Genomic DNA, 116,166 nt, shown 5'->3' on the forward strand with positions numbered 1-116,166 from the left:
CACACAGATAAACAATTTCCCAGGATAGCCTTCTTTAAAAGATGGGTCCAGAGCAGGGCAGAGGATGACACCCAGTTTCAGTTTCCTCCTTCGGCAAAGAACTCTGCACAGTAAGTCTGTGAAGAAATTTTTGGTGAAGCTGCAAGTAAGAAAGAGATTCTAGACACCCATAAACTATGTGGTTTTTTAGAATGGTTACATTGCCACCTTGTGGCTGATTCTGAAGAGTGAACAGTCTCAAAGCAATATCCCAGTAGAAAAGTAAGAGTCCCTTAGTGCATTTTAGAAGCAGAATGGAAAATAGACCATGCGCAGTGGCGTGTGAAGAAATATTTCGGAGGGGAACTGTTAGGTACAGAGGCACCAGCTTGCGAGGGCCTTTGGTGGGGGGCAACGCTGCTCACGTGAGCGGCATTCCCTCCCTTATGGAACGTTACCCTGGGGAAAACGCAAATAGAAATTGGATAGGAGTTATGCTACCTAAGCAGACTAACCCAAATCCACACACATACCAAGGATGGGCTGATCACTGTGTCAAGCAAAAATAGGAAGAAGGTGAGGTGTGGGAGATGGAGGTGCCTGCAGGCAGGTGTTGGGTCTTTGGTACTTCACTGTGTAGCCTTCTCCAAACTGGAACAAAGAGAGAAGTGCTGATTGTATAGATTAGGATACAGCACTATCCATTTCCAGAATCCACTGCTAAAATCCAGGTTTACCTCAATGTTTTCCTCTTCACATCAATGGAAGAAGCCAGTAGGCCCAGAGTAAGTAGCGAAGTCCAGATTGCTTGCCCCATAATTCCAGGTTGATCTTCACACCTCACACCTTCAAGCCCCACCCTGAATCTTTGTTCTTGGCTTCCAAAAGCAAACACCATCCACACAAATGTGTCTATTCTGATATGTGGTCACTAAGCAGTTGCTAAGGATATTTGGCCTTGATATCAAGGGAGCTACTAATTTTCAGTCTATCTGAGTTACATACACTTAACTTTAAGATGAAAAGATAGGGTAGAATTAAGAGGTTTATAATAATAATAATAATAATAATAATAATAATAATAATAATAATAATAATTTATTATTTATACCCCGCCCATCTGGCTGGGCCTCCCCAGCCACTCTGGGCGGCTTCCATAAAAACCAAAAATACAATAAAATATCACATGTTAAAAACTTCCCTGAACAGGGCTGCCTTAAGATGTCTCTTGAATGTCAGGTAGTTATTTATCACTTTGACATCTGCTGGAAGGGCGTTCCACAGGGTGGGCGCCACTACCGAGAAGGCCCTCTGCCTGGTTCCCTGTAGCTTTGCTTCTCGCAATGAGGGAACCGCCAGAAGGCCCTCGGCGCTGGACCTCAGCGTCCGGGCAGAATGATGGGGGTGGAGACGCTCCTTCAGGTATACTGGACCGAGGCCGTTTAGGGCTTTAAAGGTCAGCACCAACACTTTGAATTGTGCTCGGAAACGTACTGGGAGCCAATGCAAGTCTTTCAAGACCGGTGTTATATGGTCTCGGCGGCCGCTCCCAGTCACCAGTCTAGCTGCCGCATTCTGGATTAGTTGTAGTTTCCGAGTCACCTTCAAAGGTAGCCCCACGTAGAGTGCATTGCAGTAGTCCAAGCGGGAGATAACCAGAGCATGTTTATATCATTGTAATAAAGAATGGCTATATCACAAGCACAGATGCCTCTAACAAGCATTGCCTTACTAGGTAGCCCAATACACAAGTTGTCCCTGGTGCTGCTGCTTTATTAGGGTGGCCGTCTTACTAAAACCATGTTTAAAGAATACAAAACGCATTTTAATCACAACACAAGGTCCGAACAAGATGTAACTCTAGCTTTTTTCCTTGATTGAAAGTAGACACAGTGGGAAGCCACTTACTATTGGGCATCAAGTGAAGGAGAAGAACCTTTTCTTTCCCTGCACATTCCTAAAAAATAATCTTTCTTGCTGCCATTAATCTCAGGAACAAAAGTTCTCATTTGCTCTGCGGGAGTCTAGCCTAGCTTTCCCCTTGATATGCTAGTCTGTAACTTGAGAAGTTGTTTGTTCACTGGGCATTTGGACAACACTTAAGATATATCATAACCAAATGGTGCATAATCGTTCCTGAAATCAGGAACTGATTTTTGCTTATGCTTCATTTCAATTATATGCCATTTTGAATCAAGATGGTGGACTCAACCTATGAAAGCTTAACTGATTTTTGGGTTGCTTACAATTCCTGAATAATGCAGAGTATGAGGTCGCTGTATTCTATACGTGAGAGTATATTCTGAATATAGAAACATTTGATCACGTACAATTTGAAGTAGTACAGTGCAAGCACGACTTCTGCTGTTTGTGAGAACTAGGCCTTAGTCATAAATAGCCTCCCGCTGAGTAGGATGTTGGATTTCACAAATAACCACGCCTTAATCTGCATTTTAAAATATTTCAGAAGTGAACTTGGAGATGTTCTAACCCTCACTGTGGTAAGTTGCATTGTTCCATTAGTATTGATGTTATAATCATTTGGGAGTTCTCCTCTCACGAACAAGAGTCTCCACCTCCTTCATGAACCGAAGACACAGCTCCTCTTGCCAACACACAGCCACACACTGGACAGCCACAGGGAGCCCAACAGCATCGCTGACAGCCTGAAAATGGAGGGGCAAAAAGACAGGACAACACAACAGCATTAGAAAGCTTCAAGGTATAGTTAGGTAGCATGAGGACTGGGAAAAGGCAGGTGGATTTTTTCTGGTAAATGTGTGCCGACCTCTTTCATGCGCTTGTCCCAAGGGTCACCATAATGCCCTGTGTAGTGTTTGAGCTCTTCTTCATCAGCTTGGGAAACAGTGGTGACTGGCACAACTCCAGCAGGAAAGTTCAGGAGGTTGTATAAATTGGTGTAGGATGTAGCAGCTGAAAGTACAGAAAAGCTATAAATAACGTGACCTGGGTTTTTGCTTTTGTTTTTAATTTCAGCAAGATGTTTGCTGTTGTTTAGAACTACTCTGGAGGGAAACCATAGCTAACTGAGATTTTCCCCCATTTAAGTTAAGCCGAAACCAGAGGCAAAACAAGGCAGCATGGTGCCCTCCTGATGCTGTTGGACTACAACTCCCATCAGCCCCAATCAGCCTGAGCCAAACTGCTCACAGGTCCATGAGTGAACTGCTCAACTTCACGATATGCTTCCAGTTAATTCTCTTATTTGACATGTGTATCTATTTATTATTTACACTTGTAGCCTTCACCAAACGGCCCCACATTCATACATTTCGACCCCTTGGTCATCTTGAGCTAAGTATGTTTTTGGCATGTAGGAAGATACAAAGGGAGTTGAGAAACAGACAAGAATTTATGTTACTGCTATGGAAAGGCGGGGAGGCCACATGTCACACACAGTAGACATTACTGGGACACAGATAATACCAAATAGTTTCCCAGGATAGCCGTGATTAAATGCTGGACCCAAAGCAGGGCAGAGGATGACATCCAGTTTCAGTTTCCTCCATTCGGCAAGGAATTCTTCACGATACATCTGTAAAGAGAATGTTGTTAAAGTTGGAAGCAAGAGAAATTGTGAGCACACAGAAACTTTGTGATTGCAATGACTATACTGCCACCTTTGTTCTATTTATTATTTATAAAAATATTAATACCCACAAAAAATACCAAAGTGGTTTACAGCAATTAAAATACCACAAGAACAATCCAAAAAGAGATGCCTTTAACAGAATTATCTTATTATCTGTAAGCTTCTGCTTAAGTCTGGCAGCAAAGAAACAACTTTAGCAAACCCTTGAAAGTCAATACAGAAGCCACCTCTCTACTGGAGGAGCATTCCACAAGAGTAGGCAAAAAACTCTGAAGGCTCAGTTTCTTGTCAAATAAGTCTCACCAATTTGGGGGGCAAGAGATGATGCTTCTACAGATGACCTCAGTGATCCAGCTGGGGTATAAGCATTGTAGCTGATAATGGAACAAGGTCTCTTCTAAAAAGGCAGAGTCTGCCACAGCCCACAAACAATGCCCCAGTAGAAAATACACACACTACCCATCAAGTATGAAGGGTCTCTTAATGCATTTTAGAAGTGAAATAGAAAACAGACCCCCTGCCCTTCATATCTGAGTTTAAAATGTGGTGCTTCTGTTAACAGCCAAATACAAAAGATCTCAGGTGAAGCAACTCATAGAGCTGTTTTGTATAGTATCAGTCTTACATGGAAATCCATTCTGTGTCAAAAAAATAGCATCTGTTGAACATCCATGTATGCATAGCTCACTGGACAAGATTAGATGGCAAACTAGTTATTGTATGAAGCCTTAGTCGTAAACATAAACTCACCGCTGCTGCCACATGGTGGTTCCATAGGTTTTTTGCTGACCTGCAACATTGGAAATAATGAAAAGATGACTGCCTAGCAGAAAGAGGAGTACTCAAGAGTGCTGCTTAAAGTATGTCGGCATGAGTGTGGGGGGGGAATGGGGTGGTTCCACTGTGGCTCTGCAACAGTGTACAAAAATGGGATGCCGCCCACCCTGTGCTGGTTAATGTTTGTTGGCTATGTGGTAATTCACAATCAAGCTCTTCATAAGAGATTAAAAGAGGACTCAGTCAATCACTCTGTGGGACTGGAAGGGATGAGGAACCAGACTCTCCTGCTTTGTGCCTCATGGCCTCTGCAACGCTTTGCAGCCTCCCAAAGATGCCTGCTGTCATATGAAAGGCATAGCAGAATAGCACCGAAGCTATATGCATATTGCATTAACCTTAAAGTTGCCTGCCAAACTATAGAGATAAATGGGACCTGAAAGCATCCAGATTTCCTTACAGACAGCATTCCTATGTGACTAGAGCAAAGTTGCCAACATACAGTCCTTTTGCTGGGTACTACACTCTCCCTTCCATCTGTGCTTCCTGAAAGGCAGCGATAGGGAACCTGCAGCCCACCAGATGTCATTAGATCCCAACTCCCATCAGACCCAACCAGCATGTCCAATGGTCAGGAATAACAAGAGTTGCAGTCCAGCTACATCTGGAGGGGCGAAGCATCCCCATTGCTGCTGGAAGGTGATGAAGGTTTTACAGGAGAAGTGGACAACCTGTGGCCCAAGGGCTGCACATGATCCTTGGAATAACTTTATTTGAACCTCAGCCTAATTTCAAATACTGTCTGCAAGTGATCAGTTCCGTCCTCTGAGAAGAGCAAATCTGTCTCTTCCCTGGCAGTCTGCTGGGCAAAGAGGAAGCAGGATAGAAGAGGGTGTTGGAAGAGGAAGAGGAAGGAAATGGCAAGAAAAATACCCGCAGTTGCATGTGCCCCCCCCCCAACGGATTACCCCCAAGGCTAATGTCACCAATGATAATCTTTAAACCAGGTGTTTCTTACCCAACTCCACATAGTGCATTGAGATCTCTGGCAATCCGAGGGTACTGGAGAGAAACACAAGCTTAGTTTCATTGTGAATCCCCAACAATCACATCATTGGTGTTGAATACAGTGGTACCTCGAGTTACAAACGCTTCAGGTTACAAACTCCGCTAACCTGGAAGAGTTACCTCGAGTTGAGAACTTTGCCCCAGGATGAGAACGGAAATCTTGTGCCGGCGGCACAGTGGCAGCAAGAGGCCCCACTAGCGAAAACATGCCTCTGGTTAAGAACAGTTTCAGGTTAAGAACAGACCTCCAGAACGAATTAAGTTTGTATCTAGAGGTATCACTGTACAGAGCAGTCACTTCACCATCTCTTTGACGTGTATTCACCTTACTCTATCCAGCCATCCTACCCTATGCTTGTCAGCATCTTAAAGCATGTGCAGTTGCAGTGAAACAAAGGAGCCAAATACTTACTATAGGTTTCAAGAGGAATGCAAAAATTCTCTTCACTAGAATGGGAAGACGATAACAATTAATCTGGGATTTCAAATTTGAGTCCACAATGTCTCCTTTGCTGGAAGATGAAAGAAGAAGAAAATCAAGTTTTTCAGTTTTTATATCTGAAGTTGCATTGCTTAACCTGCGAAATAATTTAGGTTCCTGAGAATTTCAAGTGAGAATAAACTTGGAATGATGCCTTCCTGATTTCCTAGCTTACAGATGGTTTAATAGCTCACCTTCTTTGCACACAACAAAACAAAAGTTCAGCCCTGATATCTACATTGAAAAAGTGCTCAGGTAGCAAGTCTGTGAAAAGACTCTGTTACCTTGGGTAGTCTTTGCCAGTAGCACTGACTTAGAGGAATTAATAGCCTCATTCAGTGTTATAGCTCATAGCTGCCTAACTTCTTATATTGCAAAGTTTGTGAAGCCAAAGTTAGTTTATCCTCTTGGCTGCATTTGGCTATGTGTTTTGCATGGTACTCTGCATTATCTAAGACTTTTAACAAAATGAACTTTTCCTATCCCTGAGTTTTCCCTAGCATTAAACATACTCTGATGAAAATCTGTTATTTATTAATGTGTCAATTATCATCACAAAAGCTATCCTGGGCACCACGCTTTTCCAATGCATGGCCATAATAGCAATGTTATCAAGCAACAGCCATGTTCACATACCAGAACGTCTACTTACAACCTGTCCAGCAAATTTGCACATCCATCGGAAAATAGGCCTTTGGTGTAGAGCTCATCAACCACATAATTAAGCCGAGGAGGAACAAAGGGGATGAGCTGCGAGGAAAAGATAACAGCTTTTATTTGACAGCAGGCAAAATTATATGAGCTGCACATAAGGATTATGTAATCCACCCCACTCTTTAATAGATTCAGAGAGCTCTCTGAAAGTGTTGAGGAAAATGAAGCAAAGTTCTAGTAAAGGGTTGGGTGGTAGAAGTGCAACAGGAATGGAAATTTTCTATGCTCTCTCCTCATTTTGCAGCTAATTTGCCCCAGAAATGATAAGCCCTGGGCCTATTATGTTCTTCATGTATACCCCAGATAAATTTTAACCACCACAAACAAGTGTTTAAACAAAATGTCACGCAGATACATTCTGAGGACCAGGATTAGCAGCCGTTTCTTATGGGAATGTACTCTCTAGCACTTGCATAGGTTTGTTGAGTTGTGTGGATTAGTTTCCAAAACTACAGGTATGTTGATATTAAGGCCACTGTATGTGCAATAAATTTCCCACATAGGAGGTTTCCATACTCTCTGTGTATAAAACTGTGTATCCATGTGAGCAACTAAATATGTGTTAGAACCAAGTGTGCACATGTGGTGAAAGATATTCATGTTCATCGAGCATGACAGTATACAAGCATTTTTCCTGCACAGAATTCCTAACTGTAGAGAAATGGCATACAGTGGTACCTCGGGTTACATACACTTCAGGTTACATACGCTTCAGGTTACAGACTCCGCTAACCCAGAAATAATACCTCAGGTTAAGAACGTTGTTTCAGGATGAGAATAGAAATTGTGCTCCGGCAGCGCGGTGGCAGCAGGAGGCCCCATTAGCTAAAGTGGTGCTTCAGGTTAAGAACAGTTTCAGGTTAAGAATGGACCTCCAGAATGAATTAAGTACTTAACTCGAGGAACCACTGTATTTTAATGGCATATTTTTACAGCTCTTCTGTTATATAAATGCATACATAAGAATTCTAATATATTTACAGTTGCCCAGTTCACATACTGTGCTTGTTTTCATGAATATATAGCAGGGAAAGGCAAGGAGAATGTCTGGATGGACAAGGCATGGTGTGAACTGGGCCTCATTCCCCCACCCAATAACAAAAACTGAAAGCAATGTAGATCTGACAGTGTTCATCACATGACCATAGAAGCTGGGCCAAAGTGTCAGAGATACAAACAAAATCCTAGAATGGAATTTGGGTGAAGAAATTAAGAAACAGACATACTGTATGTCCTCTGAGTTGAAGAAGATTTTTGGTTTCCCGAACAGCCCTCCTCATGCTGGGAGATGGCTGGAAATAGCCATCATCTTCATAGTATCCAATCCGTAGGGGCTTTGAACTGCTGTATATCTGGAAGAAGATGAAGAAAATAGGAACTTCTATTTACAGGTGGCCATTGAAGCATAGAAATAGCTTCCAACCACTTTTATAAACCACATCATGGATCCCTGCAGTGGGACTGCTTCTTCAACACTGATCAAAAGTTTTGGAAGGTGACAGAATATAGAATGCCTTGAAGGTTTTATAGATTTCCAGGTGAAGATTGCTACAAGTAAGGCTGCTTGTGTCCTTGAGCTCCATGGCCTGTTTAAATTCATTTTTATTTTGAATAGCTTTAAAGCCAGTTGGCTCAGCTGTTGATGTTAATTGCCACATACAAGCAAATAGCATTTCTGTTTTATCTGTTTTACTCTTATGTGGACTTAAAAGCCATATATTTTAATTGGAGGACAAGCGCTGGGAGAACAGCTGTTTTGATTCAGCGTTTAGCATTCAGCTGATAAAGAATGTCCGGAAGCTAATCTCCACCAAAGGAGACCCTGCACTTTTAACAGTTTTAATATGGTTACCACACAAGCACAGACCAGCAGTGCTTCAGATAAATCATTTGGAACTCTATTGCCAAATTTAGCCTAGAAATCTATGCTGGAGTATTGTGAATCAGCAACTGGAGCAGCTGGAGGAAGGGAGGCAAAAGTAACTGCAAGGCTATTGTGGCAGGATGAAATTAATTTGTCTTATATGGATATCTCTGGTTCTTCACATAGCGAGAGTGCAATAAATGAGGCTGGAGATTATTTATCCCAAGTAAGAAGTTTTGCTACATATTCCTCCAAGGAAAGCTTAGCTAACAAATCAATTGGTTCAGAAACTTTTCTTCCAAATCTTTCATGTGCCACAAGAATAATATTGCAAAGTATTTGAAGTTGATCAAAATAATAAGAAGCTATGGGACACTGGGTCTGTGGAGCAGTTAACGGGCTGAGTTTGAACTGATATGATGAAATTGATGCACCAGGATTCAATTAAATGGCCAAAATATTGGCAGACACAGAACTGCATCAGATCATACATTCTCAGTGTTATGATCGTTGTATAAATTATTTGAAAGGGTCTCATTGTAGACCAAGGGTTGTGCTGTCCATGGTGCTGAATATTTCAGCTTCTCCCTCCTCACTGACACCACTTACCTCCTCTCTGAATGGCATAGGTGGTATTGAAGGATCAAGGGAGAATAACTCATCACACAGGAGCGCCTTCATGCACAGAACCAGGCTGTCCACATCCCTTGCCATTGGGCCAATTGTTGCTGTAACTGCAAAAAAAAATGGAGACATAGGAGGTGGAGGAGAGAAAGCATGTGGACTTTTATGCCCTAGTCTACATTCCAGTAGCCAAGAAAGGGGGAGGAACCACACAGGTCAGTGGTAGAACACATGCATTACACACAGAAGGTCCCAGGTTCAAACACAGGCACCTCCAGTTAAAATAGTCACATAGTAGGGGATTTAGACAATACTGGGCTAAATGGACAAGTAGTGTAACCCAGAAAAACTGTTCTTAAAATTCCCAAGTTCACTTTCACTAAGTCAAGTACACAACTCCGCTGACACACAATGGATTTCAGTCTGAATAGGATGCACTGTGATCCCTGCTCTTATTACCAAAAGTTCAAACTTTACGCAATTATTTAAGTTCAGAGCTACTATACTAATGATTTGGTTGGTAGGGATAATCAACATGGTGAGCAGATGATGCTGGATCCCAGCTCCCATCAGCCCCATTCAACATTGTCAACGTGCAGATGGTCAATGTGAGATAATGGAAGTTGAAGTTCAGAAATATCTAGAAGGACCACTGTGGCGTTTGCCTCCTAAGATGGGTCAAGGAAAGGGTTAAAAGGGGTGTGATGTGATTGGCCAGTGAGAATGCAAGGGGGGATGAAAAGATAGAGTTGAGGTTTGGGAGTTGACTGTTGAGGTTTGGGAGTTGAGGTTTGTCAGTTGGGAGTTGAGGCTTTGGTGTTGGAGGAGGAAGAGGGTGGAATAGGCAGTGGGTTGGTCGAGTTGATTTGTGAGAGAGTGAGAGGAATTGTTAGGGAGTTAGATAGATAGTTGTGAATAATTCAGTTTGAAGTTGTTAGGAACTAAGATTTAAGAAACTGACAAGAGAAAAATAAACTGAAACCATACGCTTATTCCTGCACTTAAAAATAAACTTGATTATTTATTTATGTTAACAACTGTCTGGACTCCGTGTATCCCCATGAGAAGCAGGGTGGTGGCAGCAAAGAAAGCAACCGTAGTGGTGGCACAGGGTCAATAGACCGTGAAACGTCCGGGGGCCCTATGTGATCGCCACAACCACAATTGCTATCCCTGGTTTACAGCAAGGGGACTACATTATTTAAATACACTCTAATGTCACTGAAAGGATGTGCAAGTTCCTAGCATAGTTGAAAGTTCTTTTACTAATCTGAATGGGTAAAAATTACTTACCCGACTTCATGCCAGCAATAGGGCTAGCAAGACCAAGTGTGCTGGGAATGATGCAAACGAGAGAGAAAGAGTTGTAACTATCAACACAGTAGAAGATGATCCATGTTTCAGTTGCAAATCACATGCAGGCATTCAGAAATGATACTAGAGTTCAGCTACACTGGAGTTAACAATTCATTCAGTTACGATTTGCTGGCATGGTAAATATTATCATGAGAGAATCGAGTTTGACTTTAGATGTAGCATGATATTAACAACAGAACAATCACATGTTTCAAACAGCCAGGTGCAACTTCTATAACGTGAATGAATGTATAGCAAAGAAATTATGTAATAAACTAAAATTTAAAGTACTGACTTAAAAAGAATATATAATATTGTAGGGTATAATGTATCAATTATAATTAGAATAATAGAAACATATAAATTTATATCCCACTCTTCCTCCTAAAGTGGCCCAGGGCATTTAAATGTAGCAGTAACAGTTATGACAATAAACTTAGTTTTGCTCCAGTTATCTCTGAATGCATAAAATTGGAATATTTATCACAGTCAAGGAAGGGTGTTAAATCCTTTCCAGCCCCAGGGACCACATTCCCTTGTGAGCAACATTCCTGGGGCCACAGGCCCATGGTTGGCAGGGTTAGAAGGAAAAGTGGCTGGACTGATGGATGTGACTCTTCTTTTGGTATTATAGGCTACAGTCTAGCCACACAAAAGGCAGAAGTTTCTATACCTGACCCCCCCCCCCATAAATCTCTTCATCTCAACAAACACAAGGCATTATGCTGCATGTACGGGGAGGGGGGAGGAGACTTTGCTTCTGTAAAACAGCCACTGCATTTTGTGGAATAAAAATGCATTTTAAAAAAATGCATTCCAGCCAGCCAAAAGCAATTAAGGGGGACACAGTGCAGGGCTGGTAATGGGAGCAGGCCCACATTTCATCCCCAGGCTCAAAGTTCCCCACGCCTGAACTACAGGAATACCTACATTCAATATGCAGATTCAAAAAGCACTGGTTGTTTCTGCTCAAATGAAGCATCTCCCACTAATTCTCGGTAAACACATTCCATTAGCATTCACCCGTTTGACTATCTGCCAGCCCAGGACCAGTTAACTGAGTGAACTTTCCAGGACCCACCTCAGTCGATTACCAGTTGGTTTGAGTCCACAAAGCCCACAGAAACTTGATGGGAGCCGAATGCTTCCAGCGACGTCTGTCCCAAAGCCCAAGAGGGACCCTCCTCCTGCAATGAGTGCCCCTTCCCCTCCAGAGGAACCACCAGGACTTTTCTTGTGGTTCCGGGGGTTGGTTGTCTGACCAAAGATTAAGTTGCTGCAGTCATAGCTGAGTGAAATAGAAAGCGGGTTGACCATTAATGATGTATAGGAGCTTTATGCCTTATACTCAAACAAAGCATGAGACAATGGGTTGCAGCCAACACAGAGCTAAACAATATGTTCCAACAGCACAAGGAGTTCTGCTTGTGCAATGAAAAGTTCCCCCTGAATCCCTCCCCTAAATCTGTTCTGGGTTCTGGAGCAGATTTGTGGACTGAGCAAAGCATGTGCCGGGTTGGGGGGGGGGATTCCATTATGCTAACACTATTCCTTCCAATAGCACAACTATTAAGTTGAATATTGCCCAGTAGGTAAATAATAGAATGGAAATAGCATCAGAAAATTGAGAAATACAGGGAATGCGTTTGAATGACATCATGAAGACTAATGCAAGGTAATGAAATAAGAACCATCTTGCAGAATCACTCATGGTTATTCAGATGCTGCAGAGAAATGCACAAGAAGGATGTAGTGGAAATAGCTTGTCCCCTATTCTGAGATATATATTCTCTGAATGTAGATGTTTCATTTAGCATTCATTTAGTTTCATTTAATAATAATAACCAGTGCTAATGTACACATCCTGAAGAAAAAGTTGGTAGAATCCTAATGTTAAGAGTTGACTGTGGGTGGGGAATGCCACTATTAAGAACTTAAGAATAGCTTGCTGGATCCGACTAATGACCCATCTACGCCAGCATCCTATTGTCACAGTGGCCAATCAGATGCCTGTGGGAAACCCGCACACCTGAAAAAAGGTTCATTAAAAAGTTACCTGAAAATAAATAACTATTCAACCAGGGGGAAAGTTCTAACTTGCATACTCCCTGTTATGCAACATTTGATGTGTGGGAAGCATTCAAAAATACCACCAACCACCTGCATTCTGGTAAAATCCAGTTAACGACCTCATTTGCGTCCTTTTAGGGAAGGAGTAGAGAACTTATGGCTCTTCCTATCATGTTGGAATCCATTTCCCAGCACCCAAGCTAGTATGGTCAATAGTCAGGGATGATGGGAGTTGTAGCCCAGCAAAACCCACAGGTTCTTCATCCCAGCTCTATGCCCACTGGAGATGCACATGTGAGTGCAATGAGGTACATAACAAAAGCCCTGCCCCCTTCACCAGGAAGAGAATGCTCTTTATGGGGTGAGTGAAAAATGCAAAATTTCATTCTGAATAAAGAACAGATTTCATTAATAATATAAAAGATCCTACTTTCTATCTCCGGCATCTTCAAGTAGGGGTGTAAAACACTCCTGTCTGAATCCTTGAAGACCCACCACTTACAGTCCGGGTAGTCAAACTGAGCTAAATGGCTCAGTGATCTAACTTGGCAAAAGTTTATCTACTCGTTAAGCGAGTGGACGCTGCTGGGGCAGGGTTCGTCTGCCATGACATATTATAGAAGTAAATTCCCTATCTTAATTGTGAAGAGATGCTTCCTATTTATGACTCAGATCTCTTCAGAATAATTCCTCCCAAATCACTCTCCCCCACATTGATCATAATCTATCAAACTCTGCAGTGCTATTTTTCTAGAAAATATGCCATAAACAGCTTCCTCATTCTCTTAGAATGGCAATGGCACCCACCTGAAAGGTGCCAGAACTGAGTTCTGGTGAGTGCCATCTGAAAAAGCCCCAAATCTCTGTAATGTCCCCCATAGTGTTTTTTGCTACATTAGAAAGCCAAGCTGCTCACAATTTTTATTTCTTCTTTCTTAGTCCTATGGTATATTTGTAAAAAGAGAAAGCAACAGGGAATTACAAAAGAAGAGAGTGTGCTTAAGTATACTTAATCATGCTTTGGGGAGTGTTGGTCTTCACAAATGGTATTGCCCCCTGTTTCTTCAAAACTTTTACTATCACACTGTCGTCCTTTTCCACTTTGCCGAGAAAGTGCACCAACCCACACGTGGAGATGTGGCCCTTTGGGAGAAAACCAAACACAGCTAATTTAACATGATGGGGCAAATAAGTCTAGAGCTATGTAGCTTGGCCTAAGAATGAAACTATTAAGCCTTGTTGGTAAAATAGACGCCATAAAACAAAGAAAGTTTTCCCAGATCCCATGGGGATTGGCCCTGATAGAAAACCTTGATTGACTTTAGATAGATAGATAGATAGATAGATAGATAGATAGATAGATAGATGATAGATAGATAGATAGATAGATAGATAGATGATAGATAGATAGATAGATAGATAGATAGAATAGATGATAGATAGATGATAGATAGATAGATAGATAGATAGATAGATAGATGATAGATAGATAGATAGATGGATAGATAGATGATAGATAGATAGATGATAGATGATAGATGATAGATAGATAGATAGATGATAGATAGATAGATAGATGATAGATAGATAGACGGATGGATTGAATTTCTACACCATCCTTCATGTGAGGATCACATGACAACATAGTAACAAACATACACAACATAGTAACAAACAAACAAAACACTCTACCCACAGTTTAAAGGGCCATATAATATTTAATTAGCCAATGGCCATATATTATTTAATTAGCCAAGACCCACCCTGACGGCCTGCCATGGACTAGGAGCAAGTTTTTAATAATAATCATAATCATAATAATATACAGAATTAGAATGGATTCTTGAATATATTATACCCTAGCACCCAATTACAATTCTCAAACATTCATTCATTCGATTTGTTATATATCCCACCTTTCCTCCAAAGGACTCAAAATGGAACAAAATGGCTCTCCTCCCCATATTTATTTATTTATTTATCCATCCAACAATACCTGTGGGGTAGTTTAGGCTAGGAGACAGGGGCTGGCCCAAAGTGAGCCTCACAGGTGAGCAAAGATTTGAATTCGAGTTGCCTCAGCCATACTCTGACATGCTAATTACTACACCATTCTGGAGTCATTTTAAAAAGACCTATTTCAACCTTAACATTTGTGCATTCATAGTGAGCGGAACCAGGCAGTCCATGTAACATGCACTCATATCTGTAGATGTGCACATGCACACACAATTATGTGTGCCAAATTTGGAAATGTATATATATTTCATTGGAATGTGATCATGATGTGCTCCATTTCAGTTATCTCCATTCTCTAGAGTTTCACAATGGCCAAAATTAAATGGGCCATGCCCTGTATATTAGCTGAAGCTGCTGTGAGATGGGAGAAGTAATGATTATGTTGAACCAATCAACATCACAACTGATGCACAGACAGATCATCATAAGGAAAGGGGTGACAACATTTAAGGGTAAAAGGGGGATTAACCTTGCATCCAATGTGGTCCTTAATGCTGACAGGAATCCCATACAGCAGGCCTTTCTCCTTTTGCTTCTTCACTTCCTGGAGCTGTTCCTCACAGCCGTGAATAAAATCAGTCACACAGTTCACCTCCTGGGTCACTTCAAGAGCCTTGCCAAGGAGGAGGAGGAGGGAAAATAGGGAGAAAGAGAGCATTCACATTATAAAAAAGGTATTTCTGCAGCAAGTTCAAAATGTCATCATTGTCTAAAACTTTGGAAGGTAGAAGACTGTTAATTTGCTACTTGCAACTCCTAAGTTTAACAAACTGAAAAGTCATGTCAGTCATTTTGGCCCAGTAAAAGCATAATTGAGATTTAGATGACCCAGAATTTGGTACAAATTCATTAAGAGTTGAGCCAGTGCAGGCTGGGGGACTTCTGTAGCTCGAGGGCCATATTCCCTCATGGGTAACCTTCCAGGAGCCACATAGGTTGGGTCAGAGTCAAAAATGGGTGGAGCAAAGTATGTGACCTTTGTCCACTGCATCACATTTTGGGTATACAAGAAGACACACATCTCTCTCCAGCCAGGCAAGTAAAAGGCATGATCACATTTCAATAACACATTCCAGCCAGATAAAATCATTTGAGCATGGAACAGGGCCATTGTGATGTGAATTGCCTGGGGAGAAGAAGAAGAGTTTGGATTTGATATCCCGCTTTATCACTACCCGAAGGAGTCTCAAAGCGTCGAACATTCTCCTTTCCCTTCCTCCCCCACAACAAACACTCTGTGAGTGGGGCTGAGAGACTTCAAAGAAGTGTGACTAGCCCAAGGTCCCCCAGCAGCTGCATGTGGAGGAGCGGAGACACGAACCTGGTTCACCAGATTACGAGTCTACCGCTCTTAACAACTACACCACACTGGCACTGGGAGAGTGCTAAGGGGCATGTCAGTGGTCTGGAATGGCAGCAATTGATCCAGGAACCAGAGCTTACTCACTCCTGCCTAATGGCACAGTCATAGCCATGCTCTGCAGCATCAGGTGACAGGGATTGTTCTCCTATGAGCTCCAATACATTTCAAACCTTCAGCACTATCTGTTACTTGATCCCCCCCCCCATGCCCTTTGTAAAATGAGGACATTGGGAAATATTTAAAGGGTGAGGGGGGGAATAGATATCCCTATAACAGACACACTACATTGACAGAGCACCTGGGACTAAATGAGCAACAGCTACCAATTAGTACATAAAAATGGTGCATTATCTGGAAAGTTACGTGGTTGAACAGAAGCAGTTGCACTCACCTTCTTTACATAGGTATACAGGACACTTTCTGGAGAAAGTGTCTCCTCTCTAAGTTTCTCTGCCAGTTCCACAAGCGACAGGGAGAGAATAAATTCTGACTGGATTCCCAGGTTCTGCAAGAGGAGGCAGCTGTGTCAGAAGGAAATGCTTATCCTCACACATTGGCAATAGCTCCAAGTTATAAAAGTCACTTTGGTCACAAGCTCAAAATTGTGAAACCAGAATGCAGTCCCATCAGTTGTTGTTGCTTTTAAATGGGTAATTTTTTTTCATGATAGATCCAGGAAACAATAACCAAAACAAAATAGCAACAAAAACTAAAGTAGAATTTAAAGACATTGTACACGCATCAGTCATAAGTTCCTCAAACAGTAAACCAAGGCGGCTGAGCGCCTATCCATTTGGAAGCAATCCCTAAAATAAGGTAAAGATTTCTATTTCCTCGGGAATTTCTTAGTCAAGCAGAGGTACATAGATATATTAAGGAACAGAGAAATACATTTCTAAAAAGGCACCCAAAACAGCTCAAGGTCTTCTGCCATTTCACACCTTTTTGTCTGTTGGGGTCTGTATTACCTTTGCCAGAACTTACTAAGGCTGTGGACATATTAGCTGTGGACATAGTCACAGCAAGAGAGGGTGGACCACTCTCTGTGTGTGTGCTTGTGTGTACACACACAGACACACACACACACACACACACACACACACATTTATATCTATTTATTCACATGGACAAACCTGTCTCTGGTTTCTCAGTTGCAGCGTTCTGAATAAAAGGACTCCAAAGAACGCTACTTGCAACTCCTAAGAACGCACTGCAACAGTTGGTAGCAAAGTCCCACTTTAACAGTACAGAATTTGCAAGGTCTTCATATAATCCTATTACAATGTTGATTTCCCAGTGAGTGCTATGATGATGCAGGTGGTGATGCAATCAAAATGGGACCTGTGTTGCAGATAGGGACATTGATGCTGCCTGTATTGAGGCCCCAACTCCCCATTTCAATTGTTTCTCCTATCTTGATCTTGCTCAAATTAGTGTGTACACTTGAAGTCAGGAGCTTGAAGCAATGTTGGAATATTTGCCAAATCTGTTAAACACTAATCTACTGTCCTCTTGAGAGTCACAGTCAAACCCTGGATCACCAGCTTGTTATTCCTGTTTATTTATGGGATTATGAACTCTTGAGTAAGTGCAGCAGAACTATCACAATCGGCAGTGGCTGGGGAAGCAGCCTCCCAACTTTTAATGCATGTTCCTCCACCCACAAATGCAGGACTGAAGCTTGCCTGTGACCAGCAGTTTCAGAAGAGGAGATTTGCTGTTAAGAGACAGACTTTGGATACTGCTGCAAACATCATCATGCCCAGTCCATGCTAATCCTAACAATTTGGGCACCAAGATCCTGGGTTCAAAAGCCCAAACCAGCCTGCATGGCCTGACAGACCCACTCTCAAGCTAGTATTGGAAGAACGTGGGAGATACTCTGGTGACTTTTAAAAGTAGGGTTTCATTTTGAAATGGTTACAGGACAGGATTATGCAGTAAAAATCCACTTATCCTAATACTCTTTAAAAAAACAACTATTGAACAGACCAGTAACTTGTAACTGCTGCCTCCTGCCTTGTTTTTGCTGAATTAGCAGCACCAAAGTGACCTATCTGGGGTCAAGCCTAGACAGTGTCACGGAGGCCCTGGGCTGCCCAGAAGACAAGACCCCCCTCTCAGCCTCACTGATGTGGTCCAAAGGAAAGGAAAGCAATACACTGGGCACCAGCTTAGCTGCAGGAATTGCCAGAATGAGGCGCACAAGATGCTGTCCATCTTAGGGACTCAGCATTAGCTCAGTGCAGCAGTACCTGCTGTGCCCCCAGAAGGTCCCAGGTTTTATTTGAACCACACAAAGTGGACACGATCACAAGCAAACCTGACTGGAGTGCTCTCAGGTAGACATGATCACAGCCATTAAAAGTGTTGTTTGAGAAAGATCTCATTTTCAGAAGAGGCCTCCATCTCTTTCCCCTGCACCCCACCCCAATTAAAAGTTACCTTCTGTTTAAATTTCCAAATCATTTTTTCCATTTGTTCCAAGCTGTCGTCTCGCCATTGCCTGGCCTCTTCCATCTTCTGCAGGATCCTCTTGCGGGCCACCCATTTCCAAACCACAACCGCTGCTGCCGAGCCACAGGCAACAGCAAGAGCAGCCTGAGGATAAATTCCATCCCTGGGCAGGATCTCTATCAACTTCTCCTGGATCATGGCAAAGCCCTTCTCTCTGTCTTCCCAGCTTGCCCCTCTCTGATACTGGAGGAGGCTGGTGCTATTTAAGTATCAGTTCCTGAGCTATTTCACACTCCAAGAGACCATCAACATAGGGGCTCCCAAGATAAGACTCCGCCCAAGGCATCCCAGAAAATTGACCTTTGATCTGTTAAAACAGTAACTCAAGGTTGTTTTCCTGCTGGAGTCGACAAAAGCGTCCTTACAATTCTGAGCAGTCTCTTTCACATTAGATGTAACAAGCAACGACACCATTGCTCACTTCTTTTTTTAGGAGCAAAATAGTCATTATGATGACAACTTATTCCTTGTAAATAGAGCCTGTACATTACAAGGATCAGGTACATAATTTTCCTCCCCTCAGTGGAAACCAAGCCATCTCGTATATGCATGAAAGCACACACAAATAATTGGCCTGACCTTTAGAAGCCTGAAGAAAATGGCTGGGAGATGGACAGACTTTGGTCTGTCTTAGCAAAGAGTAACAGTTACTCATTTCCAAACTTAAACTCATTTGCAGTTTATAAAATACTAACCTATGCTGCTGAGGAACTTACTATTGCATTTTCAACGAGCTCTTCTCCAATACCCACCACACAGCACAGAGGGTGAACCAAGTTCTCACACACTTTGCTCATAGTTAGCAAGCTATAAGCTCCCTGCCTCCCCACTGGGTTGTGTGTGGCTATCTCCAAAGTATTGGCTAGTAGATTGCAAGAAACCTTCAAATGGAAGAATTCACAGAAACACAATGTAGTCTCTACCATGGTGCAACAATGGGGCCCTCCGAACTGTGTCACAGTTTACAGATGTTAGGTTGGCAGTGGGAGTCTAGAAGAGGGCATTTCCCATTGTGCCTCTCCCCACTTTTCTTGCTCTGCTTTTGTCAGCAGTTAACTCTGGCTTTCTGGCTGCTCTGGTTTCACTGACAATTGTGGTTTTCTAGTTTGAACCATTTTGTTAATTTGGTAAAAAACGAAAAACTGCATTGTTGCAGCAAGCCCACAAATGACCACCAGACACAAAAGCACCTCAGTTATTTAATAAAAATAGGCACAGACAAGTCCATGGTTATTATGGGCCTTCCCAGGCGCAGGCCGCAGCTTCCCATCATATCAGTTTCTGCAATATGTCATTCAATTCTTGTTTGATTTCTCCTGGGTCAGTTTCTCCACTTCCTTCATGAACCGGAGGCACAGCTCATCTTGCCATGGTAAAGCTATACACTGGACAGCCACAGGGAGTCCCACAGCCCCTTGGATTGCCTGCAGGGACAGAACAAGGCGATAAGGTTTTTTTCCTACCAAATAATGGCTTCTGATGCCCACTACAAAGCAGTTGCTTCCAAACACAACATGGTGACAAACCTTCGCAAAGACCTTGTCCCACATATCATTAAAGTGCCCTCTGAAACTCTTCAGCTCCTCCTCATCCTCCTCTGTCACCGACGTGACAGGCACAACCCCAGCGGGGAAGTCCAAGTAGTTATACAAGATGGTGTAACTGGCTCCCACTGCAGAGACAAAAGGACAGGTTAAAACTTTTAAGTATAGATAAGGGCACCTGGTCAAATCTCTTTGGCACTTCATCTAATCCCCCTACAGCAGAAAGTGCTTTACGATTCACCACTACGAGTCCTACGTGACAGATTCTCCTCCTCCTCCTTTTACTGGTGAGAAGACCAACTGGAGAAATCAAGACTTCTCTCAAGCAATAAAACATGGGCCACTTCATACAGGGACTTCTCCATGCCAGTGACCCTCAATAAGAGACGGCAACGTCTTTCTGGAGACTTCCCATGGGATCAGATTGGCCCATACATAGTAAGGCCCTGACAAATGTTACAGGGGAAGCACCCACTGAACACATGAGGGGTTATAATCAATGCAGCACTAAGCAACCGTTCCATCAGCACAAGGGTTCCTCCTTGTGCAACATAATATTCTCATTCTTTCTCTTCCTCCTTCCCCCAGATCTGTCCTACGTGTTTCCCCAACCCTCCAGAGCATATTTCAGGAAGGTGCATGGAGCAAGAAGGGTGAGAAGTCCCATTGCACCAGTGGTCATCCTCGTGCTAATGCAACAAGTTTGTTGAACACCACCAAAGCTGAATTACACTAGCACTGCCACCATGCAACTGAGACAGGTGTTTGACAAGAACATGGGCCACTACTGCAAACTCTCATCAACACAATTACTCCAGCACACAAGTACACTTGCTCTCACAAAAGGGGCATAGATTCGCAATTATTCTAAAGCCAGAGCTAGCATGGGAAAAACCCTCCCACCCATCCAAGCCCAGCTGCAGCCCTTGTGACAAGTTGCTGTGAACCCATGGGCTTTCAGATGCTGCTGGATTCCAACTCCCATCAGCCCCAATCAGCATGGTCAGGGATAATGGGAGTTGTAGTCCTACATCTGGAGGGGCACAGCTACCCCACCCTGCCTTAAAGCATGCTGCTACACAATGTCTTATTAGCACAGCTGACTTGGCCTGGATCATCTTATTGCATTTTTACATTTATATCTGGAGATGGAGCAACATCAGATGCACTCATAGCAAAGGGCTTGGTAAGGCCACTTCCGCCATAAGAGGAGGTGGTGTTACGGGTTCTCATAACCCCTCCCCGTGTGCAGAGGGTGGGTGGCCAGTGATTGGGGTTTCCCGGCTGTGTCAATGGCCGGGCCAGCCAATCCAGTCAGTCAAGGGGTGTTGCCTGCCCGTTAAAGGCAGGGCGCAGCCGGGAGATCTCTCTCTTTTGGCTTCCAGTGCTGCATCCTGGCAACTATCCAATTGTTTTGACTGCTCCTCAGTCACTGATGTAAGGCCCAGCTGAGCCTTGGGCTACTTTAAAAGAAAGGCAAAGGACAACTGTTCTTGGGTCTGGTGACTATCAAGTTTCAGTCAAGGAGTGGTTAAAGAAAACTGCTTACAACCAAAACTGGAGCAAAGAACCATTTCCCAAGGCTGCATGACAAAAGCCCCTCTTCAGGCATCCTACCTTAGGGTTCAGTCAACAGGTGAGGGAGGACAGCAGCAATGACCAGGTTAGCTATGCTCACCTCTGCCTGGTTGCTGTTCCAGTCACCTGCCATGCATTGGAAGCCAAACTTCAGAAGCAGTGAGCCTCCTGTACTCAGATAGGCTCTCTGCGGTTTTTTAGAAGCTTTGACAAGGCGGCTCTCCACTTTGGAAGTTCACTCTCCAAGCTTCTGGAGGGGGGCAGAGCTAATGGCCTCCCTTGAGTGTTTGCTTAACCACTAATGTAGAATGCTTGAAGACAACCAGAGAGATATTTGCTCTCCATTATGTTTTGTTTGCAATTCCCTACTCAGCAGTGACTTAGAGAAGAAGTACTAATACACTGAATGTATTTCCTATCAGGGTTTTTTATTATTATTGCATTGCTCTCTTGTACATTCAGTTAGAAGTACAGAAGTACCATCAACCTCCTCCTCAGGTTGAGAAGATCTTCTGCCAAGAACATGAATGCCACTACACATCACCCAAGCATATGTGCCTTTTAAGTAGGAATCTATTGCTGCTAAGCCACACTGACTCATAAAAGGTGGTTAGGTTGTGCAACAAGATATACTGTACATCCAGCCCCCAGAGTATTGTCTGGACAATAAAGAGGCTTCTGTAAACACAAAGGTTGACCATTCTTGGCTTAGAGCATCAGAATCCAGTGCAAGTTGCAGTATACATGAAAGTACTCCAACAGTGCCCTCTGGAGACTTCATTTCCCATGCAATGTGGAATTACCTGACAGTCTCCCAGGTAACCCAATCTTAAAAGCAGGACCCAGGACAGGACAAAGCACCACATCTAGATCTAGCCTCCTCCATTCACCAATGAATTCCTGGCAGTATTCCTAAGAGGGGAGAATAGTTTAAACAAAAAACAGCAACAGCAGCAACAGCAACAGGCATACTTCAGCATGAGTGGCTGCCCATGACTGGCAGCAAACAAGAATCTAACCGGAAGAACTAAGCATGGCCCCACCCCCAAAATTCCTGTTAAGTGAATGGCAGGATCCAAGCATCAAATCAAGCATGAGCATAATGACATTCTCTCCAAGGCAGCAGAAATGGGGATGTTGGGGAGAGGAGAGTACCCTGGAGTCGCACAGAGTTTGAAGCAGGAATCAACTGCTTTGGGCTCGCTTGTGATAAAAAGCAGCAATCAAAAGCCTTACTTAAATAAAGTCCCTTTAAAGTTGCATGTTTCTAAAATCCTCTGCAACTGTCACTTCTGCTGCAGCCACATGGAGAGATGACATTTTAAGGGGGGCTTGGAAAGCAGCGGCAATTTCTGATAAGGAATCATCAGCAAGCCATTTTGTTAGTGCCCTTGCAGCTTGAGTCCTCTTCAAGGACACAGTTCAGAACTCTGGAGAGCAGCCAAGACCTGCCATATTGGGGTCAGCCTCCATAGGTCCTCTCCACCCAATTTCTTCTCTACCAGATGTGGCCACAGGAGCAAAATATGCAGTCCCTCTTCTCTGCACATGTTCACATTTGGATGTAAGAACATAGGACGGTGCCTTAGATTAAGTCAAGCATCTGGTCTCACCCAGCAGTGACTCCCTGGGGCGTCAGACGGGTGTTTTCTCTCAGCCCTACCTGCAGAAGTCAGGGATTGAGTGTGTATTCTGTTAGAGCTTTAGAACTTTTAAAGCTCTGGGGTGGACCAAGATGATATAGAGCAATTCAGATGCCAAAGTGACCAAATGAAGTTCATGACTAATAATACACTGCAGTTGTAATTTTCAGTTATCTCCAAGGATGTTCTTTGCATGACAGACACTCCAGTATTGTCTTTTAACACTGATTTCAATGTACAGCATTATTTAAAATGGAAGGAAGATTTTGTATAAAGCTATGTCAGAACTAGACCTCACTTGGGTACATTACTGGGGGAAACAGCTGCAGAAGGCTATGTGAGTAAGCCTAGAAACTTGGCTGGATTTTCATATTACAATCTGAAATAAAACAGATATTGTAATATTTCTTATAGGATGGAAGATTTTGGTCCAAGGCTGACAAAGGTTATAATAGCCTTTCCCATAAACTTCTTGGGACATTTATGGAGCTTGAAATACTCTTAACAACAACAAAAACCCTAAAAGGAAATTACCTCAATTTCCGTGTGAAGTTCCCAAAGCTCTTTCACAGACCTGAAAATTCAAAAAGAAGCTGCAGGTGAATGAGAAATTGGTGAATTCAGCCTTTATGTTCATCGTTTGTACCAAGATGGTGCCTTCCAGGTGTGGCAGACTACAGCTCCCATCAGCATGGCCAAAGGTGATGATGGGGTTGTAATCCACCACATGAGCTAGTCACGGCCTATGCTACAGGCAAAACTACACAATACCCCAACAATATTTGGTTTGCTAAGGTAGCATATATGGGACTGAGGGGGCATTCGTAAGGAAGAAGGGGTGAATGGTGCAAAACCCCATCCATGCTCATGAATCCACCTGCGCCTCCATCAAACTAAGTCACACATCCACAGTCCAGTGACCAGGGTTGCTTCCCATTTTAAAGATTTGCTGAGGAGGAATTAAAAAGTAACCAGGGAGGGTTAAGCACCTTCCTAGGTCCCGCCTCAGTTCCCCCCTAAATGCACCACAAGGGCAGCAGGGAGTAGCGATTCGAAACTGCATTTCACCCCCTTAATATACTACTGTGCATTTTTAAATTTTAAAAATTAAATTTATTATGCTTTTTTTCAAAAGGCAGCCATTGTACATTTTAAATTTTGACTGCATTTTTCCAGAAAAGCTAAAGGAACTACTTTTCAGTAGGCATGTACAGAATTGCACTGCTAAGACTCCTGCACCAGAACTCAGTGAGGCCATATGGAAAGCCAACCCCAATCTGCTTTGATCTATGCTGAAATTTGCAAGCACTGGAAACTAGCCATCACCTGGACCTTCACAGAAGTTACTTAGATCAGGTAGTGTGTGGGGAGGGGGGAGAAATCAGTGAATGCTCCTCCCAGCCATTCCACCCTCAATGACATCTCCTGACTCTTTGCTCCCAGGTTGTGTGGCAGACCAGGTGACCTGCCTGCCACAGCAGGCAGGGAAAGTTGAGAACCAAGTTCAAGGAGGAAACAAGCGGGAATCGTTGCCGTTCTCGTCTTTCCACTGCAGTTGGGGGTTCAAATGGGACACGAACAACATAGCTGCTAGCAATGCTAGCATATGAAAGCTGTGGGCCCACCACACCCCCATCCTGAAGCCTTACCTCTCATTTATGCTTGTCAGCATTTTGGAAATACGAAGACTCTAAGGAAACAAAGAAAGGACTGATAGGCTTTGAGCTGAAAATGCCCATTACATAAACACATTATGCTCAAACAGAAGTGTACCTTCCATTTAGGAGGTATAACATTCTTTTTTATTATTAAGTAAATAAATCATCCTTCACTAGTGGGTCCCAGGGTGGGTTACATGAATTAAAAATGTTAAAAACTGTTTTTTTTATTAAAAAAACCCCCACAGTCACAGGAATAGAGTGGATCCTGAAAGCACACAAAGTCAAAGGTAAAGAAGTGTGTCTTCAGCATTCCATTGCACTGAAATGCAGTGCTAATCAGAACTGTTGCCCATTCACCAGGACTAAAAAAATCCCTTCTCAAAAAGTACCAACAGCCATAGGCTGCCTTCTTCAGCAAATCAAGACAGGAGCTAGAGAAGGGGATCTTACTATTGGCTTGACAATGCAGGCTAGGAGGCTTCGAAACCAATTTGGCAACTTTGCTAGAAGCACCAATTCCTTTGCTTTGGGATCCGCAGACTCCCCTTTGCTGAAAGGCAACCAAGACAATTAGGTTACACAACCCTGAGTGAATTTTATGTTATCCAAACCTTCAGCCATTTCAGCTCCATAGAACCATCAGCCATGGCTACTGATGTTCAGAACGGAACACTGATCGCTTAACAAAAAGATCCCTTCTTGTCTGCCACGCAGAGGCATTCACTGTAGGTTATATGTTGCATATAGAGTATGTGACCATTCCAAAATGTTTTCAGTGGTCCTTAGTGTTTTTGTTTTACAGTGGTACCTCTGTTTTTGAATGTAATCTGTTCCAGAAGATCGTTCGGCTTCCAAAACATTCAAAAACTGAGGCACAAAGGGCCGTCTGCAATTTCCATTGAGAAAATTGAAAAACACGTAGCAGAAGCTGTTTGACTTCCAAGGTGCATTCGAAAACGGAAGCCATGACTTCTGGGTTTCCGGCATTCGAAAACCGAAATGTTCGGCTTCCGAGGCGCTTGAAAACTGAGGTACCACTGTATTTCTGATCACACTGTTCTGCTGCCCTCCTGTTTGCCATCCTGACTCTTGGGAGAGAAAGGACAGAATAGAAATTAAAATGCTGCACAATAACATAAAAAAAAATACTTTTATTTGCATCAGGTAAAAATCCTGATGGTTTCCTTTTTTTTTCTTTTTTTACTATGTTTTGCTATGTTTTATATATACTGTAAGCTGACCAGAGTGGCTGGGAAAACATATCCAGATGGGCTGGGTATAAATATTATTATTATTATTATTTATTATTATTATTATTATTATTCCCCTTGTCCACCATGCAGCAGAAACAACTCTGAAACACAGCAAGATAAAGAGAACAGAAAGGAAAGAAGAAGCAGTGACCTCACCAAGAAAGGTATGAGCGAGATGCTTAGCTAAGTAACCAATGTGAAAAATGGAGGCAGGATCTTGCTGATGAGTACACGATGGTGAAAGCCTTTGCACCCAAAGTAAGGTAAGTAACCAATCTTCTTCTTCTTCTTCTTGGGGTTTAATGGTGTGGGTGCATATACACATGCCAGCATTTATACATACAGGAATACTTACAAGCCTTCTAAAAAAGTGGCACCGCCATCAGCAAACAAGCCCTTGGCAGAAATGCTACACATGAAATCATCTGTGCGGCAGGGCTTAAAGGGGACCAGCTAGAAAAGGAAAGCGAGAGTGCAGGATGAGAATCTTTCTCTCTGTAATGCCATACAAAGGTAAACTTCTGACTTGCAAAAAAATAAATAAATCACTCATTCATTCTTCATGGAAAGCATTTTGCAAGAACAGCAGCCAACCTTCCTGGCAGTGACAACTACAGCAAGATCCAGAGAAGGAGGCAGATGTTGTTTCTTTCAAACAACCCTCAACTGAAGCTATTTCTTGCTACCCAGATTCTGGCATTCTAGAGAAATTGGAGAAGTTTCAAAATTTTCTCCCCAAATCATGTGGTGAAAAGAAAAGAAGTAAAATATCCATCCCCACTTAAATGAAAGATTTCTATATGCGGCTATGCTTGAGGTTAGAGCAGTGAGGAATACCGAGTCTAAAGCCAGACACAAATAATCATCATGTATCATCCATGTTCAGGTCTAGGATCAGCAGATAAGCTTAAGAAAATGGGAGGCATTAAAGTTAGCAGCAAGTCACAACCTCACCTTATCATGGCATACTGGTCATTCTGAGTTCTCATTCTTTAAGATATAAAGCACCACAAAAAAAGGAAAAAGGAAAGACATTTAAGGACATTTTTCTTCTTCATTAAAATATGACTGACTTTCTACTCCTTTCCTTTCTACTTCTTAGCCACCCCATCTTCTCTTGCCCAGGACATCAATGGAATTATAGGTGGTGTTGGTGGGGAGGTGGGTGTTTGTGGGTGTGGAGACAGGTACATACCGTGTGGCCAGCCTTTTCCAGAAGTTGCTTGGTTTCTAGTACAGCCCGTCTCATGGAAGGGCTTGGCATAGTGAAGGAATCTGTGACATAGTAACCTATCCGGAGGGGCTGAGAACTGGAGTACACCTAGATAAAATGAGCACAAGGTTAAGAAAACAGTTTGGAAATCAAAACATAACATCATCATTTTGGAGTCTTTAAAGACAGATGCACTAGATCAGGCTTTTAAGTGTCGACATCTTATCCTCCAAAGAATCCTTGGGGCTGTAGTTCGCCAGCCACTAAACTACAATTCCCAGCACCCTTAAACTACAGTTCCCAGGATTCTTGGGGATGGGGTTGTGCTTCAAATCTATGGTCTGAATGCAGCCCCATTCTCTACTAGTCAATGATATTTCTCAGAATAATCCCATATCCATGCCAAGAGAAAGCATCTTGAAAATCTGAATTCCCAGTGTACCTTAAGCAATGATTGCACTACATCTGCACAAGTCTACTTTTCACAATAGGTGATGTGCCATTTTCTACCCGTTTCTGTAGGGAGGAATGTATCTAAAGAACACCGTTATGCAGTTTATCATGTAAGTAGGACCCTTCAATTTCCCTCACAAGCTTGTGGGAATAGGATGAGGACTAGGGAGGCTTCCGGTCTGATCCAGAAGGATTTACATGTTGTTCTTAACCTCTTTCACCCCACAATACCCTTGCCCTCAGCACAGACAGTCAGGAATACAGGTCCAATGTTCACAGACACCCCACCTCCAGACTAGAATAGACTAATAAACTGCACAATCTGGGATGGCAGCAGAACTTAAAATATGAGCCAGAGCTGCCTGCTAGATCATACTTTAAAGTGCAAATGCTGTGTGAGGTACTAATATGGAACGCATGCTCCGAGTGTATGAAGAGAGCCTGTTGCATCTCATCACAGCACACTCCAGCACACCTGGGATTAGGGTGAAGGTTTCTAGGGCAGAGGATACAACATTCCCCATAGAAATGAGCACCAGAACCTCCATTTTGTGAAGCTCAAGGTTTGCACTGCAAGGAAAGCACTCTTATTCCTCTCGGACCTTAGTCACCACAGTTCTTTCAAGGTACAAAAGGGGTCCATGCCAACTAGCCTTGTCTCCTCCCCATGTTCAGCCTAGACATCTGCAGAGAGGCAGCCCTCATGCATATATAAGCTGTGCCCATGAAGGATCACTCCCTGCAAATGTTTGTGCTGTACACACAGATCCCAGGTTTGGGGCTAGTCATAGAATCATAGCCAGATTGTGTGTCTGTCAGCAGTGACTACTGTATGTTAAACTCTTGAGCATCAGTACATAAGGTGTTGTTTTTTTAATCCCACATATTGGAAGTGGCCCAAAAGGAAGGGCAGAGCAATGTTACTGCTTTCACCATGCATCTGATTATCATAAAAAGGAGGGTGCCTTTTCCTTCAGCCCTCTCACCTGCTCATTGAAGGGGAGGGGAGGCACTGTAGGATCCAGCCGGAACATTTCATTGCACAAGAGAGCTCTTAAGCAGAGAGCTAAGCTGTCAACATCTTTCGCCATTGGCCCTATGCCCGCAGTCACTGGAATAAAAAATAAAAGAGAACAACAAGTCTTGACAACAGGATCGTCTTTCAAAACAGGGAAAACACTTCTGGGAGCAAAGCATCATGGGGATCAGAGCAGCTCTTTTCACCACAGAAAGCAAGTAAGAAGAAATCAAATTGCCCTGCTGTCTAACACCCCTTTAGAATCTCTTCACCATTCAATAAACAATGAAAACTGAAGCCTTTAAAAATAACCTGTGATATCTGAAAAGCAAATTAAATACTACTGTAAAGGGACTTATGGAAGAAGCTGGTCAGTTATTTATTACAGGAAGGGTGTGGGCTACATGCAGACCTCAACACAGAGACCTTTCTTGCTAAAATTTCCACATCTGCTGCCACTCAGAAACCTCTTCAATTTTTAAAAAGCTTCTGGTCCTCATGACTGAAGATTTCTACTTCAACGTGACAGCAAAATATCAACACACATCCCTAACAGCATGTTTTTAGAACTCATTTTGCAATTTTTAAAAGGATGACAAGGTAGAGTGTTGTTGTTTTTTAGAAAAAGTGTATAAAGTTGGGTTAACCCATTACCATGTAAGAATTCAAAGCTACCACATTTTTGCCACTTGACATCTCACTCTTTCCAAGCAAAAGATAATCACCAACCTGATTTCTGCCCACGAATACTTGGTATAACTCCTTTTTTGCTGTGAAAAGATCACCAGAGAAGATGTTTCAGCACAGCTTTCAGGGTTGCTGGTTTCCAACACCTAAGTTTCCACAGTGTTCTAACAGGGAACCTATTCCCAGACCCCAGCAGAGATGCTGCTTCTCACCCCTTTGAGGGTTCTCTCCACTGAAGAAGGGATAAATCTTAGCCAGCAATCTAGCGCATCCCATTAAAGGAAAATCTCAAAAGGCCTTTTGTCCAAGCAGGGGAAAGTTGAGAGACTGGCAGAGTAAATCCCATTAAGTTCAATGCAACTTGCTCACAGATAAGAGAGCATAGGATTGCTGCCCATTTCGAACGTGCACATCAGTAAAAAAAAAAAGAAGAAGAAGAAAGAAAGAATTAACTCCCCAACAAGTTTAGTGCCTGTGCAAGAACTTAAATTTGTAGCTTTCTGCTCCAAGGGTTAACAGCTTGCCTGATTCTTGGGAGTCTTTTGCCTTTATGTGTACAATGAACCTAGACCCTGTGAAGAACAGCCCCTACCAGCCCCCAAGAAAGGCTTTAGTCTATATATATATATATATATAAAGCTTAAATGCTGTCTTTTAAGGCTGCAAACTTGCACTGTACCTAATTCGGCCACCTGTGGTTTTGAATCCACAAATTCCACAGAAAGCAGCCGGGATACGAATGCTGCCTCCTATGTCTGTACCAAAGCCCAGGATGGATCCTCCACTTTTAATAAGAGCACCTTCGCCTCCTGAAGAACCACCTGGACTTTTGGAATGATCCAGAGGATGGAGCGTCTGGCCAAAGATCAGGTTGCTGCAGTCATAGCTAAAAACACAAGAGAAGGCAGTCAGGTGGTTAAGCCACAGCTAAGTCAAATATTCCTTGCCGCCCCCTACCCCAGACAGGATCCGTGCCATGGCTGCAGCTCCCTTGCCCAACCCCCTATATAAATATATTTATTTACTTATTTCATAACACTTATGCACCACTTGATTGGATTAAACCCTCCAAGCGGTTTACAAAAAAAAAAGGATAAACTCATCCATAAGATGAATCAATAACAATCTAAGACTTTCAAAAAGTAAAATAGCAATAGACTAAAAACAGATTAAAACTTGCATCAACTTTCTAAACATCCAGGTAGGCTTGCCTAAACAAAAATGCTTTTCGCAGGCACCAAAAAGTGTACAGTGAAGGTGCCTGATTCATATCAATAGGCAGGGAGTTCCAAAGTGTACAGTAGGTGCCGCCACACTAAAAAGTGAGGAAGACCAGGCCAGAAGGTACACATACCATCAGCTCCTGATAGAACCAGCAATGGCCTGAGAGGCTTGTCAGGGCACCTGATTCCCACCTTCCCTGGGGCTGCTGAAGACCTGTGTGCACTGAGGGAAGGCAGAACTGAGGAAGACCAGGCCACGGAGCACACATACCACTGACTCGGGTGGCTCAAGAGGACTCCGCCACTGTACTTTTTATATAATGTAGTAGTTTTAGTGTTTTAAAATTGTAACCCACCTCAGGTGCCTTGGCAGAAAGGCAGAATTAAAATCCAGTGCATAAAATAAACAAAGCCTGTCATTATGTTCCAGTCTCAGATATTACCCTGCCCTTTAATCACAAGAATTCATGAGGCACCTAACAAAATATGAGTCAGAACAAACCCTTTTAAACACCAACAAAATGAAACAATCAGGAATTGTCTAATGAAGCATGATGCAAGTTACCAATCCTCTCATTACCACAGAGCTGACCATCACAACAATGATGGGTTGAGAGAGAAGGTGGGGTCATTTACCACTTGACAAGCAGGAAGCAACTATTCCAGAGCTATTCAGAGGCTGATTTCAAGAGAAAACAAAGCTATAGAGAGCTCTGGAAAAGTCTTGTTGCCTAGCTAACAAAACCACTTGCCACACTCCACTGCAATCACAACAATGCCCAACAGTTTAAATGCTTAACAAACAAAAAAAACCCCACATTTGTGATTGTTTCTAGAAGGCCCATTTTAAACCCTATGGGTGCAGTTTTGCAGCATTCAGTTCATAACTTCTGTCTGACAGCATTTGTTTCATCTTCTATTTATCTGCAGAAAAGTGCTTTCACACATCACATAGTCATCCCAGGCTTCTGATGCCTGAAAACACCTATTGAGTTTAAAGAATCAGAGTAATCTAGCCCAACCTCTTGCCAATGCACAATATCTATAGACTGGAGTTATTGATATTAGAATTCCTGACACTCACAGTATTGTGAGCATGCAAAGTAAGAAGTTCCCTCTGATATATGCACCACTCAGAGAGGCCAGCAGGCAAATGAGGAGAGTTTAAATTCCCTCTTTCGCTTACTCTTCTTCCTAGAATAACAGGCCCGAGCAAATAAACTGAACGAAAGCTACTCTCTGGCAAAAGGAACAGAAACAAGTGTAGTTTATTGTTCCTTAATGGAGGCTCAATTAACTTAAATAAAAATAAAACTTCATTAAAGCATAGAATCAGAGTTGGGAAGTATCTCAAAGGTCATCTAGCTGCCCCCACCTGCCCCTTGCTGATCAAGGAAAACCATTGCTACCTGGTTTTTTAAGCAGTCTAGGTGACCACCTAAGGAAGGCAAGCCCACCCCCTTTCTGAGGCCATCTGTTCCACGGATGAATAGCTCATACCATCAGGAAGTCCTTTCCAATGTTCAGCCAAAATCCTCTTTCATTTAATTTGAACCTGTTAGCTATGGATCAACAGATAAGAAAAACTTTGCTCTACCATCTAAAGTATGTGACTTCAAACATTTGGCTGTCATGATGCCCCTGAATTATCTCTTCTACAGGTGAACCATATTCAACTCCTTTCCTCATAGTATTTGTTATTTGTGTAAATGCCCACACAGAAATATAGCAAAGGGGGCGTTATAGGATTTACCTCAATAAAGACTGGGGAACATTGGTTTTTACAAATGGAATTGCTCCTTGATGTTTCAGCACCTGAATGACAACTGCATCTGTTGCTGCAGGCAGGTTGAGATGCTTCACCAGGCCCAATGTGGAGTCATGGCCCTGGGGTTGGGGTGGGGAAGAGAACAGAGTTAAGATATCTGGTTCCTACCCCAGATCCTTCAGATATCAAACAGTAATGCTGCCTGCAATATAAGTCACAATGCTCTTTCACATATGAATTGGCTAGTAATATTCCTGATGATGGAGAGTTTTATCCATGGAGAAATTTGAAGCGAGTATCAGTTGTATCCAACATGGCTACGTTCATGTCAACATGTACACTAGAAGGCTAACAGGTCAGTCCCACTGCCACTGTTCAGTAGGGTTTCCCCCCACCCCCCCACAGGATTCTAGCACAGCAATTGGTTTTGTAAAGGAATTGACCCAGCAAAAGATAATGCCCCACTATGTGCAGGAGGGCATTCGCAACCAAACACATATCTCCTACTACAATGCAACTTGAAAGAGGATCTTCTGCATGTGATGAGGCTGGATACGAAAGCACATACAAAAGCAATTAGAAGACTGATCATCACATCAAATTATGGAAGCTCCACTATGCAACTGCCATGTCACACTGAAAAACTGCCCCCAAATTAGGAACAGCACATCATTCTGAATGAATCAGACCCCAAGGAATGGGATCCAAGTAGGGTTGTCATACATCCGGAATTTCCTGGACATACCCAAAATACTGCAGTCAGAAGCAGCGTCCAGGCAGAAATCGGCAGAAATGTCCAGGAAAATCCAGACGTATGGCGACCCATTATTTGTGCCGCTTTTCCTTAAAAATAGCTTTTAAAGGTCAACAACTTTGGCCAAAAAGAACAACTTTTGTGCCCTGATTTTCACTTTCTGAAATATGGCAACCTTGGATCCAAGTCTCATTTCTGCAAAAAGTATAGATGTCATGCTACAATGCCAATCCCACCCTGCCCCTCAGATTCTGCTAAATAAGAAGTTTGCCTCAGCAATTTTTCTAAGACATGGTTTCTTTACAAATTTACTGGTTTGACACATTGTTGCCCATGGCCAAGATTGGTGGTACCTTGCAGTCAATGGAGTCCTTGATGCTGATGGGAATGCCATAGAGCAAACCCTTCTTCCCCTGACTTTTCACGTGCAGAAGCTGAGACTCACAATCTTCCAGATAATCGGTCACACAGTTGACATCTCTAGTCACTTTCAAGGCCTGTGAAAAGCAGGAAAAGGCAATCAGTTCAACCCACCTTCTAAGGCTGTCTGTTCTACAGCTTAGTACCTCATATAATCAGGACATACTTCCCAATAGTTAAGTCAAAATCCCCTTTTATGTACTTGGGAGTTTGGGTTCTACCCACTGGAATAATAGAAATAAAGTTTCTCCAGCCCAGAGTGGCTGGGGAAATCCAGCCAGATGGGTGGGGTAGAAATTTTTTATTATTATTATTATTATTATTATTATTATTTCTCCACCATCTATGCAACTTATCAAGTTTAATAAAATGAAATAATGTGTTTGTGTGAGGGAGAGGGGCTATTGTTTTGTTTTATTATGTATTTTATGCTTTCATTTTGTATTTTGATGTTGTGAACTGCCCTGCTATCTTTGGATGAAGGGCAGTACCCAAATTTAATTAATAAATAAAAATATTTTAAGACCGCTGTCATATTGCCTCTTAACCATCTATTCTCCTGGCTAAACATAGCAAACTCTTTCAACTTTTCCTCATAGGATTGGATCAACAGGCAGTGGCGTAGCGTGGGGGGTGCAGGGGGGGCCAGCCGCAACGGGTGCAACATCTGGGGGTTAGGGTTAGGGGGCGCAAATCCACGGGTTAGGGGGTGCAAATTACTTGCCTTGCCCCGGGTGCTGACAACCCACGCTACGCCACTGTCAACAGGCCCCTCACTATCCTTGTCCTCCTCCTCTGGACTCTTTCCAATGAAAGTTACATTTCAAACCAATTGGTTCAGGGTTGGAATGCAAGGGAAATCCATGTTGGCACCCTGAGCTGCAGACTGAAGTTCAGGCAAAGGATTTACAGTCTGCTATGTAGCATTTATTTGCTTGAGTGACAAAACCACTTCCGTTCCCGCTGTAGTACTAAGTCCCCAGTGGCACACAGGGAACAAATTATGTGCAAAACATTTTGAACAATATTGGTGCTATATGAACAACAACAACATAGATGCCCAACACAAAAACCTTCAAGTATTCAACATTTGCAAAGCACCTAAAATTTTCTAAGCACTGTACAGGTATTATAATATACATTATACAGTGAGTTTGCAGGCAGGGTCTCATAGCCAAGATACAAGAAGTGGGCAGGGAAAGAAACTGGGGCAAATAAACAAATCCAGAAAATTGGAGCAGAGTGATTTTTCAGGCAGGGAGCAGGAACACAAGCTCCTAGCAGCTGTCAATAGACGGGGTCAGTTCCCTTTCACCCTGGATTACCTTGAACAAAGGGCAGTTTACCAGCCAAAACTTCACTCTGTCCATCACATTCCCTTCCCCACTCATTTCCCATTGCTTTTGGTGGAATGTCAGCCACACCTCACCTGATCCATGTAGGCATAGAGGACATTCTCAGGTGAGAGTGATCCATCCCTCAGTTTCCCACAGAGTTCAGGAAGAGCCAAAGACAAGATGGTTTCTGGTTTGTGACCTGGATTCTGAAGGAGAAATAGTAATAATAATAAAAAGTAAAAAAAAATATCAAGTCCAGTGTTGTTTTTTTCATGGGGTACGCATACCCCTAAACATTTTGTGAATCTAAGTTTGGCCTTATTGAGGGGCAGTACTTCAATATGAGTAGGAAAATGAGAGTACCCCTAAACACTGATCGAGTCCAATATATATATATATATATATATATATATATATATATATATATATGGCAATCAAACTACATTGCTGACTCACACCAACTGCTTCTATACTCCCACAACATAAAAGCAAGTACTTGTGTTACAACAGAGCAAGAGGAGGGAGGCTGCTAAAACTATTTTTGTTGCACAACCTAACGCAATCCTCTGGAAAGAGTACTTGACTGGATCTGAAGATACTGATCAAAAAACCTGCTTTCAGCAATTCTCAGACACAATTACTCATTGGCTGGTAACATGGGAGCAGCCTCCTTTGCAAGACTGATTCAGGCTTGACTGCATCCATTGCTTGGATAATAGAAGTGGTACAACTGACAGTGTTAAAGGCCTTCCAACCAGTGGTGGAGCTACCTGCTCCGGCACTGGGAATGGCATACATCCGGGGGCGTGGCTGGTGTGCGTCCCAGGGGCCGTGGTGCGTGTCCCAGGGGGTGTGGTGCACATCCCGGGGGCGTGGCTCACCACCCGTGGGGGTGTGGCATGCATCGGGGGGGGGTGCACATTGAGCGGCATGCGTCCCAGGGCATGCGCGGCGACCATGGGCGTCCCAGGGCGTATGTGGCGAGCACCAAGCATCCCGGGGGGCAGGGGCAGTTGCGATGGCACCCAGGGCGGCCTGCTCCCCCCACCCCCACCTTCGCCCACCAGTGCTTCCAACACTCCATCACATTAAGATTAACAGCCAGTGGAGCACTTGATGACATGGCCTGATGAATTCCTCTCTTTCTCAGATCTTGATTGCATGGAGACTGGACTTGTTGTGGCCACATTGTTTCTTCACTGTTTCTTCCATTGCGCTCTGGGACAGGCAGGTGGCTTGCATTTCAGGGTCTTGTACTGTCCTAACCACGCTTAGTGAGGGAGTCACACTCACTCCAAGGCCACTTGTTGAGTGGAACAGTGGTTGGGGTGGCCCACACTTCCTCCCCACTCTCCCCGCCCCACAACTGAGCACTTATGGTTGAATTTGCAACCATATGTTTAACACGCGTAAGATGTGATTGTGCTGTACCTCTGAAAGTACACTGGGAACTTTCCAGTTCTTCAACCTAAGCTTTCTTGAGCTTGAAATCTACAACATACTTAAAAAATCATCATCATCAGCGTTGTGTAATGGTTGGAGTAGGACCATGGAGACTAAATTTCAAATCTCAATTCACTCAGGAAGCTCACTGAGCAAGTCACTTTCTCTCAATCTATTTTGAACTGTTAATTAAATAAATCCAAGCCTTTGATTGGATTGTGACACCTCAGTCACCAGCCCAGCCCTACTCACATAAGTTTAGCAAGCAAAACTTTCTTCACCATCATTCTACCACATTTCAGTGCTTGGCTGTTCTTAATACCACAAACCATGGTAAAGGACCCCTGGACCGTAAAATCCAGTCAAAGGTTACTATGGGGTGCGGCGCTCATCTTGCTTCAGCTGAGGGAGCCAGCGTTTGTCCACATACAGCTTTCCAGGTCATGTGGCCAGCATGACTAAACCGCTTCTGGTGCAATGGGACACCGTGAGGAGTGCCAGAGTGCACGGAAACGCTGTTTACCTTCTTGCCACAGCGGGACCTATTTATCTACTTGCACTGGCGTGCTTTCGAACTGCTAGGTTGGCAGGAGCTGGGACAGAGCAACAGGAACTCACCCCATTGTGCGGATTTCAACCGCCAACCTTCCGATCGGCAAGCCAAAGAGGCTCAGTGGTTTAGACCACAGCCCCACCCGCTCCCACCACAAAAAACCATGGCAGCAGAGGCAAATACAGTGGTACCTCGGGTTATGTACTTAATTCGTTCCAGAGGTCTGTTCTTAACCTGAAACTGTTCTTAACCTGAAGCACCACTTTAGCTAATGGCGCCTCCTGCTGCTGCCGCGCCGCCAGAGCACGATTTCTGTTCTCATCCTGAAGCAAAGTTCTTAACCTGAAACACCTGAAACACTATTTCTGGGTTAGCGAAGCCTATAACCTGAAGCGTATGTAACCTGAAGCGTATGTAACCCGAGGTACCACTGTAGATTTCTGCAGGCACAAGCTTTTGTAGACTAAAGTTCACACTTAACATGCTTGTGTCTGGAAGTTGCCACAAAGTACATGGTAATGAGTCAAGATCAATCTAGTGGGACGTACTTCTGCCCACAAATGCTGTTGCACAGAACAGAGTCCATACAGCTTCTCTCTCTGCCACAGCACTGTGAAAAGGCACAGCTCCCTTTTAGGAACCCTTAAAGCACGGGCAAGCAGAATCAATCTGGGGGCCGCCATCCCCTTCTGGGGGCCACGTACCAGTGGTGCACAGATTCAGAAGTTAAAGTGAGCAGAGCAATGCATGTAAAAATTGCTTTCATACAGCAGGCTAGTTTCAGCGCGCAACACACAGACACACCCCTTCTCCATCTTCCATCCAGGAAAAGTAATTGAATATCAGAGTCCAAGGACACCTTGCAACGGAGGAAGGAGAAAATCGCGCACACAAACACTCAATGAGATGCTGAAATAGGGCCAGAAGAGGGAGCGGCTGGGAAGAAGGAGGCTTGGTGTGTGCATTCACACACACACTGAGGACAGAGGCTTCTCACCACAGCCTTAAAGTTACAGGAGGAACCTTCGACGTTAGGGCTGCAGCTGGCTTTGCCCCGTGACCCTCCAGGGAGACAAAGCCAGCCGGTCTTTGCGCTTCGGGGGTTTTCCGACGACCCTTGCTCGGTGCCTCCAGCTGTCCCGTCCCCCCCCCCCCCGGCAGGAATCAGGTGCGCTCCGCGAGTAGCCGCTTCCAGCCCGACGCCACCTACCTGCTCTTTGAACTTTCGGGCAGCTTTTAGCATTCGCTCTAGCGCGCGCTCTCGCCTTTCTTTCGCCTCTTCCACCTTCCTCTGGACTTTCCTCCTCCGCCGCCATCTCAGCAGGAGCACCGTCGCCGCCGAGCAGCACAAGAGAGCAGAGACGAGACTGACGCTCATCCTCTTCAGCGTCCCGCGCGGCTACTGCTTCGTCCGCTACCTCCGCAGCCAGCTGACAGCTCCGGAAGGCGCGGCCTCCGCAAAGGGCGGAAACTGGATTCAGGGGCTTGGACTCCCACACGGATTTCTCCAAACGCGGCGCCCCGGAAACGCATTCTATTTTCATGCCTTCCTCCTACCCGCACCGTCAAAATCCGGGTTTCCCGGATATACAGTGCTGCTGCCCGAGAACCCCCACTTGCGATTTAGAAAGGGACAAGTTTCTGGTCCGTAACGCGGCGGAGGATGGGAAGCTCTGGTGGCTGAGCGAGGGTTGCCACACGCCAAAGAGGACGGGGCTCCTGCGCCTTTAATAGTTGGGAAGAAGGAGGGATGTCAGCCGGTGTAACTCGCGTGACAAGCCCCAGAAGCTGATTTTCTTCCTTCTACATTAAAGGTGCAGCAACCCCGGCCCCTTCTCCTCCCCTGGTCATGAGAATGAGCGTAGTCTTTTGCTCATCTAACTTTCCCCAGCTATGTAGACGTCCTATGCATCCTAGAGGTAAGGTCTACGACAGGGGTCAGCAAACTTTCAGCAGGGGGCCGGTCCACTATCCCTCAAACCTTGTGGGGGGGGGGGGGCAGGACTATATTTTTTTTGGGGGGGGGGGATGAACGAATTCCTATGCCCGACAAATAATCCAGAGATGCATTTTAAATAAAAGCACACATTCTACTCATGTAAAAACAGCAGGCCCTGCAAATAACCCAGAGATGCATTTTAAATAAAAGGACACATTGTACTCATGTAAAAACACGCTGATTTCAGGACCGTCTGTGGGCCGGATTGAGAAGGCCATTGGGCTGGATCCAGCCCCCAGGCCTTAGTTTGCCTACCCATGATCTACGATGTACAGTGGAGAAGTGAACTTCACAGGTGTGTATAGCAGTGGTTCCTGATCAGCCAAGTACTGTGGACCCCATTTTTCAAAAGCCAAGCCATGGACTTTGAAAAAATATATATTTCTTTTTTAAAAAATATTTTTTATTATTTTTAGCATACAAAATTTATTAAGACATACCACACAAATTATTATACATATGTCCTTGTTTGGACTTCCTTCAGCATCTCTGATAGCCTTCCGTCTTGATTATTTCTCCTGCAATTCTTAACTTAATATTGCCTTTACCTTTTCTAACAAATCATTTCCCCCTTTCCATTTTTACAATATTTCTTAAGTTACTCCTCACAGAACTTCTTGTAGTCCTACAAACGTAATCTGATCATCACAAATACTTTTCAAATACTCAGTAAATTTAGTCCAGTCTTCGGTAAACCTCTGGTCCCGCCGGTCTCGGATCCTTCCTGTTAGTTTGTCTAATTCAGTGTTTCCCAACCTTTTTTGGGCAAAGGCACACTTGTTTCATGAAAAAAATCTCGAGGCACACCACCATTACAGCCCCGTGACGTCAGCGCGCAGCGTCACGCCGGGAGGGACGCACGAAAGTGTAAGTTTCAATTTCCCCCCCTCCCCCTTGCCTTCCTTCTGTGCCAACCGCCAAAAAGCCAAGAAAAAAGCCAAGACTTTAGGGCAGCAGGTCGACACGGAAGAAGCTCCTACCTAAGGACAGGTGCGACGGCCGTGTCCTCTTCTGCCACACTTGGCAGCCCTGCCTCACGGTTGTGACTCCCACCCTGATTTCTCCCCGCAGGTCGAGCGGCACAGGCAGCCCAATGTGTCCAGCCCAGACACAAGCCCCGCTTCCCCACTCTAGATCCTGAATGCGACCAAGTGCTCTGGACTCCCGAGCAGGGTGGGAAAGAGGACTCGCATCTGGTAGCCTCCGGGCTCCTCGCCTGCTCGAGGGATGGCATTGCAGGCAAGCTGCCGGCCGTTGCCATCGCCGCCCCCTCATGCGAGTGGACCTGCCCGGAGTGGTGGGCCGGGGGAGGCTCGCTCTCTGTGGGGATGTGGCCCGCACGCGCGGCCCCGCTTCCTCCTGCCCAGGGCTGAGCTCCTTACCCGCGATCTCGGTCTCGCGCACGCGGATCCCAATTATTCTGAAGCTCGCGCCACTAGCCGGGGCTCTCACACCGTGCCAGGGCGAGGCGGCGTGGCCCACTGACGTCATCACGGCTCGCCGCCGCCCTCGACTTCCCTGTTCCCTCCCCTCCCTCGGGTCGCCGTGGTTACCGAGGACTGCAAGCTGCTCAGGCGAGCGTGGGGCATTAAGTGGGAGAAGGAAAATTAAAATTAAAACTCGCCTGAAGGCCGCCTCTCCGGATATCTTTCGAATTTTTTAATTTTTCCCGCGGCACACCAGGCAACTTCTCGCGGCACACTAGTGTGCCGCGGAACACCGGTTGGGATACACTGGTCTAATTCTGCGTAGTCCCATCAATTTCAACCTCCATTCTTCTAATATTGGTAGTTCTTCTTGCTTCCATTTTTGGGCCAATAATATTCTTGCTGCTGTTAACAGCAGAAAAATATATATATTTCTATGGTACCTTTTGTTATGTGAATGGTGCAACGGACCCCTAGGATCTGTAGACCACCAATTGGAAACCACTGGGTTGTGTGTATGATCCACATAATGCAGCCCCTCTACACTTCCAAACGTAGCATGCTGAATTCTGCCAAAAAGATACGCACCAAGAATACATGAAAGCTGAAAGCATGCTAATTAACCACTTTACATTTTTTTTCCCTGGCATCTGATTGCCACTTTCTGGTTTTCAACATGTCTTGGATTCCATCATAAACACTTTCAAAGTAATATGTTTGTAAAAGCACAATGTGTACTAGAACTAACATTTTAATATACCATTGTTTTATCTTTGTAACCAAGCCTTTTTAAGAAATGTCCACCAAAAGGTTATACAGTGGTACCTTGGGTTACAGACGCTTCAGGTTACAAACTCCGCTAACCCAGAAATAGTACCTTGGGTTAAGAACTTTGCTTCAGGATAAGAACAGAAATTGTGCTCCAGCAGCGCAAGGCCCCATTAGCTAAAGTGGTACCTCCTCAGGTTAAGAACAGTTTCAAGTTAAGAACGAACCTCCAAAACAAATTAAGTTCTTAACCCGAGGTACCACTGTATTCCTGGTTTGAGCCACACTTCCACTGTCTAGCAACCAACATCCACCCTCACCTTGATCAGAAGTCAAAATAATAATAGTTAAGAATGGAAAAATTATTTCAAGGAAAAATTCTTACGTCTCACTGACCCCTAAATAACAAAACAGGCTGATGGCTGGACAGATTAAAAAACAGGAATCTTATCCTGTCTAGCTGCTAAATTTTGAAACAAAACTTGGCTAAGAACCCCCCCACCAACACACACACGATGCTTCAATTATGTCCAAACCAGTCCAGTCCAATGCTGAGAAATACATGGGCAGGCCTGCCAGCAATGCACTGCTTCTTCCAGCCTCTCTAGTATGAACAGCACCAGCCTGAACTCCCGGGGAGGCTGGAGGACTTTCCTCTGAAAATACATGCAATAAATTTGATGGTGCAGCCATGTCTAAGATTCCAATCACATCATGTATATCTTCTTTCCTGCAGTAGCCATTGGTTGCAAAGGTCTTAAGTGGCGGTTGAGCAGCCTATTAAGTCATTATGGACAGGAAGAAAGTATTTGTATCTTCACCCAAACACAGGGTCTAGATCAGGTAGTCAGTTCTCAGAAAAGCTTAGTGAACATTTAGAAAATGGACACTCCAACAACATATGTCTAATATGCAAGAGGAACTCTGCAAGGTGCACACTAGTCTTCCTCCTCCTGCGAAGTTTGTGTAAAGTATGCAAACAGATTTTTTTTTAGAATTTTTGCAAATTTTTATTCTGTGCTTTTGGGATCATACTCTTCTATCTCTTGAGTGGTTTACATTCCACTTGCAGCATATGGGCTTATGTAAAAAAAAATATTCCTATGCAGCCAATATACATGGCAGAAATCATGGGTTGTATTCAATGATAGCTGCACACATCAAAGGCTTGTACACATGACTTCCACCCATCTGTGGAGGGAAGAGTTTGTTTGGTAGCAACCACATACAGTGAGTAATGTGAGGTTTTTTTTAATAGCACACAGGTGTGGGGTCAATTAAGCAAAATGCTTGTTTTTATTGCAAGCTGCATCATAGTCTTTATTCAAAAAGACAGGTGTCAAAGGGAAGTTGAAAATATCCCAGGACACTTTTCGTGCCATGCCATGCCCTTTCTAATTCAATCTGTGCAATTTGCAAAAATACATGGGTCCAAAGTTAGCTGTGAGATGGGGAAGGATGAGTTCTCCAAGTCTGCAGTCAGGATAGAATGAAAATGTGTTCTGGAACCGCTTTCGAAAACAGCTCAAGTCTTCAACCTGGATGCTAATGTCATGTTGGATTGCTAATAGCTCCACAGCTCTTTCAACCACATACTCATTCTGGAGCTGAGACAAGGAGCACGTTGAGTACACGACGTCTCCCCCTGGCTTGGCAGCAAGTATCCCAGCCCTGGGAAAGGAACAGAAAGAACTTTTTATTTATTTACAGATTTACATTTCAAGGCACATCAACGTCACAAGACAACGTACAGAATAATTACACAACAATGCTTAAAAGAGCTCCAGCTGAAAACAACCATCATACTTTGGGATAGACTTAGGAGAATCTAACTTAGCAGCAGGAGATTACTGGATAATTACATTAAAGTAAGGGTTCCACTTTGGCTAGAACTCCAGGTTTTTTAAAGAAATATTTTCCTAGTCACCAAATCAAATCAAAATCACCTCCAGAAGAGTAGGCAAGGAAGCATTACTGAAGTTGGATCCTCTGAATTGTATTTAATTAACCTACTCGGAGCAGACCCACTGAAATTAATGGGCCTAAGACAATAATAGCAATGAATTTCAATGAGTCTACTCCAAGTAAAACTTAGTTAAAAGCAACCCTTTGTCTTTTAATCCACAAGAGCCTTACACATTTGTATGTGGGCAGGATGGCAGGCAGATGAGCACTTTTGTAGAGTTTTGCGGACTCATTTGCAATGCTGTGAATGATTTAATAAAGCCCACAATGTGAAACCCTGGTGCAGCTCAAAAGTTAACATGTATCACATAAGGTCAGGATCACTTACACAAGCAGCTCCACCTGGAGCATTGGCAACATCTGACGCTCCCCCTTTCTCATTTGATTGAACATATTGTTGTCCTCTTCTACGACTGAGTGACGGTCATTTGTGCATGGTACATCCACAAGGACCTGCATGGGATAGAGGGCAAATATTCCAATTAAACTCGGTGGACTTTTACCTGTTTGTGCCCTCCCACACAGCTTGTCCCATATCACACAGCTTCTCATCAGGCTCATTAAGGCACTACTGGATGATATCTTGGAGGCCATCTTCTGCCATTCACAACTGCAACTGTTCTTAAGCCTCTTGCATGTAATACTCATACAGCCATTGTGGTGTAGAGGTTAGAGTGCTGGACTAAAACCAAAGGAAACCCAGGTTCAAATCCACACTCAATCATGAAGCTGCCTGGGCAAGTTTAGGCTCTAGTCACCATCTTGCTGTCTACCCTCACAGGGTTGTGAGGAGAAACCATATACACCACCTTGAACTCCTTAGAGCAGGCATGGCCCAACTTGGCCCTCCAACTGTTTTGGGACTACAACTCCCATCATCCCTAGCTAACAGGACCAGTGGTCAGGGATGATGGGAATTGTAGTCCCAAAACAGCTGGAGGGCCAAGCTTGGCCATGCCTGCCTTAAGAGGAAAGATAGGAAGTAAAAATAGGTAGATGACGTTCAAAGTACCTACACATTCTGATAACTAAAATTATTATTTTCCTACATCAAGGAAAAGGCTTGGGAATTATTATTTTTTAATAGTTGAGTGTTTACAATAGAAATGGACTTCAGCTGGACTCTCTGAACCAAAGTTACATACATTACCAGTAAAGGAGTTATCAGATGTGGCAGAAAGCACAGGTCTTGGCTATAGACAAACCAGATAATATTCAACAAAGTATTAACTCCGAGTCCATTGATTTCAGGGGGTCCACTCTCAATATGACTAAGTTCAGTATCATCCACTGTCACGATCCGCCCCCCGCAAGATGCAAATATATTCTAAAGGAGCAATCTGCGCTCTGTACAAGTGAGGGGGGAATGGCAGAGATCATATGTTCAGTAGCTGCAGGCACCTGCTGGCGCTCTTCTAATGGGCTACTCCCAGTAACGTTATCTACAGCAATGCTTACCCTATCGTAAGTATTCATCTCCAGGTCACCCCACTTCCTTCCATCCCATGATGTAATCCTCACTATCTTGCTGAGCTCTTCTGGAAGGTAGCTATGGAGAATTTGACGCAGCCGACGAGTGCGGGAAACAGAGAGGTCATTGGCAGCCAGCTGTCCTAATGAAAGAACAGCAACAGCATACACCAAGGGCAGACAGACTCTTGGAAGCTCCAAGTCAACAAACCAAAATTTGCACATGACTGAGAAATGATGAATATGTTGCCAACTTTCTTAAAAGAAGACCCCATCAGTTTTGGCAGTGTATGAATGTGCGTATGTGTACACACACACACACACCAAAAAAGTATATATATATCTTTGTCAGAATTAAAAACTTGCCATACTCTGCCACCAGATAGACATTTAGGATGCTGGGGGAATGAGAGAGTCATCCCATGTTGACATATAATAGGAAATTATCTTTTATGTTTAATGCAGACACAGTGCTGGGTGGGCATGTGATCATGTGTGCCTTGAATATGTGTGTGCTCTCAGTGTGCGTGCACAAGAGTGTGGGTCACACCCTCTCTTGTCATGTGAGGCCTGGAGAGTTGGCCAAGGGTGAATGTGGCGCTCTGGCCACCCCTGCTCTACAAAGAGAGAAGGAGTTGTTGGAGCTGGAAGAGGCCGGAGAAAATGTCCTGCTCCCTTCCCTAAGATGGCCTTCTGGAGAGTAACCTGTGTAATCAAAATTGCACTGCACCACAAGCAGAAGCAAACATGATGCATCATACCAGACTATCTGATCCTTTCAACTCTTTCCGGACAGATATAGGAAAAACAGTTTTCACTAACTTGTCCTGCCTACACCATTTGAGCACCACCTGCTGCAGAAGAATTCTACTTACGACAACATCCAGTCTGTAGAAGGGCCAGCATCTTTCCACCTGGTGCTGCGCAAAGGTCAAGGACCAGGTTGCCAGGCTGCACATTGAGAGCCAAGACGGGCAAGATGGATGAAGCATCCAGAAGATAATAGCCCAGAACTCCTATCATGTCTGGTCTATGAAAAAAGGGAACAGATGAAGTTTAGCATGGCAGGCACAGGAAATTTGAGCCTCAATTAATTCCTACTTAACATGCACTGGCAGTATGGAAGGTCTGCAGCTCAACTGTGGAGCATACGTTCTGCATGCAAATAGTTCCAGCTTGAATCTCTAGGTAGAGCTGGGAAAGACAAATGATGGAGAGCTGCTGCCAATCAGTGTAGGCAATACTGAGATATATGGACCAACGTCTGACTCAGTATAAGGCATATAACATTCACGCTCATGTACCCCTGCATGGTGGGGTTCTGCCAGTAAGAGCACAATATAATACCAGGGGCTTTGACACCACCTAGCTTCCCTTCCATCTATTCCATATTTTCATGGGAGAGAAGACTGTCCCTACACTCAGCTTTACTAAGTGAAGCAAGAACTAAGTACCTTAACAACTGAAAGAGAGGCAAAAGATCCATTTGTTGTCATTGGCAGCAATCAGGTATTTTAGAAGTTTGCAAGTAATGGGCAGTGTTCAACTACTGCTGCCCATCAGAATAAGGAGTTCCACTTGTGTAACAGAACTCCCCATCCCCACCCTTCTGTGTGTGTCCTGTCCTGACGCTTCCCCAAATCTACTCCGGAGGATTGTGAGAACCCCAGAACAGATTTAGGGGGGTGGGGAGGAGAATATTTCAATGTACAAGAAGAAATCCATGGGCTAAGTTGGATTCTGCCCAATGCAATTATTTTCATCTTACAAATGCTGAAGAGCACCCCAAAACCCACCTCCTCACCCAAAATCAGCTACAAACCTGGCTGGATGAAAAAGGCTGATATCTCCTTTGGGGAACGTGTAACATTTTATGTTGGGACTGATGGATATGAAAGGAGAATGAGGAGGTTGCGCTTGGAGCTCAGAGGGTTCAGTCTGAGTTTCTGAGGATGATTCAGGCTCACTGGCACCTTGCTCAGCTGCAGGATCCAGGTCCTGCTCTACTTTTCCAGATTCCCAGATGAAATCTGCTGCCTGCATTTCTTCCAGTTCCTGGGTGACCTTCTGTGCATCACAGTAATTGTTGATAAGAGCTCCATATTTTTGCTCTGAGAGAAGACCGATGCGGATCGAGGGCCAGAGGCTGCCAAACTGCACACCATAGGTCATGTCGAAGACCCGCAGAGCCCGTCTGGTGCAAGGCACACGAGGAGTGGTGGATGCCTTTACATGGATGAAAATGTGCAACAGGTAAAATATTAGTGCTGATAATGTTTGGGCATTACATGCACCACACACCTCTTTACCATGATGTGGCCCTACAGTGCTTGGATGTATGACTGCATAGTGAAATCAAAGACCAGGGCCAATGTCGCTGGCATTTCCTACCCATCCTGACATCAGGGACGGACCCACACAACGTCCTCCACCCACATCCCCGTGAGATAGCACCAGCAGGGAACAGCTCCCTTCTTATGGGCACACACACTCTATGTGCGTTCTACCATCAGGAGGTCCATATTCTGCACCTGAAAGTAACTCATACAAACTAAGCTATTTGTTCAGGTGAAATGCCATATTTTGCAACAGCCTCGAAGCTGTTTGTCACAACAAAAGAAGGAAAACTACAACTCAAGGAACAATGCAGGCTGGGGGCCAATGGCAGCTGGAGTGCAACATCCCTATCTAGAGCAGGGTTTCCCAAACTTGGGTTTTGGACTACAATTCCCATCATCCTAGACCACTGGCCCTGCTAGCTAGGGATGATGGGAGTTGTAGTCCTACACCAGCTGCAGTGCTAAGTTTGGGAAACCCTGATCTAGACTAGAGAATGGGCTCCTACCAAGAAGCCTTCTCTAAAAGGGCCAGGCAAACACGCTAACTTAATTTCACGTAACGGAGGCCACGGCAAGCGAGGCGGGAGAGAGAGGCCGGATTTCAGAGCCGGGACAAAGTGCCGAGGACTGGACGGAGATCGGGGTGGGTAATAAAAACCCGGGGGGCGGAGGAAGCAACGCAGCGGGGACCCGCTGAAGGGCACGGGGCAGGGTGTCCTTTGGGGCTTCACTGGGCTGGGCACGGGAGGGCGCCGCAGGAGCTGTGGGTCGGGGTCCGCGTCCCTCGCGCCTCACCCATTTCTTCTTCTGCGCGTGTCGGTGCCGACAGGGAACGAAGGCGAAGGACGGGACCGTCGGCAAAGCCGCCTCTTTCCGCAGCAGCTGCAGCAGCAGCCCCTTCCCGCTTGCAGTGCGTGCAGCCGCCATCGCTCGGCTCCAGCGCCAATGAGGACAGCCCGCCGGCCGACGCAGAAGCTCCTCCTCCTCTTCTGCCAAGCGTCGGGGCGGGGTGGGCATCTTTTCCGGTGGACGCCGGGTTGCCGGAGTCTCATGCATTTGCGCCAGGCATGTACCGCGAAAGGTATCGGAGAATTCGCTCTTGCCGAGACGCGTGCCGCCGGAGGTTTCATTCCAAGCAGGTCGTTTCGGGCACAGGTTACAACGTCCTGCTACCTCTAGCACAGGCATGGGGAACCTGTGGTCCAGGCCTTCTGGTCCAGCACGCGCGATCGGTGGTCTAGGTCTGCAGCAGGGGCAGCCGGCGAGGTGCCTTTCACTGCAACTCCCAGCAGCCCAAGCACCATGGCCAAGGGCAGAGGATGATGGGAGTTGTAGGCCTAAACATCTGGTAGGCACCAGCCAGGTGTCCTTGGTCCAGCAAGTTTAGGGTGACAAAGCCTAAAGACGCAAGTTTTCCATTTCTGACATACCACATGGGTCTGCATCTGCTCTTCAATTATGTGAAAACCAAATAAGGAGCTCGTTTTTTTCTTCCCAATTTCAGCTTGCTAGTACTGTGGGGCTACACCATGAAGTTGTGTGCGATGTGTATAGTGCCCATAATAGAGCAGTCACAAACATGGAATGTTGGCTCATCAGCTGAATTGACATTTTCAGTGCTGAATTGATATGTAAGGTAACCCAAGTTTGTTTATGACATTTAACAACTCTTCCTTAGTTTAAAGCAAACTCCTACTGTGTGATTTTAAAAGTCCCTGCAAGCCACCCTGGTGAGGTATGTCCTTGAGTAGCCAGGGCTGATGGATGTAGTCCATCTGGAGGGGACCCAATGTTGAGGAAGACTGTCCTAAAGTACAGTGGTACCTCTGGTTATGAACTTAATTCGTTCCAGAGTTCTGTTCTTAAGCTGAAACCGTTCTTATCCTGAGGCGTGCTTTATTAATGGGGCCTCCCACTGGAGGCACAGGATTTCTGTTCGCATCCTGGGGCAAAGTTCGCAACCAGGAGCAGCTACTTCCGGGTTAACAGAGCTCGTAACATGAAGCGTTTGTAACCAGAGGTACCATTGTATATCTGCCATTAAAAGGTAATTCACTGGTCTCTCACATGAAACAATCACACCCTCAGGAATGTGTGTCCTCAAAGTGGAAATCTACCCTAGAGGTTTTCCGTAGGATATTGTTACCTCAAATTAGGACACCTATCCTTTTTAGCAGTTGTCTGACATTCAAAAGATTAGTGGTTGAAGTTTCTCCCAGTTTGTGTCAAGATGTCTGCAGGTCAGGCAGACACTAGGTTGTTAAACTGGCTTCTGATCAGCTTCCCTCCCCTCACACACTCCTGTCATTCCAGAGGTCCGTGTGGCGTTGCCAAGGACTCTTCAGAGGTGCTCTTACTTCAGATACGGCTGAAACCTGACCAGATCGTAAGAAAAGGCCTGACACTGATGAGACTGTAGCTCTGATGTTAAGAAAGGAAAATGGGGCCCCATGGTACAAAACGACAAAATAAGCCTTAGTAGCTTGGCTGAACATGTTGCAAACTTGGTACCATGGTCACCAGAATTGTTTGAAATAAAAGCAGCTAGTGTAGGAACTCAACTGATTTGATTCTGCATCCATCTTCCACAGTGGGGAGTTCTTTCCTTCCTAGGATTCATTCAATGTAAGCTTGATGTTGGTATAGGAATGTCTCCAGCTTTACAGGCAAACACAGCTGCTAGACAGCTGCAAATACAGCTGGGATAGACACCACATAGGCACCATGTGTAGCATGGGAAAGATTACATACAAGCTTCCAGGTTACATGTGTGACAATGTAGACAGAATGCCATTTTAAAATATATCTCACTAAGAAAGGTTCCACACATATTATTATTATGTAAACATATCTACATGATCTCTTCTAATCTGTAATCTCTTCTAAATTTTGGATTCTACCTCCCACGCTTACTATAAAATAGGAAGATGCATATTATTGAAAGAAAGCAATGGGCATTGTGGAAAGAGGAGGTAGCCAGCAGCACACACAGGACTATATTGTTTAGGACCCTAAAACCTCATACTGCCCCCCCCCCCCCAACAACCTGCCTAACCACCTACATCCTTTCCAATATTTATTTCACCTATACATATATGTATTCTGACCTCTTTGGTTTCTCCCTCACAGTTACTATTAAGGATATTAGTTGCTGTTTTCTGAAGATCTATATGCAATTAAAAGTTTTCAATGTCATGAAAAAATGGATCCTTTGCATTACTAAATTGCCTAATTTTTTATGTTTAACTTCAGAGCATGCTAAGATGTCTTGGCTGTCATAACAAGCAAACATTTTCACATTTGACAGGAAATATCTTTAATATCAGAAGTCTACAGAAACACTTTGTTAAGCAGCCACAAATCTTCTACATAACAGATGTATCCTGATGGCAACTCGTAAATTCTCCCAGAATTACCACAATTCACTTTCATATCACACGTGCAGAGCTGCATGTTTACTCAAACTGAACACTCAGGTTTTCATCAGCTATGCATGAGGACGACACAGGCTTATATTAACATTTATTTCAATTTGCTGAAGAGTTTATGAGCCACCTGAAAAAACCAAAAGATGAACAAATTGAATTAACAGGAGCTTCTTTAGCAACACACACATTAGTCCTAATAGCCTTCTTTAGGCATTATACCCAAGAGAAATATGTGATGGGGGAAGCTGGAATGAGTGTACTAGCTCTGTCCCTTAACTTTTCCCATCTCCCACCGATTTGGGGAGGGTGAACTTTTGAAACAGGGAGCCTCCTGTGCTTGTCGAGTCTCCACACACATTTCAGAACCATGGAAAACCAGTGTTCTAAAATGCACACAGTGCAGAAGGCTCCACACTTCAGGAATTTATCTTTCAACTCCCACAGGCAATCAAATGGAATGGAGGGCAAAGCTAGCACATGTTTTATTCACACCTGAGGAGGGCTACTGTTTTGCTCCCTCTGGGAACCAACTGCATTCTTGCACAATATATTCTTGCCTACTTACAATCAAGAAAGCTGGTTACAGAAAAATGTACTCTAGAAGCAACAAGCCAATATTTTACAAACCTCTGCATCGTTATTACGCAACACTCCTTTGTAATGTTTTATTTTGAATTTTTTAAGATACTATTTTAGGATATTGTATAAAAATCTTGTAAGTTTATGTTTTCTTTTTTCTAGTTTTTCTTTTGTCTTATAATTCTTTATATTTTTTAATAAAGAATATTAAAAAAATATCATCTTAGTTTTCTCTTAGTAATGTTGCTTTGAATGTATACTTTATATTTGACCTTCTTCAGTAATGTTTTATTCTGGATTGTTTTATTTGATGTTTTAATGCGGTGTAATCCGCTTTTGAGATTTTTCCTTTAAAATATAAAGCTGTGTAGAAATGAAATCAATAATAATACTTCTAAAAAAACTAATTTATAAAGCTGACAGTGTAATTCCACACCCACAAGATAAATGTCAAAATAGTACCTCGATTCAGTTATTCAATCTATATTGACTTTCAATAAAGTGTCTGTGGCTCAACACTGGAGAAATAAGGTATTTGGCCACAAAATACTGTTCACACTTAGAAATTACTCTGAGACAAACTTACACAATGGTCTCTAGCGTGCAAGAAGTCAAAGAGTTCCTCTGTACACTTCTCCTCTGTATGGGACTTGGATGACACTCGAGCATTACACTCCTCTAAACGTTCCCGAGCTTTCACACATTTCTCAATCTGTTCACAATGCTCCCTTAGAGTAGTTAAAGGATCCTGGACAAAAAGGAAGATATAAAATAGGCACAGTTAATGAGCGATTGCTAAGAGAGAGGTTCAACTTTACCACCACAAGCTAGAATATAAAAGCTTGCTATAACTTGTCCTGGATAGATGATAATGACAAGCATACAAATGATGAGATCTAAAATGCCAGGCATTAACAGTCCTGTTGTTAAAATATTCTACCTCTACACTTCCAACTTTAGTGTTACAGTCAGGTAAATTACAATCATTTTTCTAAGGAAGAACCAAGAGCCAAAACAGGATTATAAATAAGGAGCATGTGAACCAAGCCTAACTTAAATGAGGTGCAGAACCTGTATATGGATTCTAATCCAGATGGCTTTCATTCTTGCATTAGATTGTGGGGGAAATGTTATGGTTAAGTTACATACAAAACCAAGTTGTGGGTGTTTGAAAAATATCCTCCTTAACTGCAGTATTTGAAAGTAGGAAAAGCCTATGTACTACACCACATCTCAATATATAAAAGGTTCAAAATAGATATGGAGAAGAAACAGCACTTGTATCACACTTGACAAACACAATTTGGTTATTGATTTATCATTTTATGACTTATCAGTGCCTAGGTGAAAGTTATATACTGTTGGGAAAGCAAGCAAGCTACTGTTGTGGGACTCCAGAGATATTCAAAACTATTTAAGTTGTCAATATAAGTATCACTTATTAAACATTATTATCCTGAAGACAGACAGGATGTGAATGGCACTTTCTGTATGGCAAAATGTGATGCAAATAACCTTTCTACAGCAAAGTAGCTATGTATTAAAGCTACTCATGCACTTTCAGTTCTGAACCAAAGTACAGGCATACCTTGGAGATAGTGCAGGTTCAGTTCCAGACCACCACAATAAAAGCAAATATCACAATAAAGTGAGTCACACAAAACCATTTTCCCCCCAAGTGTATATAAAAGTTATGTTTCCACTATACTGCAGCCTATTAAGCCATGCCCCCCCCCCCCGACTGCAGGAGCAGGAGGGGGGAAACCTCAGTTCCAGCCCTAGCTAGCTCCACTCCTGTGGCCTGAAGGTCATCAGGGGGCTTCCTTCCCCCGGAAGTGGTCAGGCTGCCTGCAGCTGCACAGAACATTATCTGTGAGACGCAATAAAGCAAATCTCAATAAAACAAGGCATGCCTGTACTTCCCTACCCCCAGCCTTTTGTACCTTTCCCTGGTTTTCTAAATACAAATAGGACATTTTATAGACTAGGGTTTAAGAAGTCTGCTGCTCTCAAAGGATTAATCTTTCCCCATTGTCATTATAATAAAGTTTACCTACCACAAGCTCTTCTTCCTCCTCCTCCTCCTGGACAGAGATGCAAGAAAATAAGAATAGACTCATAAATGTCATGATATTTCTATAATAAGAGTATACTTAACCATATCAAAACCAATTCCACTTATTTGCATTTCCGCTATGTAGTACTGTACAACTTCTCTTTCATAACACATATATATGTCTGTTATAACAAAAATGTCTGTTATTCCTAGATATTTATTTAAAAGGGTCCCTTCAAACTGATATTCAAAACCAATGTATATGTACATTTTAACAGGCTGGACTTTAAACCTTTCACTAGGCATCTTTCTAACCTGTTAGGGACTTGGTGGCAAGAGGTATAGTGACCACAGTATTGCTGTGGAAATAGGCCCCCAATGCTGAGGGGAAATTATGGCTTAACTAGAACCAGATCAAAACTCATGGGAAATGCTCCAGCTCTTCAGGCACTGGAGATATCCTGACAAGGAGCAGAATGGAAATAAGGCTAAGCCACAGAGGGTCTTATTTAAGAAAGCCTCTTAGATATGGGTAGAACAAACTGAGAAACGGATGTGGTAAAGACTGATGGGAGAGTCAGAGGCAGCAGTATACTGAACATACTGTGAAGCAACATAATATGGGACAGGATAAATAAAGGACAGTCAGCCACAACAAGCATACAAATACAGATATAGTGGAATTCTAGATATAAACTGCAGCAATGCTGAAAAGAACAGCAGCTGTATAATACTTAATACAGTGGTGCCCCGCAAGACGAAATTAATTCGTTCCGCAAGTTTTGTCGTCTAGCGAATTTTTCGTCTTACGAATTATTATTTAGACAAAGGAAACAAAGTCGTGAGACGTTTTCGTCTTGCGAAGCAAGCCCATAGGGAAATTCGTCTTGCGAGGCAACTTGAAAACGGAAAAACCTTTCGTCTAGCGAGTTTTTTGTCTTGCGAGGCATTCGTCTTGCGAGGTACCACTGTATCTGCAACCAGAATATTACATCAGGCACTGGGCAGAACACATATATTAAACAGCAAACCTCTGGCAGAGACCACTTATTAAAAAGAAGGAGTAGAAACCGCTGATCTCTTACTTGAAGAGCAGAACACGTGTGTGTGCACATATACACACGGAAGTCAGGACCTTAATGAAAACCTGTTAAGTTTTAATTTTCACTGTACTCCATTTCTGGGCTTCCTTTGGCAACGGAGAACAGATATTTGGCTCTATCTGTTATGATGGTGACCAATAAATAGAAATAAATGAGAACAAGCAAGATGCGAGGAGGAAAAATGACTCGGAGAAGGGAAGGATCAAGGGGGGGGGGGAGGAATAATGAAAAGAGGGCCTCTAGCACGAGAGAGAGAGATTAACCTGCGAGTATCAAGGAAGAAAGCAGGGGAGTGTCGACAGGAGACACAACGAAGACTGATATTCTGCCTCCAGCCATGGGTCAGCTCTGGAAAACCCAGAAGCCCGTGGCGAGGGAGGCATCTCGCCCACGGCTGTTTGTACCCCACCCGCTACGGCACTCGGACCGTGTAAAGAAGAAGGCCCATTGACAGGGCAGGCCCATAAGCGTCTACTCGGAAGCAAGTCCCATTGCGTTCAGCGGCGCTTGCTCCCGGGTAAGTGCGTTCTGGGCCTAAGCTCTGAGCAGGTCTCCAACCGTCGCTCTGTGAGGAGAAGAAACGAAAAAGAAACGAAACCCGGAGGGAAGAGAGGGAGGCCCAGCGGTGGGGAGGCTGGAAGGAAGGGGAGGGAAAGCACACCATCCCGGAGGCCAGAGCAAAGATGCTTCGCCTCGCCGGCTCCCGGGCTGCGCTCACCTCGGGGTCCCCGCTCCGGCCCTCCAGCGCCTTCTCATCCTGCCGCCCCATCGCCGCAAATCTCCCTCAAGCCTTGCTCCGCTTCCCCAGAAGGACGCCGAAGGGTCACCCGCAACCTCGGCGGAAATCCCGCCCACTCACAGCGCGCTTTCCGACGGCGACGACCTTCTTCAGATGGCTCCCTTTCTCGACGTACGCGGGCGGGGTGGCGGCGTCCTCCTCCGGCGTACACATTGCTTTTCGTGACTCTACCAAGATGGCCGCCGCCAGTTCCGCTAAAATGGCGCCGAGGGGAGGAGGGAGGAGGAGGGGCGGGGAAACAGGCGACCCGTTCAGTATGGCAGCATCATACGTCCGCATAACAATGAGTGACCTTCCCAAGATGGCGTAGCCCATCCCTGTTCTCGCTGAGTAGACCAGGAGCCTGAACAGTATGGAGGCCAAGTCTGCGGAAGAGATCTCTGATCGGAGCCCCCTCAGCCTGTTCGAGCTCAGCGCGGCGGCAGTCAGCGCCGCCATGGGACGCGTGGAGAGAGAGGTTTGGGGTAAGGAGAGGAAAGGGAGCCAGCTGGGACCGGCTCTGCTCTCTCCCGAATTTACGGGGAGTTACTGTATTGGCGCTCTTAAATGTGAGGGTCTATCGTAAAGGACGCCAGGAATCGGGGCACTCTAAATAGGCCGCGTCACCTGAAACCCCTCCTTTCTCTAACTGAAATTCAGCTTTCTCTTGATTTCTCCCCGCAAAAGCACTTCCAGGTCCGATACTTCAAGGAATCTTGCCTCTGCTTAACATCTACTACCTGGAGCGAATTGAGGAGACCGCTGTGAAAAAGGGTGAGCTACTTTGCTGGTCTGGAGGACAGGCGGGGATACAATAGTGCTAGCAAACTGTTGTCTGCTATCCTGGTTTCTCTCTGGTGCATTTAAAAAGTTTATTTTGTTCACACTTCACCAAGTGTGCTTAATTCATTTTGTGGTTGAGACAAATCCTTGCTCTCCATATTCCCAAGTGTCTGTTGCCCTGGTGTCAATAAACTGGGTCAAGAGTGGTTTTTTCCCATTCTTGACAAGGGTAAAATGTGTTGCACTGCATATCCTGTGCATGTTTACTCTGAAGTCTGCTCTACTGATTTCGGGGAGGCTTGCTCCCAAGCAACATCAGAATCCTAGGTCTACTCAGAAGTAAACTTACTGAATTCACTGGAGCATACTTTCAGGTAAGTGGGGGTTAGGATCACAGCATAAGGGCATAGGATTGCAGCTTCAGGCAATATACTTACTGAATTCAACAGCACAAATAAGCTACACTGATCAAAAGCAGATGGGTTTCAGGACATAGTTTTTAGCTATTATTTTTTATGGTATTTAAGAGCTTTATCAGAACCTTTTGAGCAGCAGACAACATACAATACTTTAGTTTAAGAACTCAAGAAGTACAGTAATGAAGGGATTAACGTTCCTACTATCTCAGGGTTGAGCATATACAGAAGGTCCCAGATTCAGACCTGGCAACTGGACATAGGGTTAGAAAATGCTGCTCTCTGAAACCAGAGCTATTTTTCTAGCTCAGTATAGCCTATAAAATGATTGGCACCAGCTTTCTGAAACCAGAGTTTCAGAGAGTTGGTGTCAGTCATTTTATAGGCTATACTGAGCTAGAAAAATGAAAGGCCTAAATCTATATATGGCAGCTTCATATCCTATATTCCAACTAAAACCATGTCCAAATCCATGGTCACAGGTTGGCAGTGGACTAGTCATTCTCTCAACCTCACCATCTTCTCAGGCTAAAAGGTTAGTCTGAGCTTCATAGGACAAGGGCAGATATCAAGTAATATAGTTTCATGCTGCTGCCAAATTTATTTCAGCTGGATTTTGGGAATTGTTGCAACGGGAGATGTTAGGAGATTGGCCTAGATCATGAGCTCCCTTACAATTTTGTAACCTTTGCTGAAGAAATCAAGATATTCCTATTATAATTTAATAAATCCACTTTTCAAGATACACCCTTTAAAGTATCCGGATAATGATTCTTAAGGAGTGCATAATGCACTTTAATGTGAAGCCTGTCTTGATTCTCATCTCAGTTTGACTGAGGGCTTGTTGGATTGAGTACATGTCATTTCAGCATAGGGTTCCTGTGTGCAAAATGGAATAACCTAACAGATAACTTCTATAATAAACGAAAAACCCTATGCAATAATTTCAAGTCTCAGTGTTTACATTTGAAGCCTAGTTTTGACACTGAATTTGCAGCTTCAGCTATTCTGAAGTCTGGTGCTTTCATCAGATATGGAATGCTTGCTTTAATTATGTTACAAGTTAGGTGTGATTAGTTATAAATTTTACCTGTATGCGTATAATTAACAGTATAGATTTACATTTTAATATTCAATTTTTTAAAGTATGTGTTATGTTTCCTCAGGTCTCTCAACCCAACCTATATGGTGCAAGCTCTGGTTTGACATAATGAAAACAAGACCTTCTAGATTAGAGGTAGGTTGAGGCAAACTACAAAGCTGACATACCTGAAACGACTGGGTTTTCCACCTGCATGGCTAAATGGATTTTATATCTGCCAACTGTGATGATGTTTTGGATCAATCTTAACTAGTTTCAATTAGACTTACTCCAAAATATGTGTAAATGGGAATGCAATCTAAACCAGGGGTGGGGAACCTTTTCAGTCCAAGGACCACATTCTGCTGTAGACAATCTTCCAGGGGCCACATGCCGCTGGCAATATTTTCACTAGAGCAGGATAATCAGGAAGAGGAGGGTTGGCACCTGGAGCACCTGCCAGCGGCAGCTATTTTTGGTGGCCATTCCCCAAGGAAAAGGCCAGCAGGGCAGGGTGGGTTGGATGTGGTTGCTGGAAGGTATGGGGACAGGGGAGGAGTTCCCTGGAAATGTCTGCTGGCTGCATGAAATTAAGTGGGATGGGGAGGCACATCTGGGCCCAGGTCAGAAGATCCCCACCCCTACAATAGATAGTTCCAGTTTGTGGAAAGCAAACGAGAAGTTAGGATCTCAAGTTGGGTTCACACTAAGGAATTAAAGAGAAGGGTTTGATGAACACATGCAATTTGTTTACTAAGATTATTAGGAGCCCAGGATCTCTGTTGCCTTTTAATTACTACAAAATTAATGTATGGTTTGGACTGTCAGAAGCTCACACAATTTTGTAACCTAACTGCAGTGAGAATGTGATTTACAGGCACTCCTGTAAATCTAGGTCTTATATTCCATTTTGTTTTTACTTTAAAATGCTTAATAAGATTTCCTTTGTCCTGTAAATAATATGAGGTTCTCACTGAAGTAGTAAACCTGTACCTAGGCTACACTACTTCAGACTAGAATGAATGCTCCTCCATACAAAAACATCCTCACCCACAGATAATTAGATGTCAGGGAGAAGAATTTGAGCATAGCTTTTTCTCAGACTTGAGTGTTTTCCATCTTCAGGGATTTCCCCCCTATGTATACCATCACATGACCCCCCTACCTTTAGTATGCACATCAGCAGGAACTGTGATGTAAGACACTGTGGTGCAATGAATTTATCACAGTTTGGTTCAATTTGATTGCAGAGCATCAAGTGTTGGAGGAAGAAGTTCATTGAAACTTTCTTCTCAAATGTGCTCCGTGGCATCCTGGATGTGTCTTTACACCAGCGCCTAAGTGACCCTTCCTTTTTGCCCCTGCTGCACACTTCGCGGCATGTTACCCAGCTTACCATCTACAACATGCTTGAGGGAGTGTCAGAGCTGATGGCCAAACACAATCAGAGCGTCCTAGAAAACTTGGCTGTCTCCCTCACATCCCTGACATTCCGTCACCTCCTCTCCTCCAGTCTGTCTACTAGGCAACAGTTGAGTTCATTCCTTCATCGCCTAATTCATCATGGGGCTGTGAACCACCTCTCTATGTATTCTTGGCCTGACCCTGACCCAGCACTTTTAGCCCTCATTCTGAAAATGAGTGCTGGGGTTTGGCACCCTGGAAAAACACTCCTGGACCAAGAAAACCTTTGCCATCTGTGCAGAGAGAAATGTGTTGACCAGAGCCAAAAGCTAGATGAAGAGCATTGGGGTTCAAGGCAGCTATTTCAGAGTTCAGTCAGTGGCCAGCATAATAATAGTGATCTGAGGAATGAGAAACTGTTACCTAGTGTGCCTCAAGAATCTCTTCTGGGCTTTCAAAATGCAGTAGAATTGGCCAGAACTAGCAGCGAAACTCTAAAAGCCCCGGTGGGATGCAGATTGGGTTGCAATTCTAGGCAAAGCAAAATGCAGCAGAGCTCATGTTCAGAAAGTTACAGTGCTGAAGAGGGATCTGTCACTTTTATCCCAGCAAAGACATTTCAAGATGTCCCTACTTTGGAAAAATATCAAAAGAGGCGTAAAGCTGTAACAGCAAAAAAGCGCACCTGCCATCAGAGGAGCAGCAAAGTCCCCGCAGAGTCAGAAGACCTTTACGACTTTGTCTTTGCGATTGCGAGGGAAGAGGAGGAGAATACACCGTGTAGCAAAAGAAGGAATGCCAAGGAGGAAGAAAGCCTTGCTAGCTGTTCCCGTCTCTCAGAAGAGGCTGCCAGTAGTTCTGGTACGGTTTGCACAGAGGGAACCCGATCTGCTGGGATGCCTTCTCTGAAAACAACGGGTCATTTCCGAAGTGTGTCCACACTGGAAGTGTTCTCCATCTCTCTGACCAGGAATACGTGCCAGATGCTGGGGAACCTGCTGAGCTCTTGGGTGTCTTTAGAAAAACTTGTTCTGTCTTTGAATGGTGAGTGAGAAACCAAACATTTGTCTTCGGGTGTATTTAGCAAAGCAGAGGCAGCTTTCTTTCTTTCTTTTGAGAGCCACATTGACCCACAGTTCAGGGTGTATCAAAATGAATTGTAAGCCAAGTGTTAAGGGGGGCATGGCGACAACTTCATTTCTCAGGGCTCCTTTCCTAAAGACTTCCCCATCAGTTTTTCTATCCTGTTTTAAATAGTTTTGTATCATTCATTATTAAATTCAGATAATCATCATCATCATCATCATTTTATTTATTCATTTCTTTAAAATTATGCACCACTTGGGTTGTAGAAAGAAAACCTCAAAGCAGTTTACAAAATTTAATGGGCAGATATGGGTGAGACCTTGTAGGGGTGCAAAAAACCTTTTGGGATCAAATATCATAGTGGGGTACCTACAGGAGTAATCAATAAAAAGCTTTCATTTTCTTAAAAAAACCAAAACCCTATTATTATTTTTGAAAAACTTTCTAAAAATAGAAAATGGGAAGCTTGAGAAACACAAAAACCCTTTTTACTTCATGGCATCATAGCAGGGGACTCACTGGAGTAGTCAATAGTCCATTCTTTTAATGACAACTTTGGGAGTTGGGGGCTTAAGGACCACAAAAACCTTCAGGGGGTGATATGTGATGTAATAATCTTGCTGTGTGTTTTCACCACCTATTCCTGCCTCTTAAAATGTGTTTTCCAGGCCTGGGCCCCGGCATCTTCAGTATCCTCTCTGGGCTCCGGGCCCTGTCTCGCCACAGCGATTACCGCCTCCGTGTGGTGCGCATCAGTGACATGTTCTCGCATGTCCCCTGCATGAATCTTGTTCATGCTTTCCTGAGTGCCGTGCCGTTACTTCAAACCCTCTTGGTCAGCTTTGATCTCAAAACCGCAACAGAGCGAGGCAGGCCGGAAGAGAGCTGGGACTCGTCACCCTTTGAAGAAGAGATTCCAGGTAATGCACTGACCAGTTCCGGACAAACGTTTCATCATTCACTTTCCTTTCCTGCATATGTGAGATCATTTAATTTTTCATTTATGCACTGCAGTGGCTGCCTAGTCACTTCAAATTTGCAGCGCTTTTTAAGGAGGCTCCTGCCCTCTCAAAGAGCAGCAAAGCATTTCATTTTTGTACTTTCTGCACAGTCGATGCAGTGCATGCAAACAGCTCCTGACTGTTTTGGTACAACTGCTGAGATAGAACACCTTGGCCTGCTAGAGGAAGTGAGTGACATTAGTGATGCAGCCTGATTTGGAATCTGATTCTAAGTCTTCTTACCTAGGTTCATTTCAAATCCCATCAGTCCCAGCCAGCATGGCCAATGGTCAGATATAATGTTGATGTAGTCCAACAGCATGTGGACAGGTTCCTCATCACTGCTTCAAACCATGGTGTGGTGGCTCAGGAAAAAGCCAGCTTGCGTTCTCCCTCTTCCCCTCACTTTATGTGCCTTAATTCATTACTTCCTACTTTAATCAAACCATATTATTATTATTGTTGTTGTTGTCCGTCCCCCCGATCTAGAGAGCCATTTGGAACACCTTGAAATCCGATTCCCTAGAGAGCCTCTTCAGACAAGTCTCCTGGTGCCTGTGTTGAAGGCCTCAAGGTCTCTCCAGAGCCTCTCTCTAGACAGCGTTGCAATTTCCTGTCCTCAAGAAGTTGGGCTTCTCCTACAGGCACTCAAAGGTATGACGGAAGCAATTTTGCCCTTTCCACAGCTGCTCAGAAATGGTAGCAATTTGCCAAGAGATAATAACATCTTTGGCCCTCAGTCAGCGAAGCATACAAGATTATTGTGTGAACTGCAGGCAGAGCTAAACTAGTCTAAAACATTCTTTTCAAGATCTTCAACATACATTCTACTGAACAGGAAAACCGTAAGCAGCAGGGGGCTCCATTTTTCTCTCTCTTAAGATCCTGTTTCTCTTGCAGAGTACAGCCCTAGCCTGAAGAAGCTAAGCTTTCATGATGTCAACCTTTCTGGCCACTCAAAAGAAGTCCTCCTCCTGCTACAGGATCCCGTTCTTCAAGGTACATTAAATGCACTTGCCTTCTCCAAACTGGTATTGGCTCTTATCAGCGACCACCGTTGCAGGCAGTTAAGAAGGAGATTTCTGCAGAGGCCTGTAAGTTTTGTGGTCATCCTGTTTCAAAAACTGTGTCGTTTCAATGTAATAGTTTTGTGAAGAGCTGGATTTTGCCTCATACAGTGGTACCTCGGGTTAAGAACTTAATTCGTTATGGAGGTCCGTTCTTAACCTGAAACTGTTCTTAACCTGAAGCACCACTTTAGCTAATGGGGCTTCCCGCTGCTGCGCGATTTCTGTTCTCACCCTGAAGCAAAGTTCTTAACCCGAGGTACTATTTCTGGGTTAGCGGAGTCTGTAACCTGAAGCGTCTGTAACCCAAGGTACCACTGTACTCCATATAGCTCTGGAGTTCTACCTGATGGAGGGTGAGTGGTGTCAGAAAAAGAAAGCTAGCACATTGTGACGGAAAAGTTACTTCACACCTAAAGAGGTGTATTCAAAAGGGGTGTAAAGCTTAGAGAAAAAGGAAAAGGGTGCTTATATACACTGTCCATTAGTATATCCTTAAGTCTCCTTACTGGATTATTACTGTGCTTTCACTCTGTGGTGCTGCCTTCATTGGGCTATGCATGCAGTGAATCCAATTTCAAACCATAGACAGGAGGAACATCTTCATTTTTCTCTTGCAATAGAAATCACCTTTTCATTCTGTCGGCTGTTTGAAAACTGCACTGCTGAGCTCCTGTCCGAAATAATAAACGCCGTGAAGAAGAACTCAACACTGAAGAGCCTCAGACTCCCTGGAAATAGGCTGGGTATGTACAGCAACTATCCTAGAATACTTCCTCCACCTTTCTGGGGAGGGATGCTATGCTATCAAGAACGTTGGTACTTTTGTCCCTCGTCCTTCAAGCCCAACTGGCATAGGCTGAGGACTTCAGGCACAACTATTTTTTGACACATGTAGCCTCTTGCTTACCAAAATTCAGGCCACACTAAGTCGGTAAAAGTTGCCCAGGGCACTCTTTGTCCTTTTTCTGTTCACCTGTCCAACTAGCCACCCTTTCTAACTTGGTTTCTGAATGCTAAATCCTTCAATATGTGGGGGCTTTTATGTTTCGTGCTTAAATCATTGTCTAGTTTCAGAATGATCTGAAACAGAATTGGTGCTGAATTATGTCTGCTGTAAGGTTAGTCTACACATGCAGCAGAAATAAGTGGAAGAACTCAGTGGTGTAAACAGCTGCTTAACTGGCACAGAAGGAGTCATACTTCATGAGAAGTATTAGACTCACTACTGCACCCTTTCAGGGCACTACAGAAGGCTAATGGAAAGCCACACTTTACTGGCCTTAATCATTTGAAAGAGAGGATTAAGAATAGACTAACTTGCACTGAGACTTTGTGAATGACTGCCAAAGGTAAGTACGTGTTCTCATGTTGCATGAGATTAAGCATTCAGTGCTTAGGTAGCTATGTAAGGAATATAAGCCACTGCCAGAATATCGAATCCAACTTCATTCTTCAATGAGTGGTAGAATGGGTTGCACCACTTCAGATTGCACATAGGAGCCTCATTTTAAAACCTGCATGGCAAGAAACAAGCTGGGTCAGAACTTTAATCTCCAATGTGATGGTGCATTTTATTAGCATGTTTCTATAGCAGAATATTAAAAATTGTATGTCCCTAACCTCCTGCCTGAAGGGATGCAGCCTACTATGGCATTGTGCTGCATGAGTAGACTAGGCCTGATTGCTGCTGCTTCACCATTTACCACTTGCAATTATGTGCTTTATATATTCCCTAACATTCATAGTTGGTTTTCTTCCACCCCTCATTATTAGGAAATCACAGGCTTGTTGCATTGGCTGACATTTTTTCTGAAGATTCATCATCTTCCATCTGTCATCTGGATTTAAGGTAGGTTCTTCCTCTGAACACACAGTGCTATTGGGGAGGGGGCATGGGGGAAAGAGTGGTATGTCTGTACTAGGATCCAATGCTCAATTGTATTTTCATTCATTCACCAATTACTTTTAAAGAAAGGTGTCAATTTCCAAGAAAAATGACTCTTCCTAGTATACTTTTCTGAAGCTGATGCTGGGAAGTATTTATACTTGAGCACTCGAACAATTTAATTGTTTAATGTCTGATTCATAGTAATATGAAACCGAGTGTTTTCTGAGTGTAGTTACTGTGATGGGGGAAGAACCATTATTCTATACAAATGTCATCTGCAAACAGCAATGGACTAGTCTAACCCTATTTTCCTACAGCTCTAACTGTATCAAACCTGCTGGACTCCTGGAGTTTGCCAAGAAGCTGGAGAATTACATAGCCCAACGTGGAGAACAAATCAAATTCACCAAGCTGTGCCTCTATCAGAACTGGCTGGACCAAGATACTGTAACTGCTCAAGAGGCTCTTTGGCGGCTAAAAGCTATGTGCAGCATAGTCAGTGACACGTGGGATTCATCTCAGGCCTTGGCTGACTATATCAGTGTGATGTGAACTTATCTTCTAATAAAGCTGCCTAATCAATTTACCAGGATTAAGTTTTCCTGTTTTTTCTAGGCAGGCGCAACCGTAACTGGGCTTACTTGAGTACGAACACACATTTTTATAGTCAGTGTCAGCTAGGGAACTGGACCTAATGGTCAGGGGTACCTTTACCTTTTTAAACTTTTGAACTCAGCACTTCTGAGGAGACATGAACAGGATTGCAGTGTTTTGACTTCCCCTGAACCTCAAAGGTCAAGGTTTCAGCCATGGCTAGGTATGCAAAGGAAGACTGAACACTTCCATTTATAACAATCACCCCTAAAATTACTGTTACATAAGCTTCATAGGATGAGATGCTGACTGGTTTAAGAGGTTGAGAGGTGAAGTCCCAACAGCTCACTCATATGAATGTTAGAAGTCTTCCCACCAAGTTAAGCCCCACATTGCTGTACGAAGTATTGCAGTCTACATTTTATTTTACTCTATAAAAACAGGACAGCGATAACTGGCACATATGTTATCACTATCTTTTAAAGTCAATGCTGTGGAGAGTCAATAAATAAGCTTAAGGAGTTAAGATACAGAAATATTTTGTCCCGGTACTCGTAAACTCAATTTTCTTTAAGTGAATCTTCTGCCTGGAGAGCTAAGGTATCAACCATCTGAGGTTCAAGTGGAAAAACAGACTTCTTTCTTCCATCTGCTTTGATTCTGAGGTTTCCAGATTCTATTTACACTAGGCCTTACCTCATTATCAGAATTAAAACAGATCTTTGATTACTATTTAACAGCAAGAAATTCAGTTTCAATAAATTGTATGCATATCCATTGTTCACTGTTATTCTTGAAAAATTAACTTTGTAGGCATGTCTTTAAATTTTTCACAACAAGTAACATAGTCCAAAGAGTGATAAAGTAGCATGGGACCAATTTCATGATCAGAAGTGAACAGTTTTCTGTCGCGGTCTTCCCATACATGCCAGGTTTCATAAACATAATTACACTAATGCTCTATGACCAACTGATTTGGCCTACCACTTTTGTAAAGGTAGCCTTGAAACACCAAAGAAGATAAAGTTCTTCAACGGCATTAATGGGAGAAAAAGTGTAATCTTAAATGGGGTCGATCAGGATAACAAATAGCCTGAGTTTCAGAAAGTCAGTCCAAACCAACGGTCATGGAATCCCCCGTTGTTCTTCATGGGAATGATGATGGAAGGTAAAGGTGACAGCAGCATCCCAAGCAGCCTTGAGGACTGTGTCCTGGAGTCCACGTTTTTCAGCACAGTGGTTCCACTGGGATAAGTCAGAAGTGCAGTCAGACCCCTCTGGAGGTGGCCTGACTTGATGGCCATTCACACAGCGACGACACTTGATCCTGCAACGAAGAGTGCATTGTGCTAACAAGGGCCAGAGCCTCTACATAACTTTATCTCCGGGCTTTCATTGTCTGAGCTTAAAGGGCTTGCAATCTTGAAGACACTATTGTTTGCAAAGGTGGTATCGTTTAGAAGCATGCTCTATTTTACTTACTAGGTGAAATGCACTCATGACACCAACAAAGATAATAGCTGATGAAGAAAGTCTAGGCAGAAATCAGTGCGTGTACCCGAAACTGGGATTAAAACATTTGCTTCCATCTTTCCTGGTATACAAAGCCACACATACGCACCCCTTCCCAAAGTAAAGTTACGATATTCAGACCTTCAGTCAAGCACACTAATAATCTCTTAAGAGGGTTTAGAGCCCTAGGAATATATCTTTATTTTAAGATTTTTTTTACCTATCTTTCATCAAAAGGTCCCAGGAGCAATTTAACCCAAACCCAAAAATGAACACTTCCAATCAGCATGAGTAGCAAGTGAACTGGGATCAAACCAGTACATGTTTCTATAGGGGCCTACTCACATAGAGTCCAACAGACAGGCACATTTGTGTACTGCAAGGCTTGAGGCATACAGCTCACAATACCATTAACCTACACAAATGTTAAGGCCAATACATGATCATGTAGAGAGGGACATGGTGGGCTGATGTGGTCCTAATCTATTGCTGCATATACAGACTGAACATAGGGATAATTTTTCCTTACTTGTTCTGGATAAACATACCACACATTTGTGTCCCCCAACACATTACCCACAGCTCTTCCAATACTAACTTGTCATGGGTATCACTTGCGGTGGTCTCGTTGAGTGTGAAAAGCTCCTTCAGTTCGCCAAGAGAGAAGTGTCTTTCCACATCCTGCTCCTCATCTACGACACAGCTGCTGAGAGCCTTCTTGTGGGTCTGCCGCTGAAAGATCTTTTCCTCAATTGTCCCTGTCTAAAAGGATACAAAATTAAGGCTGGTGCTGGGTTTTTGGAAAGGCCCGAGAATCCTTATAAGCGTTATATGTTCTTTAGCCAGAACCTGATTTCCACATTCCAATTGCCATGCACTCCCAATCAAGGGTGAAGAATGGTGCCATCCATTCCTCACATTGTTCCCTTCTCAAAAAATTGCCCTCTGGGCACCAATCCTGTACAGCAGGCTTCCTCAACCTCGGCCCTCCAGATGCTTTTGGCCTACAACTCCTATGATCCCTAGCTAGCAGGACCAGTGGTCAGGGATGATGGGAATTGTAGTCTCAGAACATCTGGAGGGCTGAGGTTGAGGAAGCCTGCTGTATAGCTTGTTCAGCATGTAAATAAGGAATAAGGCTCTGAAATTTGGCCAAAGACTTCACATCAGTAGGGTGCTTAACTGTTAAATGGGGTGTTATATGTTAGCCAGTTACGTTATTTTTATTCTGTTTCAACTTGTAACTTTAACTACTTTAAGGTCTTGCCATAGGACACTATATGCTTATTATTATATATATAAAAAAGATTACAATATAAACTCCTGGTTGAAAGACCAGGATAGATAATCCAAAAGCAGCTGTGGCTTCAGTTTTCAGGCAACAGTGGAAAACCATTGGCCTTAACCTTTAAGCCTGATGGGGATATGCCTCTAAACAAAGATTTACATCTGGGACATGTCCCGATGAAGCTTTAGTTCGCTTTACATCACTGCGCATGCCCACTATCATAACAGATTGGTAAAAAACCAGGCTCCACTGTAGTCCGTTCAAAACATTTATGCTTTTGCATGCCATGACACCAGCTACCCTTGTGCAATTGGAAATCAGACACCTGTTACAAACTCGTTTCTTTTTGCAACAGACTCAAGCTTTGCCATCTGTACTCTGCGATGAGGACAGTCACAAGCAGGGTTGGAACCCAAGTCTTACCGAAAGCAATCGATAGATATAGCAAGTCTTCTTCTGGCCATCTCTCCAGACCCGGGCCATGGCTTGTTCATCATTGGCTGGGTTCCAGTCTGGGTCAAACATCACAAGTCTGTTTGCTCCAATCAAATTTAAGCCACAGCCACCTGCTTTGCTGCTCAGCATGAAAATGAATTCAGGGTTCTGGGGGGACCAGAGAAACTCAAGTTAGGTGCCCAGCACAAGTGATACTACTGACTCAGCAGGTTATTTATGCAAAAACACACTTCAAATTATCCTTTTATCTTGTATGCAAAATGAATGAACACAAACGTTGGTTAATAGACTACTCTTTCTTCCTTTCAGTCTAAAGATACTGGGCTCTTCCAACTTTGTAGTGAAGAACATCACAAGCCGTTGTCCTACAAATATATATACAGCCAAAGATTATTGGTACTACTTGTTCGTGTATTCTCCAACCAGTAATACGTACCGGTACATGAAAGCTTATAATTAGAAGACTTAGTAACACTGATGGAAAACTAGAGGCACAAATCTCGACAGGGCGATAATGCAGCATCCATCCTAACTCCACATCAACCTCCTCTCTTCCTGTTCTAACCATGCTGGGTTTTCTTGACCCCTGGACACCGGATAAAAAAGATTCCCAACTGGAGAAGGGATCATGCACCAAAGTACATGTCTGTATCACATCACTGGATTTGTGTAACAGCCATGAACGCTCATTGGAAAGTCATGCTGAAAATATTTTCCTATTGCAAGTATACCTCTATTTCAAGCAGGGGTACATATTTTGGCTATAACTGGCTTTAAAATGCAGGAGGCCAAAGAGGCTTTTTTACTGGAAAAATATATTGTAACCACTTCTGCCCTGTTTTGTAGAAAGGGTGGAACTAGATAGGGTGGAAATTGAGCCTGGAAGTTTCACTTACAGAAATGCTGTTGAAACGCTCCACTATCTTTGCTCTCTTTTTAATGGACATGGTGCCATCCAGACGGACATACAGGTACCTGACAGACACAAAAAGAGGGCAAATTAAGATCATAATACCAATATGTCCTTGAAATAGCTGCAATTTCACCCCTTTCACATGGGATAGTTCTACAAGTGAATTTAATATCAGGAAAAAATTAAGGCAATACTGGGGGAGGAGAGTTTTAGAATAGATTTATGGAGACATCAGGCCAAGCCTGACCCATCATTTCTGCACCCATCATTCCCAAGGAAGACTTCCTCTTAGGTTCTCTCTCAAATACTCACAACCTCTCAGTCATTATACCTTCTAGCTCTGCAGAGTTTCTCAAAGAGATCCAGCGTCTGAGTATAATTAGAAACTAGGACTACTTTGTCATTACTGGTGCTCCTCGTAACTGCCAAAATGTAGTCCAAAACCAGCATCTTTCCTGAAGGAAAAAAATTAATGAATACAAACGCTATAAAACCAGGAACCGCCAACCCAATGCCCACAGATGCAAAGGCTTTCCTTGGCAACCAAGGACAACACAGTGCCTGTGGGTTCCAGCCTGGTGAACCTTGTGAATTTTTAAATGGCAGGCACTTCTCTTGCCCTCGGAGGGGCTCTTTTGACTGTAGGCAGTGGGCTGCTCAAGTGTGTGTGTGTGATTGAGAGATGCACCAGGGCAGAAAGAGCGGATACTGGGGGATGCTCTCTGCTATTAGACAACAACAACATCATTGATGGGGCAGGGGGAGGAATCAGTACTGTGTGGATTCCAGGGGACAGCAGGACACAGGTGACTTGACTTCCCATGACAAGCATGAGATTTTCCAGGAGGACCGCAGGGAGCAGCAATGACTATTTGCTCTTCGATTTTGTGTTATGCCACGCCCCCTTGGCAGTAGTTTTGTGACTCATGCCCACAACACTCTCTCAACAGATGCCCATTGGGAAGGTTGGAGACCCCTGCTATAAACAGTGCTGAGAAATCAATCCCCAATATAATCTCACACACAGATACATTTTTGCAGCAACATTTACCTGAGAGCTGAGGTTCTAGGGACTTGGTGCTATAGCCAGAAGGAAATAACTGCAGAGCACCCACAAACCCCTCCTCCTCCTCCACGCACTTTTCATAGATCAGGGCAGGATCTAGAGAAAAGTTATCAAGAATCACTGCACAGAACTGGAGTCGACACACTTTCTGTTTAGCAAGGTGGAAGGATTGGTCTTAATGTGACGGAAACAGCTTCCTTACACAGTCCTATTATCTCTGGACAGAAATAACTGCAACGCCTAATCATCATCATCATAATCTAAACAGTTCTATAATCTCCCCCTGTATTTAACATGCAATGGTCTAGTATAGCCTCTCTCAACCTTGGGTCCCTGGATGTTCTTGAACTACAACTCCCATCATCCCTGACCACTGGCCATGCTGGCTAGGAATGATGGGAGTTGTAGTCCAACAACGTCTAGGTTGAGAAAGGCTGGTCTAGTACCTGAAAACTATAACTCTACACGTGATCATTTTAAATCACTAACTTTTATGTAGAGTTGGTGTCGGGCAGGGGTCTGCAACCCGCGACTCCGGAGCCGCATGTGGCTCTTTCACACCTTTGCCGCGGCTCCGAGGCGGATACTAGCGAGGGGAGGAGGCGCATTGTGCGCCCCAACACTCCCCACTGTGGCGGGCACTGTACTGGCTGTGACGTCACATGGGGGCAGTGCGTGCGTTAGTCACGCACTGTCCCGACGTCACCTTCCCGCCCGCCCGCTACATTGTAAGGGGCATGTACGCTGGTCACTGCATTGAAAGGGGGCATGTACGCTGTTCACTGTTTTGAAGGGGAGTGAAGAACACACACACAAATAAAGGTAACTTGTTAATTTAACATTTATTTCTATGAGGAGGAGTAATTCTGAGGGGTCAAACAAAGAAATAATAAAAAAGTGACAAAAAAGTTATTTTTATAATGACGAGTTTTGCGGCTCCCAGTTTTTTTTCTTCGGAAACGGGTCCAAGTGGCTCTTTTTGTCTTAAAGGTTGCAGACCCTTGGTGTGGGGGGACTTGTGGCCTTCCAGATGTTGCTTAGCTACAACTCCCATCAACCGTGATCATTGACTGTGTTGCCCAGGGGTTAATGGGAGGAGCCAAACAACATCTGGAGGGTCACAGGTTTCCCGCCCTTGATTTAGGGGGCTTCTCTGACAATAAATTACCATACATTGTATATATTCCTTTTCACACATCAAGTGTTCCTCGGTCCACAAGTAACCTTCTGAATGTAGCTCATAATTGCTTGCTTGTTCCATAACTAAGCAGTGTTTTGAACCTGTATTTCTGCATTCATCCAGACTCCACAGCATCCTCTGTTCCACACTGGCCCATATACACTGCTAGCTTATCTAGTTCTCTTTCCATTTAAGGGTGCCTTGATTTCCCATAAGAAACCCAAACTATCTGCTCCCAATTTCAAAAATAGCACAACCAAGCATTTAAACCATGAGCATGCATAGTAGGGATTTTAAACCCATAGTCACATTATGCAATAGATTAAAAATGTGTACATTAATTATGAGAGTGCTAAGATTCAAAATTAAAGATTATGTTTTTTAAAACCCAAGAGGGTGTGGAGAGGCAAAGCACATTTTTGCATTGCTGCAAGGTCCTGTAAGTAAGAAGCCTGTATCCCAATGTATTATTCAGGCACTAGAAGGCCAGCCACCAGCCCAAGCAAACTCGAGTCCAGAAGAGGGCACCAGAGTCTCAAACTTTAAACATGGAAAATCTTTACATGGGACAAACATCTGCCTATCCCCACTTAGAGCATAAAGCAAAATGCAGGGGCTTGTGAAAAGCCAGTAAACACAAAAGAAGGCACGTGCTCCAGTTTAGACAACTGTGCTTTTCATCAGGGCGGAAAAAGCAGTTTAGTTTATAAATTGCGGAGTTCCAAGAGGGGAGGTTCAGGGGTGGCTTAGATGACTGAGAGGGACAACATACAAAAATACTTCCAATCCTTTCGAAGAGCATGCTTCTATTACGCTTGCACAGAAGTTGAAGCATAACAGTGCAGCAACTTCACTTTCTCCAACAAGGAAATCCGAGACTGTGAACTGAGTTTTTTCTATTCCTCAGACCCAAAATGCCCATGCCCTTAACACAGTGAGCCAAGATTATGAACCCTATTTTGTTTCGATACCTACAAAACATAATTTATTCTTTTTAACTGCCATGCAGCATCACTGCTTTGGAATTTAGCCTTAGCAGCAGTGTTTGAAACTCCCATTGTTCTAGGCGCATTTTGTGACAGGGAATTTCATTAGTGTGTGCAGTTTCTGAGTTCTGGGCGCAGTACTGCGCCTAACATTTCAGAGTAAAACTGCAGAGTGGAAGGAAAGGAGGACCTTTTTCTGCCTCCCCACTTCCAGGTACTCTCTGAAGATTGGAGAAGAGACCCTCTTAAGAGGTCAGGGGAAGGACTAGACCGTGTGAAGAATATAATATTTTAGCTGCAGTTCATTCATTTTCAGCTTTGAACTCTTGTTATAAAAAAGTACACCTAGACATTCTGTTGTTGCGCCCATAACCTAGCTTTAAGGTGCTATTTAGCTCCTTGCTTTCATATCTCAGTTTCTAACACTGCTTAGCAGAAGTGTTTTAAAAACACCATCTTAATGACCAGGGCTCTAGTACACAAGAGCACTTCAACTTCAGGTTGCAAACCATTCAACAGAGATTTATCTTGTTTCTAACTTTCTGTTCCATGTTCTGGCTCCTTGGCACAGGGCGTTGTATACATAAACTGACAGGATGACTTACGATTACAGAGTTTCTTCAGCGATGTGATGGAGGAAAGGGATGAAACACTCATGTTCCCTTCCTTCAGTTCCTCAGCGGGCTTTGCTTGCTTGAGGAAGCGTTTGTACAGGTCTGCCTGAAGCGGAGTCAGCCTGAGGTGAAACGAGACATCAATCATGTTCCAATCACTGAACAGATGACCACTATAAAAAAATCCCATCTTATCTAATCCATGTTGGAATCGCTTAGGTTAGGTCCCAAATGAACATTTAATGCAAAATAACTCAAAACTTTCCAAAGGGTATAACCTACTTGAGCTACTGAATTCCCCTTCTTGCAAACTCAGAAGGAAACTTGGTGTACAAGAGGAGCTAAATTGTCACTGACTTTGGTGGACCTGTGCAATACCCTAGTCTTAAAAGAAAGCCATTCTCCAAAGTCTGGTTTTTCTTCTTCTTTTAATTCATTTGTTTAATTCACAAACTGGTCTTTAAATTGGACTCTTAATAATAATAAAGCTCCATTTTCCACAGTCTCAAAGCTGCCATGCTAAGATCACTGTTAAAAATACAAATATCTAGAGGTGGAAGGCTAGTCATGTTGGCAGCTTTAACTTTCACTTTTATGCTATTAACTCTGCCAGCATGCTCAAACCAGAACAAAAGACTGCAAGTCAGAATACTGCATTCTCAGTGACCTACACCCTAACTTTGAAAAATTATTTCCCCCAGAATCTCTCAGAACATCAGTGGCATTCCAAAGAGTAAACTATCAAGCAGGAAGGCACTGGTGGGTGGCTGTTTCATCACATCTTTCATACAGCTATTCCTACTATTAGCATACATGATTGTCTTAGGACATGGTGTCCCTTACAGAGTCAGTGTTTTTCAACCTTGCTGCTAAGGAAAGACCTCCTGTCTACACATCTTGCTGCTCACCAAGTTGCTGCTTGAAACCCGGTGCCTTAAAAGCATTATTTTTATTTGTTTTTAAATACATTTTATTAAGGTTCATAGAGAAAAATACTTTTTTAAAAAAGCATTCTTTTTAAAGGTCCAACATCATCTAGCAGTTTATAGCTATTTGATGTGCAACAAATGAGTTGCACATTCTTTAAAACACACAAAAAAATACTGAATAGCATCCAAAAATGTGATTGATTTTCCCGACTTCATTAATGCAGAACATTTTATAAAGGGTACGATTAGATTTGGATGAAAAGCAAAAAAACAACACAAACCATTGTTGTAGCTAAGCAGAATAAGAAAGGCACTATTCTCTGACATCTAGATGAATGTGGTTCATTCAGAATAGTTTTGAGGCAAGCTCCATCACCGAATTAATTATGCTGACTTTTTTTTTTTTTTTGCTTTGCAGGGGGGTGGGATATTATATATGTCAATAACTCAGTTTCTTCCTTTTCATTCAGAGGCAAGTTACCTAGGATCAGTACAGTACTTACATATAAAATAAATTAAGCACAACTTTTAAAAATATAGTGACTCCAATAAAGGAATTCATTGTGCTGATAAATTCAGCAGAATTTAAGAAGGAAGGTTAATTGGCTGTTACGAAAAGGGGCAAAGGGAATATTCTGCCACAACACCCAGAGTAACACAGATCAGAACGTTTCAAATAACTCTTGCTTAGAAAGGCAAGAGTGAATCCACCGCATTTCTTGATTAAGTTTAAAAAGTCTGTGCTTTGTTTTAAAAGCTGCACTTGCATCTTGTACCTGCAGCACACCACCTGTTCTATTTTCACTGGAAGGTATTTGGAAAGAATATCTGAAGTCCTCCTTATAAGACACCTAGAAAGGAACAAAATAAATTTAATGCTGTTAACAAGAATACCTAAGCTCATGACCATCTTCCGGCAGAACACCTTCCTGGTGTTAACAGAGATCTTTCAGATAACAGCTCTGCAGACTTTGATCAGCATGCATGAGCTCTGACAACAAGTGAACATCCATTTTAGCAAAAAAACCAAAACCCACTTTCTTTCTCAGCCGATCAAAGCACTCAAGAGAGACAGTAGCGTCACAATGAGAAGAAAAAAATCAATTTGGAGAGACTGACTGTACATGACCCATAGCAATTATTGGGTGATGACTTAAAGATGAATGGATTTGCACTTTCTGAGCTCTATCAGAGACTACAGGGATGAATTATGAGCAATAATGAACTGAGCTGTTTCCAGGGTCAAAGTAACTTTAACTACCACAGCGCAACCTGGGGAGTTAGAACTAGGGAAATAAAGTGCTCCTAGGATAAAAAAGGGAAACTTGTGAACTTCACCTGTTGACAATGCTGATCAGCTCTTTAAGCCTCTCCTCTCCTTTGTGTCTTCCTGCTTCACTTGCATCGGCATCCCTGCCTTTCAGGATGGGAATTTCAAAGTGCTTTTTAAACTCCTGAGCTGTCCCTGTCCAAAAAAGCAAAACCTGATGATGAGGAATAGCCCTACCTTTCATTTTCTATATTCTGTTGCAAGTTTTAAATGCTCTTAACTATTTCAAACACGTCTTCCATTGCATTTCAAACTTTCTGATGCACGTAAATGTCTCTGTAGCCTAGTAGGTTCAGACAACAGCTTTTTTTCTGGATCAGGCAGAACCTCATAATTCAGAAAGGCATGTGAAACTTTAGAAATAACCATTCCTTTGCCTTGGAAACATCATCACTTATGCCTTCAAGTCCCACCTGCTCACTTAATGAGAGATCCAATTATACAACACTTTCAAACATTGACAGAACCTTGGTCATTTAATAAGATGCTGAGGAAAGCAGACACAGCAGACATCTGGGCCAAAATTGAAAGGTAAGCATATGACATAGCTGGAAATACAGTCACTCTGTTCCCAAAAGGTTCCCTAGCAGACTCCCACAAGGTTGTTCACGCTTTTTTGGAACTCCAAAGCTAGCAACACTTTGATTAGTCCACATCTTCCAATAAAATGGTTCACCACTGTTCTGTGGAACAGAGCTATACTACACAGTGGTACCTCGGGTTACATACGCTTCAGGTTACAGACTCCGCTAACCCAAAAATAGTGCTTCAGGTTAAGAACTTTGCTTCAGGATGAGAACAGAAATTGTGCTCCAGCAGCGCAGAGGCAGCAGGAGGCCCCGTTAGTCAGGTTAAGAACAGACCTCCAGAATGAATTAAGTACTTAACCCTAGGTACCACTGTAATAATGTGTGAAACACAGTATGATTGGCAATTTGATATACTGTACACTTGCAGTGCACAACCGCACTTCCCCACACCCAGTCATTATGGTGGGGAACTTAGAAACTTGGGCTGCTAACTTCAGACTTATTATACTGTGTTGCTGTTGTTTTAAAAAAGAAGTCCCTACCGAGGATGCCCGAGTTGACAAAATGTACTAGACTGAAGTATTCCAGTAGGTCATTCTGAATGGGAGTTCCTGAGATGAGCACTCGCCGTGCAGTTTTCAGGCTGTTCAGAGCCTGGTACGTTTGGTTATCTGAGTTCTTCAGCCTGTGACCCTGAAAGAGTAACAGAATGCATGCATATTTACTTTTGCAGAATCAATATACCTATCTTATAAACCTGCAGACAAGATTAAATCTAAGCACTGCAAAATAAGAAATATACTAATAGGTGCATGTTCCTACTGCAACCCCCCCTCCCACGGCCAGTGGGTTTACTTAACTGCTAGTTATAAGACACCTGAAGAGCACTATGATGTCCTAGCAGCTAACCACTGGAAGCAATGACAAGTGCTAATAATTAATAAAATGAGAAGGGATACGTTGCAAAGTGGTTATACAAGATTATGGGATGGGACTAAATCTAATATAGGTCCTCTGGGATTTTGGTAGCTCTTTAAAAAATATTGGAATAGACACACTAATTACAAAGAATATTCAGGCATTATAATTTGCAGAAAACACAAGGGGGGGGGCAGTGGGGATGAGCTCTTTTGCTTTGCATGCAAAATGTCTCAGGTTCAGATCCCTGGCATCTCCCTCTTAAAGGATCCCTAGTACCTGCGAGAACTGCAAGACATGGGGAGTCAGGAGGAGAGAACAGTGCTGTAAGCACCAAGCTGCTTCTTTGGCACAGGGATAGCAATGCCACACCTGGAGCTTAAAAAATAATAATAATACTCTTCCACCAAGGGGAGTTTTGCCTTTACTGCTAGTTACTGGGGAAGGGGTTCTATTTGCACCAGGATAACAGGTGGGGAAGGAAAGGTTGAAACTCACTGCCTTATGGTTTTGATGCACCAATATCACCCCCATCCATTTTAAATGTTAAGAACTGCTGGTGTGGTTGCTAACCATGCAGTCACAGAAACTTTGGGTTTAGCCCTCAGCTGCACTTAGTGTAGGGGCAAACCTTCCTGCATGTTGCCAATTGAGTGGCTAGAAATTCCTGCCCAGGCTCACCACTGAAGCCGAGTGACATCAGCCACATTTTGACTCCATGGGTGATCGATCACCTCTCACTAACAAGAATACCAGCTGCTTTCCACCTACCTCATCACATATGACCAACCCAACACTCCCTTTCTGGAGGACTTCAGCATGAAGACGGAATGTTTCGTAGGAAATAATCAGGATCGGGGATGGGACTCTTAGGCCTCGCTGGTTCATAAACCCAGCTATTAGGAAAAATAAAAACGGCAAAGGAAAAATAAGTGAGGTCTATTTGGAAGCCAGGGAGACAGCGCAAGCTTTAGGAATAAGCAGTTTTGCAAAACTGTGCATCCCACATTTACCTCTACACTTACTTTTTGTGTTCTGCTATATTGCAACAAAGTGTTTTGTACATCCAAAGCATCACAATGCATTATTTCCTTCATCTCCACTCCTCAAAGTGGCTCAAGAGATCCACGGCAGAGTTGGAAGAGTCTAGGTCATCCAGGTCCCACAAGCTACCGACCAAAGTTCTCTTACTAGGACCTCTATATACCTATTTCTAGTCCTTTGCTAGCTCTGCTGTTTTTACCCTCTGTTCACAACTGCAGAAACCATTTATCAAATTCCTCAGCATGAATCTTTGAATTAAAGCCTGCCAAGAATGTGATGATTGTCGCAACTTAGTATGAGGGAATACAGCTTATGTAGTGTTCTTGCTTTACAGTAAATCATTTTCTTTCTTTTTTAAAAGCACATATTGTGAAGCCTCCATACCTAGCTTTCTGTCTATATCCTCCTTGGAGCCACCATCGATAGCCAGTGGCTGAATCCTTCCTCCAAGCCATTTACCCACTTCATTGTACCAGTTCTTCACCAGGCTGGAAGGCGAGACCACAACGGCCTTGTCGATCTCAGGCTTGCAATCTGGACTTTGGCGCAAGAGCGTCCACATCAGAGTGATGCACTGCAAGGTCTTGCCCAGACCCATCTCATCTGCCATAATGCAGCCATGACTTCCAGGGATGCGGCGGCCTGTCACACACTCCCACAGGAACTTCACCCCCTGCACGAAAAGCGTTTCCCTTGTATTAGAATAGACTTGCAGGACGGAAAGTGATATTGTGCATGAAGCAGCACCTGCGCAAATTGCGACTGGATGCACAGGAAGCTATTGGTATTCAATACCGATTACAACATCGCTCTCGAAACAAGAGAGCTTGGGAAACTGGAGAGACAGAAAGATTTGCTCAGAAATGTACAGGTTCCAATGACAGCCAATAGTGTCGCAGCTCATAGTGCAGGGAATTGCCATTTTAGCCTGGCCTTTGAAGCGCAGGGGAAATTGTTGCAGCCACTCAGCTAGAAGCAGCAGACACGGAAGCCTGCAGGAAAGGGGTGTGTGAAGTGTGCTAGCTACAGGAAAAGTAAGCAGGTGGGCGTGGGGTCCTTGGCCATTGCTGCACAGTGGCTCCCAGCATCTCCCAACAGCAGCAGCAAAGGAAGTCTCCCCTCCCCTGCTTCAGAGCACAGCAGGGACTTGCAGGTTTGACCCTACATAGAGGAGGTGCTTCAGGGCCCTTGGCCACACAGTTATCAAGCAATCCCCTAGCTTTCCTCCCAATACAGTGGTACCTCGGGTTACATACGCTTCAGGTTACAGACTCTGCTAACCCAGAAATAGTGCTTCAGGTTAAGAACTTTGCTTCAGGTTGAGAACAGAAATCGTGCTCCGGTGACGCAGCAGCGGGAGGCCCCATTAGCTAAAGTGGTGCTTCAGGTTAAGAACAGTTTCAGGTTAAGTACAGACCTCCAGAATGAATTAAGTACTTAACCCGAGGTACCACTATATTGAAGCTGGGAGGTGTCATTAGGCACCTGCTCAACAACCACCACCACCCACCACCCACCCCCTCAAGTTTAGGAATGCTCTTCACACTTGCCAGAGGACCACTCTCTAGGGTGAAAGAAAATGCTGGAACCTGCCGATGGAGGCAATGCAGTGAAAAGTTCAGAGCAGCATTACTGCTGCATTTGGTATCTCGCAGAACTCACCTCTCTCTGATGGGGTCGTAAGACACGGCTGAGAACAGGATCCACCACAACATGAACAGGCACTTTGTCCCTTCAGGTAAGAAACAAAGGAGAGATCAGAGCAGGCATAAAGGTCAAAGCACTATTCTGAAGGATATTCCCAAGGGGCACAAGGCCTGTTAATGCACCACTCTGCTTCACAAGACAGGGACTCCTACCACGTGGCTACTTTCACAGTCAAAACCAACTAGACCCAGTTGAAAGTCGTAGCAACATTCAAATATGCTTTGCATCCCTCCAGAGGAAGTAATGCACAGCTATCTTATTACTGGGGGACACAGAATTCAGTAATATGGGCAAGCAACGATGAACACTGTGGTTTGTCTTTGATAAAGATATATTTGTAAGGAGTTTACTGCACAGGGAACGATGCTTCATGTCCTTCTGAATCAATCATCCTCAACAATCTGGATAGTTTTCTTGTGTGAAACAAGTGGTGTGATCCACCACTGCATCTCCATTATGGGAGATGAATCAGCCTAATGACTGCAAAATGGCAACTGAATACTAAGCTTGCATGCCGACTCTAAGATCTGTCAAAATATAAACAGATACACAAACCAAGCTGAAATGGTGGAACAGAACATACTGGGTGTGGGGAGAGGGGAGGTCGGAAGGCAGCAACTCACTTGTCGATTTTCAGCTGGTCATGAGCAGTCAGAGGTGGAGGTTCGTAGAGCACCAGAGCTCCTTCTTCAAAAGGGTCATGGAGAGCATGCCTGAGTCCTGCACGCTTGATACCCAGAGCTCTAAAGCCTGGGGAACCTGAAAGAGGACAAAGAAAAAGCAGCAAGCTGACTGTTTTCAGTAAACGCAGGACTGTCAAATATCCTATTACAGTGACAACACACTGACTTAGGGAAAGATAGCCCCAAGAATAAAGTGCTATGTGTGAGATGTAAGCTATAGAATAAACATGGCAGAGATATCTCATTAAGTCTGGTGTGCCATTGCTATCAGATTGAGACTATGCACGGAGGCAGCAAGTAGCATGAAACAAAAAAAATTGGTGCTCCATTACAGAGCTTCTGAACTACAGCACCAGATCTCTATCGCCAAACCTGGCCTGAACAAAATGTATGACCATTGCTAAAAATCCAGACTTCATCAGAAAACACACACACACACACACACACACACACACACACACACACACACACTGCCCTTAGTCAATAAAGGATAGTTAGACCAATACTTGAAGGTGTAACTACAGTAATTATTCACAAGTCTGGCACGTAGCTTATGCTTGTATCATCAACTCTGTCTATGAATTTCCATATACAACTAACCAGCAAAGGAAGCATATTTGTCTATCTTCTCCCATTAACTGCAGGTGCATTTTGAAACTTGGTGGCATTTCATAAAATTCAAGAAGTCTGAGACCCAAAATTATAACTACAAACTAGGGTTCTGTAAGTCAACATGACTTATAGACCAGTGTTATGTATATTTACTTGGAAATAAGTCTCACTACATTCAAAGAAGCTTACTTTCAGGTAAACATGCATAAGAGGGCAGCCTAAATAAGCATTACAGCCCACCACTTAATAATTCAACATTTTTAATACATTTTTTTTCTTTTTTACACACAAAACTTCATTATTCTACACATTCAGAGTTAACAGATGGCGAAGTAACACTTAATGTTAGGAGGGAAACCCCATGGATTTACCTGTGTAGTTTGGAATAGGAACTTTGAAAGGTTTTGACAAAATGCTGCGAATAAAGGCCTCCTGGGATTTAAAGTATAAAATATTCATTAGTTTAACATTAAAAATACCTTTCAAGCTAATCAGTAAGCAATAATGAACTTTATACTGAGATTGGCAGATTTTGCTTCCAACTAAATGTATTTAGCACTGAATGACAAGTATTTTCCACTATTGTTCCTACACTCTGGAAAGCCCTGCCATTTATGAAACATCATCTATCAGTTGCTTCAGAAGTCTTATAAAGATATCACTTTTTGCCCAGGCTATCCATGACCATCAGATTGGACCCTATTATTAGGTACTAGAACTCTGTTTTTATGATGGTTTTCTGTTTGTACGTTTGTATTTTTGTAAATGGTTTAAGAGAGTTTAAGAATCAATTGGTATAGAAAATGTTTTAAATAATAATAAATATATTTAGAAACTTAATTGCATTTCATCTATTATTTTATTTGTAAAACATTTGGGGAGCTCTTTGAACAAGTCATTTCTATTAGGCTCCTAAATAAAGAACAGTTCATAAACAGCTTATTCTTTACAGGTCTCTCATATTATATTCCAAAGAGAACATATATAAAAATCACTTTCTATACTATTTAACTGGGAAGAAGTTGATCCCAAAGAAGTGTCATTTCTCTCTATGAACCCAATCCAAAACCACCAGATTCTTATAGCCAGCTACAGACAGATAGCACAGAATCTTTTTTCACAGCAGATTGCAGGGAAATCTGTGTGCTTATGATCTTCTGGCTCATAGCCTTTGTGCTTTTGCAAACTCACAGCTTCTCGTTCAGGTGGTGTGAGTTCATCCACAACCCAACCAACAAAAGAGCCATACTAGAAACTGTGTTGTCTCCCACCCTCAGGAATAAGTTAATTGTGCAAAATTGCATGAGAAAACATAAATAAATCACTTGCATGTTTACTGCCATCAAGGCAATGAGGCTGATTGGTTAACTGTGCCAAGGGCTTCCGGAAAGGTGACATATAACACTCCCTGTTATCGACTTTGCTGCCATGTTTCTGTCTCTTCCGAGTCTAGAAAAGATGAGAAATATTGCATTAGGATTGGAGAACCCAGATGTACATACCACAGTCATACTGCCTAAAACCATCCAGTTAGATTATTTGTGCATCTGAGCATTTCGTTTTTTAAAAATTGTTTTTCAATGAAGTGATGTTCACCATCAGTGCCACAAACCTTGTCAAACGCAAAAAACAAAATGCAAGCATGCTTGGAAGGTAAATATGGTTTAAAATTGGGTTTGAAACATTGTCGAGGTTGGGACACACTGGATATAAAGAAGCATAAAGCAAAAAGAGGGCTATTGCAATTAGAGAACTTCTAATGATAGTTCTACTATATATGTCTCAAGGAAGGGAAGGATACAAATATGAAATAATTTGTTTCCAATAGTTGCTAAAATAATTACTTTTTATTTATTTAGAAGAGAAAAAGACTACAGCTACAATCTTATGCACACTTTCTTGGATGCAAGGTTCATTGAACTCAATGAGACTTACTTTCAAATAAACATACGTAAGATTTGGCTGTGTTGAGTTGCGTGTTTAAAATTGTTTAAATATGAATTTCATTAGATAATCCTTCGGTTAACAAACATTTTCCACATGTAGATCAGCTAGAGGAACACAATCCAAGGTGCAAATATACTAGCCACCACATAAAATGTAGCATCTGTATTGACTGGAGCTTGCTTCATGTAAGAGAACAACCAGCTTGAGGATGTCCCTGTGACTCCAACTCCTTGCAGTATACATCCATCATCATATAAGCAATATGCTTGCCCACAAACAATCACAATAGCCAAATTGATGCATTATTATTATTATTATTATACTTGACCCACAATACATTGCATATACTGAGGCCAACAGATAAGTCCCCCTAATGAGTTTATGGCCAAAGGTCAGCCACTACACAAGTGATACATCCATAGTGAGAAATGAGAATATATGGGTACAGCAAAGGAATGGAAAACCTCATACAAATAAGGTTTAACAATGCAGTCTCCTTGCTGAAGCTCAGCAGCTCTGGGTCTGGTCAGCATATTCCATCATGGAAGGAAAGCAGGACACAAGTGTACAACAGAGTGATTGACAGGATGCTCACAGTTTCAGGATGCCAGGTGTCATCTTCATCAGAGCCATTCCCTTCTGGCTTCCTCTTGACCAGCTGACTAGGAGCCAGGCTTCTCCTCTGCAAAAAGAAAAAGGAGAGTGATAGATCAAGGCGACCTATTAAGAATCTGCATACTATGGAAGTTGCATTTTCAACAAACCTCAAAGGACCTCAAAGAAGCAATGCAGTTAAATGTGTTGTCAAGTCATACAGGGAAATCCAGCAGGGAAAGTCTAGACTCCACAGAGCCATCTGGTGTCACAGTGTTATATCCAATGCTTTTTTTCCGGGGGGACACAGGGGTATGCATATCCCTAAGCATTTTGTGAATCCTTGTACTTTTGTCCATTTACTGTATTTATTTTCCCTGATTTGAACTATAAAATGGTAATTTTCTTGAGTCAAAATGAGAGTACCCCTAAACATTTTTTAAAGAAAGGGAAAAAGCATTGGTTATATTGCATATACAACGCTTTTACTTTAGCAATCTAGCGGAGTCCGATTTCTCTATTACGGCATGATGTAAACTTAGCCTAACAATGCCTATGGGAATTCCTCTGGTTCTCCACTCAGGGCCAGATTTAGGTTTGATGAGGCCCTAAGGTACTGAAGGTAATGGGGCCCTTTATATGTCCAGCTGTCCTCTGTCAACAACAAATTGTCACTGTTTTTTGTGTTGATTATATGGTAATTTATGGACCTAATAGGTATCTAAAGCCATTTGCCACTGTTGCTGTATGTAGGTTTTATTTTATTTGTTTTTTTATCTTATATTTTGGAAATGTACATCCAGGGGTTTTTTCCTTTAATTTTTTTTTTTTGGGGGGGGGGCAAGACAGTGGGGCCCTAAGCTATAGCTTGTTTAGCTTATACGTAAATCCTGCACTGCCTATGGGAATTTCTCTCGGCCCCCCACTCCCCGCTAGGCTTACCATTTCCTCTCAGGACGAGTTAATTTCCATCTGTGGGGAGCAACGGAGGAAAGAAGAACAGGGACCGAGGAGAAAGCAGGAGGGAAGGAAAGAAGGGCGGGGAGGGGGCGACCCTGAAGGCAACAGGAGGCAGCAGTGGCAGCTGCCTGAATTGGGGAAGGGGCGAGAGGAGGCACAGTGGAAATGCCTTCCCTATGGGGAGGTGGCAGCGGCGAAGTCGGAGCCCTCGGGCAGTTGGGGAAAGGGAAGCGGGCGGGGGGGGGACCTGGTGGAGAAGGCGGCTCGAGGCCCCTCCGCCGGTCGCACGTGGACGGGGGGCGTCAAAGGGCTGCGCCACTGGCCGGGACGCGAAGCGAGGAGCAGCCGCTTCCTCACGTCTCTCTTTTCTGTTTCCCGCGCGGATGTTTCCCGGGGTTTCGCCCCGCCCCTCAGCCGAGGCAAGGCCAATAGCACGCCGACCGGGGAAGCGGCCATCGATCAGCTCCTGGTGCCTGTCGGGAGGAAAAGCACTCGGCAGCCAACAGGAGGGAAGGGAGGGAGGAGGAGCCTTGCTAGGAGGGGGGCGGGGAACTCTGGTGGCGGGGGCTGATGGGAGTTGTAGTCCAAAAACTGGAGGACACACCAGCTTGGCCGGCAAAGGCTGTTCTGGCTCGGGGTTGGGGGTTGGAGGAGACCCAGGTTCGGATCCCGACTCAGCCAGCGGGGTGTTAGCAGTTACACGACACAGACGGAATCCACAGAGAAGAGAAATCCTGGCAATACTAAGGGAAATTAAACAAAAACTGCATAAATTCAGGAGAGAAGAGGAAGGGGGATTTTGGCAAACTCGCCTACAGACTAGCCCCCCCCCCACCTCCCACGCTTTAACCACTTTAAGCATGGGTGGATTTGTTCTTTTAAATGGCATTCCCAAGAGTTTGGTATTTTGGCTGGTGAAGTGTAGGGGGAAATGTGTATTTTGGGCTTAAGTGTGTGTTGTGCTTTATTATTCCATTCTTCATATTTATTAATTGAATTGGGGTTTTCCTTAGCTATTGAATTGAATTGAAACTCTTTTATAGTTTGGCACTTTTATTCTTTAGTCGTCTTTTGACATTATTGTAACTTTTCTTTGATGTTTGGATTTCCTGTAAGAGGGGAAACAGGAGCACAAATAAAGAAAGACTGAAATAAACCACTACACCAAAAAAAGGAACAAATTTGCTGAAGAAGAATGAGCATGGCTTTTTAAATCTTTTTAAAAAATAAATATTTTAATTAATTTTCAATTTTCACTTCTCGCATAAAACTACATAGCACTCAACACACCAGCTGCATTGCTTAGAAATTTCACATCAGATTCTTATAATTCAGTCCCAAAAAATGTTTCTACATTGCTATGGGGTTCCAGAGGGTTAAATACACGATCCTCTTGACCACAGAGCAGTTTACAACAAACAACATAAATGTTATAACATCTATACAACATAAAAGGGACGCGGGTGGCGCTGTGGTGTAAACCATTGAGCCTAGGGCTTGCCAATCGGTTTGAATCCCCGCGATGGGGTGAGCTCCCGTTGCTCGGTCCCTGCTCCTGCCAACCTAGCAGTTCAAAAGCACATCAAAGTGCAAGTAGATAAATAGGTACCGCTCCAACAGGAAGGTAAACGGTGTTTCCGTGCGCTGCTCTGGTTCACCAGAAGCGGCTTAGTCATGCTGGCCACATGACCTGGAAGCTGAACGCCGGCTCCCTTGGCCAATAAAGCGAGATGAACGCCGCAACCCCAGAGTCGGTCACGACTGGACCTAATGGTCAGGGGTCCCTTTACCTAGTCAACACTCAGCACGTCTTCCGTTCCTCTCAAAATTCCCAAATGCTATGACCCAACTTCTCTGCAAATATGTTCATTCCCTGCAATACTCTGGCCCTTGTCCCCAATATTAAGTTATTTCAGCCTCCGTACTCCTCAGATGTTGAAATCGGAATAAAGTATACCATAACATAGATCCTTTTGTATATTGAGATTTATTACGGCATTTAGAGTTTTTGCTTCCGGATTTAATTTTCTTTCAGCACTGGATTCTGAATGTCAAGCATCCTGCTTGTATTTGACAAAATTGTTTGGTGACTTCTTCAAAGTCAAAAGGACATTTTACGATACTTTCAAAATACCTGGTTGCAAGTTACAGTGCAAGGAAAGTGTAACCAATTAAATTCTCTGGCATCCAGACAAAAGCAGTTTTAAGGAGTTTGCCTGAGCTTTGGCTGTATCACACACCTGATTCGTAATATTGACAGCAGCTCATTGATTATAGCTGACAATGTCTGCTGGAGCCCCTGTTTAGACAGTCAAGAACTCACAGGTGTCATTTCTGAGGACGTATGCTTTTGTTTTGGCTGTTGCTCTTGTGTGTCTGATCAGCTCTCTACAGCAGGGGTCCCATGAACTTCATTCAGGTGGTAGTAGTAGTAGTAGTAGTAGTAGTAATATTTATACCCTGTCCATCTTGCTGGATTTCCCCTGCCACTCTGGGTGGCTTACAGCATAATTAAAAACAAAATAAAACATCAAGCCTTTAAAATCTGCCAATACAGGGCTGTCTTCAGATGTTTTCCAAAAGTTGTGTAATTCTTTATCTCCTTGACATCTGAAAGGAGGGTGTTCCACAGCGAGGGTACCACTACCGAGAAGGCTCTCTGCCTGGATCCCTGTAACTTTGCTTCTCGCATTTTGGGAAGCATCAGAAGACCCTTGGAGGAGGACCTCGGTGTCCAGGCTGAGCGATGGGGGTGGAGACACTGCTTCAGGTATACTGGGCTGAGGCTGTTTAGGGCTTTAGAGGTCAGCACCAACAGTTTGAATTGTGGGAACTGGGAGCCAATGTAGGTCTTTCAGGACCAGTGTTATATGGTCTCGGTGGCTACTCCCAGTCACCACTCTAGCTGCTGCATTCTGGATTAGTTGCAGTTTCCAGGTCACCTTCAAAGGTAGCCCCACAGAGAGCGCACTGCATTAGTCCAAGTGGGAGATGACCATGGCATTCACCACTCTGGCGAGACATGTTGGTCTGTGGCATTTTGGCATTAAATATCAACACTCTATTTTTATTGCTTCTTTTATTTCTTATATTGTCTTTTATAGTAGTGCAATCTGAATTCTATGCAATGCAAATTGTATTACAATAAAATGCAATCTTAGAAATAAAAGTAGCAATTAAAATGCAATTAAAAACCACACAGCAACTAGCACAGTGCATTACAATTGCTGCAACAAGCAGAAAAATCAGTGGTCTGTCAAGACTATTAGCAATTTTCAAGTGGTCCATTGTAGCGAGGAGTTTGGGAACCTGTGCTCTACAGCGTCCAGGAAAAGCAAGTGGCGTTTCCACCCATTCGGCAAAATATTGGCTGAACTGGAGCCAATTTTCCTAACAAACAAACAAAAAAATTCCCCTTTTAATAGTTCTGGTGGCACTTCTTTTTCAATGAAGGTCATATGTGTGCTCAAGAGAGCAATTATTCTCCCCTTCCATCATTAATGAGTGCTGTTCAAGCACCATAATATATAGCATGGCATCAGTACCTTAAATGGTAGTGGATAAGAGGGAATTTCAGCAGGTGTAGCTTGGGAATGTCGCCATAAGTTTATCCCACCAACTTTGCCAACGCTCAGGGGTGATGAACCTGTGGCCCTTCCTTTGTTTCTGAATTACAAGCCCCATGATTCTTGACCATTGGCCATGCTGGTTGGGAATCATGGGAGTTGGAGCAGAACAATATCTGGAAGGCCACAGTTTCCTCCATCCCTGCTATAGGACCATGAGCTGTTGGGTCCTCAGCTAGGATCTTTGCAAGTGCTCCAGTGGCAAAACCATGGCAGAGATGCAGATTCTCAGCCTTGATGGAGATATTTCTGCCTCCTTCTTTTAATCTCCTTTGTTTATTTATTTAAATTTATATACTGCTTGATTGTAGGGAATAAAAAACTCAACATGGTTTACAAAAAAAGGAGAAAAATAAAATTACCACTAAAAAGTTTACAGCCATAAATTAAAACATATTGTTATTGTTGTTTAGTCGTTTAGTCGTGTCCGACTCTTCGTGACCCCATGGACTAGAGCATGCCAGGCACCTCTGTCCTCCACTACCTCCCGCAGTTTGGTCAAACTCATGCTTGTAACCTCGAAAACACTATCCAACCATCTTGTCCTCTGTCGCCCCCTTCTCCTTGTGCCCTCCATCTTTCCCAGCATCAGTGTCTTCTCCAGGGAGTCTTCTCTTCTCATGAAGTGGCCAAAGTACTGGAGCCTCAGCTTCACGATCTGTCCTTCCAGTGAGCACTCAGGGCTGATTTCCTTAAGAATGGATGCGTTTGATCTTCTTGCAGTCCATGGGACTCTCAAGAGTCTTCTCCAGCACCATAATTCAAAAGCATACGGAAACTTAAAACCACAGCAGAATAGACCAAGTAAAATTAAAACTCATACAAGCATTCTAAACATCTAAGTAGGCTTGTCAAAATAAGAATGTCTTCAGCAGGCACTGGAAAGAATACAGTGTAGGTGCCTGGCTAATATCACTTCTAAGGACAGTGAAGGGGTGAAATGACCAGCTTCAGTTGTGGGGCGAGTTCTGACATATCTCTGCTCTTGCAACCCCCTCTCCCTCCTTTGAAAAGGGGATACACTGAAGTCAGAGGGTGCTGAATAACAGAATTCAGTAGAGCTAAGATTTGACCTCCATCTTTTATTTAATTTTGAATTATGGTTTCCACCACTCCACTTTAGAACTCCTTTTTAGATTTAATGACTTTTAGCCATTTTTATTGCAGGCTCAGTGGGCAGAAAGTGGTTATTTATTATTATAATACTTGGGTATTCCCCCCCCCCCATGGCGTGAATAATTATTGCATGAATAGTTCATCTCCCCATACGTGGTCTGGAAGTAATTTCTCTCGATACTGTTCAGCCTCAATGCAGGTCAGCGAAATATGTGGAGTAAGGAATTGGATTAGTTCCCTGCTGCAAACTAGCATGATATCATCAGGATAAAAATAGGTGCTCAGTGATGGGAATGGGAATGGCTCAGTCCCCAGATGTAGCTAGAACCATAGAGCCAGAGGGGGTCCCTGCAGGCCATGTAGTTCAGCCCACTGTTCAGTTCAAGAAATCCCATGCTAGAGCATCTCCAGCACATTGCTGTATAAACTCTAATGAAATACCTTCAGTGAGGGACAGCTCATCAACCCTCTAAGCCAGGCATGTCCAACATGAAGTTGACTGTGGTCCACAATCCAATATAAAAACTGGCAGTGATCTACCACCCAGGGATGGGTGCAGGGTGGGCGGGTGCTGGCTGCTTCCCCCCAGGGGGAAAAGATGGGTGTGGGGAGGGTGGGCAGGTGCCAACGGGGCAGGGGTGGGTGTGCCCGCAGTGTCAAAACAGCCCCTCCCAACGTCTCCCAGCGGAGGGCGGGTGACAATCGACCAGAATTCATCACAGGATCTACCCGTTGATCGCGAACAACGCGTTGGACATGTCTGCTCTAGGCAAACAGCTCTACTGCAATTGAATTTCTCCTAATGGTCAGTCCAAATCTACCCTCCTCTAATTTAAGAGCCAATTAAGTCCTGCAGAAAATTGCCTTATCCTTTTTTGTAGCCACAGCACACTGCCAAGCCATGCTCAGCTTATGATCAATTACAACCTTAAGATCAGGCTATCCCTTATCCGTGCATTTGATTTTGTTTTTTCCTAAATGCAGAACGTGGCACTTGTCCCCTTTCCCATATGTCCACTTAGGGATACCTTGTGCTTGCAGTTAGGTTCTGTAGTGTGTGATAAGATCTGCAAAAGATCTGTGGTTTACATGGATATGAGGAGCCTGATCTTAAGATGCACCCGGTCTGTGCAGTGGACTACATTGAGGGATCAACACAAGATGGAACAATTCACACCTAAATTATTTGCAGGGAATTTTCTCCTATGAAGCAACAAGGTTAGGTAAATCTAGGAAAACCTACAGTGAACTGGAGACCACAAAAACAGTCAGATCCCCCCCCCAAGTCTTTCCTTCAGAAGAGGAAAACTGACTTAGTGCAGCTGTGGCACAACAGCCTTTGTCATCTGTGTACTGCAAAGCCAGTGGTTTCCATTCTGTCCAGGATAGCACAAATGTGCCATGTTAGCACTTTAGCATTGCTCTGATAGTGTCTGTGGGAAATGTAAATGGCCCTTGCATTGCATTGCATCCTGTGCCCTTTTAAATGTTTTTTTTTGGGGGGCGCTACTGGGTTGTTGTTTTTATTTTTATTATGTAATAATATAATAATTTTATTATTATAATTTTATTATGTAAGAAGCAGCAGCAAACTGATAGACAGCATTGCATCAGTACAGCTGGGCATCGCTTTAAACTGCAGAATCTGAGAATGCAACAATATGCTGCTGGCGTCCAAATACTGATACTTCCTTGGTAGCAGACAGGACTGTTCACCACTGGAAACAATCCAACTGGGCTTTTTATGGACCAGGGTTCTGATCAGAAAAGCTATGGAAACCCTTAAAAAACAGAAATCTTTTATTGAAGATTTTCCTTTCTTATATAAGTCGCATACAAGCGACACCACCTCCCATATTTCCTTAGCATACACTAAAGATGCACTTGTTGGACTTGTGTAGTGTTATTTGATCCAAGTCTTCTGCCTAGATTCCTTTTCCCAGATCAAGGCTCGCTGTGTCATGGGCACATAAGACTTGGATCTATTCAGGTACCAAAGTAATTACTTCTATATACTTACCAGCTAATCCCCTCGCAAGCAGCAAGTGGGAATGTGAGTGCATTGCCGCTACACCAGGGTCAGTTATAGGCTTTCATCACTGTCAGAGACACCTGAAATGCCCTTCCACTTAAAGCCAATTGCAGGCAGAGACAAGTCATTAGCCACTGCTAAAAATATATCCGATTCCCACATCTTGCGCCTTGCTTAACAGACCAGAGGTTTTTGCATCTTAACTGAGGTCTGCAACTTTCTGATCCGCCTGGTCACAGCAATATATTTAATAGTCAATATTTAAATGACACCACTCTTTTATTTCCCTCTGGCATGATGGTGATATTTCTTAAGCTCCCGCAAGAAGCCATTTTCTATGCTAAAACCTAGGATTACTTAATAAAATACACCTCCCACACACATCTTACTATCTAGAGAGCATAATGTGGTTACCTCTTTCAATGTTCACTCAAAAGTTATTGAAATCAATCAATTTACTCATAAGTAAGTGGGCATCAGATTGCAGGCATAATTCCGAAGTGGCCTCTTTCACACTTATGAGATGTTTGGTTTTTTTGTTTGCTATTTGTCTTTCACACTTTTCCTGGAAGCAGCTCTATGGGTGATAGACATAGTTCTATTTACATTTTCTTATCTTCACAACACCCCTGTGAGGTAGGCTAGGCTGTGACTGATAGTGACTGCCACAAGGTCACAAGGGTTAGTTTCATGGCTGATTGAGGATTTCAACCTGGATCTTCCCTGTCCTAGACTGGCACTGTAACCCAGCGGTCACCAGTCTTTTTGGACCAATAGGTATATTTTGGATTTTGAGAAAGTGCCATGGGAAGCAGGGACAAAACGGTGGTTGTTGGGGGTGTAAAATAAAACAGAATAATTGCTGTATCTGAAGCAGCAGAAATGGGAACACAAAATGTTATGGGTATGCTCCCTGCCTCCATCCGTGGAAAAAGGTGCAGACACTAGTCACCACTGGTCTCATTCACAGAGCACAGCTCTTTACTCCTCTGTCCAGAATATAAGGGTATGTGGCATCCAACAAAATGTAGGCATGTTTAGGGATCTGTGTTCAGTGCAGGAGAGACTGAGCTACAGCAAACAGAAACTGATCAGGAAAAGCGAACCGAAATGAATTTGAGGTGATGTTTACTAATAGGAAATACTAGTGGGAACACTTATGCCCATGGGCACTAGGTTGGTGGTCCATGATTTAACCATTACATGCTTTTTTCTGGGGGGGATGCAGGGGTACGCATTCCCCTAAACATTTTGTGAATCTTTGTACTTTTGTCCGTTTACTGTATTTATTTTTCCTGATTTGAACTATAAAATGGTGATTTTCTTGAGTCAAAATGAGAGTACCCCTAAACATTTTTTTAAGGAAAAAAGCACTGGGGGAGGGGAATGATACTGTCTCTATAAAGCACACAGCATTTACTTTGTCACAAGAGCATGTATCACAAATGACACCTCTCTCAAAGAGGCAGGTATAGGAAAAGTCTCCCCCGGCACTTGACAAATGGTAGCATCTACATTTTCCCCGACTTAAGATTCTCTCTATGTAGAAAAAAAAATGTTTTGAAACAACTCAAAAGCTAGGAAGATTTGCAGGCACAACCACTGTCAAGAGATATTAATTAAAGTTCACTGGACTATAAAATATTCTAGTTCCCCTCGCCCTCCCTGCTTTTTCTTTGCTTTCCATTTTTTGAGAAGCAAGCTGGACCAATGGGAAACGGCAAATGCATATACAAAAAAAAAAAAAAAAAAAGGAAAGGAAAGGAAAGGAAAGGAAACCTAGGCAAGCAGGGTTTTCTCCACCTGAAGGGCTACAGTCAACTGCTACTAATGTCAAAAGAAAATGCCGGAATCACAGTGAGTGAATGATTACAAGATGCCTGATTGACTGCTTCCTTTACCTCTTTTGCTTCCAACCAGAAGCCAAGCTGTCACTCAATGCCAAACTAGAGAGACTCTCAGCTCATCCCTGGAACAAACAGCATCCTGATATTTCATGTCTCTGGAAGCAGTCTTTATTGCAAACCAGATCATCATTTGACCTGCCTTCTTTAACGAGACTGGATTGAAGGCTTCCTGCTCAGGCTGGGATTTTTGCCAGAGCAGTGATAAGCCTTTCCTGGCTATGGCCTTGGTAAGACTCTTGGCTTGACACCACCCCCACCCTTGGCTCTGACCCCTGGAGCGGTTCCTATTTCCCTGTTCCAAGTTTGCTGCTTCCTCTCAATGAGTACCTAAGGCACAGCTCCAACAAACTGCCCTGCTGCACCCAGAATCCCTCACTTGTGCAGGCTTACTGTCCATTTTATCCCTGAGTTTTACCTGGACCAGAGAACCTTCCTCCCAGTTCTTCTCCTTTTCTCCTAAAATCTATAAACGTTGTCAGAGGGTGGGGTGGTTGCTTGAGAGTAACCAGGCAAGACTCCAACCTGTCTTTTACAGGCTTTATTCTTGGTGCAAACTATTTAGAGCGTCGTAAGTTCATGTCTGGCTCAATCGCTAGCAGAATCTGGGAGTGGTCGGTCTTTGTACCTCCCCCAGCATAAAAGTCGCGTCACCCCCAGCCTTTTCCGCCCCTCCCTGTGCTGAAGACTACTGCACAGAATGGGCACTGGCAAGGGCGTGCTTCCCGCCTCTCCGGCTTGCTCAGGCTCAGTGTTAAGGCTCTCCCTAGCATCCTCTGGCCCCTGCACTTCTTTTCCACTGGAGGTGGGGCTTCCCTCCTCACCGGAAGAGGAACTGCTTCGCAAGATTTTCGGAGGCTCCCTATAACACAACTGCCCTTCCACCTCTCGCCTCTGAGCTGATGGCAGTTCCCTGACAAACATCATAATGAAACCCATACCATCCAAGTGTCCTGATTTTCCAGGGACAGTCCTGGAATTGCACAAGCCATCCTGGTTTCTGATTTCATACCAGACTGTCCTGTTTTTTTCTTTTTTCCTCCCCTCCACATCTTGGAGGCCAAGATGCCAAGATCTGCATCTCTCCCTCTGTGGGAGGTGGGGAGGGCACGTGTTATTATCGTGCAGCAAACATTTAACAGCACAGGAACCTGAGTTACCTTCAGCTTGTGTTCAGCTAAGCACCTTCCATGTGCAAGAAGTCGCAACTAATTGGAGTCCGTGTTTTTGTGCCTGCTGCATACTTTGCTTTATTGCTGGGCATTTGACACACTAGCTCAAGGGACGGCAGAAATGTTACTCACTAAAAGCCTAAGGCTAATGCTTCAGACCCTAACAGATCCTTTAATCTGTCTGATGATTTACTGTAATTTTCCTTTAGATTCCAAAATGATGGGAAATTGTGACATTCGTTTTTTATATCACTGTGGGGATTTAATTAGCCGGTGTACACACTATAACTTTGAATCCCATTCTTTTCCTCAAAGAATTCTAGGTAATGGAGTTTGTTAAGGGTTGCTGGGGATTGTAACACTGTGACAGGAGTAACTCCTGTACCCATAATTCTTTGAGGGAAAGAATGTGCTTCAAATGTGCTTTAAGGGTGCTTTATATATATATAATGTAATACACACACACAGAGAGAGAGAGAGAGAGAGAGAGAGAGAGAGAGAGAGAGAGAGACTATCTTTTGTCTCTCTCACACACAGTTAGCTCTCTCAGGTGCCAAAGTAAGTTTGAAGCTTGTCAAATAGTGGTATAAATTATCAGCACCTGGAGAGAGAAAGACAATATTCCCTTCTTGTGGGGGGAAAAATCAATTCTTTATATTTTAAAAAAATAACTACTGTACTTGAAGGTAAATTAGAGAGGCAGCTAAGTAGTTCCTGTGGAGAAGCAGGTGCCCAGCTTTCTTTTATCAAAGGGCTAATCTGTAGATCACCATGATGCAGACTTTGCAGAGAGACTGGTTTTAGTAGTGCTATTACCTTGCATTATGGGCTCCTGATGGGAAGAGAGAAAGCAAGATTGCCAACAGACATCAGCAGGTCTCAGAAGAAGATAGAAAGTGCCACCGTTACAGTAAGACATTTCTCTCTAGCAACTAGACAAGTTAATTGTTAACTACATCAGGCAAACTAAGACTTGGATCCAAATTAAGGCTACACAATATATGCACACTTACCTGGAAGTCACGTTGAATTCTTACACCCTCCAACACACCTCAGATGAAAATTGGGACATTTCTCTTAGCCTCTCTGACTCCGAGCCAGAGTGGAGCGGTGCACTTTTTGCACACACAAACTCAGGCTGCACCCTTGTCAGGGGCCAACCTGACCAGCCCCTAGATATGCCCCTGCTTTCACCACACTAGCAGGAATAACCACAAAGCATTAAGTTAGCAAACGTGATCATTTTTAGACCTTCCTCCCACTTATACAGTGTTACCTCAGTTTTTGAATGTCTTGGAGGTCGAACGTTTCGATTTTCGAACGCCGAAAACCCGGAAGTACTTGTTTTGGTTTTCAAACGCTTTTTGGAAATCAAATGTGCCACCAGAGGCGTAGGAAGGTCAGGTGAGGAAAGTTTCTTGTCAACTCCCTCCTTCCCACACACACTGATTTTTTTTTTTTTGCCTGCAAATTTGTTTTACATTATTTCATCTTTTCTTACAAAGGAATGTGGATTCGATTTCATGCATATCAGTTAATATCTTGACCCTGCTCCACTGAATTGAAATTTCAGCCTTCACGACATAGGAAAACGGCCAAGTAAACAGCTATTTTCGTGGAGGAGGGTCAAGATATTAACTGATATGCATGGAATTTTATATATAGCTATATAATCCCCAGTGTAGTAAGACCTTTGGAGCAGGCATTTTTAAAAAAAAGGTTTTCATGAGCCACCCTAGTAGAGCAATAATTGTTCCTTGATAATTTGTCACTCCCCTCCATGTTGGCAACTGGGGCGGACCGCCCCCTCCCCCCTTTCCTATGCCCCTGTGTGCCACACGGCTTCAGTATTGAGTTTCCCATAAGTAAATGCTTCTGGAAGTAAATGCTTTAGTTTTCAAACATTTTGGAAGTTAAACGGTCTTCTGGAATGGATTATGTTTGAAAACTGAGGTACCACTGTATAGCAAAAGACTTAGAGGTGATAAGGGAAGGCCTTGGTGGGTCTCTATTTGTGTGACAGTTTTAGTCCTTTGGTGACAGGGGGGGAGAGAAAGAGAAAGAAAATATGTCTGGGTGGGGGGAGAGAGACAGTTTTAGGACTTGGCAACTGGGGAGAAAAAAGCTGGAGAGGAGGAATTGAGGAGAGGGTAGATGGAAGTGGGTGAGGTTAAAGGGTATATATGCAATCCTGTGGAGAAGCAAGACAGAGTATTGGGAGATATGGAGTGTAATATGTCAGTGTCCCTGCTGACTTGCTATAACCAGACTTTCCCTTATTTTATTGCTCAGCTGCCTCAGATGGAAAAGGTAAAGCATGCAAAACCTTCAAATATTCCATAGTACCCTCATGAAATATATTTCACTACTGGTACCATGTGTTGTCTTCAGCATGAAGTTCCAGATTCAGTGTGGTAATTTAGAACAGATACTGAACTGACAAACACCCATAAATGTACAACATCCATCAACCCAACTTAACTTTCTCTAACTGATCAAGCTACCTGACAGGCCACCAATACATCACAGTTACAGAAATCAGGTGTTGTCAGGACCTCAGGAAACATGCTGCTGCATCATATATCCAGGTTGTTTGTGGATGCTTACTCTAAAAGGCTGCAAAGGGTCCTATTCTGCTTCCTCACAGTAGGGGAATGAATGATTATCCAATTTTAGTTGTTTACCAGTCACAGTAAGCCTGATGAAGCATGAACAAAACTAAAGACTATGGTCCTGTAGCTTGAGCAAGAAGGCATGGGGAAACATTATTGCACTGCAACAATTAGCACAGTTTAATTAAACTCTTGCTTTTGGATCAGGCTGTGCTGATGCACTAAGCTTGGATATACTTTGCTGATATTGCAGTACAGAAATGAACCTGTTAATTACATGACAAATCAATAAGGGATGTGATACGGGGCAAACAGTTAGCTCTCTCCATTACTCTGTCAACAAAATACATGAAGGACACAGTGTCCAGTACATCCCACATGCCCAATGCACACTCACCCAGCCATTCATGACCCCTTTATCTGGTTGCTTGGGTCAGACAGTGGCTGGCTGGGTGATGTCTGCTCCTCTTGCCATACTGCCTCCATGTCTCTTCTCTGCCAGTACAGCAAGAGCAACAGGTGCTTTGTGTTGCACCTGTTGTGGCAGCCACAACATGAGGCATCTTATGATGTGGCTGCTGCACCAATTGGCTCATTGGTCAGCCATTTGGCTGGCTGGTCAGTAAGCAGGCAAGCAAACAAGCTGCCCACTCTTTGGCTGGCTCTTAGATGAGGCTTTCTGGGAAGTGAGCTGTGATTCAAGGGAATTTGTGAGGTGGCTGAGCTAGCTGGGCCCCAAAAGGTGTGCATAGCTTTGCACTGTTCAAAGAGGTTTCTGTGGGCAGCAGAAGCAGGATCACCACAATCTGCAACTGATGACTGTAAGCCACCAGGTCATTCTGATCTAAGGGGACACAGAAAGTAAACAGGTATGGGATATGAGCCACAGCAGCAGGACTCTCTTGTTCCCCTACCACCCAAATCCATCCAGGGTCTTCTTTGCCCTAACAACAGGGCCAGGCCTGGGCCTGCTGCAGTACAGCTTCCACTCATTATCAGGACGGCACAGCTTAGATCAGGCCCGCGGTTTCCTCCACCAGTGGATGGCCATGGGGCACAGAAAGGAAGGATTTCCACAAGCCTACTCTGCTTGGCCCAAACGTGGGCTTCAAACAGCCAAGACAGAACACCTGATGGAGGTCACCATGCAGAACACCTGAGCTGTAATATGAAGCAATAGCAGTACAGCACGTTGATCTTCCACTGCAGCCCCAGTCACAGCCCACCTTCAGTGGCCACATAAGTTGAATGAAAAGAGAGGGCTAGCAAGCAATTAAGAAGAGCAGGGTGTGCTAGCACAGGATTAGACCTCATTTGTTCTTTTCAATAAATCATTCAAGTCCATGTGAGAATCTTACAGCACGAACATCATATAAGAGGTTTCTGGACTCTATCTGCTAGCAAACAAAGCTGGGGCTACACCGCTTATCTGTTCTGCTCCCTGCCATCCTACAATATTTCAGGGTTGTTCTTTTTAAAGAAACTGGATATCTGGTTCATTTGAAAAGATGACTTTACATTACTTTAAAAAAATGCCCTTGTTTGATGCGTAAGGTCACGAAATCATTTGACGCTTCTGTTGACATTTGCATGGCCATTAGCTTTGCAGAACTGTTTTGCATGAGCAAGTAGCATCAGACGTGTTGTCAGCAGTCCTTTGAAATCTTCCCTTTCTGAAACAAGAATGAAACCTGTGGGCATTCTTCTGCCACCAAGTGCCCCTGTTTTGCTGAAGGCTATTTCTGAAAAGTCTCTAGATGCATTCAGACTAAGAAGACTCATGCAACATTTTATTGCAGGTAGGATTTTAGGTTTTGCATAACATGCAAGTCTACAGTTAAATGATTCTAAGAATGTTGACATTCTTAGTATAGCATTGTACATTGGGAAGTTTGGGGGGGGGAAGTGCTTTAGTAGCTGTTGCAGAACACACTCATGAAATGCATACCTATCTGGCAGAAGTGCAAAAGATGTAGTTTGGGGTCACCAATGTGGTGCTCATGGACACCAGGATGCCCCAAAGCAATGTGAGTTATCTGGTAGGCGATCAGCTCCTCTAGGTGCTCACTTGCCGACCCAAATGAGACTCTGAGCTGCTCTGATGCCTGCTTAGGCCTAGTATACCTTCTGCTTTGCCTTTCTGCCTGCACTCAACCCAGGTAGTGACAGCACAGGAAGGAGATGAGGTGAGGACCAACAGAGTGTTGTGAGCCTCAGCATCCACTCAATGATGTCTCCCTCTGATGTTGGTCTTCCTACCAGAAGATGATAGAAAATATTTCCACCTTGGGTTTTATCTATTCCCACCCCCCTCAGTTGATGTCTTATTTCACAATTAGGATTTAGCTAAGAATTTAAAGGCCTGATCTGAGTGAAAGGAAGACCTTTCTATATTCTCCAAGAAAGTTGATATTCAGCTTACCTTTACTGTAGCTGGCTTATTTTGCAGTGAATGAAGTGGGTGGCACCAAAGGAAAGGAGTTCAATGAGATCAGCAGGGAGTTAATCACAAAGCAGAGCTTGCTCCCCAGGAGGAGACAGCAGAGCAATCCTGGCACTTGAGAACAAAGACTGTCCAATTAGCCATGATAGTTTTTCAGCCAAAAACAATAAATGGTCACCTTGGAGACTAGCAAATTTATTATGACATAACCATTTGTGGACCACAGTCCACTTCAACAGATCTATAAAATATATTCCTAAATTAGCAAGTATATATATGGAAGGGGAATGTGGAGGGGCAAGCAGTTCCCAGTCATATCAACCTTTTATTGAAACAGCATGGGAGCACTTCAAATGTCACTGCATCCCCCACATGAATGTGCCCCCCCAATTTCCCCCAAAGTGGTAGCACTCTGTCAGTCTTCAACCTGGTGCCCTCCATTTGCTTTGGACTATAACTCCCATCAACCTCAGCCAGATAGGATTGTAGTCCAAAATGGGACTGTAGTCTGCCATGTGGAAGCGGTACATCTGAAAACTTCCCACAGCATGCGTCCAGCCAAACATATGCAAAGTTCAACATATTCCATCAATCTTTTTAATTAACTTGGAGTACTCCATTTGTCTGGGGCGTTTTCAGGGATGAGTTGTGATGCATCTAATCCATGTAAGCCAGAGAGCACACACCATCTGCCTCCACGACAGATGTGTGTGTTGTCATGAGACCAGCAGTAGCAGAAGGGCTGGCAGGACTGTTTTTGGCATAGGATCTTCTGTCACATCATTCCATAGGTTGTTCTTGTTTTTGTTTTTTAAGGAGTCCCTCAACTACTCCACCCACACTAAATCCATGGAAATTCGCAGACTGGAACGGTAGGAACCCCAAAGCTTCTACAACTAAAAAGGCTGCTCTACACACACAGCAGAATGAGAGGGTCGAATGGGCTGCACTAGTTAAGGCAGAGGCAGGAAACTGTGGTTCGAATCCTAAGTTTTCACTCTGCGTAGGGAAGGAGTTCCAAGAAGCAGAGTTGTATTCACGGAAGGATCTCTTCTGTGAATAGAGCTATCATCCCATGAAAGGAAGCTCCTCTTCACAAAGCAAAATCATAGGATCCAAGCAACCTTTTGAAATGTCTCTCTATAGTAACAAATCCTTGTAAGCAGAATTTGCACATATGGGGAAAGGGTTCAAGCCCATCTCTGATGGTGATCTTGCAAAGAGACAGCAGTTCATGTAGTCTGGAAAGTGCAATGTAGGTTAGCTTGCAATGTAGGCAAAGCAATGGGATTTCATTACCTGACGCTGACTCTTGCCCTAAGCCACTTTAGTTTTATACTGCTGAAACTTAGGGTTGTATCACATGCTAGGCCTACTCTGAGTAGATCCATTGAAATTAATGACAATGACGAATTTGGTCCATTAATTTCAGTGGGTGTACTCCGAGTAAGCCCTACTTAGCCGCAACCCTTGGTTTCCAAGCTTAAAATATTACTAAATGTAGGAATGAAAAATGTATTCCTATGAAAATCCATCTGTCAGTGGAGTAACTAGGTTTCTCTTTAGCTCTTTCTATTAGAGATATCAAGATCAAGAGCATAAGCTTTGAAGGGGATAACTCTTCAAGTGGAAACCTGGCATTTATCATAGGCCCAGTGATATGTGAATTAGGCTTCATTTTATTCTTTAGTATTATTTTCAACCTTTTTGGAAAATGTCAGGGCAGAAGGGAACCCAGCTGAGAGTCATTTCTTTCCCTCCTCTTAAAATGCTTTGGAGTGCACCATTATTCCCAGAATTCTTCACCTCTGGACAAATAACCTATGTTTAATGACCTCATTTTTGGAAAGGACAGTTTGCTCCTTCCTAGTGTAATTTGTAATTCATTCATCCATCATGACCGTGAACAGAAGGCTGTGGTTTCACTGGTCCTATGTGCCATACTATTTCCTTTGTAAGCGGAGTGGGAAGTGATTCAGTAGAGGGAAACAATATCATCTTTCCTCTTTCAAGCCATTCATCCAATTACGGTTGCTATTTGCTGCCAGATTAGCCCATTTTCTTACTCTTTTTTTCTCTTTGTACTTTCCACAGTGAGACAGAAAGTGCTGCAGCCAAAGAGTATCATTATGAGGTCCTCACAGTAATAATCTTGCATGATGAAAATTCATCTGAGCACTTTGTTCATAATTGTACCTTAAGTGTTGAGCATGTTTATTAGTTAGTAAGTTGCACTTTCAGAGCTGCTAAATTGAGAACTCCAGGAATCTGACCCAGCTACCAGAGTAAGCACAACAAAGCCCAGATCTGAAGTTAGTAGCATGATTGTGACTATGCAGAGCCTGGGATTTGGATAACAAGATGCTTGCAGGATATTTGGATTTCATCCACTGCTGTGGCAGTGCTGGGGCTGGGGGCCATACATGCAGTACAATCCTGTGGATGCTTACTGAAAAATAAATCCCATTGAGTTTCCTGGGGCTTTCATACAGGTAAGTGTCAGCACTGAGCTACAATTTCCCAGGGTTCCCTAGAAAGAGGGACTGACTGTTAAACCACTAGGAGAATTGTAGCTCTGTGAGAGGAATAGGGGGTTCCCAACAAGTCTCAGCACCCATAATAAAATTGGTCTCTAAGGTGCTACTGGAAGGAATTTTTTTTATTTTGTTTCACCCATAACAAAGTACAGTTCGAGGATTTATTATTTTTAATATGCTTTGTATTAGTTTTCTTACTTAACAAAAACACACAAGAAATTAACAAAAATGATAAAATAATAACAACAAAAACATACATACACCCATAAATCCCTATGTTCTTACAAAACAACTTATGGCACCAAGTTCTTAATTCCAAATTCCTTATCTTCCCCAATAGACTTCCGTCTTCCTCAAACCGGGTCTGTCTTATCTGTTTAATAAACTGCTTCTTTAATCATTTTGCCATTTCTTCTGTTATCTGAATCCTATACTTATAATCCATTTTGTGGTTTGCGAAAATAATCAAAGCATATCCAAGTTTTAACTTGAGGGCACTGTTTTTTGAAATATTCTTTATAAATTTCTCATTCCTTTTTGAACTTTTGGTTTGGCTGTCTCCTAATTGTCACTGTCATTTTTGCCAGTTCGATGTTTTCAGATAATTTATCCTGCCATTCCTCTTTCGTTGGTACTAATTCTCTTTTCCAATTTCTGGCAATTAATATTCTTGCTGCTGTTGTAGCATATAAGAATATTCTCCTTTTTTCATTTGGAATATCTGAATCTAAAATGCTTAAGAGGAAGTCTTCTGGTTTCTTTATGAAACTTTATGAAACTTTTTTTTCAATTCCTCATATATAATATCCTGAAAATTCTTAATTTTTTTTAAAAAAATGATATTTATTAGAGGTTTAATGATTACAAAAAAAGAAGAAAGAAACAATAAAAGTTAAACAGAACAAAACAATACCTTACAATACATCAAAAACAAAAACAAAAAACAATACAACAAAACAACAAAGAAAAAGACAAAAACATTTAAAAACACATCCAATATGTCCGTATCTTTACCTTTCATTTACTTGTTTCTTCGACCTCCTCACACCTCCCTTTTTTGTATTCTAGTTCAATTATCTATTTCAGCAAATCCTTTCCATCTTTCTCAATTTTTATTCTATAATTTATCTTAACACAATCTGACCTTAAATTTTCCACTTTGGCCCAGAAAATTCTTAATTTTTTTTGCAACCCCACCACATATGAAACAGTGTCCCTTCTGCCTGTTTACACCTCCAGCACGTATTAGATCTCGTTTTATACGTTTTGGATAGTTTGCTGGGAGTTATATGCCACCTGTAAAACATCTTCAGAAGATTTTCCTTTAGTAAATAACAGGCCATAAATTTCCATACTTTATTCCATAATCTTTCCCATGCCAATAGTTGAATATTTTTACCAAAATATTTCGCCCACTTAATCATTACTTCTTTCACCTCTTCATCTTTCACCTCCCATTCTAGAAGAAGCCTATACATTATATTACCTTTTCTTATTTTTTCTTATTACTTTTAATTCTTTGTCTACTTTTGATTCTTCCATTGAAAAACCCTTTTTTCTTGTCCATCTTAAACACCTCACTTAGTTGATTATATTGTAGCCAGCCTGTTAAGTGATGTTTTATTTCCTCAGATTTTTTCACTTTCAATTTGTTATTTTCTTCTTCTAATAGATCTTTATACGTGGCCCAGTTTGTGTCCATATTTTTTCTTTTCACTGCTATGGACTCCAAAGGGGATAGCCACCAGGGGTTTTAGGTTCCAATATATCTTTAAATTTTTCCCATACCATTTAGTGGTTTCCTTATATAGTTTGAGGATTATTTCAGGGGCACTATGGCTGTTAAAGTGGCATGATGCTGCTTTAAATGTATGCTGCAGATGGGGCTTAGGTAGGCCATGATCTCCATAGCCTTAAAGATGTGGAGCTCATCCTGCATGCAAACTAAAGTGGCCACTTATGCAATAGCAAAAAAAGAAAATGTATTACCAAAGATTGACAGGTTTGCATAAAACTTGTGCATGCTATTTTTTTAATCTATAGATGCAAATTTAGAAATACTATTACAGTGGTACCTTGGGTTACATACGCTTCAGGTTACATACGCTTCAGGTTACAGACTTCGCTAACCCAGAAATAGTGCTTCAGGTTAAGAACTTTGCTTCAGGATGAGAACAGAAATCGTGCTCCGGTGGTGCGGCAGCAGCAGGAGACCCCATTAGCTAAAGTGGTGCTTCAGGTTAAGAACAGTTTCAGGTTAAGTACAGACCTCCAAAATGAATTAAGTACTTAACCCGAGGTACCACTGTATTTAAACAAAAATACATCTCATCATATCAGGGAAGACTGCAACCTGGTGACCTATATCTACTGTCTACTCTTTTTATGACTCTATCTTTGGACTGATATTGGATCAGATAGCCCTTCAATCAGACAAAGGACTCTTTCAGTTAGAGAACTTTCCAATGTAAAGTAGATCACACAACCATCCTAACACAAACTTGCACTGCACAATAACAGTAAGGCTCTTTTCCCCGCCAATACTACCACTCTGCTATTTTAAGGCTAACATTTCAAACAATCTCACCTAATGGAAATGCAAGAAATAAACTGAAATAACTTTGTGCATTGTATTTCAGAACCCTAAGATAGACACTGGTTGTAATAATTTGCTTATTCACCGTTCTTGTTATTTAATCAGAGCTTGCTCCTGGAACCTGATTGCTATTCTTCCAACTTCTTTGAAAATCAGTCTTTCTAGGTGTGTGTATTTATGTGTGTTATACTGCTCCAGATGCAGCCTCAGGAAGTGCAGTGGATTTTTGGCACAGCCAGCTCTAGAAGGTGGCAAAGTAGGGCAAATACTGAGGCCAGAGTTTTGGATGGAGGAGGGCCTGCAGGCCAGACCCAGGCATATTTACATGGGAAACATCCCCCTTGCAGCCAAAAGATAACAGGAAGATCAACTATAAAGAATTGACAATGGTGAAAACTCTTGCTTCACTTTACATCTTATTTGGGTTTACATGGGGTTTTCTCATGCTGCAGTTTCCAGTTACCAAGCTATTTTAAACCCCATGTTCTAATTATGCATGTGAAAGGCACAAATCCTTTTCCTCTGATTGTGTGGATTGTATTATATATACAGTGGTACCTCAGGATGCGAACAGGATCCATTCGGGAGCCCCGTTCGCATCCTGAACGCAACATAAGTCATGATGGTGTGTCTGCGCATGCACGGGTCACATTTTGCTACTTCCGTGCATGCGCATGACGTCATTTTGAGTGTCTGTGCATGCGCGAGCGGTGAAACCCAGAAGTAACACGCTCTGTTACTTCCAGGTTGCCGCGGAGCACAACTCAAATGTGCTCAACCCGAAGCACATTCAACCCGAGGTATGACTGTATTAGTAAGGTAGGCAGGTGGCGCTGTGGTCTAAATCACAGAGCCTCTTGGGCTTGCCGATCAGAAAGTCAGTGGTTCGAATCCCTGAAACAGGGTGAGCTCCTGTTGCTCTGTCCCAGCTCCTGCCAGCCTAGCAGTTCGAAAGCATACCCATGCAAGTAGATAAATAGGTACAGCTGTGGTGGGAAGGTAAAGGGTGTTTCCGTGTGCTCTGGTTTCCGTCGTGGTGTTCTGTTGCACTAGAAGCGGTTTAGTCATGCTGGCCACATGACCCAGAAAGCTGTCTACGGACAAAAGGTGGCTCTCTCAGCCTGAAAGCAAGATGAGCACCGCACCCCATAGTCGGCTTTGACTGGACTTAACCACCCAGAGGTCCTTAACCTTTTTTACCTATATGTATTAGTTACTAGAGGTGCTTCCAGACTGTCACTATTTTTCAGTGGGATTCAATCGCCTACCAGTAAATTCATATTGCTGAGTTGCAAGTGAGGTGGAGCTAGAGGAACCAGGCCTTGACTGAAGAGAAGCAAGCAGGGAGCCATGGCCATGGCCAACAGAGTCTAGGCTTGGCCTGGGCCCTGCTGCAGAGGAAATGCCATGGCTAGTGGAAGGTCCAGGTGGTTGCCTTGGCAACGAGGCCTTGGGATTTCACCTCTAGGCCTCTGCTTTTAAAGGGCCATATAATGTCACAAGTGTCTACACGTAACTTCTACTTTAGCCTTGAGCATGTTTTTCAGCATATCTTTTAAGATATACATCAAATGTCAGGGAATGAAGTTGCTCATTCAGCAAACAAGTGAAGGCTCCCAATTCTCTTTTTTTAAAAAAAAAAAATGCAAGCAAGACTTTCTTGCTTTTGCTGGAGGGACAAAACCCAAGAACGTTCTGCTGGCAAATAAATTTTATATTGTATTAGGCATGGTGAGGAAGATGCTATGAAATGGAAACAGTTCTTAAAATTAAAAAAAGAAGCAGCAACTCTTTGACATGGGAAGACTGCTGGTAATGACTTTAACTCTGGTGTGAATGAGTGCAAGGACAAAGCCTTTGCGTCCCTCCTCAGCTTCCCTTCCTCCTGGATAAATCATTGCAACCTCCCAACAACCCCAACAGCTGGCTAATTTGGAGAGATTTATTTATTTGTGAAACATCTAACCTTCCCTTCATCAAAACAGATTCCAGGGCAGTTTGCAAACAATGACAATCAATAAAACACAATACAAATGATAGGAGCCTACAATAAAACAAACTGTAGGAAAGCCACAAAGTATAAACAAAAAAAACAGCAGCGGTTCATAGAAATCCTAAGAATTTTTGGACAGTCCAATTAAATTCCACCAGAGGCCTAGGTAGAGATAACCCCCAACAGAACCACAATGCTGGCTGAGTCAACAAAATGGTTTAGAGTACAGTTTCCCAAACTGTGGTCCATGGGTTGCCAGTGATCTTCATTCAGATGGTGCATGGCTTGTCTGTGGATTTGTGGTTAGAGGTGGGAAATGGCACATCCATTGCATTAAATATCCATTTTGATTTTCCTTGTTTTTTATTTCTTTTGTTGCATTTTATTGCATTACAATTTGCATTACATAGGACTCAAACTATAATGAAAAGAAATGATATATAAGAAATAAAGAAGCAATGAGAATACAATGTATAATCAAACAGCATCTAGCACAGCACTTTACAATTGCTACAACAGACAGAAAAATCATTATGTGGTCTGCCAAGACCCTCAGCAATTTTCAGGCGGTTGGAGGTGTAGGGGAAGTTTGGGAACCAATGGTTTTACTGAACTGGGTGCTGTTGGTGCAATGGCATGTCCTTGGAATCCCCTAAATACTATGCTCCAAAGACAAATGTCAGCAAAGTGAGGCCTCATTACTGTGAGCAGTGCTTTTCTTCTAGAAAAAAATACGTCAGTACTGCATGCCCGTGAATACCCCCATAAAAAAAGACATTGACTGTTAATTAGAAATCCAGGGATACATAGCTTTCAAGATTGGTCCAAGTAAGTCCTGAGTAAATCCATTGTAATCTAACTTGTGAATTGGTCTGAGAAAAATCTGCAGTGGCCTATACAGCAAAAGGACAAGATAATTTCCTCTGCTCCTGCTACTGAACATTATTATTTGCATATGGTCAAAGATAATTAACAAGCAGGCTCTTCAGGAAGAGCCTAATAATAGTCTTTTATAACCATTATTTATATTGCACTATGATTTCATTTTGAGTCATTCCTTGGTTAAGTGCTATTTAATGCTCTGACCTCACCTACTTGTCTCCCTCTTAAATTATTTCCATCAGAGAGCATGCATAGCGCAACAGAGATCACAGTACCTTTAAGCTTCAAGTAGTGTCCATTAACAGCTGTATTTCCTAGCCACAATCCAACACAGAGATAAATATGTATATGCCTACCACCATGAATCTGCATGATTCATTAAATGTTAGGACAGATTTTGGTTATGAGCCAGACTTTCTCAGATGGCAGCAGCCATCCTAGGTGTATAAGATGAACATCTGTAGCACGTGAGATAGACTGCAATCTCCATCTTCAAACTGAACCTTCAAACTGACCTTTAGGCTCCAAGAGCAGATTTATTTTTGTACTTTTCTTCTTCCCCTTCACCCTGCTATTTTGTGTAACATCTTGCCTGAAGAATACTTTTGGAGAGCTCATCAATTTGATTTTGTTACTATAAAGGTATTGCCCAACTGTGGATTTTGAAGGCTTTTCTTACAGACCAACACAGCTTTGTGTTCTGCTTTGATGCCCGATCCCATGGAAAAAGAGGCAGGACTGGAGGTTGAAGGCAAGACTGGTTGAAGGTTGCAGGACCATGGACAGATCCAAGTGAGCAACTTGCTCCACAGAGGTTGGAGGCCTTTTAAACCATTCTCTCCAGATTGCCTCCTCCAGTCAAGGTATTGGAAATGTTCAGAGGCTCCAGTTCGTACAAAATTCTGTAGCTAGACTGTTGATGGGGACAAACTATCACTAGCACATATCTGCAGTGCTTAAAAGCTTGCACTCGCTGCCCATACTCTACCAGGCCAGGTTCAAGGTTCTTGTATCAATTTACAAGGGCCTTAACAACTTGAGGACACCTCAAGGACAACTTGTTCCCTTATATTCCTGCTTGATCACTGAGGTATTTGCAAGAGTCCCTGTTAGTGGTCCCCCACGGCTCATATCCGCAAGAAACTGTCTTCAGTATTGTGGGTTGAGTTTTTATGGAAGTCACTTCCAGTGAAGATCAGGCAGACCCCCTTCCAGGTGAATTTTTGGTGCTTATTGAATGCATTTTTATTCCAGCAGGCTTTTAAATTGAATTCTGATTTATATTTTTAACTCATTTTTAGCCTTATTGTAGCAGGTCTCTTCTACACTGCTTAGCAACGACTGTTATTAAGTGGTATACAAATTGTTGAAATAAATAACAAATAAAATAAATTGGCCTGTGACTGTAAGAATTTAGCAGGAACAAAGCTAAAATAATATCTGGTTCCTTCAATCAAAAGTAAGTGACCTATTGATATCAATGGTTTAAGACTCTCTCTGGCAAGCGGTAGGGGAAGCACATTTGGACCAAAGAGAGTAAGACTGGATCAAAGAAGAATAAAAGCTGGCTTAGCAGATGAGAAAAAAATCATATTTCCTGCTACCTACTGGTTACTGTCAATGAAGATTTTAATTTGCACCAGAGATTTCACTTGAGACAAAGTAAGCTGTTGAGCCCACTTATAGAGCAACCAGCAAATTCCTTTATATTGAGGTTGTGGTTATTTTATTATTACCTTCATTTTCAAAGAAAATAAAGCTGTTTCTGGGCTTTGGTATCCTGAATCTTTACTGAAAGCAGCTGCAGCAAATATACAGCAATAGTTTGTTGTAATAATGGGAAAGTTCTTTCCCTTTCCCTCATGGGCTTCAGGGGCTTAAGGCTAACATTGTAACAACAATGGGAATAAATTAAAACAGTAAGCAAGGGGGGAAACTAATGATGACAAAAGGCCTTCCTAATTAGAACTGCATCTCTGTTGTGATTGATAGAGATATACTCTATCACATACTCCAAAGCATCTTGCAATATAGCATATACTCCAAAGCATCTTGCAATCTTCTCCTTGGTTGACCTTCTAAAGAACCCTGTAAAGGCCCTCCCTGTGTTGTGGCTGGGGTGGAAGTGCAGCTGGTAGTAGTGGCTGGTGTGTTGGGGCAGAATGGCCTTCACAACAACTGGTGTCACTGCAGCTATCCTGCAGGTTTGGGGACAGGAAGCCAGCAGTGTTGGGTCTGTATGGATACACTAGCACAGTCAATCTGGTACTCCCATTGGTAGAACCACACAATCCTGACCTTGCCGTCACCCTGCCCCAGTCTCAGGGGTGGGGGACAAATGTGATTGTTTGTGTTTAAAGACAAACTTTCTAAATATGCACTTTCTAAAGCCATAACAGAGCGAAACACAGCCATCTTTTGAAATTCACACTTCACTTCTCTGAATTTTGCAATGCAATTCTGCAGCCATGTAAAAAAACGCTTATACTTTGGTAAAATGTGCATATTAAATGCATACATTACATTAGTGAAAATGAAATTAAAAGTATATGAGGGTTCAAGGCCAGAATTCCATCTACGGTACCACACTGCCTCACTAAAATAATGTTTGATTGCTTACTTAACCCACCAGCTTTTTCTTACATAAACTGGAGCTACACTGAATCCCCATTCCTATCAGTTTATTTTTAGCATATACAAGTGGACCCTTCAGTGGGGCCCTGCACTATGAAGCCAGCCATGCCCTCTTTCATGATACACCATTCCATTCTATCTCCTCACCCACCCAGTTTTCCGGGGTATTTTTTTACCCCTTCCACGTTAAGCCAGCTGTCTGTGGCCAGTGAGCACATTTGGTTCTCTGGACCATTTGGGGAAATTTCCCCTCTTTATGTTTCCCCTCCCCTCTCCAAGCCTCTCTATCTGCCTCTCATAACTCTCCCCAGGCCTTCTTGAAAAAGAAGCCCTTTGTGCATGGCAATTAGCTGCCTTCTATGCACAGAAGTGATATGATGAAGCAGACAAACCCTGACAGAAGTCTCCTTCAGCTTCTACCTGTTTCTTGATGGAAGCAGAAGAGTGGCACTGGCTAGCAATATCTTGAAAGAGGCCTTGGGTACTTTTGGCTATGGGGCTTAAATCCTAGCGGTAAGCTTCTCAGGCAGGAGATTTCTTATCAGCTCTTGGCCATGCGCTTTCTGTTTCCTCCAGTAACACTCAATCAAGATGCATTTGATTTGAGAATAAGGAGTTTCAGAGATATACCTTTCTGCTCTTTTCTATGCTGAGGAATAAATACAACCATATCTGATAGGAAAGTTAAGACATAGCTAGCTTGGATACAGAAAGGCCATGATTCCTTGTCGGATTATATAGATGATTGTCTTTTTTTGTACATCAGAAACCTGTGGAGTTGTGTTAGCAGAGTTATTAGAAACACAGACTTAGGTCACTTTGAGGCCACTTGTTTACCAAGCATTCAACATTTCAGAGGCTGCTTGCTCTGAAATGTTATTCACTGCACTAATGTGTCGCATGAGATCAGAGGTGTCCTTTTGGTGGAGCACAGCTGAGGAAATGGGGAAAACACAGACAGTGGATACCATACCTTGAGTATTTCCTCTGGCATATTGCCACTCCTCATCAGGTCTCCCAGGTCTATTTTTAGGAGTCTTCCACGCCTGTGGCGAAGACGCCTCTTACAATGCAAGGTGTTTCAGAGATAAGTACATTTCAAATTCTAGTCAATTTGCAAGCATCAGACAAAAGGCTGCAGCAGGGAATGTGGGGGGCAGGAGGAGGGATGTGGGGGGAGGGTATTCTAGCTGCCAAACCAAAGTGCACAATATTGTATCCCAGCTCTGCTGCTCAGAAAATCTGCACCTGGAGAAAAAAAGAACAGAAGATGAACTGGGTACCTCCAGACTGTCACTATTTTGTGGGATGCATTCAAGCACTTGCTGGGGCTTTAGGTTTGTGCAGTTAAAGTGGACTAGAGGGCTATATCACCCTAATGCAGGCTTCCTCAACCTCGGCCCTCCAGATGTTTTGCGACTACAATTCCCAGCAAGAGGCCCCATTAACTAAAGTGGTATCTCAGGTTAAGAACAGTTTCAGGTTAAGAACGGACCTCCAGAACGAATTAAGTTCTTAACCTGAGGTACCACTGTACTCAGGAGGATTGTAACACCGAACAATCGTCCTTTGGGTCTGTTGTAGTTCTATTTGAGGACTTTGGGTCAGGGCACAAATCCAATTTTAATTTGCAAGGATGATGAAGCCCACATAGTTCTTCTGTAGGTGGAAGGGGATTACAAGTATCTAAACTGCCTGACCCTAGTTTCTGATGGGTTTTAAATGCAGTATAAGGAGTCTCTATAGGAGTATATTGTACTTAAAAATGGGGTATCAGAGTTTTTAGGGGGCCAACCAGGTTGGGATAGCAGGCTTGTTGGTTTTTGAATGTCTTATGTAGATTTTTCAATTTCGTTGTTCTGTATGGGACAATGACAATAAAGATATCATATTGTATCATATCGTAACTAAAGGAGACCATGTGCTTCAGATTTTCTTTGACCTCATCAATTTGAGAAGCAATATGCAGCAATATTTGAGCAGCCAACAGACAGTGATCTGCTGAAAGTTCAATGCAAGAAGGATTTATTATTGAGTTACCCACCAAAGGAGCTTCTGTATTTTTGTGTCTGCTGGAGAATTAATATCACCTTGATCTGACCCATCAGTGTCTACAAAAGGTGTAAACCTATTTGCTATTGGAATTGTAAATGCAGGCACAGGCTGTGATGCAACAGCAAAATCATCTATTTTACATTGTTTAGGGTTCTGGCTAATTAGTTATATCTGAGGATGAATAAGACATTTCCTTTCCTTTCAAGCTGGTGATAATAAAACTGGTCTAAAGGCAAGTTAGCTTAATTTAAAGCAAATCACAAGCAAAGCAAATTCTGCCCAAAGCTTTAATGTATGGTACATAAGCAAAGCAAAGATCAAATGCAAGACAGGTGCCATTATGCATGGCTAAGTAAGCTAAAACGATCCAACAGAGAAGAGGGAAGAAAAGCTACTATTTTAATGATTTGTATGCCATTTATAAAAGCTTCTGTTACAACCGAACTTTACACCCTTTCTTTCCAGATTCACTCAAATGTCCATTCTGGCCATGATTTGGTTTTTAGCTGTTTATAATTATCTTTAGTGTGCATTGCCTTGAGATGGTGGTTTAGAATATGATTAATGAATCAGTGATGATGAGGATGATGAGAGCATAAATCACAAATTGTGTCTTTTTTTTTAAGTGTAGCTGAGAGGAGAAGAAGCATATTTTCGTTATTTCTGACAGGAATATTGTCACCTGGTGTTACACTGAGCCATGACTTAGCCAGGCATCTATTTTCACCAGCAGGGCTCAGCCCTAGCATATGAAAAGAACAAAGAAGATGTGAGCTGCATTACACTTCTCTTGGAGAAATCATCCTGATGGGCTTTTAGGTCACAGACTTCGTGACTTTCAGGGGTGCTTGGAGTACTAGCATTTCTCATGTTTCAAATTAAGAACTTTTTTTTTTTTGGCAGGGGAAGCCAACATGGTGCCCTCCAGATGTTGTTTGACTCCAATTTCCATTAGCCCTTGTTGGCACAGTCAACTAGTCAGGGAGGATGGGAAGTGCAATCCAAGAGTATCTGAAGAGCACCATGTTGGCTGATTCTGAATTAGTGCATGTGACATGTAGCATTTTGAAGCCAGCTGAGCAACCCTACCCACACTGGGTGGCTGCCTGCTAATGCCGAGCAGGCAGGCTAAACTTGATATTGTGTCAATACTACTTACCCCCACACACTTTGAGTAGAATTTTATGCTGATTAAAATGTTGCAGGATTACAGTGCAGCCCTTCATATGCTGTTCCATTTTCAGATTGCAGGTGAGGGGATGCTTGTTTAACCCACATAAAAATCCTCTACATGTGAAAAAGTAGCATGTCAGAAGCAAACAAAAAAACACACAAACCAAAGCCCTAGTTCCTGATATGCTAGCTTTCCATGTTCAGGTTTTCACATGGGAAATTATTCAAAGCATACAATCATCCACATATAATCTGAAGTGGAGGAGCTCTGGACAAATTCTACCATGTTATGTAGGTAGATAACATCTGGCAATGCATTTTATACTATTCAGCGCATATCCTTCTAGCATCAACAAGGTCTTGTTACTCTCTGTCAACTGCAATGTTTAAGAAGATTGATGCAAATAAACATAAGGAGGGGGGAGGATTTGCAAGAAATTTCTAATAGAAACTTACCCCTTAAAACGAATTGTTAAGTGCAGCTGCCTAAAATCCCTTTGATCACTGAAACTAAGAAATCCAATCTGCTTTAGGTCATTGAAGCTGCAGGGTTTATTTTATTTTTCCATTTCACTAAGGTTGAGAGGTGGCATCAAAGCAGTTCGTGTCACTGTTTAGTTCTCTAGAAACTTCCACTGTGTGATTATGATGAAGTAATAAAAGAAAACAACATGGTGCTCTTCATCCATCAAAAGACTATAGATCACAAGGAAAATAAAGCAATATACATTTTACAATGAAGATAGTCAACCAACAAATGTGTGACTGTAAAGAAGAGGCAAGACAAAGGTGGACTCCCCCTCCCAGTCATTTGCATATGATGCATGAATATACCTAACTATTTGCTGCAGAAAAAGGAGAGGCAGTAGCCCTTTTCATGTTGCTTGTGTTTCACACCTGGTGAAGGTGCAGTGCAGGCACAAATAGGCTGCAACTCTGCATCTGTTGCTCCATCATCAATGATACAGGGTCTTCATGCCCCTGTCATCCATAGGTTAGCAAGGACATCCAAGGGGCTAGGTATCCTGATAAGGTGGAGATGCAGAATCTTCAGATAAAGAGTCAACAGGGATGTTAAGAAATTGATTCTGGCTCATGGTGGGACTTACATGCATTCAGCACTATTTTCCTCATCTTTTTAGGAATAATGGAGTCCAGTTTTTCACTAGGGGTTCTGACATGTTCATTGAGAACCTGAACTGGGGTTTGTTAGAACTTGTGATTGGTAAGTAGCTTGAAGCAGACAGCCTTAAACTGGCTCCCTCTGGTGATATGCAAGGGTTGATGAAGACTCAGAGGCAACCTTCCTCCTATTACTGACCTTTTTTTTGCATTGTGCAGATTTTCTTGGCCCTGTAGGCTTCACCCTTCTAAAAGGTAACTCCATCCATTTTAGAATAGGGAGCTTATACAGTGGTGCCTCGCAAGACGAAAAGAATCCGTTCCGCGATTCTCTTCGTCTAGCGGTTTTTTTGTCTTACAAAGCAACCCCATTAGCGGCTAAGCGGATTAGCGCTATTAGCGATTTAGCGGCTTAGCGGCTATTAAAGGCTTAGCGGCTAAGCTGTTAAAAGGCTATTAACAGCTTAGCAGCTTTGAAAAAGGGGGGGAGCGGGGGGGGGAATGGCGAGACTCGCAAGACGTTTTCGTCTTGTGAAGCAAGCCCATAGGGAAATTCGTCTTGCAAAGCTCCTTCGAAACGGAAAACCCTTTTGTTTAGCGGGTTTTTCGTCTTGCGAGGCATTCGTCTTGCGGGGCACCACTGTATTCATGTTTAGACATGGCCATAGCTCTCTAGTAGAGCATCTGCTTTGCATGCAGATGATCCCAGGTTCAGTTCCCAGCATCTCCAGATAGGCTGTGAATTGTCCCCCGTCTGAAACCTTGGTTAGTCACCATCAGTCATTGTAGACATCACTGAGCTAGATGGACCAACAGTCTGACTCAATATAAGGCAACTTCCTATCCCTCATCTCCTGGGGTTAATTATGTCTGTAGGTAGAAGTTTAAGTCATTGCTGAAATGGCTGGAGATCCGTAATGAACAGATAAAGTTGTGGACTTGTGCTGTGTACACATTACCATTTACTCTGGTTCCAGTGTGCTCCCATGACTGGTGGTTGAAGCCATGTACACATGATGCTAGCCACAATCCATATCTCTCTTGTAGTTTCTTGAGAAATATTCTCATTTGATGCGTTTTCCTCCAAAGCAGCTTCCATCCAGTTTGAAAGCATAAGCCACATCTACTTTGCAATTAAGCCGAGATGTGTACACTTGAGACCACCATTGCACATGTGTGGATGGCAGTTTTATGAATAGGAGATGAGGGGAAGGAACCAACAGGTAATACACATTGGGTGAAGACAACCATGCCCCACTCTGGTATGTATAGCAACATGGAAATGTAACTTGAAACACATTAGAGGTGAACCGGTCTCACTGTGTTATAAGCTGCTATTGTGTAACATAGCCTCATGCCCCCAGCACTTGTCTCACATCTTAATGCTGAAGTGTGGGGCCAGTGCCAGAACTTTCTAGTCAGTTAAATTCCAGAAGCCATTCAGAAGATTTGCAATGAAATCAACACAGATAAAATGCTTCCTATCTATTTCTGTTTGAAGATGCAAAGTTTATTTTTTTTTAATTTATAGAATTTCTATACCGCCCTATACCCAGAGGGAAAGTGGTTGTTAAGACATCCTGATTTTAAAACTGTAATGGTGCTATTTCTGTTGTACTCTGCTATTTAGTTGTCGTCATCACTGACCTCGCTTTAGAGTGCTGTAGTTTCATTATTCAAATATGTATAATTTCCCATAGTTTTTGGTGAAGTGCTGCATAAACTACTCTTGCTGTCTCCTCCCTGAATTGCTCTCTCTCAACTTCTCCATTTATTTCTTCCAAACTGATGAAGTGCTAAATCACTTCTGATGACTCACAATTACTTTCCCTTAGCAATGAATGTCAAGCATAAAGGCATAAACAGACCCTTGAAAAGGCTATCCCAAGCTGAGACTGGGTGTAATGATGCAGTGCACATCAACAAATATTGCCAAGTCAGGAACACCTCATGCTCCCATTATATGAGGGCTTTCCAGATGGGAGTCTGTATCACTTCACTCACTTCCAAATATGGAAAGCTAGCACTGCTGCATCTGGAAGCGCTGTTGCTCATTGGGTCCCTTCACTTCTATCCCCACGTCCTGCCCTAATTGGATCATGTTTCTGGGTGTGATATGAGTGGTGTTTCTTGAAGAATTTAAAATCCTTCGGGGCATTAAAAATTACTTAGCTATTGAAGAAACCAAGAAGCAGAATGGTGCAGTGGGATATTAATCTTCAACCTGTAAAAAGGCAAGGTCAGGGGGGATGTATTTTGAAATCTGTTGACCCAGATAGCACCAAGCTGCCCAGGGCCATTCATCTGAAGTATTGTCCTGCCCTATTACTGATCTGTAAATAATAGCTCACATAAGGAACACCTGCCATATGTTCTTGTAGTCTGGCCAGTAAGTATTGTACAAATGCCTAGCCTTGCAGAGCAGGCTGCATAGCTCTTAACAATTATGTTTCAAGGTGCATAGAACAGCCACAAAGGATAATCAATGTATATAGCTTGCAGACTGGAGGAGTGGACTGGTGCTGGAGGAGACTCTTGAGAGTCCCATGGACTGCAAGAAGATCAAACGTATCCATTCTTAAGGAAATCAGCCCTGAGTGCTCACTGGAAGGACAGATTGTGAAGCTGAGGCTCCAATACTTTGGCCACCTCATGAGAAGAGAAGACTCCCTGGAAAAGACCCTGATGTTGGGAAAGATGGAGGGCACAAGGAGAAGGGGACGACAGAGGATGAGATGGTTGGACAGTGTTCTCGAAGCTACCAGCATGAGT

The 116,166-nt window shown here is 43.2% G+C and overlaps 6 protein-coding genes across 7 annotated transcripts; 1 reads left to right on the forward strand and 5 right to left on the reverse strand.

The window, feature by feature from the left end:
• Positions 1-1,731: 1,731 nt before the first annotated feature.
• LOC114599051 (vitamin D3 hydroxylase-associated protein-like) lies at positions 1,732-19,204 on the reverse strand. The gene is made up of 15 exons (XM_028733593.2): positions 18,374-19,204; positions 16,320-16,433; positions 15,035-15,178; positions 13,556-13,689; positions 11,558-11,764; positions 10,414-10,454; positions 9,106-9,230; positions 7,859-7,984; positions 6,571-6,668; positions 5,850-5,949; positions 5,388-5,431; positions 4,343-4,382; positions 3,427-3,535; positions 2,768-2,913; positions 1,732-2,645 (listed from the first exon to the last, which is right to left on the reverse strand). The coding sequence occupies exons 1-15, from the start codon at positions 18,581-18,583 to the stop codon at positions 2,517-2,519; spliced, it is 1,767 nt and encodes a 588-aa protein (XP_028589426.2). The 5' UTR covers positions 18,584-19,204; the 3' UTR covers positions 1,732-2,516.
• Positions 19,205-19,630: 426 nt separating this feature from the next.
• Positions 19,631-38,537, reverse strand: LOC114599055 (fatty-acid amide hydrolase 1-like). The gene is made up of 15 exons (XM_077928769.1): positions 38,204-38,537; positions 35,090-35,203; positions 33,594-33,737; positions 32,472-32,605; positions 30,175-30,381; positions 29,538-29,578; positions 28,777-28,901; positions 27,320-27,445; positions 26,480-26,577; positions 25,322-25,421; positions 24,860-24,900; positions 23,745-23,784; positions 22,371-22,479; positions 19,972-20,117; positions 19,631-19,869 (listed from the first exon to the last, which is right to left on the reverse strand). The coding sequence occupies exons 1-15, from the start codon at positions 38,369-38,371 to the stop codon at positions 19,741-19,743; spliced, it is 1,722 nt and encodes a 573-aa protein (XP_077784895.1). The 5' UTR covers positions 38,372-38,537; the 3' UTR covers positions 19,631-19,740.
• A 3,918-nt stretch (positions 38,538-42,455) lies between these two features.
• On the reverse strand, positions 42,456-48,190 carry NSUN4 (NOP2/Sun RNA methyltransferase 4). Its single transcript, XM_028733598.2, has 6 exons — positions 47,757-48,190; positions 46,445-46,848; positions 45,498-45,652; positions 44,611-44,765; positions 43,481-43,605; positions 42,456-42,858 (listed from the first exon to the last, which is right to left on the reverse strand). Exons 1-6 carry the CDS (start codon positions 48,147-48,149, stop codon positions 42,582-42,584), a joined length of 1,509 nt encoding a protein of 502 aa, XP_028589431.2. The 5' UTR covers positions 48,150-48,190; the 3' UTR covers positions 42,456-42,581.
• A 2,070-nt stretch (positions 48,191-50,260) lies between these two features.
• On the reverse strand, positions 50,261-54,980 carry UQCRH (ubiquinol-cytochrome c reductase hinge protein). Its single transcript, XM_028733599.2, has 4 exons — positions 54,846-54,980; positions 53,026-53,052; positions 51,555-51,716; positions 50,261-50,516 (listed from the first exon to the last, which is right to left on the reverse strand). The coding sequence occupies exons 1-4, from the start codon at positions 54,894-54,896 to the stop codon at positions 50,484-50,486; spliced, it is 273 nt and encodes a 90-aa protein (XP_028589432.1). The 5' UTR covers positions 54,897-54,980; the 3' UTR covers positions 50,261-50,483.
• A 165-nt stretch (positions 54,981-55,145) lies between these two features.
• Positions 55,146-64,220, forward strand: LRRC41 (leucine rich repeat containing 41). Of its 2 annotated transcripts, XM_028733594.2 has the most exons (10): positions 55,146-55,390; positions 55,593-55,679; positions 57,271-57,341; positions 58,436-59,633; positions 60,344-60,595; positions 61,166-61,330; positions 61,577-61,675; positions 62,367-62,489; positions 63,520-63,595; positions 63,952-64,220. In XM_028733594.2, the coding sequence occupies exons 1-10, from the start codon at positions 55,279-55,281 to the stop codon at positions 64,184-64,186; spliced, it is 2,418 nt and encodes an 805-aa protein (XP_028589427.2). In that variant the 5' UTR covers positions 55,146-55,278; the 3' UTR covers positions 64,187-64,220. The 2 variants fall into 2 exon arrangements, with proteins under 2 accessions (XP_028589427.2, XP_028589428.2); XM_028733595.2 differs by lacking the exons at positions 55,146-55,390; positions 55,593-55,679 and adding an exon at positions 55,709-56,062.
• A 415-nt stretch (positions 64,221-64,635) lies between these two features.
• RAD54L (RAD54 like) lies at positions 64,636-83,949 on the reverse strand. Its single transcript, XM_028733596.2, has 18 exons — positions 83,480-83,949; positions 82,539-82,625; positions 81,326-81,445; positions 80,368-80,428; positions 79,325-79,460; positions 78,657-78,726; positions 77,379-77,667; positions 76,722-76,846; positions 75,575-75,725; positions 74,511-74,637; positions 73,949-74,023; positions 72,235-72,365; positions 69,449-69,559; positions 68,729-68,852; positions 68,381-68,459; positions 67,452-67,631; positions 66,339-66,502; positions 64,636-65,555 (listed from the first exon to the last, which is right to left on the reverse strand). The coding sequence occupies exons 1-18, from the start codon at positions 83,480-83,482 to the stop codon at positions 65,354-65,356; spliced, it is 2,235 nt and encodes a 744-aa protein (XP_028589429.1). The 5' UTR covers positions 83,483-83,949; the 3' UTR covers positions 64,636-65,353.
• Positions 83,950-116,166: the final 32,217 nt, after the last annotated feature.

The sequence above is a fragment of the Podarcis muralis genome, chromosome 5 (genome assembly GCF_964188315.1).
Source record: "Podarcis muralis chromosome 5, rPodMur119.hap1.1, whole genome shotgun sequence".
NCBI lineage: Eukaryota > Metazoa > Chordata > Lepidosauria > Squamata > Lacertidae > Podarcis > Podarcis muralis.

Coding starts and splice junctions, on each gene's coding strand:
- LOC114599051 (XM_028733593.2), bottom strand. CDS start 18,583: ATGATCCAGGAGAAGTTGATAGAGATCCTGCCCAGGGATGGAATTTAT. Junction 5,950..6,570: donor GCAAATTTGCTGGACAGGTT/GTAAGTAGACGT, acceptor TTCATCTTCCAG/CAAAGGAGACATTGTGGACT. Junction 2,646..2,767: donor GGGACAAGCGCATGAAAGAG/GTCGGCACACAT, acceptor CTCCATTTTCAG/GCTGTCAGCGATGCTGTTGG.
- LOC114599055 (XM_077928769.1), bottom strand. CDS start 38,371: ATGAGCGTCAGTCTCGTCTCTGCTCTCTTGTGCTGCTCGGCGGCGACG. Junction 29,579..30,174: donor ACCACAGGTGGCCGAATTAG/GTACAGTGCAAG, acceptor ATCTTTTCACAG/CAAAAAAGGAGTTATACCAA. Junction 23,785..24,859: donor CTGACAAGCATAAATGAGAG/GTAAGGCTTCAG, acceptor TTGAATTTTCAG/GTCTGTGAAAGAGCTTTGGG.
- NSUN4 (XM_028733598.2), bottom strand. CDS start 48,149: ATGCCTGTGCTAGAGGTAGCAGGACGTTGTAACCTGTGCCCGAAACGA. Junction 46,849..47,756: donor ACGCGCAGAAGAAGAAATGG/GTGAGGCGCGAG, acceptor ATCCATGTAAAG/GCATCCACCACTCCTCGTGT. Junction 43,606..44,610: donor AGATGAATACTTACGATAGG/GTAAGCATTGCT, acceptor TATCCCATGCAG/GTCCTTGTGGATGTACCATG.
- UQCRH (XM_028733599.2), bottom strand. CDS start 54,896: ATGGGGCGGCAGGATGAGAAGGCGCTGGAGGGCCGGAGCGGGGACCCC. Junction 51,717..53,025: donor AGGAGGAAGAAGAGCTTGTG/GTAGGTAAACTT, acceptor CTTTTTGTCCAG/GATCCTTTAACTACTCTAAG. Junction 50,517..51,554: donor TGCACGCTAGAGACCATTGT/GTAAGTTTGTCT, acceptor TGGTTTTTTCAG/GTGGCTCATAAACTCTTCAG.
- LRRC41 (XM_028733594.2), top strand. CDS start 55,279: ATGGAGGCCAAGTCTGCGGAAGAGATCTCTGATCGGAGCCCCCTCAGC. Junction 61,331..61,576: donor TCTCCTACAGGCACTCAAAG/GTATGACGGAAG, acceptor TTTCTCTTGCAG/AGTACAGCCCTAGCCTGAAG. Junction 62,490..63,519: donor ACTCCCTGGAAATAGGCTGG/GTATGTACAGCA, acceptor CCTCATTATTAG/GAAATCACAGGCTTGTTGCA.
- RAD54L (XM_028733596.2), bottom strand. Junction 74,638..75,574: donor TGTCAACTCGGGCATCCTCG/GTAGGGACTTCT, acceptor TTTTTTGGACAG/GGACAGCTCAGGAGTTTAAA. Junction 68,853..69,448: donor CCTAGAACCTCAGCTCTCAG/GTAAATGTTGCT, acceptor TTTTTCCTTCAG/GAAAGATGCTGGTTTTGGAC.